Source organism: Pseudophryne corroboree, chromosome 7, assembly GCF_028390025.1.
Source record: "Pseudophryne corroboree isolate aPseCor3 chromosome 7, aPseCor3.hap2, whole genome shotgun sequence".
Taxonomy (NCBI): Eukaryota; Metazoa; Chordata; class Amphibia; order Anura; family Myobatrachidae; genus Pseudophryne; species Pseudophryne corroboree.
In genome coordinates this window covers 233781255-233925433 of record NC_086450.1, presented here as the reverse complement: position 1 = coordinate 233925433, position 144179 = coordinate 233781255, and the positions used below count along the sequence as shown (strand labels likewise).

At 44.8% G+C, this 144179-nt stretch overlaps 2 long non-coding RNA genes across 3 annotated transcripts; one reads left to right on the top strand and one right to left on the bottom strand.

Moving 5' to 3' along the window:
- Positions 1-27465: 27465 nt before the first annotated feature.
- Positions 27466-106095, bottom strand: LOC134945020 (uncharacterized). 2 transcript variants are annotated; one of them, XR_010182019.1, is made up of 4 exons: positions 105666-106095; positions 99211-99249; positions 83035-83215; positions 27466-27912 (listed from the first exon to the last, which is right to left on the bottom strand). It is a non-coding gene; the product is annotated as an uncharacterized LOC134945020 (long non-coding RNA). The 2 variants fall into 2 exon arrangements; XR_010182020.1 differs by lacking the exon at positions 27466-27912 and adding an exon at positions 53104-53375.
- LOC134945021 (uncharacterized) lies at positions 105512-118640 on the top strand. Its single transcript, XR_010182021.1, has 3 exons — positions 105512-106300; positions 108494-108718; positions 116504-118640. It is a non-coding gene; the product is annotated as an uncharacterized LOC134945021 (long non-coding RNA).
- Positions 118641-144179: the final 25539 nt, after the last annotated feature.

Below are 144179 nucleotides of genomic sequence, written 5' to 3'. Positions count from 1 at the left end.
TTGCACTCAGCCAGCATATAACAGAGAGGCCTAATTAATTATGTCATGCAGCTGTCCTGTTGCATGACTCCAAACTGACAAGATGCAATTAGCAGCCAGGTGAGGCTGAACACATGGGAACAAGCTGCAATTACACAGACTCACCACCGGCAGCAAACAAGAGTATTCTTAAACAGAGCAACGGGAAATCCTGGCCTGCAAGACAACTTATAAACATAAAATAGGAATGAACCATTACCTGTGGTTCATAACACCAGTACGCTAATTGCAGCCCTACGATTCGATCGCAAATCAATTGAGAGTTAGATTTGGGTGGGTTATATTGCTTCTGTGTAGGGTAAATACTAGCTGCTTTATTTTTACACTGCAATATAGATTTCAGTTTGAACACACCCCACCCAAATCTAACTTTCTCTGCACATGTTATATCTGCCCCCCCCCCCTGCAGTGCACATGGTTTTGCCCATTAGATAACAAATTTGCTGCTGCGATCAGATCTGAATTAGGCCCATTGTTTGAATTGTTAGTTTGTGTCACACTAAACACATAGGGCCGGATGTAATGGGGTGCGAGTTGTTAGTCAAAATCCAACTCGCGCCTTCTAGCACTTTGAGAGAGTGCGAGTTGGCTCCGCAACTCACAATTGTAAAAAAGTTACCTGCATGCGAGATCTCGCAATAAAACAGACCAGGAACATGTGAGTTTTTAGACCAACTGGAATGCGAGTTTTAAATTGCGATTTCACTCATTTGAAAGTACCTCATTCATTGACACACAAATGACCCATGACTGCTACCTCACAAATCCTATATAAACTCCTGGGCGTTTTTTTATATGTTATTTTTCTTAGAAAACATAAATTACTTACCTATAATGTTTATGTTGTAGGGCCATCAGTGATGGCCCTACAACATAAACATAATAGGTAAGTAATTTGGCCCATTACGTCCACAACCACCCCGACCACTGGTTGATGAGAGTGAAGATGCAGCTGCTGACCAAGTGCAGGTGTTGACACCCATTGAATTGCTTGACCTCCCAGATGTGGGTAATGTTGATACTCAATAGCAACACCAAACAGCAGGACCAAGCACACCTACACCACACCCAGTGGCGTAAGTTTGTCCCAGTCGCCCGGAGGCAGGATAAATGTTGGTGCCCAACCCCGCCTCACAGATAAATATAGAGCTAGATAGACAGACAGACAGAGCAGTGGGGCAGCAGTTAAGGCAATATTAATAATTGGGCTGGCTGGCTCTGGTGACCAGGCTCCTCAGTACCCAGTGCGTCTGTCCACTCACAGTCAGGCAGCTGAACTCCGTCCTGTCCCTCCTCCCAGCATGCCATGCTGAGACAGCAGCTGAATTGGAGAATGCTGATTGACCTCATCACCCACTAGCGCCGCAGGGTAGGATTAAGAGGGGGTTTAGGGTAAGGCTGCGGGAGGGTAGGTGAGATTAGGGGGAATGTTAGGGCAAGGCTGCAGGAGGGGAGGTTAGGGCAAGGCTGCAGGAGGGGAGGTTAGGGCAAGGCTGCGATAGGGGAGGTTAGGGCAAGGCTGCGAGAGGGGAGGTTAGGGTTGGCAAACATTTTGCTGGCTGTCAGGATACCGATGCCGGAATCCCGACAATGGGTGAGTCCCCACTCGGGTGGTGGTCCATGCCACTGCCCGAGGGGAAATATCACCCTGATGAGCGCAGTGAGTACGTGAGGCGACACGCTGCGCTCACCACTGGTATTCTGGCTGTTGGGATCCTGGCGTCGGCCTCCTGACTGCCGGGATCCCGACAGCTGGCATATCATACTGAAACCAGGGTTAGGGGGTAAGGCTGTGTGATAGGAGGTTATGGTGCGGGAGGTGGGGGGGTGGGAGAGGTTAGGGTATGGCTGTGGGAGGTGGGTTAAGTTAGGGTAAGGCTGTGGGAGGGGGCATTAGGATTAGAGGTTAAGGTAAAGCTGCGGGAGGGGAGGTGGGGTTAGGGTAAGGCTGTGGGAGCACGGGATAGGGTTGGGGAGAGGTTATGGTAAGGCTTCGGGAGGGAGGTTAGGGTAAGGCTGTGGGAGGGGTGGTTAGGGTTCGGGGGGGTGGGGATAGGGTAAGACTGCAGGAGAGGAGGTTAGGGGAGAGGTTAAGGTAAGGCTGTGGGATGGGTGGTTAGGTACCATGGGGATGGTTAGATAAAGGCAAGGTTATTTAGCCCACTTTATATTTAGATTGAACCTGTAATGCTCCTGTGCAGGACTGCACAGCCTGGGCTACACATGAAAGTGAGTGCAAGTATGGACTGGTGGCACTACACTCAGGAGCCCTCTCCCTTGCAGTAAAAGCCCTGCTTGCCAATAATGGCTTTACTACATGCTTGATGAGACAGACAGTTACATGATCTAGGTGTAGCAGGTTATCTGTCTCTCACTGCAGCTCACTCATTGCTTTTTACCTGCTTCTCCCCTGCTCTTTACAAGCTATATGCCTTTCTACTCCCACAGACCTGTGGGAGCTGCTAGCAGGTGAATCTTCATGCCTGGCATAGGCAGAGAACTGGTGAGGGAGGAACATGCTGAGGAACTCCCTGCTCTGACTGGCAGCTGCTCCTCAGCTCCACCTCACACAAGCTGCTCACAGTGTGGGCAGGTGCCTATGCCTGCAGGGTGCTTGTTACCTGGTGTGGTAGACGTTGCAATGGAAGTTGTCTGAGTGCCTGGCTGGGAAGTGAGGACTCGGACTCCCACAAGGCTATTTCTGCTGATGACCATCACATCCACGGGTCAGAGGAGCATGTGATGGGCTCTCCTCCAATCAGATCCCAGCACACGCTCCTCTGACCCCTTTGCAGAGTCTCCTGGGGTTTATTACCCAGTAGTGCATTGCAGATTCCTGTGTGCTGTGCTGTGCCCCGATCTTGTAGCTGGACATTGCATACTGCTACAAAGGCAATCGGCAGACGGGCCCCTTAAATCCGGCAGTCCTGCTCCTCTCTAGTATCATTAGATGTCTTTGAGATGGGTGGGTGGGCATAATATAATGATTCAGTCTGACTAATTTTACGCAATCCGCTGTGTGCACAGTGGAGGAGAGGTACCCCCCTGCACAGCAGAAGCCCGGCGGCAGCCGACTCCACTGTCTCTGGGAGTTCCGCCTCTGACCACACCACACTCCATCTGTCGAGGAGTTTACACTGTCATTGGACTCTTTTAGGATCTCATAGTTGCAATTCATTCAGCGGCAAATGGGAAAAATTTACTGTTTAATGTGACACATACGGAAGTAAACTATTATTGCTCGATAAGTCCAGGATACTGATATTGGAGTGGGCCATAATATAGAGTTGATGTTACAGAGCCTTAACCAAAACCTAATGGGCCAACTATAATATATGACCCGAGCTATTCAGGCCCGAACTCATGCCCTGGTCAATGTACACACTGAATTTGTGGCACAGAGGTTTAGATCTGAGGCAGCTTCAAGTACCACAATTAGTACTGCCCCAATATCGTCTGTGTCTCCAACTACTCATAGTACTTACTGATAGTAAGAATAATTTAAATAAACCCTCACAATTAACATGGAGTATAATTGAAGTTCTTAGCACACTTTTGCGCAAATATGTGGGTCCATGTACTGCGTCCAGGTGACTTCATCACATGGGTCCCTAACATTCCTAATACTATCACATTATATAAATTTATAATTAGTGCCCTTATCAATGTGTCATCTGGAATGCTAGAACCTAGCTAAATAAAACACCTGATTTCTCACACCTTATTACATTTCACCCATAGTTACAGGTATGAAAACTTCTCAAGGAAATTTTAAAGAAATCTTTTTCAGCAAAATCCATTACGGAAACATTAAACTATTTGCAAAAGTTATAACTAAGACATTGACAAAAATTAGAATAAGATGAAAAATGAGACCCACTGACTAAATTTTGACTAAAATAAAGCAAAAGACTTAAATGTGATTTTAAACCAACTAAGATTTTAAGCGAGCGACTAAGACTAACTAAATTGAAAATCCTTGTCAAAATTAACACTGTGCATGTGCTTAGTGGGAAATCCACTATCTGTTGCTGGAATGAAAAGAGACAAGTATGGATTGCCAGATTGAAGTGAGCTGGGAATATGTGTGAATTGGGGATATATGTCATGAACAATTGGGTAATTTGTTTTCTTGAAGTAGTACGCAATGATAGGACATTTAAAATAGAAATGCGCACAGTGGTTTTGTTTCTAACTCATCGTCAGGTTTTGGTTTTGTCAACAACACTCTTACATGTTTTGGTTTTGGATCTTTATTGTTGTCAACAATTTATAAAATCAAAAAATGTGTTCCTTTTTTGTTCCTACAGTATGATTAAATTCAATAACATTAATTTCCAGTTATTTTCAGTCAATTTTGTCCACCTCACAGCTCGCAATATTGTTTTCATCTACACTGCTTAAAAAAATAAATGGATAACTTAAACAACACAATGTAACTCCAAGTCAATCACACTTCTGTGAAATCAAACTGTCCAGTTAGGAAGCAACACTGATTGACAATCAATTTCACATGCTGTTGTGCAAATGGAATAGACACCAGGTGGAAATTATAGGCAATTAGCAAGACAACCCCAATAAAGGAGTTGTTCGGCAGGTGGTGACCACAGACCACTTCTCAGCTCCTATGCTTTCTGGCTGATGTTTTGGTCACTTTTGAAAGCTGGCGGTGCTTTCACTCTAGTGGTATCATGAGACGGAGTCTACAACCCACACAAGTGGCTTAGGTAGTGCAGCTCATCCAGGATGGCACATCAATGCGAGCTGTGGCAAGAAGGTTTGCTGTGTCTGTCAGCGTAGTGTCCAGAGCATGGAGGCGCTACCAGGAGACAGGCCAGTACATCAGGAGACATGGAGGAGGCCGTAGGAGGGCAACAACCCAGCAGCAGGACCGCTACCTCCGCCTTTGTGCAAGGAGGAACAGGAGGAGCACTGCCAGAGCCCTGCAAAATGACCTCCAGCAAGCCACAAATGTGCATGTGTCTACTCAAACGATCAGAAACAGACTCCATGAGGGTGGAATGAGGGCCCGACGTCCACAGGTGGGGGTTGTGCTTACAGCCCAACACCGTGCAGGACGTTTGGCATTTACCAGAGAACACCAAGATTGGCAAATTCGCCACTGGCGCCCTGTGCTCTTCATAGATGAAAGCAGGTTCTCACTGAGCACATGTGACAGATGTGACAGAGTCTAGAGATGTGACAGAGCCAAGGAGAACGTTCTGCTGCCTGCAACATCCTCCAGCATGACCGGTTTGGCAGTGGGTCAGTAATGGTGTGGGGTGGCATTTCTTTGGGGAGCCGCACAGCCCTCCATGTGCTCGCCAGAGGTAGCCTGACTGCCATTCGGTACCGAGATGAGATCCTCAGACCCCTTGTGAGACCATATGCTGGTACGGTTGGCCCTGGGTTCCTCCTAATGCAAGACAATGCTAGATACATGTGGCTGGAGTGTGTCAGCAGTTCCTGCAAGATGAAGGCATTGATGCTATGGACTGGCACGCCCGTTCCCCAGACCTGAATCCAATTGAGCACATCTGGGACATCATGTCTCGCTCCATCCACCAACGCCACGTTGCACCACAGACTGTCCAGGAGTTGGTGGATGCTTTAGTCCAGGTCTGGGAGGAGATCCCTCAGGAGACCATCCGCCACCTCATCAGGAGCATGCCCAGGCATTGTAGGGAGGTCATACAGGCACGTGAAGGCCACACACACTACTGAGCCTCATTTTGACTTGTTTTAAGGACATTACATCAAAGATGGATCACCCTGTAGTGTGTTTTTCCACTTTAATTATGAGTGTGACTCCAAATCCAGACCTCCATGGGTTAATAAATTTGATTTCCATTGATAATTGTTGTGTGATTTTGTTGTCAGCACATTCAACTTTGTAAAGAACAAAGTATTTAATAAGAATATTTCATTCATTCAGATCTAGGATGTGATATTTTCTTGAGCAGTGTAGTTTAGGCCAAAAGGTTCCACCAAGTTGGCTAAGCGATAGCAGTGGGCAGCACAAAAATGTGACAGTTCAACTTCAAACATGGCACATCTAGGAAACAGAGTGGCATTGCAGGGACACACAGAATGGCAATTTAATAAACTATACAACTCCATAGAAAGGTGAAACCAAGAATGTTTTCACTAATCAAGAACTAGATACGAAGGAAGGATTTATTCGTACGTAAATTTAATTTAATTGTTAGATGCCGAAAATTTTAACCAGTGGGGGAATTGGAGACAGTAATGATAGAAACATTTTCTTTCATGGCCTTTTCTCTCCACAGTTGCTATTAAAGAGAGAAAGGAGGATTAATTAGTTACTTCATTTAACGTGATTGTATGATTGACTAAGAAAATTTATGAGGGGGGGGGGGGGATTTTGCCCACACATTATACTTGATGGTTCAGATTTTTTTTTTTTAATATGACAGGGCAGCAGCTGCAAGAACAGTTCCATTTGACATGCCACCAACTGACGTAAGTGGTAGTGACTAGGTGGAGTTGCAGACTTTCAATGCTTCAGTGAATGGAGGGACAGCAACAAGCCACCAAAACCTACACAAGGAGCTATAACATAAGGAGAGGAGGGGGGAATGTACCTTTGTTACGCACACCAGTGCTAACAGGAGTATACCGGTGTATGAACAGAGAGGGAAGCGAAGCAAACGAACTCACAGACAGTATAACATAACATACACAGGAGGTGATGGAATAACTAATAAACACAAAGTGAACGGGGAAGCCCAAAGGCTCAGGAATTGGGTGTCTCCCTAGTGTCAGGAATGCTCAGATGGAATAGAGCGGACAATGAAGCGATGTGTAGTGATTTCACATGTGGAGCACCTGAAATGATGTTGCTAAGAGCAACAGAAAAAACCCCCAAAGGGTTACCAATGGGTGTGGGAATAAACTCCTTGGTCAGAGATAGAAATATAGACACAAGGAGAGTATCCACAATCCTAACCCCCACTTGCAGGGCACAGGTTCAGCTTACTGCCACTAAACTGACACCTGGACGCCCTGCACAGTGAGGGAGGATTTAGCAAGCAGGTCTGAGAGTACAGCCGCAAACCTGCTGGGTTCACAGAATAGCAAAAGAACCCCAGCAGGTCAAACAACTGACTCCAGTCTTACTGCTAGGTCCGGATTGGCAGAATGAAGTACCGAATCCCAAGGCCTATTCGCAGTAAGCAACAAGTAAATACAAAGTCACACAGTACTAGCTAACTCTCTGGAACTGACTAACAAACAAAGATTCAGCAGCATTTGCCTAGCCTGAGAGGATGGTTTATATAGCAGGTGCTGTCCACGCCCCACTCAGACCTCACAGACTGTGAGCACAAAACCAGCACCGGATTCCCTGCCGTGCACAGAGCCTGTAACCACTACACAGTAAAAACCCGGACCGGAGTATCAGCTGCGCTCAGGTTACTTCACTAACACTTGCCTCCCGGTTGCCATGGCGACGTGGCAGCACAGAGCAGGAGATCCTAACAGTACCCTCCTCTGACGAGGGGTCAAAGAACCCCTACCACCGGGTTTATCGGGGAACTGCGAGAAGAAAGAGCGTATCAGTCTGGGGGCATGAAGATCACAACTGCGCACCCACGACCGCTCCTCCGGGCCATACCCCTTCCAGTGCACCAAAAATGACAGCCGACCCCGAACCATCTTGGAGTCAAGAACCCTTTCAACCACAAACTCCCTCTGACCCCGTATCAGAAGAGGAGAAGGTCTTCCACTGGAAGAAGGATTACTAACCGCCAGTTTTAAAAGGGAACAATGAAATGTTTTATTGATACCCAATGAACGGGGCAGATCTAACTGAAATGCCACCAGATTGATAACCCTGGTGATCTTATAAGGGCCGATGAACCGGGGGCCTAACTTATGAGATGGCTGTCTCAACTTCAAATTCTTGGTGGACAACCAGACGAAGTCTCCTAATTTGAAGCTGCAGGGTCTTCTCCGCTTATCAAAAACCCTTTTGGTCACTAATGACACAGACACAAGGGCTTTCTTCACTTTCCTTCAAATACCCCTAAGGACAGAAACAACAGAGGAACCACCAGGCGTGGAATCCAGGGGGTCAAAAGAATTGGCCTTAGGCTGATGCCCATACACACAAAGGAAGGGAGAGATCCCTGTAGCAGAGTGAGCCGCGTTGTTATAGGCAAACTCCGCCATGGACAGATGAGCAACCCAGTCAGTACGACACTTGGAGACATAACACCTGAGGAACTGCTCCAAGGACTGGTTCACCCTCTCAGTCTGCCCATTAGACTGTGGATGGTAGCCTGACGACAAGCTCACAGAAATCTGGAGATCAGAACAAAATGCCCTCCAGAATTTGGCCACAAACTGGGATCCACGGTCAGAGACCACATCAAGTGGCAACCCGTGGAGGCGCACAACATGCTGCATAAATAACTCAGATAGGCGTCTGGCCGATGGCAACCCAACCAGTGGAACGAAGTGCGCCATCTTCGAAAACCTGTCAACGACAACCCAAATGGCTGTCATCCCCGAGGATTTGGGCAAGTCCACCACAAAATCCATGGAAATGTGGGTCCATGGCTTAGATGGAATAGAGAGTGGATGTAATGGGCCGACAGGAACCCCTCTAGGAGTTTTATTTCGGGCACAAACGTCACATGCCCGAACCCACTGATCCACATCCCTAGCCCCCGAGGGCCACCACACCGCTCTAGACAGCAACTCCCGAGTTCTGGCAATACCCGGATGCCCTGCTGACCTCTTGGCATGGAATTCCAGGAACACTCGCTGTCTTAACCTAGGAGGCACAAACAAAAGACCTACCGGAAGGTCTGGAGGAGCCTGCTCCTGTGCTCTAAGGACTAATGACAAGAGGTCCTGGGTAATACCCACTTTAATACATGATGGGGACACAATGGGCAATGGCTCCTCAGTGGTCTCTTGAACTGAAGCAAAACTCTGCGAGAGCGCATCAGCCTTGATGTTTTTTGACCCAGGGCAATATGTTATCAAAAAATTAAAGCGAGCAAAAAACAAAGCCCATCGTGCCTGCCTGGCATTGAGCCGCTTCGCTGACTCTAAATATGCCAGATTCTTATGGTCGGTGAGAATTGAGACCACAAACTTAGCCCCCTCAAGCCAGTGTCTCCACTCCCCGAGTGCATCCTTTATAGCCAACAATTCCCGGTTACCCACATCATAATTCATCTCGGCAGACGAAAATTTATGGGAAAAGTAAGCACAGGGATGAAGGCGATTATCAGACACCCCCATCTGAGAGAGCATTTCCCCAATACCTATCTCAGAGGCATCCACTTCTACCACAAAAGGACGCTCTGGATCTGGGTGTCGCAGCACCTTGGCCGAGACAAATGCCCTTTTGAGACGGGCAAAGGCCGCTTTGGCCTCACAAGACCAGTGAGCAACATCCGCCCCTTTCTTAGTGAGTGCCACCAAGGGGGCCACTATAGACGAAAATCCAGCGATAAACCGTCTATAAAAATTCGCAAAGCCCAGAAAACGCTGAAGCGCCTTCAAACTAGTGGGCTGCACCCAATCCAGGATTGTCTGTACCTTAGAACCCTCCATTTGGAAACCTTCTTAGGAGATAATATACCCTAGAAATGCGATTTGCTGGACTTCAGACTCGCACTTCTCCAGCTTCGCCCCAAGCTGGTGGTCTCTGAGTTTCTGGAGGACTAAGCGTACATGCTTCCGATGTTCCTCCAGGGAATGAGAGAAGATTAGGATGTCATCTAGATAAACAACTAAGAATCTATCCAAATATCACCTGAGCACATCATTCATGAATTCCTGGAAGACTGCCAGGGCATTAGAGAGCCCAAAAGGCATCACCAAATATTCATAATGCCCTGAGTGGGTATTAAAGGCAGTCTTCCATTCATCCCCCTCTCTTATTCGGATTAGATTGTAAGCACCGCGTAGGTCAATCTTAGAAAAAATGGTGGCAGTACGAAGCTGGTCAAACAAAACCGAAATGAGAGGCAGTGGGTACGAGTTTTTAATCGTGATACGGTTCAATTCCCTGAAGTCGATGCAGGGTCGCAACGAACCATCCTTTTTACCCACGAAAAAGAACCCCGACCCAACTGGGGACTGTGAGGGTCTGATAAATCCCTTTGCCAAGTTCTCCTGAATGTACTCTGCCATAGCCTGAATCTCAGGACGTGACAGGGAGTACAACCTGCTCTTGGGAAGCTTAGCATCCGGCAACAAATCAATGGCAGTGTCATAGGGGCAATGGGGAGGTAGTACCTCCGCAACTTTTTTGGAGAACACATCCGCAAAATCTGCATAACATCCTGGCAATCCTGGCAAACTTAGCTGCGAGAGCCTGACCGGAAGGCTCAAGCAACTCCTGAAACAATCACTACCCCAACTAAGAATCTCCCCAGAGACCCAGTCAAATTGAGGGTTATGGGCCCTTAACCAGGGTAACCCCAAAACCAATGGGGCAAAAGAACAGACAGTCACATAAAAAGACAATTTTTCAGAGTGTGTGGCTCCAATAAACAAAGGAATTTGGCTGGTGCAGGAGGTAATTTTAGCCTGGGACAATGGTTCCCCGTTTAACCCACAGATCTCAATCTCTGATGCCAAAGGTACTGAGGGAACAGAGTGTTCCAGGGCGAATTGACGGTCCATGAAAACCCCATCGGCCCCACTGTCAACAAAGGCCTCAGTCTTGACAGTTTGACCGAGGATCTCCAAAGTCACCGGAATGAGAAAAGTATTTTTGGGAAATTCTGACTTCTGGCCTGACAGGATATTTCCCATCACCCTCAGGCCCTGAAGTTTTCCGTTTTTTCTGGACATGATACTACAACATGACCTTTATTCCCAAAGTACAAACACAAACCCTGCTGTCTCCTCCGTGTCTTCTCACGCGAGGAGAGGCGGGTAGCCCCAATCTGCATAGGCTCCTCGGAATATTCCTCAGAGTCTGAGGTTCCCTTGGGAAAAAAGGAAACTGCGGTCTCCCTTTCAAGCCTACGCTCTCTCAGCCGTCTATCCACCCGGATGGATAACTGCATGAGCTGATCTAAGCTATCAGGCGAGGGATATTGTACCAGTTGGTCCTTTATCTGGTCAGAAAGGCCCCTTCGGTACTGGTTTCTCAGGGCTGGGTCATTCCACTGGGTATCATGAGCCAACCTCCAAAACTCTGTACTATAAACCTCAGCTGGCCGTCGCCCTTGCTTAAGAACCGTAATCTGAGCCTCGGCTGAAGCCATCTTGTCAGGGTCATCATACAAAATGCCCAGTGCCGTAAAAAAAGCATCAACACTTTTAAGCGACGGACAGTCAGGCTGTAACCCATATGCCCAGACTTGTGGGTCTCCTTGTAGCAAGGAAATCACCATGCCCACCCGCTGAATCTCCGACCCAGAAGACTGGGGCCTAAGCCTGAAATATAGCTTACAGCTCTCCTTGAAACAAAAGAACTGCGAGCGATCTCCAGAAAAACGATCCGGGAGATTTACTTTCGGCTCCTTAACCCCTGAACTTGCCGCTGCTGTGCGGGAGCTCCGCTAGCGGCCTGCGGGGTGTTCATTTTAATGGACATCTCATTAAATTGTCGAGTCATGACCTGCACCTGATCGACCACCTGTTGCAAAGTAATTTGAGGGGTATGCTCCATATTCCCACAAAATTTCAACAGGAGTAGGGCTGCTGAATATGTTACGCACACCAGTGCTAACAGGAGTATACCGGTGTATGAACAGAGAGGGAAGCAAAGCAAACAAACTCACAGACAGTATAACATAACATACACAGGAGGTGATGGAATAACTAATAAACACAAAGTGAACGGGGAAGCCCAAAGGCTCAGGAATTGGGTGTCTCCCTAGTGTAAGGAATGCTCAGATGGAATAGAGCGGACAATGAAGCGATGTGTAGTGATTTCACATGTGGAGCACCTGAAATGATGTTGCTAAGAGCAACAGAAAAAAAACCCAAAGGGTTACCAACGGGTGTGGGAATAAACTCCTTGGTCAGAGATAGAAATATAGACACAAGGAGAGTATCCACAATCCTAACCCCCACTTGCAGGGCACAGGTTCAGTTTACTGCCACTAAACTGACACCTGGACGCCCTGCACAGTGAGGGAGGATTAAGCAAGCAGGTCTGAGAGTACAGCCGCAAACCTGCTGGGTTCACAGAATAGCAAAAGAACCCCAGCAGGTCAAACAACTGACTCCAGTCTTACTGCTAGGTCCGGATTGGCAGAATGAAGTACCGAATCCCAAGGCCTATTCGCAGTAAGCAACAAGTAAATACAAAGTCACACAGTACTAGCTAACTCTCTGGAACTGACTAACAAACAAAGATTCAGCAGCATTTGCCTAGCCTGAGAGGATGGTTTATATAGCAGGTGCTGTCCACGCCCCACTCAGACCTCACAGACTGTAAGCACAAAACCAGCGCCGGATTCCCTGCCGTGCACAGAGCCTGTAACCACTACACAGTAAAAACCCGGACCGGAGTATCAGCTGCGCTCAGGTTACTTCGCTAACACTTGCCTCCCGGTTGCCATGGCGACGTGGCAGCACAGAGCAGGAGATCCTAACAACCTTACTCCAGCACACTTGAGAATACTCTATTTTATGCATGCTAATGAAACCATTTAAAGTAGCAACTAATGAAATGTGGAAAAAGAATCATGTTCATAAACATGAACTACAGATTCTATAAGGAAGACCTTTGCCACCCAATGCAACAAAGTACAGAATCTAGTGTAATGGTAGATTCCAATGTTGGCAATGCTATATTTTTTGGCAGTAAACTTTCTCTTTATTAGACGTGATGTTTTTTTCTTTAGCATTATAATGTATTGTTTAGATTTCAGGTGCCCTTTCTTAAACCCTCTATGCCGGCTTTAGTTGATGTTGAAGTACTATGTACTAATGTCACATCCATCATGACTTGCAGCAGCCACAGCACCAGTCCTTGGTTACTGTTCCTGCTCTTCTATTGACTGATTGCGATCCATATCGACTAACAGTACTTATATTTATTAACCCAGTGGCATGGATTGGCATAAATTTTATTTTTGTTAATTTTCACAAATGACAACTTAAACTGTGGATTCACAGTGCTTATATTAATGAGAGCAGTGGGGTACATCCTGGCCCTGAACACACACAAGTTGTTTTTTTGTTGATAGATAGATAGATAGATAGATAGATAGATAGATAGATAGATAGATAGATAGATAGATAGATAGATTTATATTGTACACTGCTGTGAATGACTGCGCTTATATAATTATAGTAATGGTGATATGCACCAGAGTTCACCAATAAAGGGTTATTGCAGCACTGCAGGCTTTGACAAAAAAAAACCTGTATGTTAATGCTGCCCTTGTATTAGGAAAATAATATTGTTGATATTTGCTCTGGCAGTCTGTGCTCTCAGTCAAAAAATCACCAGCGGGTTAATAACACCTTTATATTAGGAGGATAATGTTGTTGATATCTGCCCTAGCAGTCTTGTGGCTGTGCTCACAGACAAAAAAAATGCCTGTGGGTTAATGCTGTCCCTCTATTAGGAGGTTAATATTGTTGATATTTACCCAGTCTAGTGGCTGTGCTCTTAGACCGTCGTCTGCTGTGAAATGGCGCCTGAATCACAGCGAAAGGCACTTATATTGAATCCAAACCATAGAAACATAGAATTTGACGGCAGATAAGAACCACTTGGCAGATCTACTCTGCCCCTTTTTTTACCATATTTTTTATCTCAAACCTTATTTGATCCTTATTTCTTTGTCAGGATATCCTTATGTCTATCCCATGCATGTTTAAATTGCTCTACTGTCTTATCCTCTACCACCTCTGAGGCTATTCCACTTGTCCACTACCCTTTCTGTGAGGTAATGTTTCCTCAAATTTCCCCTGAACCTCCCCCCCCCCCCCCCTCTAGTCTCAGTACATGTCCTCGTGTCCTATTGCTTCTCTTCATTTGGAGAATGATTCCCTCCTGAACTTTGTTAAAACCCTTGATATATTTGAAAGTTTCAATCATGTCCCCACTTTTCCTTCTCTGCTCCAAAATATACATATTGAGATTTCTTAGTCTTTCTGGGTATGTTTTGTGATGTAGGCCATGCACCATTTTAGTTGCCCTTCTTTATACAGTGTCTAATGTATTAATATCCTTTTGAAGATATGGCCTCCAGAATTGAACACAGTATTCTGTCAGCGTCCGGAGTCTTACCGGTATGCTGGGGCCTCGGGGCTGGCTTCTCAGGTGGGGTGCGGGCAGCGGCGGAGGTGGGCTGCTGCGCCGGGTCCGAGGGCAGCAGTAGCGGTGGTGACGGGGTCCGCTCATGGTGGTGGGAAGCCGCTGCAGCGGGTCGCTCTTGCTGAGCTGTTGCTAGGAGGCCAGGGGCAGTGAGCTGTGTGGCTATGCAGAAAGGTCTGCATTACTGGGCGCCGCCATGTTGGAGACCAAGTTTGAGGCATAGTTCCTGTTTCTTTCAGCCAATCCAGGGGAAGTTCTCCCTATAAAAGGGGGCTGGTTTAGGACAGGGACGCCAGTGCTTCAAGTTACAACCCTGTTGTAGGTGCTTTAGCCTGTGCTCCCAGGATTCTTGCTGTACTCTGGTTACTCCTGACCCTGCTTGGCTGGTTCTCTGTTGCTGTTGCAGCCCTGTCGTTCCTAGCCTGCTGCTGCCTGTGGAAGCGCTCCTAGAAAACCCGGTTCAGTAAGACTCTTTGGACACGGTCGGTCCTGGGTCTTCTGCCTCGTCTTTCAAGCTACACCCCACAGATCTTCATCTCCAGCCATGTGTTTAAACCACCATCCACAGTTCCACAGTTCATAATCTACAGCCTTGTCTTTCAAGCCACAGTCCACAGTCCTTTGTCTCCAGCCACGTCTTCAACCACCATCCACAGTACCGCAGTTCATAATCTACAGTCTCGTCTTTCAAATCACAGTCCACAGTTCTTTGCCTCCAGCCATGTCTATAACCACTATTCACAGTTCCGCAGTTCATTATTCACAACCTCGTCTTTCAAGCCATAATCCGCAGTTCTTTGTCTACAACTACGTCTCTAAGTCATCGTTCACCAGCCACAGTTCTCTACCTCAGCCCTGTCCATAAAAACTACAATCCACTGACTCTTAGCTCCGTCTACGTTCTTCATTGCCCCTTGTCCCATGAGAAGGAACTATATCCAACCCCCTCGTCTCATTCATCCACAGCCAACTACCTCCTTGGGCAAGTCTCAGCTGACGGATCCTCAAACCTTGCTAGACGTGAAAGTAAGTACTGGCCCAATGGATTTGTCAGGGATCAGGCCTCAGGAGGAGATTCAACTGCAGATATCTGGTCTCGCTTAAGCAAGCAGGAGGCCACACAATCCCAAATCGTGCAGTTCATGCAGAATATGTCTGAACATCTCGATTCTCTCTGTGTTGCCATGACGGCCCCTCAAGTATCTACAACTGCTCCCACATTAGCACCTCCGGTCCCGCTTCCTCCTGTACCAGTACCACTTCCACGATTGCATCTGCCATCTCCCAGTAAGTTCAATGGGAATCCAAAACAATGCCGCGGGTTTCTTAACCAGTGCGAAATCCAGTTCAAACTACAGTCAGCCAACTTCCCATCAGCACGAACCAAAGTAGCCTATGTAATTTCTTTACTTACTGGGCAAGCGTTGGAATGGGCTTCACCTTTATGGGAGAGGACGGATCCCATCTTGTCTAACTATTCTGAATTTGTGGCCACTTTTCGAAGAATATTCGACGAACCGGGCAGGACTTCCGCCGCCTCATTGGAGATCCTGCGCGTGCATCAGGGCACACGTACGGTCAGTCAGTACGTGATCCAGTTTCGTACTCTCTCCTCAGAACTGAACTGGAACGAGGAGGCTCTCATTGCAGCTTTCTGGAGCGGTCTCTCCGAAAAGATCAAAGATGACCTCGCAACTCAGGACGTACCTGATAAGTTGGATAAATTAATTTCCTTATGCAATAAATTAGACCTTAGGTACAGAGAACGCTGTATGGAGAGATCGCGGTCAGATCATCCTAAGCCTAGAGTTGTTCGTCCACCAACACCATCATCACCAACTATTGAAGAATCCATGCAGATCAACCGTTCCTGCCTCTCCAACGAAGAACGTCAGAGACGACAACAAGGGAACCTCTACTTGCATTGTGGTGCATCTGATCACTTTGTTAAATCTTGCAATCTACGTCCAGGAAATGCCCGCTCCTAGCTTGTGCTGGAGAGGTCAAGCTAGGAGAATTCTCAGAATTACATACCAAGAAAGAGTCTGTCTTGTTAACCCACCTGGAGCTCCCTTCTTCCTCTCTTCTCATCCCTGCACTACTCGATTCCGGAGCCGCCAAATGCTTCATTATATCAGCTCTGGTCAAACGATCTGGAATACAAACGGTCCGTTTGGATCGTACCATTTCTATTACTCCGGTGGATGGAAGTCACATTCCTGAGGGTATTATTTCCTTTCATACTATTCCTCTCAAGATGAAGGTTGGAGTTCTCTTTCCTTGTAATTCCTAAAGCCTCTCATGAACTGATCCTAGGATTTCCATGGTTATTAAGACACAATCCCCACATAGACTGGCAAACTATGGATGTTCTCTCTTCGGGACGAGACTGCTTCCAGAACTGTTTGCCTTCAGTAAGACCCCTCTGTTCTTCCAGCCCTTCCAGCCTTCCTGTGGAATACCAGGCCTTTCAAGATGTTTTCAGTAAACATGGGGCGGACACCTTGCCTCTGCATCGCACTTGGGATTGCCCCATTGATCTGGTACCAGGCAAGACTCCTCCCCGAGGTCGAATCTTTCCTCTCTCACTCCCCGAGACACAGGCCATGTCGGAGTATATCCGGGAGAACTTGGATAAGGGGTTCATTGGATCTTCCACCTCTCCGGCCGGGCCGGGGTTTTTCTTCGTCAAAAAGAAGGATGAGGGTCTGCGGCCCTGTATTGACTATAGAGGTCTCAACGACATAACAATTAAGAACAGATATCCGTTACCTCTAATTCCAGAACTGTTCGACCGTGTTAAAGGAGCTACTGTATTCACTAAGCTGGACTTACGAGGGGCCTGCAATCTAATACGTATTCGCCCAGGTGACGAATGGAAGACGGCATTTAATACCCGCGATGGCCATTATGAATACCTGGTAATGCCTTTTGGCCTATGTAACGCCCCAGCCGTCTTTCAAGAATTTGTTAATGAAATCTTCAGAGACCTTCTCTATGACTGCTTGGTGGTGTATTTGGATGACATCCTTATCTTTTCCAGAGATCTGAAGACCCATCGAGAACAAGTCAAAGAAGTTCTAACTCGCTTATGGAGGAATCAATTATTCTGTAAGTTAGAGAAGTGCACCTTCAAAGTACCCACGATTCCATTCCTTGGTTATATCCTCTCAGGGCAGAAGTTACAGATGGACCCCGCTAAAGTCCAAGCGATTCAGGATTGGTCACTTCCAGCTACCCTCAAGGGAGTTCAACGGTTCCTGGGGTTCGCTAACTTCTATCAAAGATTTATTCAGAACTATTCTTCTGTCATAGCTCCCATAACCGCATTAACTAGGAAAGGAGCCGATCCTGCCAAGTGGTCTCCAGAGGCTTTGGATGCCTTTTCATCTTTAAAGGAGGCCTTCATGACTGCCCCTGTTCTTCGTCAACCTGATCTCAGCCATCCATTCCTGGTGGAGGTTGACGCCTCTACTGTAGGAGCAGTATTATCCCAGCTCTTCGAGGACAAGAAAGTCCATCCTTGTGCGTTCTTCTTGCGAAGATTCTCCCCCGCTGAACAAAATTACGCTATTGGGGACCAAGAATTACTGGCAATTAAGTTAGCCTTTGAGGAGTGGAGGTATTTTTTGGAGGGAGCTCAGCATCCAATCTTGGTAACCACGGATCACAAGAACCTCCTGTATCTACAGTCAGCTCGATGTCTGAACCCACGCCAAGCAAGATGGGCACTCTTCTTTACCTGTTTCAACTTTAAACTTAGTTACCGACCAGGTTCCCTCAACAAAAAGGCAGATGCATCATCCCATTCCCTAAGTTCTGAAGAACCCTCTGACCATTCAAAGGAATAATTCATCTTGGAATCCACCTCTTTTTCAGCAACTAATACCTCTCTACTTCCTCCTCCGGGAAAAATCTTCGTTGCACCAAATCTTTGCAAGAAACTGCTTACAAGGGCTCACTCCTCCTCCTTCATGGGCCATGCGGGTGGTCATAAAACATTCAAATTCATTCAGCGCTCCTATTGGTGGCCTCATCTCAGGACTGACGTTCAGGAATTCGTGGCTGCCTGTCCAAAGTGTGCCCAGCATAAAAGTCCCAAAGGTCCTCCAGCTGGGTTACTCCATCCGTTACCTGTGCCGCAAAGACCATGGACGCATATTTCTATGGACTTTATTACTGATTTGCCTACGTCTGGCGGATGGAATACCGTATGGGTCATCGTTGACCGGTTCTCTAAAATGGCACACTTCGTTCCCCTGGCTGCTCTTCCATCAGCATCCCAGTTGGCAAAATTATTCATAGCAGAGATCTTTCGACTCCATGGTCTACCGCAAGAAATCGTGTCTGATAGAGGTCCTCAATTTGTGGCCAAGTTTTGGAGATCCCTATGTTTTGCTCTCGGTGTGAAATTGAATTTCTCCTCAGGATATCATCCCCAAACGGATGGTCAAACAGAGAGAGTGAACCAGGACCTGGAGACATTTCTGCGTTTATTCATGTCATCCTCTCAGGACGACTGGCTGGACTTCCTCCCATTCGCAGAATTTGGCCATAACAATCTCTATCACTCTGCCACAAAATCTTCTCCATTTTTCATTAATTATGGTAATCATCCGAAAGTTCCTGACTTCCAACTTCTGCTTACGCTCGAGGTCCCTGCCGCAGAATCAGTACTCCGACAATTTACTAAAATCTGGAGACAAATTCACAAGGCCTTGCTCAAGACATCCAAGAAGTATAAGAAATACGCAGATCTGTAGCGAAAAGCTGTACCAAGTCTTAAAGTGGGAGACCGGGTTTGGGTTTCCACACGTAACCTAAGATTGAAGGTTCCTAGTAAAAAGTTTGCTCCTAGATTTATTGGGCCCTACCCAATCGAAAAAGTTTTAAATCCTGTGGCCTACAAAGTGAAGTTACCTCCGCATTTGAGAATCCCTAATGCTTTTCATATTTCTCTCTTAAAACCGTTGGTACTTAATCGGTTCAGAGCTGCTCTGCCTGAATCACCCAAGATCCAATCAGCACAAGGAGACGAATTTGAGATTCACAAGATCCTCGACTCCCGCAGACGATATGGTCGCCTCCAGTACCTTGTTGATTGGAAGGGATATGGACCAGAGGAAAGGTCTTGGGTAGAAGCAGGAGATGTCCATGCTCCAAGCTTTCTTCAGACATTTTATGCCAAGTTTCCAACTAAACCATATCCGGAGTCCACCCGCAAAGGGTAGGAGGTACTGTCAGCGTCCGGAGTCTTACCGGTACGCTGGGGCCGCGGGGCTGGCTTCTCAGGTGGCGTGCGGGCAGCGGCGGAGGTGGGCTGCTGCGCCGGGTCTGAGGGCAGCAGTAGCGGCTGTGAGGGGGTCCGCTCGTGGCGGCGGGACGCCGCTGCAGCGGGTCGCTCTGGCTGAGCCGTTGCTAGGAGTCCAGGGGCAGTGAGCTGTGTGGCTATGCAGAAAGGTCTGCATTACTGGGCGCCGCCATGTTGGAGACCAAGCTTGATGCATAGTTCCTGTTTCCTGTTTCTTCCAGCCAATCCAGGGGAAGTTCTCCCTATAAAAGGGGGCTGGTTTAGGACAGGGACGCCAGTGCTTCAAGTTACAACCCTGTTGTAGGTGCTTTAGCCTGTGCTCCAAGGATTCTTGCTGTATTTTGGTTACTCCTGAACCCTGCTTGGCCAGTTCTCTGTTGCTGCTGCAGCCCTGTCGTTCCTAGCCTGCTGCTGCCTGTGGAAGCGCTCCTAGAAATCCCGGTCCAGTAAGACTCTTTGGACACGGTCGGTCCTGGGTCTTCTGCCTCGTCTTTCAAGCTACACCCCACAGATCTTCATCTCCAGCCACGTCTCTTTAAACCACCATCCACAGTTCCGCAGTTCATAATCTACAGCCTTGTCTTTCAAGCCACAATCCACAGTCCCTTGTCTCCAGCCACGTCTTCAACCACCATCCACAGTACTGCAGTTCATAATCTACAGTCTCGTCTTTCAAATCACAGTCCACAGTTCTTTGCCTCCAGCCACGTCTATTACCACTATTCACAGTTCCGCAGTTCATTATTCACAACCTCGTCTTTCAGGCCATAACCCGCAGTTCTTTCTCTACAACTACGTCTCTAAGTCATCGTTCACCGGCCACAGTTCTCTACCTCAGCCCTGTCCATAAGAACTACAATCCACTGACTCTTAGCTCCGTCTACGTTCTTCATTGCCCCTTGTGCCATAAGAAGGAACTATATCCAACCCCCTCGTCTCGTTCATCCACAGACAACTACCTCCTTGGGCAAGTCTCAGCTGACGGATCCTCAAACCTCGCTAGACGTGACATATTCTAGATGAGGCCGTACCAATGACCTATACAGTGGCATTATTACTTGTTTCTGCTGTTGATTCCTCTCCCAATGCAGCCAAGCATCTGACTAGCCTTCCTCATTGCTTTGTTACATTAATTACCTGCCTTTAAGTCACCTGAAATAGTGACTCCTAGATCCCTTTCCTCCTCAGTAGTTTCCAGTATAGTGCCATTAATACTATATTTAGCCTTTGGATTTTTGAGACCCAAGTGAATGATTTGGCATCTTTTGGCATTAAACTGGAATTGCCACACTCTTGACTATTCCTCTAGTCTACCTAGATCCTCAATCATTTGTTTTACCCCACCTGGTATGAAATATGATGCCAGGAAGATGATGTTTTGTCCCTTTTTAGAACTTGAGCCTTATCTGTTGGGTCCCTAACACTAAGGTTCAAGCCCAGGGCACGGGACCCCCCAGACCAGCAGAGTTTATTATAACTTTTCTGATTAGCAGTGACTAGTATTTTGAGTGTTCATTTTCTCTTTCTCATGTGTGGAACTACAAGTTTCAGCATAGTAGCACCTCTCATTATGTGTAGAATTAGGGTGTGTGGTCCAAGACACCCCACTTCCCATTTAAACAAAGACTAGGCAGGTGATACAGTTTAAAGTATGATCCAAGGTTTCCCTGTAGAACATTGCCCTGAGCATAACACCTCGACCAGCTTGCCTTCTTTCCATAATTGCATCCTGGTGCAATCTCTTCCCCAGGTAAATTATGCACATGCAACCGGCTATCCACATGACGAAAAGAAAACGTGATTCTTCAGAAAAGGCACCCAAGACCCTGTTGCCCTTCCTTGAACCACTTTTGGTAAGTACTAACCACTGAATACTATTGTTTTGGAGATGCCCTGGGGTCTATTCATGAAGCAGTGAAAATTGTGGAGAAGTGAGCCAGTGGAGAAGTTGCCCATGGCTACCAATCAGCAACCAATCAGAAGTAACATTTATAAATTGCATACTATACAATTGTATGCAGGGGCATAGCCAGTACTTTGTGGGTCCCATAGCAACATTTTGAAGGGTCCCCTATCAAAATGCTTCTAGACAGAGAGACCTCTCCACAGCAGTTGCTAATTGTATGCCCCATAATAATGCTCTAGTTAATTTTCTGGTCCATAGTAGTGCCTTGGTTTATATTATGCCCCATAGTAGTGATTTAATTCATTTTGTGAACCATAGTAGCACTCTAGTTCACATTGTAGGGCTGCCAGTACACATTATGCCACAGTATCAATTCACATTATGACAAACAGTGTCCACAGCTCATATTATGCCACTTTATAGTGCCTTTACTTCATACTGTGCCACATTTTGGAGTCCCCAGTTCATATGATGCAACATTATAATTCCCCTCTAGTTCATTTTATACCACATTACAATGAACAGGTCCAAGGGCGTAACTAGATAGATTGCAGGCTCCAAGGCAAATATTTGCAGGTGCCCCTACGTACCACCAAACGAAATATGTATATAACACATGTAACTTTGACAGGTAAAAGGGGCCCCTCTCAACCCTGGGCCCCATTGCAGCTGCACTGCCTGCACCTATGGTAGCTACACCCTTGATTGTATGGAGCTGCTGATTGGTTTCCAACTCTCTGCATCTTCTAGCCATTACAGAAACCTGGATTACTCCCTATGACACCACTTCTCCTGCTGCTCTTTCTGCTGGGGGCCTCACATTCTCACACACACCCTGACCCGGGGGTCACCATGGTGGTGGTGTTGGGGTCCTTTTACCCTCTAATTACACATACCAACTTATACCTCGAGAACCATCACTTACATTCTCTACATTTGAGGTCCATGCGATATGCCTCTACCAACCTACTAATCTTCGAGTCGTCATTTACAGTCCACCTGGCAGTTACTCCAAATTCCTTGACAACTTCCTGGCTACCTTATGTTCTCTCTTCTGACATTCCCTCCATTCTCCTAAGTGATTTCAACATCCCTATCGATAACCCCACAAAATCATCTGCCTCTAAACTCCTTAACCTCACCTCTTCACTTGGTCTCTCCCAGTGGACCACCTCAACCTCCCATGTGAACGGGAGCTCACTGGATCTGGTTTTCACTCACCGCTGTGATATTTCTGATTTCTCCAACTCCCCATTTACCCTCTCTGACCATGACCTGCTCTCTTTCAACTTATCTGTCTCCGCTTCCCCACCTCTCCCTCCTAAGGCTACCATCACTAAGCGTAACAGTAAAGCTATTGACACCTCATCCCTATCCTCCCTGTTTGACTCACTTCTCTCTCCTATTCTCTCTCACACATGCCCTGAACAAGCCACATCCCTATACAATGCATCTCTTACTTCTGCTCTTGACTTTGTCGCTCCACCAACCCTGGCACACCAAATGCACCAGATATCTTCAAAAATGCTCACATACCGCCGAGCAACAGTGGAGGAAATCACGCTCTAAGGTAGACTTCTTCCATTCCAAATTTATGCTCTCATCCTTTAGTGCTGCCCTTTCCATTGCTAAACAATCATACTTCAAAATTCTCATCTCTATCCAGTCTTCAAACCCCCGGCGCCTCTTTACCACTGTGAACTCTCTCCTCTGCCCACTACCACCTCCTCTCCCTTCCTCATTGTCTGCTCTTAACTTTGTCACTTATTTTACATCCAAGATTGACTCCATACATCAGGACATCACATCCCACCAGACCAGCAATCATCCACCACTCATCCCTTGCCACCCCTCCCATTCCCTCTCCTCAACTCTGGCATATTTCTCCCATGTATCTAGTGAGAAAGTCATGGCCCTCATCCATCCCTCTCGCCCCACACCACCTCCTCACTTGACCCTATACCCTCCCACCTCCTCCACTACCTCTCTTCTTCTGCCTATTCCCATATTGCCCACCTTCTCAATCTCTCCCTCTCATCAGGAACTGTCCCCTCTGCCTTCAAGCATGCTCTTGTCTCCCCTATTCTTAAAAAACCTACCCTTGATCCAAACATCCTCTCCAACTATAGACCCATCTCTCACCTCCCTTTTGCCTCCAGACTCCTTGAGCATATTGTCTATAATTGCCTCACTGCCTTTCTTTCCTCTCACTCACTGCTTGACCCATTCCAGTCTGTTTTCCGTTCTCTCCATTCCACTGAAACTGCGCTCACAAAAGTCTGTAATGACCTCCATGCAGCCAAATCTAAGGGCCACTACTCTCTTCTTATTCTTCTTGACCTCTCTGCTGCTTTTGACACTGTGGACCACCCTCTCCTTTTGCAAATCCTTTACTCTCTTGGTCTGCATGATACTGCCCTCTCCTAGCTGTCCTCCTACCTCTCTGATCATTCCTTCTCTGTCTCCTCTCATGATGATACATCCCCACCCCACTTCCACTAACTGTTGGTGTCCCCCAAGATTCTGTTCTTGGTCCTCTCCTTTTCTCTCTCTTTACATCCTCTTTAGGTGAACTCATTAGTTCTTTTAACTTCCAATGTCACCTCTATGATGATCACACTCAAAACCAACTTTTCTCCCCTTGATCTCTCCCCGGCTCTCCTCACTCATACCTCCAACTGTCTCTCTGCTATTTCTTCCTGGATGTCCCAGCGCTTTCTTAAACTCAACATGTCTAGCCCCCAAGTATGCTGTCTTGGCGTAATCTTTGACTCCTCCCACTCTTTCAAACCACACATTCAGCACCTCTCACAAACCTGTCATTTTTATTTCAAAAACATTTCCAGGATCAGACCCTTTCTCAACCAGCATGCCACCAAGACCATTATCTACTCACTGATTATTTCCAGACTGGATTACTGTAATCTCCTCCTAACTGGCCTCCCTGACAATTACCTATCTCCACTCCAATCTATCCTCAATGCTGCAGCCCAGCTCATCTTCCTCACCAAATGCAATACGTCCACCTCCCCTCTCCTACAAGCCCTTCACTGGCTCCCCTTCCCTTTCAGAATCAAATTCAAACTTCTCACACTCACTTACAAAGCACTCACCCACTCCCCTCCCATTTACATCTCTGACCTTATCTCCCTTTACTCTCCCACCCTTCCTCTTCGCTCTGCTAATGCATGCCGACTGTCCTGTCTTCTGATTACTTCCTCCCACTCCTATCTCCAAGATTTTTCATGTGCTGCTCCCTTTCTCTGGAATTCTCTACCTTTCCCCCTCAGTGGGGGAAAGAGGGGGGCAGTTGGGAGGCTCCTACACTCACTGCTCTGCTCAGATCAGAGCAAAGCAGTGGTGAATATTCCTGGGAGGCAGAAGGACTGGAGGCATGGCCAGCAGCTCACAGAGTGCTGGCCATGCCCCCACGTGACTAAAATGGAAAACTTGGCATCCCCACAAACCCGCACCCCTTTCTCACAGGCCATGCCCCCTTTTTGGCGTTCCTCTTTACCTCCATAGAATGTTGAGAGGTATGAGGTAGTGCCCTGTCACCCTTGTATATTTAACTTGTGTCACCTGTCCCAGGTCTGGACTGGCCCACTGCCTGGGGGCCCACCTTTCCTCTAGAGATCAAGTTTCACACTGTGCACTGGAATTATACATTATACATATGTTATATTATACTGCAGAAGACTATGGTTTATTTTCTACAGTGCATTGCTGTATAATCTGGCACATTAGCATGCATGCACTAGCAATATTTACTGTATTTTTCAAGAAACCCAGACCATGCACTCTTTAATGGTTTGACAAACCTCTGAAGACTCTCCACTCCCCTAAACAAATGCATTCCCCCGGTGGGCCCTTTATGCCCCAGACCGACGCTGACCTTTCCCATCTTCTATATTTAACTTGCACTTCCTGCCCCTCCTTTAATAATATTTTTATTGTGAACCCCTCTCCCCCTTAACTTTGTTTGCTCCTCTGCAGTTCTGTCCCATTCGTTTATCTTCTTCCATTGTATTTTCAAGCAGTTAGCAGGGGTTGGCTGGACTCAGGTTGCTATGTCTATGATGGAGGAACTGCTTGACAGAAAAGCACTGCCTTCTTTTTTGGCTCTTCTTTGTCTTCAAGTTGTTGAGGTGGTTTAGAAGAAAAGGCCACCTTGTCACACTCACCAGCGCAGTGAGTGGCGGGAAAGGCTGGGTTTGGTAAACGGGGACAGCCAGCTCGCCACTTGCCTATTAACCATTTCATTCGCCAATTGTTTTTATGATAAAAAAAAACATGGCAGTTCAGGCTGGGAAATTGGCAGGGGAGACTGGGGACCAGCCCCGCCTCCCTAAGGTAAGTGTAAAGGGAAGGTTCTTCAAAGCAGTGGGCTGAACATATTCCCTGCCATGTCCAGTCTAACGATCTTCAAAAGGTTGGGCCCAGGGGGAAACTCATTGCTGGACTGGGCAGCCAGTAGCCACAAGCCCCATAGTCCCCAGGGGTCCTGGGGCACTACACCAGCTGCTCCACTCCTAGTACAAATACAATCTATTGATTCGTTATTAAATGTAACTGTGACAAATAAGACAAAAAAGATTAAATAAAATCAAAGAAGTGTAAAAGACTCATAGAGCCCCTATGCAAGTCTTTTTTGCCCTCAGCATACTAGCCAAGCGACTACATGTATGGGCAGTTCAGAGTTGTATGCCGCTCATTTGCATATTGCGCAGAAGCTGCATAACTGGGTGGCAACAGAACATTCAGATAAAGGCTGCTGTAAATTACGGTGGAATTGCAGGCTGCCTGCTATCAGACAGATCTTTTGTATCAGGTATAGGGCTCATATATACACAATATACAATATATACACGTGTGCACTATTAATGATAATGCCTATGAAACTAAGCATATAGATAGGGGCAGTTAGTCATATAGATGCATACAATTCTTCATCTAGCCACATTTTTCTCTGCGCATAATGCAAGTGTAATTATGGTCAACTTACGTGAAACTCTGATTCAGACCGTGTTCACAGAGGTGTCCATAGAGGTCTACCTTGCCAGCAGTATGTAGCCTCTGCAGCTGGATCTACTTACAAAAATAGCACTCCTTTAAGTGTTCCTTATATACTTTTATTTTCTAATCTAGTCTCTTTACCATGTAATATGATTATCTGATGAGCTTGCTAAAAATAAGTGTTTAGTGTGGTGCTCACAATTATCCACAACTTCACTTGTTGTAACAAGAAGTCCATTGATCGCTGTGATTTCTATATAAATTAAAATGCAATTATTGGAAATGGACTATTCTGCTTGCATCTTGTGAATGCGAGGGCCTCATAGGTCCTGTGAACTACGGCAAATAGGGAAAAAGGCATGGTGTTTTACTGTATAATAGGCTGATTGTCATTAATTAGGGATGCTTCTCAGTGAGTCATCCTTAAATAACCACAACTGAAACTTTTCATTGCATCCTGCGCCATCTCTGTGTTCTGTCTGTCTCAATGACAGCACACATAGACCCAGCCATCGAGTGCAAATTGAAACTTTGTCTTTTTACAATAGACACTTTTGCATTTGTTTGAAAGTACAGCTGCCACTCAGTCCCCTATTCAATATGCCTTAATGTGTCTTCCCTGAGATTCATTGGAATGAATGAGACATTACAAGGCATACAACATATTCCTGCACGGTCCCTGGTAGTCTCATCAGAGAGTTTATACCAGGAAAATTTGACCAAGATAAAAGAGTATAGTTGTCACCACAGCCAGCCTGGTGTGATTCTAATGAATTCAACCTACACTAAGGGTCACATATGGGTTACAAAGTTCAGTTCATGACAGCACAATTAACTCACAAGCATCCAATATAATCCATAGTAACTAGTTGCATGGGGCATACATTCAATTGGTTGTTTTAGTCTGTCACCTACATACTGTATTTGGAGCCTAAAGATACATAACCCATTGTACCATATATTACATTTACACAGTAACTCTTTTATATAGGACAGCACCATTTTCCAGGGGAAATATACATAGTATCTGAGGTTGAAAAAAGACAATTGTCCATCGAGTTCAACCTACATCATCAATAATCCCCATACTACAGCATTACCTGTACATGGGGGATGAACTAGTGATGCCTATCTATCAAGAACAAAGTGAAGACCTTGCTCGTGTGCTGGACCAGGTTTACTTTACATGCATCAGACATTCTCATGTTCTTAAGAGGATCCCGTTCTGCTCTTCTGAAAGTGAGTGCATCCAATGTGAACCAGCATTACCAGGCCCTCTTTTCCTTTCAGCTCCTTATGGGCCGCACCGCCTGCAGACACCACTGCACTTTCCCCTCTTCAGATATACAGTGCTCATCTCAGTTGATCCTAAGAAAACGACAACATATGAGCTCTATGAGGGAAGAGTTACATCTCTGCTCTTCTATAAGAATGACCTTCTAAGATATGAAAAACAAATGTTAAGAGTTAAGCTGTTGAGTATATACAGTAGCAGTGTCACAGATCACAGGGTACATCTATACAAACTGCACATTTATAAATAACTTCTAAATTCTAACTCAGCCCTCCCAAATAACCACTAGAACAGGCAAACATGGCCATGGCAGGAAGAGGGTGATCCTAGTTAGGACATGAGGTGGACAGAGAGAAACAACGGCAACTGTACAGAATGCAGTATTTCCTACTGATGCATAGAGAATAGCTCATTTAAAAAGTAAGTATTGGGTGGAAAGCCCTTTGATGATTACATGTCATATGAAATACAATATTCATTGAGGAGGATGAAAAAAAAAGGACACAGTAGAATTGGGTCCATGAACCAAGGAATGTGGTTCAATAGATCTACATTAAAAAGTTCTACAGTCAATACAGTAGGTCGACCAGTTCGACCATAAATGGTCAACATGAAAACAGTCGACAGTGTCAAAAGGTCAACAGGATCAAAAGATTGACATGAAATAGGTAGACGGTACAAAAGGTCAACATGGAAATGGTCATCACAATAAAGGTTGACACAATTTTTCACATTGTTTATTTTTTTTTTTTGCATTAAAAAAATTCCCCATTAGTGTACTGCTTCTCTTGCCTTGCTTCAGGTAAGGTGCCTCGCTCCGCTACTGCAGCGCACTGCACAGGTTACTATTCCCAATTGTAGTACATACGGATGGTAAAGGAAGAAATAGCTGAAAGAGTGAAACAAATTAGAGATAAAGTGTGTTGATTATATGTGTGTCAACCATTGTCATGTTGACCTTTTGTACTGTCTAACTTTTACATTTCAACCTTTTGATCATGACAAACTTTTGTACCTGTAGACCTAATGCATGTTGACCAACTGGGGTCGACCTATTGTGTGTTAACCTTTTTACAGTCATCCTATCATCCAGATACTGAATCAACAGAGCCGACCCTAACCAATATGATGCCCTAGGCAAGATTTTGCCTAGTGCCCCCTAGCACGGCCGCTAGTTCTGCCTTTGACCCTGCACCCCTTTCCCAGCTCCATCATCCCCCACCCATAGCAGTCCTCATTTTGGTGCTCCTACCCCCTATATTTTAAATAGGAAAAGTGCACACATTCGGCGCACAGCTCAAAAAAGGCGTGTTCTCGGGAAGGGACATGGCCACACAATAGTACCCCCAATTCAAATTACGCCACACAGTAGTGCAACTTTATTCACATTTTATCATGTGATAGTGTCCCTTTTTCACATTACATCACACAGTAGTACCATCACTTAACCTTATATATGTTACTCCTCACAGCAGTGCTCCTTATTAACATTACATCACACTGAATTGCTCCTTATTCACATTACACCACTCCATAGTACTCTGTATTCACATTAGACCACACAGTAGTGCACTTTCTATACGTTATGCCACACAGTAGAGCACCTTATACACATAATGGCACACATAAGTAATGCATTTATACACATAATACCACACAGTAATGCCCCTTACACATATGACACACATTATTAATGTCCTTATAAACTTAATATACCATACACATTATGCCAACCTTTATTAATGCCCTTATATACATAATGCCCCTTAGACATATGCCGAACACTACTGCACAACCAACCCACCCGCACACAGCACTCACATGACTGCTAACACTGTGACCTCTGCTTGGATACAGATGTGTCCTCGTACATCTTGCCTCAATATGCCATGCAGCAGGAGATGCCTGGCTTTGTGTCAGCTGGCAGCTCTGCTAACGGCGGGCGCCTTGTTTGACAAAAATGCGTTTTATTTGCATTACTATGTGGCTAGGATGCACAAGCAGCTTCTGCTCATTAAAATGATATTAAACATGCCTATATTCTGTGTGCGACTGTGGCTATATCTGCATATGAAATGCTACGTTACAGTGATTTCCTGGAATACACTGTAACATAACATTTCATATGCAGATCCAGCCGCAGTCACACACAGAATATAGGCATGCTGCATATAATTTTAATCAGTAGAAGCTGCGTGTGCCCCTAGGCATTTGCCTAGTTTGCCTATACCTAAAGCTGGCTCTGCGAACTAACATTAACAAAGGTGTTCCAAAGAGCGTATACTGTACTGTGTATATGGGCTGAACATGCTTGCATCCTAAAACACAGACTAATATGGGTTGACTAAAATTTTATTTTATGCATACATAATATATGACACACTCTTCTAAATACCAGTAGCAATCAATTTTTTAAACATTTGTGGATAGACAATCACCCATTTGCTACTAGGTTTCATACTAAAAACGTCTTGCTAAATACACCCATAAATTCTTATAATACAGGCACTATCAATGAAGAAAACTAAACACCTATTAGTGTCAGTGGGGAATTTGCAGTTATCAGTCAGAAACAGTTACCAGTGTTGAAGACCATCAGCAGCAGTAAGTAGTTTCATCAGGGACCAGCAATTGATAAGGGTTGGGAACAAAATCCTGGCAGAATACCAACAGCAGGATCGCGACGGATCGCTGTATTTTTACCCTACTCCTAATCCTTCCCCCAACCCACCCCTTCCTCAGCCTAACCCTAACCGTCCCTTCCCACAGCCTAACACTAACCTCCTCCACCCCGCACCCTAACCCTATCCTCCTCCACCCCCACAGCCTAACCTTAACCTTCCCCCTAGTGTCTAACCCTAAAACCAACCCCAGAACTTACCACTGGGATCCATTGGGATTCTGACATTCAGAATTTCTGCTGTTGGTATCCCGGGATTTGGACTGTTTGAGACCTGACTGCTGGGATCATAAGCGCATCCCATTGATAAGGCTGCTGAGAGTTGTATATGTGTCTGTGTAGGTTTGCAATTATACATCACACCCTTACTATACTTAGTCTATGTTAGAACGTATACTCCTCTCCCCATCCTACCTCACTATCCGCAATCAGGTGCAAGTGTAAACTCAAGCAAACCTGCAAAATTGGCTAATGATATGGCCATGCACAGAAGCAATTTGCTTTCATTTCTCTACGCAATCTGGGATATGTCCATCTCAGCGTCAGCCTCGTAGGGTCTGATTAATCATTTTCAAGTTCTTGCCATTATTTAACTTCAGAACTGATAACATTTTCATGCTACGTGTAAATGTTTCCAGGATTACAATAAGTAAACATGCCACACAGCCCGCAGTGCCATACAAGCACAGGGTAGCTGCAGCCTTAGATAACAAATCCAGATTCTAAGCAGAGTAACTAATACAGCAGCCCTGGCATTGACGTAGCAGAAAATTGCATGTACCGGACAAGCAACTTCTAACAACGACACAGTGATAATAATGGAAACAATGCAATCTACTCAGACCAAGAGAAATCCATTGTCCCAACGGGAAAGTTCCTGTCAGTGAAACTGAGTTACAGCTTTGTATGAAGAATATCTTGCACAACAATTTGTTGCTTTGCTTCACACTGCAAATTTAACAACAGTTTTCTTAATAATATTTATGTTTCATTTGATTTAGCAGTTCTCTACTTCCTGCCATTATAAATATGCTTATGTAATGTGAAACACAAAGTAGTTTCTAGGCAACAAATGTTGGCTAAACATGTTAAAAAAACACCAATGAAAAGAAAAATGATCTTAAGTAATATATTACTGCAGTATTATTCTCTAACCCAGAACACTGGACACATATTCTGTTTATTGCTTCCTCCAGACTGGTTACTAATGCTTTCATTAACACGTACATCACGGCGAACTAATTAGGCACATGTGACAAGACCAGGCAATCTAATCTGCTAGTTTAAACACACATTTACAAACATTATACAAGGGTAGTTCAATAAATAAGGTAACAAAACCTCATTGTGCAAATTTATTCAACTTGTACATAAACGTATAATCAATAGTATGGCCTTGGTACAGATTATTTTTCCACATAGTCCCCATACTTGTCTAAGCATTTGTCCCAACAGTATATCAAGGCATCTATCCCAGCATAGAAATCAGTGTCAAGCTCCTGAAGGCAGGACATGATGGCTTGCTGAACTTCCCCATGTGCATAGTATCCACTGAGATATTCAGTTCATCATCAGTATCACTAACTTCAATGAATCTGTCCTCAAGACCTTCAATGCGGCACAAATTGTCACGCTGCTCATCTTGAACGTCTGTCCAGTAGCGGATCTTGCCACGGGCAAGCAGGACTTTTGCCTGGGGCGCCGCCTTCCGGAGGGCGCCGCACCAGGGCAAGATCCGCTGCTGCTGTGCCCCCCACTGGCCGCCTGCCCCCCGCTGCCGCTGTGAAGGGAAACTAGACGAGTACGCATCTAGTTTCCCTTCGTGGAGAGGTCCTTTACTGTGCGCTGCGCGATGACGTCATCGCGCACCGCACAGCAAAGGTCCTCTCCACGAAGGGAACTAGACGCTACACGTCTAGTTTCCCTTCGTGGAGAGGACCTTTGCTGTGCGGTGCGCGATGACGTCATCGCGCACCGCACATCATTTCAGTCTGTACAGGGGGCGTAAATGACCACGCCCCCTGTACACAGCCACGCCCCCTATTGTCGCCCGGGGCGCACAGCGCCCAAGAACCGGCCCTGCGTCTGTCCTGCCGTTAACAAAGGCAGTGCACCAAACCTAAACCTGTTTCCGTGACATGACATTATCACTGTACACCTCGACAAGTTGGTGATGAATTTCTGCTACTGATATGCTTTTTAGACACAGAAATCTGATCACACTATGCACCTCAATGTTTGACCATGTTTCAGCCATCTCACAACTGATATTGGAACAGTATGACTGGTATACGGCACAGTCTAATGGTCGTGAGAGGAAGCAGAGGAATGAAATAGAGAACATGACACATATGAGAGGTCTTCTTACCTTACTTATTGACCCACCCATGTAAAATCAGATTTTACAATTACTTCTAAGCATGTGAAAAAATGTGTGATCCAAAAACAATGTAAACATGTGAAATTGAAAATGGTGTTCTAAATATTATGAGATCGTATTGCTGTGTGAACTAACACAACTATTTAAAATTGAAGTCTCAAGTATTATATACTTTTACTCCTTTCACACTGAGCGCAAAAACCCGGGATATTGCAGGGCAAGCCTGGGCGACCTGGATCATGGCTCAGTGTGAAAGGGACAACCCTAGTCCAAATTGATGGGGCTTTGACCCTGGTCATTACCCGGGTAGCCTCCAGTGTGAAAGACATATACTGGGTTACAATGCCTAAAAGGAGCTGATTAGCGGTCTCAGCAGTGCTTGGAGATAACATAATTTCCATACGTCCACTGTTAGTCGGAAGGCCCAGGTCATTGGAAGACCTGGCTCTGGTGTGAACAGCAATTCCAAGGAATTACCCAGGCCCATCCACTGGTGTGAAGGGGGTAAGTGACCTAAACCCTAACTCAAACCCCATGTTAAGTATCCCGGGATGAGTCGAGTTTTAATTGTGAAAGTGGTCTTAGATGTGAAAAGGAAAATAGAATCCTGCGCACTTTTCTAAAGGTATCTTAAAGTCTTAGAGTATATATGTCCAAAAGCATACAATAACGTCAATTGAAAAGAAGGGGGTAATCCCCCTGGAATAAAACCTGGTCGGTATTTCTCAAACCAGGCAATCAGCAGTCTCAGTCCTTTTTCCTTCTGTAATGACACTCTCTGGATCCCTTCAGATTTAGATGCAGTATTCACCCGGTCACTGGTCTACCTCTGTTGTTAACAACCTCTCTTGGGTGTATTTATGCAAAACATAAAAGGTGGAGAGACCATAGTGTATACCAATACATTTTAATGTTAAAAACATATCAGAAAGCCAAAAACATGCATACCATATAGGACCTTCTATTGAAGGTACAAAACAGAGTATATAGGGTTTTTTTTAACAGAAGCTCCCCCTACTAAGCTGTACCTCCTTCTGCTCCCCGGCAGCACTGACAGTCCAAACACCAACGCGTTTCAACCTCAATGTAGTCTTTTTCAAGGTGTACCAGGGATCTCCTGCCAGACACAGCAATGGCCGCTCTCTGCGTCATCCAACTGAGACTGTCCTCGGAAGTTGGTGAGATGTCACTGTTAGTAGGAAGACCCGGCTTTGGTGTGAACAGGAATTCCCAGGAATTACCCAGTCCCATCCACTGGTGTGAAGGGGGTAAGTGACCTAAACCCCAGCTCAAACCCCATGTTAAGTGTCCCGGGATGAGACGAGTTTTAATTGTGAAAATGGTCTTAGACTTATCCAGAGGATTCAATTTGATTGGAAGAAAACAGCAGACCAGATTGGTTATTTCTCTCTGAACACAAACAAATAATTTTAGGATATTTATGTATGTGGACAGAATAAACCAGTATCAAATGTATAGGAGGAGAAAAATGCACATACTCTGTTCAGGAAATAATATAGATCTGCACTGCCTGTGGCTGATGGAAAGGTTCTATCTAAGGGGGCAATTAAATTCTTGGTGATGTGCAAGGAGTGTCAACAGAACAGTTTGGTGAGGGTACCACATAGATTTGTGCAGGATAATGAACATAAAATGCTTACAATACTGGGGGTCATCCCGACCGGTTCGCACGCAGCATTTTTTGTTGCAGTGCGGAATGCGCATGCGTGGCGGCCGCAGTGCGCGTGCGCGACATTGCCCAGTGACAGGGGTTGCCGAGTTACGTCGCGGCTACCGACGGAAGCGGTCGCAGAGGCGACCGCTAAGAAGATTGACAGGAAGGAGGCGTTGCAGGGCGGATGCAGACCGTTTGGAGCCGTTTTCAGGGAGTGGTGAGTAAAACGCAGGCGTGTCCAGGACAACGGAGGGCGGAGGAGTGACATCAAAGCCAGGCCCATCATCGCTGGATCCATCGCACAGGGTAAGTATGTCCAGGCCTAGTCTTCTTTTGAGTGAATTTTTTTTAGCTTAGCAGGGCTGCACAAGCGATCGCAGTCCTGCTAAGCTAAAATACACTCCCCCATAGGCGTGGACTATTGATCGCAGCAGCAGCTAAAAGTTGCTGGCTGCGATCAACTCGGAATGACCACCACTTTTTAAGCAATAATGTGTGCAGCCAAACATTATACTACACCAGTGGTTCCCAAATGTGGTCCTCAAGGCACCCCAACAGTCCAGGATTTAGGGATATCCCTGCTAGTGCACAGATGGTATAAGTAAATTGACAGAGGTACTAGTTAAGTCATCTGTGTCTTGGATATCCTTAAAACCTGGACTGTTGGGGTGTGATAAAGCTAAATATTTATCGTATATAATACCCTTTATGAGGTCTAAGAACACTGTACGCTATTTGTGTATGAAGTACCGTAAGGGTACGCTAGTTGCGTAACAATCGCTTTGCCGTGATCGAGACGCTCAAGCGTCACGTTCACTCACGGCCAAGAGATCACAGGCAGGCACGTTATTGGCTGTTAACTAAAGTAATGATTCGCTATAGCGTAGCGAACGCTCGGGACCACGAGGAGATCACCAGCGGAGCTGACGCTCACTATATTAAACCTTTGTATCTAAACCATAAACAGTGTATTGTGCAGTAAAACCTTAGTGTAATGTTAGAGAGTAAATGCAACACAGTATAACCTTATTACCTTTAAAGCTGTTCGAGCGTCACTGACGCTCTGAGATTACTTAATACTATAAGAAATACACAGATACCGTGCTCAGGGTCCAACGCCTAAATATATATTTTGAATGCTATACTTGCAAAAGAGTTAAACACAATACAAGTCATACACTACAATATAACATAGACTACCTAACCAGATAACTACACAGGAAATACAATACAATACAATTTAAGGGAAAATGAGTGAGAAAGAGAAGGAGAGAGAGAGAGAGAAATTGAGAGAGATTGGCCCACAATAACAAGAAGATCAATATAGTTGCGGAGAAACACTTACACACAAGGGGAAACGATCGCATGCGCCTCGATATCCAGCTCCCGATTATCAGCAATGAGAACCGTTGAAGAGAGTGTACTGGATATGGTCGGCCTGCCTATTTATGCCCCACACACAATGCAATTCAATGGTCCCTACAATCTTATTGTTCATTGGACACAGGAATTCGGCTTCGCATTATAACAAAAGGTCATAGGTTGATTCATACAGGTGGGCTGTGACTATTTCCAACAGCTCAGGTGGGAGGGAAACTGGGTTTCCCGCCGCATGGGTAATAAAGTGCAAATAAAGTAAATGTTCATAAACTTCTTATGTCCATAACTATTCGCACGAGCGATTGATCTGCTTCAAACCAACACCGGAATATTTCTAATTAAATATTCTTCCGATGGATACTAAACACCACTGTATTACTCCTGTCTGACCCTTCGTATCAAACAAAGAGGGATTTCTCTGTTCATGAACATTCTATATTAACCAAACTTGCAGAATCTATCAAAGGGACCATGATCTACAAAATACATTATATAGTGAAAATATGTAATGATTGAGTCGCACGCTACGATCGCATAAACTCTACCGTAAATACGCATACCATGCGCCTGCGGGTGCCCGCGACTGTGAGTATGTGCACGTACGGGAGAGCGTACGCATGCGCAGCACGGACCTGTGTGAGGTGCAAATATGGTAGTGTGCATAGAGATATTTTTCTGACTTTGACAGTCCACCCTTTGGCAGTCAACAATAACTGCCACTTCCTGAAAACATTTCAAAAGGAGAAAAATATATGTTAGGGGTTAATACATTTACATGGTTGGGTAAGGGAGGAGAGGAGATGGTAGGAAAAGGGTATGACCTAGTGAGATAGCAGAAGCATGTGTGTATGAATCCGTGCTTGGGGGTCATGTATCATCGTGCCGTACGTGTTTTAAATCAAGCTTCGAGGTATTGCGAAGTATACATGTGAATTCCTTCTTATCCCGTGGTACGGGTCTGTGGATGGGCTGTCAAACTTTACCGAGCTCTTTTCGGCTTTGGTTGTAGCAAAATGGGGGAGCACATTTTAGTTGATGATACATGAATGGGGGAGATATGTGATTGCTGATATCTGTGCCTGTATTCCCTATCGACTATGTGTGTCATTACCTGAGGGTTGTAGAAATGAAGAAAAGACATAATTACGGTAAATGCGGTGGTATTCTATGTCAGGTAAATGTACAGTCGTCGATTGAGGTCTTGTTTGGTGTCTGTTGAATGCAGTCTTCTTTGTGCTTTTGCCCATAAGGTGCGAGCAAAAGCTGTCAATGTCCATAGATTTACAAAAGTGTTGGGCTAGCGTAATTTTAAAATTTCGAGGGAAACTGGGGATCCATGGCATAGTTCATCAAAAATCTGTGTATCAGGTTGTCAAACTTCTTCTTTAATCCCTCTGTTGTCTGTATATCGGCTCATCAAATTCCTCGTCCAAGTGGGTCTTGTTACCTTGGAGAAAACGGAAAAACAGGTGAAAGAAACGGACCGTAGAAATCGCATTTTCATCACATCATTGTTTCTACATTTGGGTCATAAATCAAGTCCAGGTTAATTACAGTTTCCTCACTCCTTAAACTCATTACCCTAGTTCGATGATTGCACTTCATTAAAGCCTGACCGCATCTAAATATCAATCCAATCGATATGACAACACCTAAGATACATAGGAGAAACTTCCCAACATCCATTATGACTCCTTGAGCCCAGTCTCCTAAACCAGAAAACCAATTTTGCGGGTTCAACCATGACACCCAACCAGTCAGCTCATTACCTACAGCAGCAAGAGTGAGATTGTGTCTCCTGCGAAATTCCCACTTCAATTGGAGAATATCGTCCATCTTTTGGTCTATGACCTCGACCGGATCCTCGGTGCTATTCGTAATATATGTGCAACATTTCACGCCGTATTGTGTTGCCAGTGTGACACAATATCCGCCTGTCACTGCTGTGAGGTAATTGAGAACCATCCTATGCTGTACCAGTTCTGTTTTGTAAGCCTGGAGTTCTCTTCCAGTATACCTAAACGTGTCATCATACATTTCAGTGATATTATCTAACAAATTGGCGAGTGCAGAAATGTATTTATAATTCAGCACTCCTCTAGCGGTGCGGGTGAAATCTAACGCGATTAAGAATTGAATCCCGGTGGATTCACTTATCAGATCAGAGGCCGGATGCTCTGTCTTCTCTATCAGGTGCCTTTTAACAACGTGCTCGTAATGGGTGTGAGTATAAGGAGCTTGGGCACCACGGTGTATGTCTTTCATTTTGTCATGTGATACAGTCATTACTTCAGGCAGTACTTTTCCAATATAACACAATCCTTCAGAGTTTGGGGCAAGCCACTTGTACGCCTTTCTCCCGCATATGAAATATGCATCATCGGGGAGAACATATGGGACGGAGTAGGACATAACCATATTACACACCTTCCATGTGAAATCTCCTAACCCTAATTCTTCCATCTGCTTAGTACACGTATCAGGTTGTACGATATGTGCACAGTATCCTGGTGATACCTCTCCAACTCTAGTAATCTTATTTCCTAAGGTATACCTATACCGGAAAGATTTTCCTCTACTGGCTATGTGGCGTACAAGCTCTGTATCTGTAGGCATTCTATCTGCTCTATGCGAAAAGGTCATGGTGTGGTTACTCCATGACACTTCCCAATTTCCCGGTTTTCGGGGATTGGAGATGTTGAAACATAATAGGGACCTATCCACATGGTATTGGTGGAGCTTCAAACTAGGAGGGCTGGAGATATTAAACCTCCGGTCCACTGGTCTCCCACCATTTAACTCAAGTACCTCCTCTATCGTTAAAGGAAATGGTACTAGCCCTGATTTGCTATGACCCTGAGGTACTTGAGAGCATACCCAACAATCCGTTTTGTTTAACACATTACCCACTAAGGAGTGATAGTCACTCAATGGATGCCGGTCCATATGGATATTAAAACTGGATTGGCATTTCTTAATGCACCCATCCTCAATGACATTGTTACAGAGCCTACAGATACAGTTTTCTTCAGCTAACAATCCTTCACAATTCCTTCTATGGTCAATGCTATCGGATCGTTTTCTGATACTCGCCTTTGCTTGTTGATTATGTTGTTCTCGGAAAACTACGCCTCCATCTTTATCATCAGAACCCATTCCAGAACCTCTCTCGACCTCCATGGTACTCTCTCCGGAACAGACTGCTCTGGTCAACATCATGGTCAACAGGAAAATCCGGATCACAGTCTCTTGGGGCAAGTCCATCTTATAGGAGGAGACGAAGAAAAATGAGAGGGGGAAAAAAATAATTGAGGGAGATGGGATGGGAAATTGGAGAAAAACAATAAAAGGGAACAGGGGATCGACAACTGCTTTTGGTCTTGTGATTTTCAATGCTCAGGTGCCGCCTCAGTCCTCCTGGAACAGACACTCTAGTGATACAACCTCTACCGTCTGTTCCTTATCACAGGACTTCTCTGGATCAACGACCTTCTTACAGTGGGACGAATGAACCCAAGTCTCTCTCTCAGCAACCTTCAATGCTGTAGTGCTAGTCAATAAGACCTGGTATGGTCCTTCCCATCTGTCAATAAGGCAACCTGAGCGTAGAAAATTCCGTATCATTACATAATCCCCAGGTTCAATGTCATGACAATTACTATCTGGTAAATCAGGAATCACTAACTTCAGATTATCATTTTGATTCCTCAACTGTTTACTCATGTTAATCAAGTATTTTACAGTTACTTCATTGTTACACTTCAAATCATCCTGAGGGTTAATCATAACATGCGGTTGTCGACCAAACAAGATTTCAAAGGGAGACAGATTAAGAGGGGACCTGGGAGTGGTTCTGATGCTGTACAGTACAATGGGTAAAGCTTCTGGCCATGTCAATCCTGTCTCTGCCATCACTTTACTCAGTTTATTTTTAATAGTGCTGTTCACTCTTTCCACTTTCGCACTCGCCTGTGGACGGTATGGAGTATGCAGCTTGCTATCAATTCCCATCAATTTACACATTCCTTGAAAGACATCACCTGTAAAATGGGTACCCCTATCACTTTCGATAATTCTAGGGATACCATATCTACATACAAATTCCTGCACAATTTTCTTCGCAGTAAACATAGCGGTAATTGTGGCCGCTGGAAATGCTTTGACCCAATTTGAGAAAACATCTATACAAACAAGTACATATTTCAAATTTCGACAAGGGGGTAATTGAATGAAGTCAATCTGTATTACCTGGAAAGGGCCGCCGGCAGGTGGGATATGGGATGGTTCTGTAGGTATTGCCTTTTCAATATTCTTTCTCAAACAGGTAAGGCATGACATGGCTCTTTTACTCGCATGAGAGGAGAATCCTGGGGCGCACCAATATGCCCTTACCAACTTGCACATCCCTTCCTTGCCTAGATGAGTCAGCCCGTGAGCTGCTTCAGCCAAACATGGAAGATATGCTCTGGGGGCCACTGGTTTACCATGTCCATCCGTCCAGAGTCCTGAGGACTCCTGGCCATATCCCTTTGCCTTCCAGACTGCCTTTTCCTGTGTGGAACACAAATTTTGCATCTCACACAACTTCTGTGTGTTGATGGTATTAAATACCATCAGTTGTGTGGTGTCTGTCTGTCTGGGGGTAGCAGCTGCTAACTTAGCTGCTTCGTCTGCTCGGCTGTTACCAAGCGATACTGGGTCTTGGCTATATGTATGTGCTTTACATTTGATAACAGCCACTCTGTCGGGTTCCTGTATCGCTGTTAGAAGCCTTTTTATGTGAGCTGCATGCGCTACCGGTGTACCAGCTGCCGTCATTAAATTTCTGAGGCGCCATAGGGCTCCGAAATCATGGACTACCCCGAATGCGTATCTAGAATCGGTGTAGATATTGGCTGATTTGCCCTTAGCCAATTCACATGCTCTGGTTAGGGCGACCAGTTCAGCAACCTGGGCTGAGTGAGGTGGGCCTAGCGGTTCCGCTTCTATGGTGCCTTGGTCATCTACGACTGCGTATCCAGTACACAAGTCTCCCGAGTCTGACTGTCTATGACAACTACCGTCCGTGTAGAACGTAAGTTCTGCATCTTCCAGTGGGTTGTCACTGATGTCAGGCCTTGCGGTAAAATTTTGGGTCAAATATTCTATACAATCATGAGTGTCTTCCTTTGTATTAAATCCTCCTTCCCCAGTACTCTCATCCTCCACCCTTTGTGTCTGTCCAGACACACTTGGGAGATATGTTGCAGGATTTAATGCACTGCATCTCCTTATGGTGATGTTTACGGGGGCCATTAGTGCCAATTCCCATCTTGTAAACCGCGCTGATGAGACGTGCCTGGTTTGGGCAGAATTTAACAAGGCTGACACTGCATGCGGTGTATGAATTGTGAGGTTGTGACCTAGCACGACGTCTTCGCTTTTCGTTACTAGCAATGCTATCGCAGCAACGCTTCGCAAGCATGTGGGGAGGGATCGCGCTACCGTGTCTAGCTGAGCGCTGTAATATGCTACTGGCCTGCTGGCATCACCGTGCTTTTGGGTTAGTACGCCTGCCGCGCAACCAGCACTTTCTGTTCCGTATAGTTCAAAGGGTTTCCCATAGTCCGGCACACCTAATGCTGGTGCCTGCGTTAGGCACTGTTTAAGTCTCTCAAATGCTGCCTCAGACTCGTCTGTATGCGAAATCCGATCAGGTTTGTTTGAGGAGACCATTTCCTGCAAAGGTAACGCTAAAATGGAAAACCCTGGGATCCAATTACGGCAATACCCACTCATTCCTAAAAATGTTCTGATTTGTTGCTGGGTTTGTGGCAGAGTCATGTCTCTAATTGCTTGAATTCTATCAGCGGTCAAGTGTCTCAGTCCTTGTGTTAAACAGTGTCCCAAATATTTTACCTTAGTTTGGCATAATTGCAACTTGTCTTTGGAAACCTTGTGTCCTGTGTCTGAAAGATGAAACAGGAGCTGTTTCGTATCCTTCAGGGATGCCTCCAATGAATCAGAACACAGTAGTAGATCATCCACGTACTGTATTAATACTGATCCACTCACTGGTTGGAAAGACTGTAAACAATCATGCAAAGCCTGAGAAAATATACTTGGGCTATCTATGAATCCTTGTGGTAATCGAGTCCATGTGTATTGGACTCCTCTGTATGTAAATGCGAACAAATATTGACTGTCAGGGTGCAGAGGTACCGAAAAGAAAGCGGAGCAGAGGTCAATAACAGTGAAAAATTTCGCAGTGGGAGGGATTTGCATTAGGATGACAGCTGGATTTGGCACTACGGGGAACTGACTCTCAACTATTTTGTTAATCCCCCTTAGATCCTGCACTAGCCGGTAACCCCTCCCCCCACTCTTTTTCACAGGGAAGATGGGACTATTAGCAGTGCTGGACGTTCTTACCAGAATGCCCTGTTGTAGCAAGCGCTCTATTACTGGGTAAACTCCTAACTCCACCTCTGGCTTCAGAGGGTACTGTGGGATTTTTGGAGCTATCCTACCATCTTTTACTTGTACAACTACCGGAGCTACGTTTGCCATTAATCCAGTGTCCTGTCCATCTTTAGTCCAAAGTGACTCTGGTATCTGAGATGTCATTTCTTCTACCTGGGAGGGAGTCCTATTTGTCATAGTGGTATGTGACATTAATTTTGACGGGGAGTCTAACATGTCTCGTACTTCCTGAGCGTGATTCTCAGGTATGTCCAAGAATACACCTTCAGGAGTACAATAAATGACGCACCCCATTTTACACAGTAAGTCTCTTCCCAGGAGATTGGTCGGTGCCGATGCAGCCAGCAAAAAGGAATGCTTGGTATGTAAAGGCCCTATTGTAATCTCTGCTGGTTTGCTAACAGGGTAATGCTGGACTACTCCTGTTACTCCCACGGCTGGAATTGTCCTACCAGTGGTCCTCATGCCCACTGTCGAATTTATCACTGATTTGGCCGCCCCTGTGTCTACAAGAAAGTTTAATGATTTACCAGCTACATTGATTGCAATTTCTGGTTCACTTCCAAGACTTGCAATCAATTTTACTGGCTGCAGATTACAGGTATGGCCACACCCCTATTGGGTATGGTGACCTCCCTGAATCCCGCTGGCAGCAACTACTTGTGAGGGAGTTAGCTTGGAACTACCAGAGGTTTGCCAATCTCTGTTTGGGGGGTATCTTTTTGTTTCCCCTGCATGTGGCTCATAACTCCGTTTCTGCGGACCTTGCTCCCAATGTCGTGTGTCGTGTCGTTGTCTAGGGGGTTGGTATGAGTTTCGTACATTCTTTACTCTACAATCTCGTGCCATGTGTCCCTGTTTATGACAAGAATAACAAGTAACCACACTTGACTTACCCACAGGGTTTGGTGATACAAACAAAGGCTGCCTTGTGGTCAGGGCCTGTATACTTACGGCCATTAACTTATCACTTTGTTGTTCCCTGTGTCTGGTGATGTTCCTATCGTGATCAATAGCAGCCTCTCTCAAAGTAGCCACAGACAGACCTCGCCAACATGGTTGTGTGGTCTGTACCCTAGTCTTCAATGACTCTTTTAAACCATCCATCAGTACCGATACTGCTACTTCTCGATGGTTTATGTTTGTTTTAATGTCCTCTATGCCTGTGTATTTTGCCATTTCTGATAATGCTCTGTGAAAATACTCTGCAGCTGTCTCTGACTCCTTCTGTTTAATGGAGAATATCTTGTTCCATCTGACTACCGCTGGGAAATACTCTTTTAACTGTAAGTTTATTCTTTTTACATTATCTTTGTTGTACACATCTGTAAGAGGTACATCCTGATCTAATCTGCAATCAGCTAAAAATTGAGTTGCGTCAACATTGGAGGGTAAACATGCTCTCAGCAATATCTGCCAGTCTTTATTGTTGGGCTCTACAGTGTTACCTAAGTCTCTGATGTATTTTTGACTGGCAACTAAATCTTTTCTAGGGTCAGGGAATTCAGACACGATGGTCCTTAATTCCATTCTGGAAAATGGGCTATACATGGCAATGTTCCTCACAGGGGTGACCCCTGTTGTGTCAGTTTTCCCATTTGGAACAGCTATTACCCTAACAGGATTAACTCTAACAACATCACTCTGTGTGGGTTCAACAGCCTGTGGTGAAATGGCTTCAGCATAGTGTATGGTGCCGTACTTACCTGTAGACACGACCTCACCTATCCCTCCGCTAGGGGCCTTTGTTACTAATCTCGTGGGTGGAGCTGTGCCTACTGTGGTCTCTGCTATGGTGGCTGCTAGAGAGAGCGCTGAAATTGTTGCCGATTCGTCTTCTTGATCACACTCCTGAGGAAAGTTCAAAACAGGGTACAACTTGCACGGGTTAATACTTGCGTTGGTTAATTGGTTAACATTATCTTTAACATTTATACAGTTGCTAAGTGTTTGTGTGTTACACCTTAGTGCGTCATTCTCCGCAACCAATTTCTCTCCTGATATGTATGGTGGCGGTGGGGCCGTGGCTATCAGTTTTCTGATTGAGCCAGATCCCGCCGCCTGAGCCAATCCTCTCTGTATGTCACCTTCCTGTTGCCACAACTGCAAATAATCGTAATGTTTGATTCGTCTCTTTGTTGATTTAATGAGACATATCCTTCTCCTTAAATTCGTTAACACTTCTGTGCTGAAGCTACCTACTCTTGGGAATTTCTCCCCGTCATGTACTGTCATTCTCTCCCATTCATCACATAAAGCTTCTGTGTGACTTCCGTATTTCTCACACATTACATACCTTGCCGACCCAATTGGTCGGTTCACTGAATCAACCCGAACCGAGGTTGATCGCCCCCTACCTGAACAAGTGGCCCCCATAGTTCGAAGGTGTTGCTTTATTTAACCAACCCTTACGCAAACCAAATGTCCAAAATAGGCTGACGGTGGCGGTTTACCGAGTACCCCACTCACTCGCCCACGCCGACCAATACGACCTGATCACACCGATATGGTGCTGGCGTACTCGACCTAAGGCCCCTGCGACCTGAACCTCTATTTACTGGAACCTGTGAGGGTGCTCCGAAGAACACTTACTCTTTCCAGTAACTATTGGTTGCTGGATAGTTCCTGAGTGAGCAGCGAACTTCCCTTAAAATAAAAAAAAGTTACACAAATCACGTTAGAATGTACAAATAGCGTTTATGACCTTCGTACACAAATAGTACCGGTCAGGTTTACTAATGCACACAATTACGTGCGGTACAATCGTTTAGTACACAAGCAACTAATCTTATGTACTGAGCGACCAGTGGAATCGAAAATTTCGGCTGCGAATTCCTTCAGCCAGAGCTTATATGGCCTATATGGGTGTTGCACCAACCCTTTCTTGGTGTTGTGCCTGTGGACTGTATAGCGGACTTCCTTGTCTGCTGTACCTGAACCTGTTGGTCTGCTATGACCTCCTGGTCTGTTACAGTATGACCTCCTGGTCTGCTACACTCTAATGCTCAAATTGTATATTTAACCAGGGATGCCTCCCTAGCCACCATGTACGTCACTTACACGCATGTACCTCACGAGTACTCGACTTTTCTTGTGGTTCAACCTTAAAAATTGTAAAAACAAACACTCACTCACCGCATATACACTTTTGTTTCTATTTCTATTTCTGCGCAGAAATTTCTCTTTAGACCAGATGTGTTACAAATTAGGAGAAGGATCTATTAATTTAAATTTGGAATTAAAAAAAAATTTTGTGCGATTTATCGCCTGGCGTTATTTACCGCGTGGCGCTACTTATCGCGTTGAGAGGAGAGAAAAAAAAAAACTTGTGATTTGAGTTACGTGGGCGTACCCGTACGCTCCGTTGCGTAATATACGCTGCGTGCGTCGGCCCTTGGATTGCGTACGCAAGTCTCAGTCTTTTGTTAGAGACACGTGTACGCAAAGCAAAGATCCACCGTAACACAATTTATACGTTTATCAACTATAGAACTGGCAAACAGGAGAGTGACATACGAAAATACACCAATGAAAAGGAAATGCAGATATATATGTGTGCGTGCGTGTGTACGCAAGACAGAAAAATAAACAGTTTTAAAAAGACACTATTGTTTTGTTCTTACCTCCGGTTCCCGGATTCCTTCAGCACCCTTTACTAAGAGAAGCAGACGCTTATCCAAACAGCACTACGAGGAATATGATCTCCCGCCCTTTGCTGCTGGATAATGTCTGCTGAAATTACCTAGTGCAGATATGTGAAGGACAGGGCGAGCCGCCAATTGATAAAGCTAAATATTTATCGTATATAATACCCTTTATGAGGTCTAAGAACACTGTACGCTATTTGTGTATGAAGTACCGTAAGGGTACGCTAGTTGCGTAACAATCGCTTTGCCGTGATCGAGACGCTAAAGCGTCACGTTCACTCACGGCCAAGAGATCACAGGCAGGCACGTTATTGGCTGTTAACTAAAGTAATGATTCGCTATAGCGTAGCGAACGCTCGGGACCACGAGGAGATCACCAGCGGAGCAGACGCTCACTATATTAAACCTTTGTATCTAAACCATAAACAGTGTATTGTGCAGTAAAACCTTAGTGTAATGTTAGAGAGTAAATGCAACACAGTATAACCTTATTACCTTTAAAGCTGTTCGAGCGTCACTGACGCTCTGAGATTACTTAATACTATAAGAAATACACAGATACCGTGCTCAGGGTCCAACGCCTAAATATATATTTTGAATGCTATACTTGCAAAAGAGTTAAACACAATACAAGTCATACACTACAATATAACATAGACTACCTAACCAGATAACTACACAGGAAATACAATACAATACAATTTAAGGGAAAATGAGTGAGAAAGAGAAGGAGAGAGAGAGAGAGAAATTGAGAGAGATTGGCCCACAATAACAAGAAGATCAATATAGTTGCGGAGAAACACTTACGCACAAGGGGAAACGATCGCATGCGCCTCGATATCCAGCTCCCGATTATCAGCAATGAGAACCGTTGAAGAGAGTGACCTGGATATGGTCGGCCTGCCTATTTATGCCCCACACACAATGCAATTCAATGGTCCCTACAATCTTATTGTTCATTGGACACAGGAATTCGGCTTCGCATTATAACAAAAGGTCATAGGTTGATTCATACAGGTGGGCTGTGACTATTTCCAACAGCTCAGGTGGGAGGGAAACTGGGTTTCCCGCCGCATGGGTAATAAAGTGCAAATAAAGTAAATGTTCATAAACTTCTTATGTCCATAACTATTCGCACGAGCGATTGATCTGCTTCAAACCAACACCGGAATATTTCTAATTAAATATTCTTCCGATGGATACTAAACACCACTGTATTACTCCTGTCTGACCCTTCGTATCAAACAAAAAGGGATTTCTCTGTTCATGAACATTCTATATTAACCAAACTTGCAGAATCTATCAAAGGGACCATGATCTACAAAATACATTATATAGTGAAAATATGTAATGATTGAGTCGCACGCTACGATCGCATAAACTCTACCGTAAATACGCATACCATGCGCCTGCGGGTGCCCGCGACTGTGAGTATGTGCACGTACGGGAGAGCGTACGCATGCGCAGCACGGACCTGTGTGAGGTGCAAATATGGTAGTGTGCATAGAGATATTTTTCTGACTTTGACAGGTGGGAACCACTGGCTTACACTGAGTTATCAATTGTACTATACATGTAATATTAATTTAATGATAAAGGTTTTCTTATGAAACACAAAGGAATGTTAAAGATGTGAGCAATAGTGTGGGCAGAAGGAGGGTTACAGGAGCAGGTTGAAGGGCACACTGAAAATATAGAAAGTGTCAGTACTGCTACCTGTACAAGAACAGCTAATATAAACCACTGCAAACAGAGTGGCTTTAATCTGATAGCAAAGGGGGAAGAGAAATGAACTCCTCCAGACAGAAGACAAGCAGAACAAGAGAATAGGTGCTGCAGGCATGAGAAAAGAATCCCTGTAAGAAAGAAGAGGCACTGCTGGAGCAAAAGAGGCCAGGAGAAGAAGCCTGATCAAGAAATTATGTAAAGTGTGGGCACAATGTTGCTAAAGCTGGCACTCTGCTGCAAGAGGTAAGATGCTGCTAAGAGTCAAGTGGAAGAGTGTATTGGATAATAAGTCACCACAGTTGAAGGCAAAAGAGTTTCCCATTTCCCCTGTGGCTGCACTCTGGGTACCAGGGAGCCACGTATAGGCCTGCCTGTCCGCTTAAGCTCTTAGAATGCTCTGGGCCCTCCAGTGTTCTTTTTGTCCGGGGCATTAAGTTCATCAGATGTCGTACAGTTAGCACTAGTCCGGGAAACTAATATAGGAAAAAGGCTGTAGGCTTGGTCCTCCTCTGGCTTATATCACCTACTCCATTTGCACTGTGTTAAGTCTACTGTAAATGCTTTAAAACCAGGCACATTGCAAGGGTTTGAAGAACTGTTGTGGGACAGGGCATTAAGAAACAGTTCCACAGGAAATCACAAAAGGATTAAGGGGTTGTAGAATCCCTGTCCAGTCAGCAACAGTCCACTTTGATTTTATTGCCAAGACACAGGTTACCCACCAAAGTGGAGCCCATATAGAATTATATAGAGAGTTAAAGGGATGGTACCCTTTTAGGCACAAATAGTACATTTTCAAATTGGTTTGTCCTGTACAGAAGTTAGGCCCGACTATAGGTAAGCCCCTTGCAGTGAGGTCACACCCTTTTTTGCATTTTTTTTTATGTCCATGGGAGGAGGGAGGGGTGCATTTTTTACTGTTCGCACTGGGAGCCAAATTGTCTATAAACAGCCCTGTCTAGCCAGAAAAAGTGGTAGTGCACTATACCTAGCTATAGTTTAGTACTGTGCAACTGTTAGTGACCAGTTAACTGTTGTTGTGTCATTGTGCTTGCTTGCAGAAAAATCTAGGTCAGAAAGGATGGGGTACATGGGCGTAGCTACCATAGGTGCAGGGGATGCGGTTGCTATGGGGCCCGAACCGTCTCTCGGGCCCAGCTCTTCCCCTGCACCTAGCTGCTGAGCCCCGCTGGCTGCTTTTTGTACCTTAGAAATGCGCTGGCTGTGCTGCTGCTCACCCGGCTGGTTCCACCTCTCCTGAGTCCTAACGCTGGGAGGAGGCATGGCCGAGTCTGCAGGGACATCACTGGACCACGGGCACCACTTCTATCAGCTTCCACCTCCTCGTCATCTAGATGGATCCAGCAGGAAGAGCAGCGGCGCCCCATGGTGATGAGGGGGAAGGTGGGCGTCGGCGGTGGGAGGATCTCTGAGTAACCCTAACCCCCAGCCCCGACTGTCAGTCAGTCGGGAAAGGGGGGCGGGCCTGACTAACTGTGCTATGGGGCCCCAATGTGCATAGCTACGCCCCTGATGGGGTAGAACACACTACATAGCAGACAGGATAGGCAGATGTGGGAGGGCTGTGTATTCCTAGCAGTTACTGTGCAGTGATCTCCAATCAAGGGGATCCGATAAGTTTATGGTGAGTATTGCTGGTCAGTCAGGACACTCCCTTTATTCTCTGGCCTTTATACTTGTGCATATGTAAGGTGTCTGTGGAGACACTCCTCCCTGCTACAGACAACTGTCGTCTCCTGCCACAGGCCAGAACAAAGCCAAGGCATGATCTGTGCTGCCGGGTTTGGTATGAATTACCGATAGCCAGGATGCTGGCCGTCAGTATACCGACAGCGGTATCATGGCCACCAGTATGCTGGTAGCGGGATGAGCGATAGTAAGCCACTTGCATACATGATGGCTCGCTGTGCTTGCCACAAGTTATATTCTCCCTCTATAGGTGTTGTGGACACCCATAGAGGGAGAATCACCTACCTCGATGGCACCATAATCCGGCGCCAGCATTGTACCACTGTGCTGGATTCTGGCATCAGCATTGTGACTGCCGGGATCCCATGCAGTGATGTTTACCGCTTCCCGTGATGCCTTCTCCCAGCTCCTTGTTCCAAACACCCAGGGAATTTACCCAGATTTTAATCCATGTTGTTTCAGAAATTAATCCATGTTGTTTCTATTTCAGGTGCACATTCCTGGATGCTGTTAGTGCACATTCCTGGATGCTGTTGAGGAGTTGCGGGATTATTAGTTCTTCTCCACAGGCTGCCCACCTTCAAGTGATGCTTTTCTTTTAACATATGACTATTATAAAAGTTGTTGTGTGGTTTTTTTTTTTACAAAACTTCTGTTATTATGTTAAAGGGACTCATTTTGTATTTTACAGTTGCAGATTTGTGATACTTTGACCAATTTATTAAAAACTCAAAAACATAAATGACCAATTTATTAAATTTTTTTTAAACTTAGGTAAAAGTTACATGTAATAAAGTAAGTCCTGCTGTTCTCTTATATTGATATGATTAATTTAAGACATTCAGTATCTTATGATAAACTGAGCAGTCAAATGCATTTAAAGAGTAAGTTTAATAAAGTGCATCTAAAGAGTTAGTGAGCTGGACTTTGAAGTGATGCTTTTACTTTTTCCACCAAGCGTAATTATTAGTGTTTCCGCATATCTAGGACCAGAGACCAGTTTCCAAAACCACCTAAATATAGTGGATGACATGCTACATCAATTTTGTTTGCGTAAAGAACTTAAGGGTCTATTCATAAATTAGCTGTGATAAGGATGGGATATTATCACTGTTTATCGTAGCAATAAAAAGCGGTGATCACCAGAAGCTATTGTCGGCGGTACTGCTGGCAAGGGTTATCTACTGTTCACACATGCTCAGATTTAGGCTCACAGTTCCACTTTTATAAAACTAAATTTAAAAAATTGCAAAATAAAAAAAATCCTTTAAAGCATTGAATGAATACTTTAAAGAGCAAAGCAGTTTCTAAATGATTGTCATTTGTTACATCCACTTTGAAATGGTAGATAGCAAAAGGAACAAGTATTATGGACCTTAATCAGAGATGAACACAGATCGCTGCATACTCAGCCAGATCTGCATTCATCTCCTCACATGCTGGGGGCCCCCCAGCACAGGGCAAGGACATCCAGCATGTTAGTGGCCGGCACCCGAAGCGTTCGCAATTAGATTGCGGATGCATTGGAACTAAGGTTTACCCCTGGCCAGTGGCGGAACTAGCGAGCGGTGGGCCCAGATGCCCCCCACCCCGTCATCCCATCCAAGTCCACCCCTTCACCCCTGGAGAAGATCTGAGCAAGAAACGGCATCGGAGCCCAACCCCTGCATGCAAAACAGGGGCAGTGCGCAACGTAGGCACGCACAAAAATACATAGGGGCGCTGCTTCGTGGGGAAGGGGTGTGGCCACAAAATAATACCAATTCATATAACGGTGCACAGTAGTCTCCATTATTCAAATTACGCCACACAGTAGCACCACTACACCTGGTAGAGACCCTTTTACACCTTACGGCGGACAGATTCCCCTTTTTATACACTACGGCAGACAGTGTCCCCTTTTTACACATTACGGCAGACAGCGTGCCCTTTTTACACATTACGGCAGACAGCATGCCCTTTTTACACATTACGGCAGGCAGATTCCCCCTTTTTACACATTACGGCAGACTGCGTCCCCTTTTTTACACATTACGGCAGACAGCGGAAAGAAAGAATTAATTAATTATACTTACTGTCTCCGCTGGCTCAGGCTCCTCGGTGCAGCTTCTGGCAGAGATCCCGATTCCCGGGCAGGAGAGAAGGAGGAGGAGGGAGGTGGAGGAGAGAGCCGCAGCAGCGCTGTGTTATTGGTGGAGGCGCTGCTGCTGTCCCAGTCCTTCACCATAGGCTGTTCTCCGCCGCTGTGAATGGCTGAGATGCGCTTCACAGCATCGGAAGACAGCCTATGAAGAAGCAAAGGGACAGCAGCAGCAGCGCCTCAACCAATAACACAGCGCTGCTGAGGCTCCCTCCTCCACCTCCCTACTCCTCCTTCCCCCCGTGACAGCTGCGCTCCTCTCCTGTCCTGTGTACTGCGGCCGGCTATGTGCTGCTGGCAGCGGTTGCCTGCAGTACACAGCGGCATGTAATGAGTCAGTTTGACTCATTATATGCTTTGGGCCCCTGGACAGTGGCGGGCCCCAGTGCAACGCACTGGTTGCACTGGCAGTAGTTCCGCCTCTGCCCCTGGCAGCACAGCCAGGCTGAGCTGTTGGGCGGTAGGCCAGCATTTCTTTTATCAGAGCGGCTGCGTGTCACTCAGCAATCCCAAAAATGGTCCTAGCCCTCCCCTGTTCGCCCCCTTCCCCAGCCACCCCCAATGCTGTAGCACCGCCCCGTGAATGCCCGCTACTGTCAATCACATTGCGGTCGCATCCATCGGGGATGCGGCCACAATGGGTAAGTCCACGTAGCCACAATGCATCCACTGCTCATACACAGTTTGCCTCTACCAGCAAACTGCGCTGTGAGTCGCATTAGCGGCAGGGTCTGAATGACCCCCAATGCCATGAAAGTTATTAAGAATACTTCCCCATGCTAATGCTGCTACTGTATAAGGCTTTTTATCCCCTTACTTATCTAATGTGGCATTTTAGACTTTATAAAGATTAAAATGCCTTGCTGCTGTCATTTTTCTACATTCGTTCCTGATATAATATGCTTCAATAAACCACAGATCAGCTTGAAGGCATACTGAAGAAAACGAGAGAAAACAGAAATGTTATTTATTTATTTTCTTACAAAAGTCCTTCAAAAATTAGATGAAAAACTCATAGCACCAAGTTACTATGCACAAGCCTTGAATGTCCTAATGAGGCATTGATCATATAGCTACAAGTAATTTCAAAAGTAGAAAAAAGTGCCCCCCCCCCCCCCCCCCATTATATTTATGTCATATGGAAAGAAACCGACATATGGTCAAATTTATATCCTATGAAAGTAGAAAAAAACACCTTAATAGGGGGAAATAGTTTTTGTCTTTTTTCCACTGTGAAGGAATCAACAGTGTTTCTGTTATGGAGAAAACAATCTTCTATCTCCAACGGCACAATACCAATTCCTTAACATGGAAATCCTTTACCGGGGACGTCCCATATGCTCAAAAGTTAAAATGAAGAGTAAAATTGGTGAATTTCTTTAGAGGGAACTATAACAATACCCTCAGCTTCTCCCGCTCTTCATCTTTGGGAAGAGCCGAAATGATATCCCGGGAAGGAACTTCACGTGTGTAATGTCTGATTAGGGAAGGAAAATAGGCACATTACATGCTCTCATAGTGACACTTGTGGGATTTGGTTCCACATGAAACTCTGCTGTGAGATTAGGAACCTTCTCTTTTTAGCCGACAGAAGGAAAGCAGCCGAGTTCACAGATAGAATTTACACGCATGTTTGTTTATTGTGTTCAGGCCCAAGTGGTCTCCCAGGATAAACTTCAATTAGCATCCTTACAAGAATGCTCTGTTATTGCCGATTACGGATGCATTCCATCCTCTGGGAAAAAAACACAAACAAATGTATGATATAATGGCTCTGAACATATACACACTTTATGGACGACATATCATTAAAATCAGACAATTACCAGGTATAATCACAAATATTTAATATTTTTTTTAGAAAGGTATACATGGGGATAAGAATGAAGAATTACTGGAGGCACTGAGCTTCTCACAGCGGTTTTATGGCTAACTCACAAATTCAGGAAACCTTTTGGTTGAAATTGATTACTTCAATATAACTGCAATATAACAATATAACCTCCCAATGAGTATAACAACACCAGTAATGCTAAGTGTATATCTTCAACACCTGCACACACTTCATGGTCAGGGGCTAAACATTTAGAATTTATAGTACTTGGCCTTTATAATAGGATTTTGGCAATCACCAAAATATCTGGCCAAATAACAGCTGAGTTCACATATCTCCCGTGTCAGAACAATGGTGCTGATTCATCTCCAAAAGGTAATGTGAATCTAACTCTCTCTGCACATGTTATATCTTCCCCCCTGCAGTGCACATGAGCCCTCATTCCGAGTTGTTCGCTCGTTAGTGGTTTTCGCAACGGAGCGATTTGTTGCAAACTGCGCATGCGCAATGTTCGCATTGCGTCTGTGCCAAGTAAATTTGCCAAAAAGTTAGGTATTTTACTCACGGCTTAACGAAAAAATTTCTTCGTTTTGGTGATCGGAGTGTGATTGACAGGAAGTGGGTGTTTCTGGGCGGAAACTAGCCGTTTTATGGGTGTGTGCGGAAAAACACTGCCGTTTCTGGGAAAAACGCGGGTGGCTGGAGAAACGGGGGAGTGTCTGGGCGAATGCTGGGTGTGTTTGTGACGTCAAACCAGGAACGAAACTGACTGAACTGATCGCAGTGGCAGAGTAAGTCCTGAGCTGAGAAACTGCAAATAAATTTCTATTCGCAATTATGCAAATCTTTCGTTCGCAATTCTGCAAAGCTATGATTCACTCCCAGTAGGCGGCGGCATAGCGTGTGCAAAGCTGCTAAAAGCAGCTAGCGAGCGAACAACTTGGAATGAGGGCCATGGTTTTGCCCATCTGCTACCAATTTTGCTGCTGCGATCAACTCTGAAATACCCCCAATGTCTGCTTGGATTTAAATGAAGAAAAGTGTTAGGAGAAGACTAAGCATTTTGCAGAGAAAAGTTTAAAATATAACGGCCCCCGCACAACAACCACCTCAGGAAGAGAGAACTCATGAATTCCTTTATGAACTGCAGATAGAGGACATAATGAAACCCATAAAATTTGTCTGTGCAATAAGTTAAGAGTAATTAAGAAACGAGTACTTGTGTAAAGTCCTCAGAATAACTCCCTAAAATATTAAATGTCCTAAATAGTCTATGTGCTCTCTTGTCCTGAAGGTAACCTATTGCAAAACACTTGTCAAACAGAATCACATTTCTGTTCATTGCTATTTATCAAAGCCCTTTCAGAGTCTCTATACAATGAAGGATAATATCCACAGCCTGGCCAATTTACTGACTCCTGAATCAGAGGCTTCTTGGGGGAAACTATCCCCTCAATAGTGGCTAGTGTGATCAGAAAATAGGAATCCATCATGCTGTGCCACGGTATTTAACATACACTATGTGTATTATGAACATGTCCAGTAGTCAGGTCATGTTGGGGGTATGGTGTCTTATCATACTATCCATTTAAACCAGAACACTCATGAATTACATAGGTTCTGTGGCTGGCTGACTTCAAGCTTGAATTTCACATGTTTTTAATCAGCCATAGCACCTGTGTAATTCATGAGTGTCCTTGTTTAAGGGGATAGTATGGTAAGTCTAACTATGTCTGTATATATTGTAATCGAATTGTATTATGACCATTTTCTATGGTCAGGTTATTTTGGGAGTATAATGAGTTATATCTGCATAGATTATAAAATAATTTTATTATTATCATGTCTAGTGGTCAGGTCATTCTGAGGTATAGTGTTTAAAGTCTAAACTCATACAGTCTTCTCCTTCGTAGGTCTCCAGCCTCATGTCATCACACACTCCCTCATCACTCTACCATTAACTCCTCCCAGATTACTACATTTTACATTCACCTTCATCACTTCTCCCAGGCTACTCCCACACTCTGGAATGCCCTTCAGTGCTCAGTTAGACTTTCATACATCCTACCAGCCTTTAAATCTGCCCTTTTACTCATCCTTTATTTCAAACCTGCTATGCCTCCTCCCAACTCTGCTCTCACTCAACTATGCTCCACTCCTCAAGGGTTGGGCTGGCAGGACTATTACCTAGGGTGCTGTGGCCTGGGGGTGCAGCCGAAGTCATCTCACCAGCGCTGTCTGTTATAGGAATGCTCTTTGGAGCCTCTATGTAGTGGCGGCTATCAGGACTGGGACCCAGCAGCTTCACACGGAGGTATGACCTCCAACATGCACCATCTGCACATGGTGGGCTCATTGTCATGTCTTTCCTTCGTGCTGTACTGCTGAAAGGAGGAGGAGTGTAATACCTTGAAGGTAATGTCCTATATGCCTGTATAATGCCCTGTTATTAATTCTGTATTTGCTGTAATTAATGTGGTGTCCTGTATATGAACTATTGCTAACACTGTTTATTTACTGTGAAGGTGCAGGAGACTGGGGCAGATTCGCTTATATAAATTTCCATGCCACTGGCAACACCATGGTAGACAGTTCATTGAATCCTGTCTTATACCCCTTTCAGACAGAGAAAAGAACCCGGTAATTTTCCGGCTCCTGAAGGGTCAACCTGGGATTTTTTTTCTGTCTGAAAGGGTCAACACGGGACTGAGTTCCTGGGAATTCGACCCAGGAATTTAACTGGGTTTTTCCCGGCTCTTACACGGGTTGCCGGCTGTCTGAAAGGGTCCGACCCGGTATTTTAGAAACGGGTATTGGCTGACAGCGCTAATTGGCTGAGCTGGCGGGGCACTGGCGATTGGCCGAGCAGCAGGGTCTCTCTGATAGGCTGAGCAGGCGTGGCACTGGTGTCTGAGGTCATCATTATGCTGCAGAGGAGACGGAGGGAGACAGCATGGCGCATTGGAAGGAGGAAGAGATCAGGGAGCTGCTTTCTGTGAGAGGGGAGGAGATCACTGGGACAGTGAAGGATGCCACAGTGTACACCAACATTGCCAAGATACTCACCTCAAAGGGCAGTGTGCGGACACAGCAGCAGGAAGTGAACAAATTGAAAGCTCTGCGCAAATATTACAACAAAGTGTCACTCACCGCAGGCAGCGGCAGCCGCGCTTGTCCCTGCGGGTGACCTGGTCTGCCCGGCGCCTCTCTTCCCCCGGCGGTCTCCGGTCCCGGCGGCGGGTCGGCGCATTTCTCCGGCGGCTTCCCGGAGCGAGGGCGCCGCCATCGTAGTGAGCTCAAGGAGGCGGAGCAGGACTGACGTCACCTGCCTGCTCCGCCAATCAGGCAAGGGCGGGGAATTCAAAACCAGACGCCGGGCAGAGATCCGGTGCCTGAGTATCTTCGTTTCTCCCGCAGAAGCTGTGATTTCCAGAGCTCCCACATTCCTGTGACCTCCATGCCTCCAAGCACCTCCGTGCCTCCAAGCACCTCCGTGCCTCCAAGCACCTCCGTGCCTCCAAGCACTCCGTGCCTCCAAGCACCTCCGTGCCTCCAAGCACCTCCGTGCCCCCAAGCACCTCCGTGCCTCCAAGCACCTCCGTGCCTTCAGCACTTCAGTGCCTCCAGAGCCTCAGCATTCAGTCTCACTGTGCTCCCGGCACCTTCGTGTCTCAGTACCTGTACTACCAGCACCTCAGTGCCTCCAACACCACAGTGCCTCCAACACCACAGTGCCTCCAACACCACAGTGCCTCAGCACTCAGCATTTCTGTGCCTCCGGCACCGCCGTGCCTCAATACCTGTGTCTCCAGCACTTCAGTACCTCGGTACCTCAGCATTCAGTATCTCTACAAGTCTTGTCTTTCAGGAAACCTGCGAGAATTCTTCCGTGCTTCCTGCCTGCCGTCTTAATCCTGCATGAGGAAGACTTACATCCGGCCATCTCTACTGCGACCCAGTAGCGGTTCCTCTTCCCGGTCATCGGAAGAAGCCCCGAGTCCACAACACTCCCAAATCAGGTTAGTGACAGTATACTCAGGCCACATGGACCCGGGGAATCGGAACACGGACTCAACTGCCATCCAGAACCTGGCTTCCCGAGTACAAAGTCAGGAAGCGGCACAAGGCCAGGTGATGCAGTACCTCCAGCAGTTGTCCGGGCGTCTGGATCAGATTCAGGCGTCTCTAGCCTCTGTCATTCCGGCACCTGTTCCAGTAGTCGCACCAGTTGCCGTTGCCAGCAATGTCCAACCATCGGCCGGAATCACCCCACGCCTTCAGCTGCCTACTCCGTCCCGCTATAATGGGAATCCTAAAAATTGTCGCGGTTTCTTAAACCAATGCGAGGTACATTTCGAGCTACTTGCACACAACTTTCCTACAGACCGGTCCAAGGTAGCATATATTATTCTCTGCTGGAAGGGTCTGCTTTGGATTGGGTGTCTCCATTATGGGAACGATCTGATCCCATGGTTTCCAACTATACCAACTTCATCACGTCCTTTCGAAGAATTTTCGACGAACCCGGCAGGATGACCACTGCTTCTTCCGACTTGCTCCGTGTTCGACAGGGCGCCCGTTCCGTGGGTCAGTACGTGGTTCATTTCCAGACCATTGCCTCCGAACTACGCTGGAATAATTATGCCCTGAGAGCTGCCTTCTGGAACGGTCTCTCCGACCGGCTGAAAGATGAGCTGGTTACAAGAGATCTGCCGGATCCATTAGAAGACTTGATTTCCCTTTGCGTCAAGGTGGATCTTCGGATGCAGGAGCGTGGAAGAGAACGTAGCCGTTCGGATCATTCCAGGTTCCGGAATCCTACTCCTAGACCGGTGGCCTTACCTAGCTCGGACGAGCCCATGCAAATTAACAGATCCCGACTGTCTCCGGAAGAACGACAGCGTCGTCGTGAGGGTAAACTCTGCCTTTACTGTGGAGCCGCAGATCATTTTCTTAAATTTTGTAAATCCCGTCCGGGAAACGGGCAGGCCTAGCTTGTTCCGGAGGAGTCAAGCTGGGAGTCACGACAAAAGCTTCTCCAACTTCGGACTGTTTGCTTCCTGTAACTCTAGTCTCCGATTCAGTCTCCAAGTCTTGTGAAGCCCTGTTGGATTCCGGGGCTGTGGGGAACTTTGTATCTTCCTTCTATGCCCAAAGCTTGGGTTTAAAGTTACGGCCTATCGAGCGGCCAATTTCCCTGACGGCTATCAACGGGACTAGAATTTCCAAGGGTCTTATAATGTGGCGCACGGGGCCAGTTAAGCTGCAGGTCGGGGCTCTACATCAGGAAGGTCTGGAACTCTTGGTAATCCCAGAAATGCACCATGATCTGGTTCTTGGAATGCCTTGGCTAAAAAGTCATAATCCCCACATTGACTGGAAGTCTTCACAAATTCTGTCCTGGAGTTCCTTTTGTCACGCTAATTGTCTCACTCCTGTTTGTCCGCTCCGTGTCTCCTCCAAGACGGATGAAGAGCACATTCCGGAGGCGTATCAAGGGTACAAGGACGTATTTTCGGAACAAGCAGCTGATCTGTTACCACCTCATAGGTCTTGGGACTGCCCTATTGACCTTGTCCCAGGGAAGACGCCACCCCGTGGTCGCACATATCCTCTGTCACTTCCCGAGACTCAAGCTATGTCGGAGTATATTAAGTCCAATCTGCTCAAGGGATTTATTCGCCCCTCTTCCTCCCCTGCTGGAGCGGGCTTCTTTTTCGTGAAGAAAAAGGACGGGGGGTTGAGACCATGCATCGACTACAGCGGCTTAAACGATATTACTATCAAGAATAAATACCCCTTGCCACTAATCACAGAGTTATTTGATAGGGTTCGTGGTGCCCGCGTTTTCTCCAAACTCGACTTGAGGGAACTTATAATCTTATACGCATCTGAGAAGGGGATGAATGGAAGACTGCCTTCAATACCCGAGATGGGCATTACGAATACTTGGTGATGCCGTTCGGTCTCAGTAATGCTCCCGCTGTTTTTCAGGGATTTGTCAACGAAATCTTTCGTGACTTGTTATATCAGTGTTGTGGTATATTTGGACGACATACTGATCTTTTCCAAGAATCTTGTCGAACACAGGACTCAAGTCAAAGAGGTGCTCCACCGTTTACGAGAGAATCATCTCTATGCTAAGCTTTCCAAATGTACCTTTGAAGTAACATCAATTCCGTTCCTCGGTTATATCATCTCGGGGACGGAGCTTTGCATGGATCCAGAAAAGCTGTCTGCCATTCGTGACTGGACTCAGCCTCTTTCTTTGAAAGCAATACAAAGGTTCCTGGGCTTTGCGAATTACTACAGGAAATTCATTAGGAGTTTCTCCACCATTGTTGCGCCCATTACTGCCCTGACGAGAAAGGGTTCTAATCCAAGTTTGTGGCCTCCCGAAGCCATTGAGGCCTTTTCCCACTTGAAATTAGCTTTCGTGACGGCTCCAGTTCTCCAACAACCAAATTTCGATGAACCTTTCTTCCTAGAGGTTGATGCATCTTCAGTCGGGGTTGGGGCTGTTCTCTCTCAGTACTCCTCTGATAAGAAATTACATCCGTGTGGCTTCCATTCTCGTAAATTCTCTCCGGCCGAACAAAATTACACTATTGGAGACCAGGAACTCTTGGCAATTAAATCCGCCTTGGAAGAGAGGAGATATCTTTTGGAAGGGGCGAAACATGTGTTTACCATCTACACGGATCACAAAAATTTGCTGTACATCAAATCCGCACAATGCTTGAATCCTCGCCAAGCGAGATGGGCACTTTTCTTTTCTCGATTCTCGTTTGTTATCAAGTACCGGGCCGGGACTCTCAATATTAAAGCAGATGCGCTTTCCCGTTCACAAGCTTCCACAGACGAGGATGAATCTCCTGAGCGGGGTTTAATTCTAAATCCAGTTTCTGTCTCTGCTGCTTTAACTACTCCAGCTCCTCCTCCTGGAAGAATGTCCGTACCAGCTAGATTCCGGCCAAGAATACTACAGTGGGTCCATAACTCCAAGTTTTCCGGTCATCCCGGTGCCCAGAAGATGTACAAGTTTCTGCAAAGGTCTTACTGGTGGAACACCATGAGGAAGGATGTACAGGATTACGTTAATTCTTGTCCACAGTGTACACAACATAAATCTCCTCGCCTGTCTCCTGCTGGGTTGCTTCGTCCTTTGCCTATTCCTGTGAGACCCTGGACTCACATTTCCATGGACTTCATCACTGACTTGCCCTGTTCCAAGGGTTGCAACACCGTTTGGGTAATCGTTGACCGTTTTTCGAAGATGGCACACTTCGTGCCTTTGACTGGTCTCCCGACAGCTCCGAAACTGGCTCTACTGTTCATCCAAGAACATTTTCGATTGCATGGGTTGTCACAAGAAATTGTTTCTGACCGTGGGGTACAGTTCACCGCCAGGTTTTGGAAGGCCCTCTGTTCAACTCTACAAATTAAACTTAAGTTTTCGTCCGCTTATCATCCCCAAACAAATGGTCAAACGGAACGAGTCAATCAAGATCTAGAGACTTTCCTTCGTTTGTACCTCTCCCCTTCACAGGACAACTGGGTGGAGTTGTTGCCTTGGGCGGAGTTTGCCCATAATCATTTGTTTCATTCTTCCACTGGGGAATCACCATTCTTCGTCAACTACGGGTTCCATCCACGTGTTCCAGAATTTCCAAGCCTTCCGATAGAAGAGGTCCCAGCTGTAACGTCCACTCTACGACACTTCGGACAAATTTGGAGAAAGGTTCATGCTAATCTTAAGAAGGTTTCAGTCCGGTACAAGTTCTTTGCAGATAAGAAACGGCGAGCTGCACCTCAATACAAAGTTGGGGACAGGGTATGGCTGTCCACACGTAATCTCCGGTTGAAGGTGCCCACCATGAAGTTCGCTCCAAGGTTCATCGGTCCTTACCCTGTGCTACAAGTCTTAAATCCTGTGGTCTGTAAGCTGGGTTTGCCTTCCCACCTTCGAATACCTAACGCCTTTCATGTTTCTCTCCTCCGTCCCCTCATTCTGAATCGGTTCCACTCAGCATCCCCTAGGCCAACGTCTGTAGTGACAGAAGCTGGAACGGAGTTTGAAATCAAAGCTATTCTTGACTCTCGTTATCTTCATAAAAAATTACAGTACTTGGTGGACTGAGGAGAGAAGTTGGATTAAGGCTACTGAAGTAACGGCTCCTCGACTGGTTCAGATCTTCCACTCCAGACATCCAACTAAACCCGGAAAGTGTCCAGGGGCCACTCCTGGAGGAGGGGGTACTGTCACTCACCGCAGGCAGCGGCGGCCGCGCTTGTCCCTGCGGGTGACCTGGTCTGCCCGGCGCCTCTCTTCCCCCGGCGTTCTCCGGTCCCAGCGGCGGGTCGGTGCGTTCCTCTGGCGGCTTCCCGGAGCGAGGGCGCCGCCATCGTAGTGAGCTCAAGGAGGCGGAGCAGGACTGACGTCACCTGCCTGCTCCGCCAATCAGGCAAGGGCGGGGAATTCAAAACCAGACGCCGGGCAGAGATCCGGTGCCTGAGTATCTTCGTTTCTCCCGCAGAAGCTGTGATTTCCAGAGCTCCCACGTTCCTGTGACCTCCGTGCCTCCAAGCACCTCCATGCCTCCAAGCACCTCCGTGCCTCCAAGCACTCCCTGCCTCCAAGCACCACAAGCACCTCCATGCCTCCAAGCACCTCCGTGCCTCCAAGCACCTCCGTGCCCCCAAGCACCTCCGTGCCTCCAAGCACCTCCGTGCCTTCAGCACTTCAGTGCCTCCGGAGCCTCAGCATTCAGTCTCACTGTGCTCCCGGCACCTTCGTGTCTCAGTACCTGTACTACCAGCACCTCAGTGCCTCCAACACCACAGTGCCTCCAACATCACAGTGCCTCAGCACTCAGCATTTCTGTGCCTCCGGCACCGCCGTGCCTCAATACCTGTGTCTCCAGCACTTCAGTACCTCGGTACCTCAGCATTCAGTATCTCTACAAGTCTTGTCTTTCAGGAAACCTGCGAGAATTCTTCCGTGCTTCCTGCCTGCCGTCTTAATCCTGCATGAGGAAGACTTACATCCGGCCATCTCTACTGCGACCCAGTAGCGGTTCCTCTTCCCGGTCATCGGAAGAAGCCCCGAGTCCACAACACTCCCAAATCAGGTTAGTGACACAAAGTTCACAACCACAACAGGAGGAAAAGTGGTGCTGCTAGAATGGAGTGGCTTTACTATGATCAGTGCAATGAAGTATTTGGCAATTCTGCACTGGTTAATCCCATATCCATTTCATCGTCCAGTTGTGCGTCCTCATGAACCGCTACCCCAGAGAGCAGCCAATCCATCCCACTGACGCCACCAATGCTGTATGATGACATCACTGAGATCAGTGACACCGATCCGCCGGCTGCCGTGGGGGACCCAGTCACCGATACTATCAAGGTTGATACCAGTGGAAGCAGCGCGGTGACTCCAGCTGGGACACCGACTTCTGCGCAGACTGAGGCGCCAAAGTTGCGGAGGAACAGTAAGTTTTTTTGCTTTTATTTTACACACACTTAAGATTTTTCTTATATTTAAAATCCAGTATATAGTATAGGCCGTATTCCACAATGATGTTGTTTGCACTTGTTATTATTTTTGAATGCTGCGTTACACATTCAGTTCCTGTCTGTTTCTGTATTTCAACAATATTAGAAGGCCGCATTACCTATTGCACCATTTACGACTAATAACGACTGCTAACAACATCATAGGCCACACCTGCACGCTAATAGCACGAAGAAAGGAGACATCGTGCATAGCATGCAGTGTTTGTACAATTGCACACTTCCATAAGTCACACATGATATCTTTGTCATGACCAATACTAAAAAATGTAATGAGGAAGAAGGCCTCAAGCACATATATGCTGACATCACTGCTATTTGCTATTTTAAGTATGTTCTTTTCCTTTCATTTCTAGTCTTTGACATCCCATAACGGAAGAAAAAAACTTCAAAGATGGAGCAAGCTACGCGCGTTATGACAAGAATCCTAGTCAATCAGCTGCAAGAATCCGATGCAGAAATGCAAGCACAGGAGGATGCCCGACTACAATGCTTTTTTGAGAGCGAGAAAGAGTTACAAAATACATTTCTCACACAACTTGTGGGTATGCATGAACGCATTTCTAGGGCGAACAGAGATGCACAAATTTCCTTTCTTAACGGTCTGGTGTCTATATTACACAATCCGCACCCTCCACACCCTTATCCAGTGTATACTCCTCCTCAATATTCTGAGGGCAATTTTGCAAACTACCAGCATCATAGCAGAGGCGTGCAGTTTATGGCAACAAACCAATCAAATCAACATACTGCTACGCCACATAATATTCCAGAGGGCACAGTGAATACTACTAACTATGGCGCAGTGCATAGTTATCTAGATGGCACAGCAAATAATTTATCACACGACTCAGCGCGTAGCAGTCCACATGTCAATAAGCAGACCAGTCCTGAAGTTACAATGCATTGCAGTCCACATGAAAGAGTGCATAATAGTCCAGATGGCACAGTGAATAATACTCCACATGGCACTGAAAATAATTATCCAGATGTCACAACTCTCACCCGTCCACTGGGCAGCACTTCGTACAGACAGTTGTAAATATTGCCAAGTTTCCGGCCCATAGCTGGCCATTACCTCAGGGGGTGTACGTGTAGCAAAATGTACAAGCATTATTCCCTCTATTTATGTGCCTATAGTGGCAAATAATCTTTATTCTTTGTCTTTAGTCTTTTTGAAAATGTTCATGTGTATTCAGCACTTTACAGGCCTGTCAAGTGTCAGGCCCATAGCTGGCCATTACCTCAGCCACTTAATTAGATGGGGGGTGTACGTTTAGCAAAATGTACAAGCATTATGCCTTCTATTTATGTGCCTACAGTGGCAAATAATCTTTATTCTTTGTCTTTAGTCTTTTTGAAAATGTTCATGTGTATTCAGCACTTTACAGGCCTGTCAAGTGTCCGGCCCATAGCTGGCCATTACCTCAGCCATTTTTTACGTTTAGTAAAATGTACAAGCATTATGCCCTCTATTTATGTGCCTACAGTGGCAAATAATCTTTTTTTCTTCTTCTTTAATGTTTTTAAGAAAGATGTTTATGTGTATTCAGCACTTTTCAGCAGTTTAAACTGCAAATAAGTAATAATTAAACTCATACATGTGAGGTAACATGTACAGAACTTTACTGAAACAATAAAACCATAACTTTTAAAGAACAAAATATAAAACCAAAAATGTTTTGCAACATATCCCTTGTGTCCTCTACTGTGTCATATTAAGTTAGCAGTGAGGGTGTTGTGTATCTACTCTGCACTGCCACTACTTATCTCCCCCTCGTAGGCTGCTTCTGCTGCTTCTACAGGAGTATCACACAGTTCTGTGTCCACAACATTCTTCCTTCTGTATCTCGCAAAAGTTGTGCAAGATACAGCAAGCAGCAACCACATCCGGCACCAGGGTGATGGCAATGTCATTGCGCTTTAGTAGACACCGCCAGCGCCCCTTCAGTCTCCCACAGGCGTTCTCCACCACCATCCTGGCCGAGCTGAGAGTGTGTGTGAAATGCTCCTGTTCATGAGAGAGTGGCAGATGCTGTGTGAAGCCCTTCATGAGCCATCGCCTCAAAGGGTATGCCGCATCTCCAATAAGGTGCACCGGGATCTCCACACCATCCACAAACTTTGATTTCTGTAATGGGAAATAAAAATTAATATATAGTATAGGTGGCATACATAATGTTCATGAAAGTACAGGGAATAATTATGAATACCAACAATCTAATCCTGACATGGGAGAGATAAGTATCCTAAACCCTCCCACCCCTCCCCTAACGACTAACCCTCCCTTTCCGCAGCCTAACCCTAGCTGAAAGTTGTGAACCTCCAGCTATTGTGGAACTAGACATGCCAGCATGCCCTGTCTGCCACTGTTGCAGTAATATTACCCATATATACCCATATACCAAAAATATTACCCATCAAAATGTTGGTTCTCCTCTGCAATCTGGAACAATTCCGAGTTGCCAAGTACCCGGGAGTCGTGAGCACGACCCGACCAGCCAATGAAGACATCTGTGAAACTGATGAATAGTATACATATTAGCTGTGTTTAATAATACACATCATGGGCCCAGCATATAAATCACATTAAAACACCATACTACTTACCAATACTTATGGTCCACTACAGCCTGCAGGATGATGGAGTGCTAGCTTTTTCGGTTGTAGTAATCGGCTGGGTTGTCTCTAGGGGCAATAATGGGTATGTGGGTCCCATCTATGGCTACAGCACACTGGGGATATTTACGGTTCTGGAAACCTTTGATGGTATCATCCAGCCGGACACCTTGCGGTAAGGAGATGAAGTGGTGGTAAAGGGTATCCAGCAATGCCTGGGTCACTTCCCGCACTAGCACACACACCGTCGATATGCCAACACCGAACAAGCAGGCAATGGTGCGGTATTCCCCCGGGGTTGCATACCACCACAACACAATCGCCAGTCTCCTGCACAGCTCGTTGGTCTTGCGGTAGTTTGTATTTCCCCTGGTGAGTGCTGGAGTGAGAAGTTCCAGCAGGTAGTAAAAGGTTTCACGCGACATCCAAAAGTGTGCCATCCACTCCTCTGGCTGATAAGCTTCCACGGTGGCCCAGAAAGCTTGTCCATGCCTGTGGTCCCTGGCCCACAACGAACGATTACTTGAGCTGGTAAACCTCAGGGTAGATGTAATGCTGCCCAAAATAAGGGCTCTCCTCCTGTGCAAATACCGGTGTCCAGTATTAGCCCTCTCCGCCAGAAATTTCTTTCTTCTCCTCTTGGCATAAGACTGTGCCAGGTAACACAGTGCTAGCAGCTGCATCAGGCTCTCATTTGCTGTGTGAAACAGCAAAAAACAGCAATAAGCCAGGAACTCCGGGCTACTCAGCAGTGACTCGTCGGCCATGGCTAGTGCAATGCTGTGATCAGTCACCACCCACTTTCATGACCTCATCTCTGTGTGCCATAAAAACAGTCCATTTTTTTATGACACACAAGTCTATTGCAGGGCTGACACGGGTTCTGTCTGAAAGGGGTCGACCCGGGAATTTACCGGTTTTTTTTGTGCTGTGTGAAAGAGGGTAAGGGACTGTAACCCGGGTTTTTCACGGGAACACAAACCTATGAAAAATCCGGGTTTTTGAGATTTTTCTGTCTGAAAGTGGTATTAGGGTAGCAAGGGAACTCATGTACCAATCACCCATGTGCCAGCCTGCCCCTCAGAATGCTGCTGATTCAGCCTTTGTGTTACCTGTTACTGCCTCCCTGCCTGGATCAACAGAAGATATGCAGGGAGAATAAGCAGTACTGTCCCACTGCTCAGGTATTTTACCAGCCTCAATGATCAGCAGTACTCACATTTTTATTCTGTAGAATAGGAGAGACTACTATTACACTCCTAACTGTCTTTTATTTCTCTGATTAAGACTTAGTAGTATATTACTAAAGGTCTATTTATATCTATTTAAAATCAATCTCAATAAATATTGTGTTTCCATGGATAAAACATTTACTAACATTCAGAGATGTGCGCAGAGCCGCAGACCCCCGTGTTTTGATTTTGTCAAATCAAAAGTGTTTTAGTTCGGATTCTGTATTTGGTTCAGTTTTGGATTCCTTTAAAATCAATTAACAGTGATTAAAAAAACAATAAAAACAGCTAAAATCATGTACTTTGGATCTGTTTACATACATGCAATTCAAAACCCAAGTTCAGTTTTTCAATTTGAGACAACAGACCTGAGCCAGAACTCGATTCCACTCGGAACTCCAAAGTGATTCCAAACTGGTACTCAATTCGATTCAGATCCCATAAGTTTTAAATCGATAAAAATTTACCTTTAGTAAATATACTGTTATTCCCAAAAGCAAATTGACCTTTAGTAAATATACTGTTATTCCCAAAAGCTTTAGGAAAGTGGCTAGTTCCGACTACAGTAAATCATGAAATTAATGTCAGAAGGACTTGGGCAGACTAGATGGACCAAGTGGTTCTTATCTGCCCTCAAATTCTATGTTTCTATACCACAGTAACATACAGAAGAGAGGTGGACCTAACATATTGGTAAAAGTCATCCTGAATTCAGCAGTCCTTCCCCTGTGTATATACAGAGAGACGCTGAGATATGCTTTAATCCTGAAGACATTATCAAAGTTATTAAAAGCCTTCAAGAGCAATTGAAGGAAGCTATCAAATTGGAAAGAAAACTTGCCTTTATTTATTTAAAACACACTTCATATTAAGAAACTGTATTTCTCCAAACAGTTGATATTAAAAGATCTCTTCAGAGATTTCCTTAAAGCAGCCAAGACCATCCCACTGATTTTACTGGTAGAAACTGCATATACCCTTGTTCAGGGGGATCTGGTAAGCATACCGGCGTTCAGGATGCCGGAAGTAGGCATCCCGACAAAGATCGGAATGCAGATTCCAGGATTCCGACATTGATTCAAAATGCCGACTGTTGGCATCGATGACTTAAGTAATCTGGGCTCCTTAGGGTCAGGCCATGGTGGTGGGGGGTTGGGTTTGATTAGACTGGGGTGGGGGTATTAGGCTTAGGCTGCGGGGAGGGGGGTTTGGGTTAAGGGGGTAAAAGAGGAGGATTAGCATACATACTTATCAGATGTCGGAATCCTGTGCTTCGGGATGCCGCTGTCCGTATTCTGACCGCCAGCATCCCGAGCGCCGGGATCCTGATAACATCCCCTGCTTAGGTATTTCAACAGTCTCATGAGCTTTAGGGAAAGGATATGACTGCCTGTAACACCTTATGTACATTATGACCTGGGTTATCCCCACTTTTTTATTTTATAGATCAATATATGGTCCATATATGAATCAAAGTATCATACTGTACTTTTAGTTACCATATGGTATACTGTATGTATATGAGAAGCATTTTCCTGGAATTGTTATAAAGTAACTGCTGAATAGGAACTATAGGTATAGAATTCTAATAGGACACTTAACTGATTTAATTATTGTGTAAGATAAGAAGCTGTTATTCATTAATGTGTTTACAAGATAATAATTCCTGTATATTAGATTGCATATTTGTTGTATATCAAAGTTGATATTAATGTACTGTAGGTGACAGAGGTGCCGATTTATGTTTTTGCTGGTGGGTGCCCAAGCCAAAAATATAGGGTAGTGGCTTCACGGGGAAGGGGCGTGGTCACAAAATAATGCCAATTCATGTTACGCAGTCCAGTAGTCTCCATTATTCAAATTACGGCAGCAGAGTCCCCCTCTTTACACATTACGGCAGCAGAGTCCCCCTCTTTACACATTACGGCAGCAGAGTCCCCCTCTTTACACATTACGGATGCACAGTCCCCCTTTTTGCACATTACAGCAGTAGAGACCCCGTTTTTTACACATTACGGCAGCAGAGTCTCCTATTTTATACACAGCACTACATTCCTGAAAATTAATTCAAATATCTCAGTGCCTCTCTCTATGTGAATTCACCATCATGAGTCCTCTCCCCAACGGAGCACCACCAGGTTGAGTAGAATGAGGGCAGCAGCGTGTAGTGGAAGGAGGAGGTGAGCTTGGTAAGCTGGACGGGAGACAGCAGGGTAGAGGGGAAGAAGAGGGCGGGCTGAGAGGAAGAAATGGGCGGGCCAAGGGAATGAAGAGGGCATGCATGGTCGACGGACGGGAAGGAGCAAGGTAGAGGGGGCTGGTTGAGGGTAAACAGGGGGTGGGCCTGGCCCTATGGATGAGAGGAAACTGCGGCCATAGAAGAAAATAACAGGGCAGACTGCCGTCTCCATAGTTACAGGCACGTCTGTGCTGGCGGCTGTCAGGCAACCCGTGCAGGTGTGGCGGGGAAAGGAGACCAACCTCTGGCATTGCAGTGACCAGTGTATTTTCAGTGCTGAGGTGACGGACAGAGGCAGCTGTGCTGGATGGACCCGTGGAGTGACCGCCGCTAAAGCATGTCGCCATCCAGTGGCCCTGGTGGCTGCTCATCATGTTCTGTGAGTGCTCAGGCCCATCAGCATCCACGGAATCGGCACCTATGGTAGGTGATAAACCTAGGATTGCATTTCTGTATGGGAGTTGAATTCAATATAGTGACAACTGTTGGTCAATGAGTTATGGAATGGTGGGATCTTTGCCTTTCTGCTAGGGTGTGGTCCAAGCCAAGAGTTACACTGAAATAAGAAGTGGCTCCAATCGGGTTTGTGATGATGTGTTGTGTAATATACTGTATTATTAAGATAGTAGTGTGGCTCATAACACTTGAAATGTCAAAGATAAAACATATGCCTATTTAATCAAATAAACATTTCTTAAAATAATGACATACTGTATATGTTGATGAATTTATTATTTAAGTATATATGATTTGATAATAAGGAAAAAAATTGAAAAGTAAGGAATTGCTAGGATAAGTATATTATTAGTCCCTGCTGCTCACTTGTATTGCAGTTCACTTGATCTGATGAGATTCACTCTGCTGCTGCTTAAAGAGTATAGCCAGTACCTTTACAGTGCTGGACTCAGAGGTGTAGCAAGGTGTCATGGTGACTGGAGCAAGGTAAGTTTCGGCGCCCCCCTCCCCTGTACTGAATTGGGAGCGTGGCCACCTGGGCTGGTTCTAGACCATGTGGCACTCAGAGCGAAAGTTTCCTTTGGCGCCCCCCCCCCCCCTCACACACACACCCGCAGGTGAAACAAAGTGCGCACCGAAGGCGCGCGGCAAAAAAAAGGAGCATGTCTTCATAGGGAAGGGGCATCGCCACAGTTATGCCACCTGTAGTTATGGCCCCAGTAGTTGTGCCCCCTGTAGCTGTGCCCGGAGCAGTTGTGCCCCCAGTAGTTGTGCCCCCTGTAGCTGTGCCAGCTGTAGATTTGCCCCCTGTAGTTGTGCCCTCAGTAGAGTTGCCAGTTGTGGTTGTGGCCCCTGTAGCTGTGCCCCTGTAGATTTGCCCCCAGCAGTTGTCCCCCTGTAGATTTGCTCCCTGTAGATTTGCCCCCAGTAGTTGTGCCCCCAGTAGCTGTGCCCCCTGTAGATTTGCTCCCTGTAGATTTGCCCCCAGTAGTTGTGCCCCCAGTAGCTGAGCCCCCTGAAGATTTGCTACCTGTAGATTTGCCCCCAGTAGTTGTGCCCCTGTAAATTTGCCCCCAGCAGTTGTGCCCCTGTAGATTTGCTCCCTGTAGATTTGCCCCCACTAGGTGTTCCCCCAGTAGCTGTGCCCCCTGTAGATTTGTCCCAGTAGTTGTGCCCCCTGTAGCTGAGCCCCCTGAAGATTTGCTCCCTGTAGTTGTGCCCTCAGTAGTGTGCCCCCTGTAGCTGTGCCCCCTGTAGATTTGCCCCCAGTAGTTGTGCCCCCAGTAGATTTGCCCCCAGTAGTAGTGCTCCCTGTACATTTACCCCCAGTAGTTGTGCCCCCTGTATATTTGCCCACAGTAGTTGTGCCCCCTGTATATTTGCCCCCAGTAGTTGTGCCCCCTGGTAGCGCCGCTTACACACACAAAGAAAAACAGCGAAAAAATCAATACTCACCTGCCCCACTCCTACTTGACATTGCTGCTGCTCCATCTCCGCAGTCCTGTCCAGTCTGGCTGCAGCACATCTCCACTCTCCACCCGTCGGGCGTCCGACGTCGTGACGTCAGCCGCCCGTGCATCACAAAGCACGGAACAGGGGAGGGAGGTAGAGAGCTGACGCTGCTCCGGCTCGCAGCTGTCAGTGACTGACAGCTGCGAGCTCCGTGCGGCCAGACAGAGGTCCCGGTGGAGTTGAGCTGCGGCGCCCTGTACTGTCTTGGGCGCCTGGAGCTCGAGCTCCACCGGAACCACCCTCCCTATGCCCCTGGCTGGACTCAGTGGCATAACTAGATATTTTTCTCACCCAAGTGAAAACATTCTCTGGCGCCCCCCCATAATTGCCATTAGCAAAGCAATGAATATGGGACCGGCAGCTGCGGCTCCTGATTGGCTGCCGGTCCACGAGCTCTGATTGGCTCATGACACGCAGCCGCCGCCACCACCGGAGACCCAGGAGCGACACAGGAGAGGTGTGCGCTGTGCCCTCCGGCTCCTTCCCGGACTCACACACAGCAGCAATCAGTGGCGGTGCTCCCACAGCCCTGCGCCTCCTAGCCTCCGTAGTGGCTGCAGGGATGGGAGTTAAGCCACTGGCTGGACTGTATACGCTTGCTGGGTCAAATCTCCACATGTTGGCTCAGTTGGGTGTTGAGCTGGTAAGCTAGTGGGGAATAGACCCAATACATATGCTTATAGCTAATCCATAATTCTAATAAATAGTGGGTGTTATTTAAAACTGTCTGCATTAGAGAAGCAGTTATGTAGCAGGATTGCATCCTCTCTAGCTGGCAGCACAGTAGACTTTAAACACTAGCAGCACAGGTAGACCCTGACACTTTGCCAGAGTCTACTGTGCATATGCAGGTCCCTGGGACAATGGCGCGGTGGCCATCTTCCCATCAATTGTCCTAATGTGCATGTGCAAAAGCCAGGATAATGGACACCGCAATATTTTCCTGGTGATCTGTGCTGCCGACACTGGACTCCAGAGAGATAAGCATTGAAGAACTGGGTGTACGGTGTGCAATGTAGGCCCCACCCTGCACCCATTATATATACAGCACTGTAACCAACGCATTTCTTTGCCAGCACTTGTGGCTTCAGTAGTATATTGTGTAACTTCTTGTCATAAAAGAAATACTGTATGTTATCAATAGCATGTCGGTATCTCACAAGGCTCCTGTAGCACTTTTAAGTTCACCAGTGCAATATATTGATACATATCTACATAAATAAAAGAAATATCTAAACAAACTAGTGGTACATATATGTAACGCTGCCAAATCTCTGTTGGTTAATAATTGGAATTCTCCAGAAGCACCTTCACTAATGGCCCTTGGGCCAAATTTCATCTTGTGGCCTCAACAGAATATATCACAGGTTTGCAAAACAACTCACTGGCCACCTTTCACAAGGTTTGGTCTCCGTGGTATCAATCCCAATTTTCTCTTCTCCCTGGTCTCTGCTAACTTTCCTTCTCACTCCCTTTCTCATTCTTTTTCCTCCCCTCCTCCCCCCTCCTCCCTTTGAATTTGTTTTTGCTCCTTTCACTCTATTTCCCTTCTGATTTTTTCTCAGTTTTTTCTTACCTACCTTCCCCCTCCCTCCCTCCCTCTTTCTTTTTTTTTTCTTTCCTTTTAATTCTTTAGTATTGTGTGTTACACCCTCATTTGCGTTTTCTTACATGTTTATACTGATTCTCCGGTGAGTCCTAAGCTTGCCATGTGGACCACCGGCTATACATTCTTGTTTTATGGGTTTCTTATTCTCTTTTTATTGTTTGCACAATTTTGATGTGTGCGTACTGTGCTTACCCTTTGTGCTGTAATTTTGTTTCTGGACAAATAAAAAAAAAAACATTTGTCTTAAAAATAAATAAATAAATAAATAATAATAATAATAATTAGGTTATGATATTGGGCCTAATTCAGACCTGGTCGCACGCAGGCTATTTTTTGCACTGCTGCGACCAGGTAGTTGCCGCCTACACAGGAGGGGGTTAGAGCTTTGCAGGGGTACGTGCGGTTGTGCAGAGAGCTGCACAAGCAAAAAGTTTGTGCAGTCTCTGCACAGCTCACGACTTACTCAGCTGCTGCGATGATCCTTGCTGTAGCTGACGTCAGAAACCCTCCCTGTAAATGGCCGGGCACGCCTGCGTTTTCCAGGACACTCCCAGAAAACGGTGAGTTGACACCCCCGGACAGCCTCTTCCTGTCAGTCTTCTTGCATTCGCCGCTGCGAACGCATTCGTTGTTCTTTTCTTCTCTGCCAGGTGACGGCCTTTGCCGGTGGCCAACGCGACTGCGCATTGCGGCCCTTACGCATGCGCAGTACAGACCCGATCGCACAGCTGCGAAAAAAGTCAGCGTTCAATCAGGTCTGAATGACCCCCATAGTCCAGTAGTCAGGTTATGCTGTGGAGATGGGGTCAAATCCTTAGGAAAAGATAGATTTACAATTTACAATAGTAGATCTATTTTCTCTTTCCCCCTCAATTACTGTACACATCCGTACCTTCAACATATCTCATCTCTAAAAAATACATTTATCATATTTGTAATATTTATATTTAGACTGTCACATAACATATAATCTCACTTCTTAAGAAGTGCACAAAAAATATGGGTGTTTTAGTATCTGACTAGAGATGTGTGCCGAATGTCATGTTTTTGTTTTGGTTCTAATTTTATCCTCATATTTTGGTTCTGAGTTTTGAAAAAATAATAAAAATTGATAAAAACAGCTAAAATTATGTCATTTTTGCAATCCAAAACTATAAATTCAGATTTAAAATCCAAATTCCAAACTGCGGGAAGATCCGAACCGAGTTATCGGGAGATCTGAACCAGGTTTTGGTACAGTTCAGATACACAAAATTCCAGTGGATTTGGATTTCTGGAGAGCTAAACTGCTCATCTCTAGTCTGAACTGCACCTGCTTGTGTTGCAATTAGATGCAACTGTCCATCAGATTACTGTTCTTGGAATTTATATTCATGTACTACAGTGGCGTGCGGTGAGGTCAGTGGCTAGTGAGGCACTACAGCCATAATGTCCGCTGAATCTTGCCGATGACCCCTAGCCAATGCCCGCTACTGCCTCTGAGCCGGTACCCGCTGCCACTGACAATGGCTTACAAACTCGCCCATAATCAACTGACCCAGCCCTCTGCCACTAATTTCTATCTCAGTCCGATGCTGCCAATGCCCGCTGCCTGCCTGCCCTGCTCATCATACATGTGATATATTGTACATTTTTATAGAAAAAAAAAAATAGTGTTTGGGACTGGTAAGGGAGTGGGAGGAGGACATGAATGCAATTGTGTTGTCCAGGGTTTCCATTAACTTAATGGAGAAGGGTCTGAATGGGTTAAAAGAAAAAAAAAATGCGTGAGGTCCCCCTTCCTAAGTATAACCAGCCTCGGGCTCTTTCAGCCAGTCCTGGTTGTTTAAATACTGGGAAGAAAAATGGATAGGGGTCCCCCGTATTTTTAAAACCAGCACCGGGCTCCACTAGTCAGAGAGATAATGCCACAGCCGGGGGACACTTTTATGTAGGTCCCTGCGGCCGTGGCATTACCCCCCCAACTAGTCACCTCTGGCCGGGGTACCCTGGAGGAGTGGGGACCCCTTAAATCAAGGGGTCCCCCCCTCCAGGCACCCAAGGACCAGGGGTGAAGCCCGAGGCTGTCCCCAGCACCCCTGGGCGGTGGGTGCCGGGCTGATAGCCATGTGTGTAAAAAAATAATATTGTTTTTTGTTGTGGAACTACAAGGCCCAGCAAGCCTCCCCCACTTGCTGGTACTTGGAGAACCTCAAGTACCAGCAGGCGGGGAAATAACGGGCTCGCTGGTACCTGTAGTTTTACAACAACAAAAATACCCAAATAAAAACACAAACACACACACCGTGACAGTAAAATTTTATTAAAACACACTTACACACTCACACATACTTACCTACATCCCACGCCGGTCACATCCACTTGTCCAGTAGAATCCAAAGGGGTACCTGTAAAAATTAGAGAGATGACTTACCTACATCCCACGCCGGTCACGTCCACTTGTCCAGTAGAATCCAAAGGGGTAGAGGCACCTGTAAAAATGAACATTATACTGACATATGATTCAGGGAGGGAGGGAGGGAGAGAGAGAGAGAGAGAGAGAGAGAGAGAGAGAGAGAGAAACTAACCTGCTGCTGGAGCCGGCGGAGGAGTACAGCCGCACGTACTATACGGCCACCGCTGCTGACTGTCAGGTGATCGGGAGCCGGGAGGACGGAGCCAGAAGGGGAGGACAGGGGGAGAGCTGCACGCTCCGCAGGACCGCCGCTGCTGCTAGTGAGGTGAGCGGGAGCCGGAGCAGGAGGACGGGGGGGGGGGGGTAGCCGCACACGCTGAAGGCCCACTGCTACTCCCGGCTATCATTAACGCCGGGACCCGCCGCCTCCAGCGCCGCATGTGGATGATTGAACAAGCGGATCCAGCCCTGGATCCGCTGTCCAATCACAGGTGCCTCGCTGACATGGGGGTGGTGTCCCTGTCAGCGAGGCACTTGGAACAGTGCCGCTTTCCCTATGGTTTTTCATGGGCTTTTACAGCCCAGTGCTAGGCTCCGCCCCCCGCACTGTCCCCGTTCCCATTATCCACGGGAGGCACTGCTATCAGTGCCTCCCAAAGTACTTTAAAGCAGAAAAATGATTAGGATTCAATAAAGAAGATACTTATGACACAGAATATGTGTCATAAGTATCTTCTTATCACAGGGGAGGCACTGCCTCCCCTGCCTCCCCTGACTGCACGTCCCTGATGTACTACAAAACAGTAGTTTGTACAAGAAAAAGGAGATTTCAAAATGTATAACTATCATCTATAGAAAACGGCTTTCCCATAGAGCGCTCGCTATATGCTAATGATGTGCACCGGAAATTTTTCGGGTTTTGTGTTTTGGTTTTGGATTCGGTTCCGCGGCTGTGTTTTGGATTCGGACGCGTTTTGGCGAAACCTCCCTGAAAATTTTTTGTCGGATTCGGGTGTGTTTTGGATTCGGGTGTTTTTAAAAAAACAAAAACTCAAAAACAGCTTAAATCATAGAATTTGGGGGTCATTTTGATCCCATAGTATTATTAACCTCAATAACCATAATTTCCACTCATTTCCAGTCTATTCTGAACAGGTTGCTGGATGGCTAAGCTAAGCGACCCAAGTGGCCGACACAAACACCTGGCCCATCTAGGAGTGGCACTGCAGTGTCAGACAGGATGGCAGATTTAAAAAATAGTCCCCAAACAGCACATGATGCAAAGAAAAAAAGAGGTGCACCAAGGTCGCTGGATGGCTAAGCTAAGCGACCCAAGTGGCCGACACAAACACCTGGCCCATCTAGGAGTGGCACTGCAGTGTCAGACAGAATGGCAGATTTAAAAAATAGTCCCCAAACAGCACATGACGCAAAGAAAAAAAGAGGTGCAATGAGGTAGCTGTGTGACTAAGCTAAGCGACCCAAGTGGCCGACACAAACACCTGGCCCATCTAGGAGTGGCACTGCAGTGTCAGACAGGATGGCAGATTTAAAAAATAGTCCCCAAACAGCACAAGATGCAAAGAAAAAAAGAGGTGCAATGAGGTAGCTGTGTGACTAAGCTAAGCGACCCAAGTGGCCGACACAAATACCTGGCCCATCTAGGAGTGGCACTGCAGTTTTCTAGCGAGAGGATGAGTGCTTCCATCCTCATGTGAATCTGAACCACTAGCCATGAACATAGGCCAGGGCCTCAGCCGTTCCTTGTCACTCCGTGTCATAAATGGCATATTGGCAAGTTTACGCTTCTCATCAGACGCTTTTAATTTAGATTTTTGGGTCATTTTACTGAACTTTTGTAGTATACTTGACGACACAGAGGTAGAGCAGTGGACTACTGTACCGTACTGCTATATATATACTGGTGATCAGCAAAATTCTGCACTGTCCTCCTACTATATACTGCGCACAAGTAAAATGCAGCACAGGTATGGATGCATAGTATACTTGACGACACGGAGGTAGAGCAGTGGACTACTGTACCGTACTGCTATATATATACTGGTGGTCAGCAAAATTCTGCACTGTCCTCCTACTATATACTGCGCACAACTAAAATGCAGCACAGGTATGGATGCATAGTATACTTGACGACACAGAGGTAGAGCAGTGGACTACTGTACCGTACTGCTATATATATACTGGTGGTCAGCAAAATTCTGCACTGTCCTCCTACTATATACTGCGCACAACTAAAATGCAGTACAGGTATGGATGCATAGTATACTTGACGACACAGAGGTAGAGCAATGGACTACTGTACCGTACTGCTATATATATACTGGTGGTCACAGCAAAATTCTGCACTGTCCTCCTACAATATACTACAATGCAGCACAGATATGGAGCGTTTTTTAGGCAGAGAACGTAGATATTTTCAGCACACTGAGCACAGATATTTGCAAGCACACTGAGCACAGATATTTGCAGCACACTGAGCACAGATATTTGCAGCACACTGAACACAGAAACTGAGAGAACGCAGCCACGTCCTCTCGCTATTATCTCCAAAGCACAAGTGAAAATGGCGGCGACGCGCGGCTCCTTATATAGAATACGAATCTCGCGAGAATCCGACAGCGGGATGATGACGTTCGGGCGCGCTCGGGTTAACCGAGCAAGGCGGGAAGATTCGAGTCTGCCTCGGAACTGTGTAAAATGGGTGAAGTTCGGGGGGATTCAGATCCCGAGGAACCGAACCCGCTCATTACTACTATATGCTCTCAGGTACTTCAATGGCCCAGGACTTCAAGCTCTTGTTAGTATAGGCTGTGCAATTGAGACAGATGGACAATGGTAGGAAGCGTAACATGGCACAATGGGGGTCATTTCCGAGTTAATCGCCCGCTGCCGATTTTCGCAGTGCAGCAATCAGGTAAAAAAACTGCAAAACTGCACATGCGTATGCACCGCAATGCACACGCGTGTCGTACAGGTACAAAGAGCATTGTTGCTGTGCAATGGTTCTAGCAAAGAATCCATTCGCACAGCCGATCACAAGGAGATTGACAGGAAGAGGGCGTTTATGGGTGTCAACTTACCGTTTTCTGGGAGTGTTTGGTAAATGCAGGCATGTCCAGGCGTTTTCAGGGCGGGTGTCTGACGTCAATTCCGGGACCTCCGTTGCTGAATTCATCGCACAGGATAAGTAACTACAGAGCTAGTCTTATTTTGCACAAAATGTTTTTGTACCGCTCGGCTGCAAAGGCGTTCGCACACTTGCAAAGCAAAAATACACTCCCCCGTAGGCGACAATGTGTTTGCACGTCTGCTAAAAGTAGCTAGCGAGCGATCAACTCGGAATGAGGGCCAATGGACCTAATTCAGAGTTGATCGCAGCAGCAAATTTGTTAGCAGTTGAGCAAAACCATGTGCACTGCAGGGGGGGGGGGGGCAGATATAACATGTACAGAGAGAGTTATTATTACTATTATTTATGCCCCATTAAAATTAGCAACTGCTGCAGAGAAGTGTCTCTCTAGAAGCAGGGGCCCCACAAAATGTTGCTATGGGGCCCACAAAGTTCTGGCTATGCCCCTGGTCAGAAGCATTAATCAAGTATAAATCTGTGATAATAGGCAGGCAGCGGACTGAAGCAGAATCCAAGCATCAATAGGAGGTCACAGCAGAAATGAATAGTCTGGCAAACTCAGGTTAAGCACACTTGTTCCGAACAAACTGTTACCAGCACAGGTGTACAAGAGAGAAGGTATGATAAAACTATTTTTGCCAATATGATGAAGTCTGGAAAACAAGCCTCCTGATCACATTACAAGCCAGAAAACAAGCCTCCTAGCTAACGAAGTATTTCACTAAAGCAGTTCCCCAGAAACAGATGATAAATAAAACTGGCTCATATCACCTAACAACTTCTACTGAAGCTCTGAAAAGTGGTGGCGTTGGGCTTAATAGCATCAGCAATCATTGCTAAGCAAGGACCACAAGCATAACATTATCCACCTTGTTGGAGTTCAAGGACTCCAGTACTGAGGTTTCAGGGAATACATGTTATATAAGGACCTCCCTTACCTTGTCCACCTGTACATTCTTCGCTGGAACATATTACCTCTCTACAGGCTCATATTCCTACCATTAATAAACTTGACATTCGAAGGGTCTAAAATTATTTTAATCAAAAATTCCCAGTGACCACCTGTCATGACTGAACATAGTCTAACGGAACACCCAAACCTAAAATGTCATGAATACATCACCAGTTTGAACAATGCACTATGAAACGTTCCAGGATTCTTTAAGGATTGAGGCAAATCCAGCAGATAGCAAACAGAGTTCAATTTCTTGACAATCTTGAAGGTCCAATTTATTCAGGCCCAACTTTAACACATGATTGCTTTCATCCTTATTATAGGTATAAATTCATACTTTGTCCCTGAAAAATGTACAAGGCCTATGACAGCTTTTTTTCATCAGTATTCACCAGGGAGGATCAGACGGTGTTAGCAGTGCATAACGACAGTGAAGGTAATGATTCTTGGCTAGATGCTTGTTTAAGTGACTGATCATCAAATTAAGGGAACTTGGCCTAGGATATACTGTTTGTACATGGATAGGTAATTGGCTGGATAACAGGGTACAACGAGTAGTGGTCAATGGGATGGTCTCCAGCTAGGCACCAGTAGTCAGCAGTATACCACAAGGGTCCGTACTTGGCCCGCTACTGGTCAATATATTTATTAATGACCTAGGAATAGGTCTGGGAAGCACAGTATCAATCTTTGCAGATGCTACTAAAACTGTGTAAGGTAATTAATTCAGAAATAGATGTGGAGTCTCTACAAAATGACTTATTTAAACTTGAATCCTGGGCGTCTAAATGGGGAATGAGGTTCAATATTGAAAAATGCAAAGTTCATCACAAACTCAATAGGATCCGTTTTTAGACTAGGGGGTCTATGTATTAAGCCTTGTAAAGAAATAAAGTGGAGAGAGATAAAGGGGTCTATTTACTGAGCCTTGGAGCGGAAAAAAAAGAGATAAAGTACCAAACAATCAACTCCTAACTGCCATTTTTCAAACACAGGCCCTCATTTATCAAGCCTTGGACAGTGATAAATAGCCCGGTGATAAAGTACCAGCCAATCAGCTCCTAACTGTTATGTCACAGGCTGTGTTGAAAAATGACAGTTCGGAGCTGGTTGGCTGGTACTTTATCACTGTGCTACTTAGTACTCTCCAAGGCTTGATAAATCTGGGCCACAGCCTGTAACATGAGTTAGTAGCTGATTGGCTGGTACTTTTTCTCTCTCTAAGTCTTTGCACATAGACCCTTTGCCCAACAAACTGAGTTATGCAAGATACCAATGATTTTGAAGATACCTTGGTGATCGATATGTTGCTTTATGTGCTTCCTCACATGGGGTGAGATGTACTAAAAGCAAAATGCAGCCACAACTTTTGGTGGCATTCCCCATATGTACCAAGCTCTAAAATGTGATACTTTCCAGAGTTTGGACCTGATATGCAATGCCGTCTATAGATAGCATTGCCTAATAGAAGCCTATAGGCTTCTTTTCGCATTGTGCACTGAGAGGAATCCAATAAGATCCCTCCCAGTGTCCCCTGCGGCTCGTGCATGTGCTGACCAATGGCTGCACATGTGTAGAAGGTCTGCCTAGTCATAAACCCGTCCTATAATCCGTCATATAATCACAAAGGACAGCTATTTTTGTAAGCTGTCCTTTGCAATTGTAATCACAATTCTACATACATACAGGCAGTATTAACACAAACTGTCACCTGCACAAGTATACAGAAGAGGAAACTGAACAAAGTCTGGATAATTAATAATATGAGTAAAGTGTGGAGTAACAGCCTCCCGACAACATGATCCACCTAAGAATGAGTCTCCTTGCTAAAAACAAGTACTGATACCTTAGCACATTTTCCCCCAAAATTGGGAGCAATGGCCCTCATTCCGAGTTGATCGCTCGCTGCCCTTTTTCGCAGCACAGCGTTCAGGCTAAAATTCGGCTGTTCTGCGCATGCGTATGGGCCGCAGGGCGCACGCGCTACACTTTCACACAAAACTAAGCAATTTTACACAGGGGCGTGCAACGCTTTTCAGTCGCTCTGCTGATCGGTGAGTGATTGACAGGAAGTGGGTGTTTCTGGGCGGAAACTGGCTGTTTTCCGGGAGTGTGCTAAAAAACGCAGGCGTGTCAGGCTAAACCGCAGGAGTGGCTGTAGAAACGGCGGAGTGGCTGGCCGAACGCAGGGCGTGTTTGTGACGTCAAATCAGGAACTAAACGGACTGTGGTGATCACAATCTAGGAGTAGGTCTGGAGCTACTCAGAAACTGCAGGAAAAGATTTTCAAGCAATTCTGCTAATCTTTCGGTGCTAAGCTAAGATACACTCCCAGAGGGCGGCGGCCTAGCGTGTGTAATGCTGCTAAAAGCAGCTAGCGAGCGAACAACTGGGAATGAGGGCCAATATCCACAATAAGATAATGATGCTGTCTACCGTCATCTAGAAATCAGAACTCAAGACTGGAAGAGCGATAGTGGTGGGTGGAATGGAACCAGCAATAACAGGAACCTACTGTATACCTACTCACCTATAAAACTTTCAAGTGTGATTCCCACAAATGATTATTTTTTTGTCTGTGATTGCTCATAAAAACATTGGTAAAAATCTGTTTATACTTAAAAAATAACAATCTTAAATTAAGAAGAACTATGCTGTGAATGAGCAAATAATTGTTTATTTCAAGATTCTTTTATCATCTATGTTACTGACTGTTTTGAAAAGGCCTCAGGAATTTGTGATTTATATCTACTTTTATGTCTCCCAGGACAAAAGGGGTTAATGTGCATGGCTGCAGACTGTGCCAAAAGAAGATTCAGTTTGACAAGGGGTATAATTGGAACAGCCCTAAACCCCCTTCCCACCGCCCTCCCCCATTCCAGTCATTTACTATATGTCTGTCATTCCCAGGAGACCATGAGGCAAATTCTATGACATGCGGAAAAGCATTGAGAATAAACAATAATGTCCCAACAATAGACATTGGGATTGACACATGAAATCATTTTTGCATTTTTTTTAAAGCATAGGGACAAATATATTCATAGGATATATCTTCCTAACAGCTGCTTGGTGGACAGTCTTAGAGACCAGTAACCTTTTAATCAAGCCCTATGGTATACTTGTTGTCTGCACACAGTTGGGTCCGGCACTGCATTCTTCTGCAGATTGTTTGATTCTAAGTTCCATCATGACACTTTTCAGCCCAGCTAACACCTGCTTTTTCACAGTGATTTAACTCAGCTAGAACTTCAGATAAACTGCTCCCAATGCACCTTGCAGCGTTAAAAAGAATGTAATTCAAAACATGGTAAAAAGTAATGCAATATTAGGACCAAACATTTTTGTGTTCCAATGGCATTGCAGATGCTGTGTTCTAGGTCATTGTCAATGTCAAGGTGGTATTCTAGGCCCTGATCTTGTTTAATTGTAAAGCATATTAATGAAATTATTTCTTCCAATATGCTTTTTCTATGTCCTATACATTTCACTGTTTTGCAACGTGTATATGTCCTGTGCTGTGCAAGTTGCTACCATTACTGTTTATTAATACGTCAAATCGTGAACACAATAGTTTGCAGTCAGCTATTGTAGTGGAACAAATACATACAGACACGGGCACCATTTCAAGCTTACAAGCAGCCCTCAACCAAGACATTAATAAGCTATAAACACAAAATGCATCAGGGAGGATATAACTGGACAATGTATCAATTAGTGCAACACTTTAATCCTTAATAACTTCCTGTACTAGACAATAGGTTACCATGGCATGAGGGCAGTATCAGTAAGTAACAGCAATGTTGGAAATCATACCTCTTATTCTGGCTATCTGTGTTAGAGATGTGAAGCCCTGAGAGGAAAATAAAGGCACTGTACAAGTCAGGGTGGGAATGTAAGGAATCGCGGCTGAACATATCTAGCTCCATGCGTCCCTAAAATACTTCTGCCATTGACCATGTTCTCTTTAATCTCTGCAAAAAGCCAGGCTTGCCACCTGCAGATGGGAAGATGTTAAATGTTATTAATTAAATGTGACACTTTTATTTCAGTCTAAGGCCAGGATGCATCTAGCATCGCATTTTTAATGTGATGCATCCCGCCACTGATCACATACATAGCGATATTTATTAATGCTGTATGCATAAAGATTTAAACAAAGTACAGGTTTCCCGATAAGAGCTGATCTTTGCGGTGTGGGGGATTGCTGAGTTCTTCTGCACAGGCGTTGGATGACATGTGTGCCACAGGTGACACTGGGGGGGATATGATTGGATCCCTTTTGGTACACATCGTAAAAAATAAGCACATAGGCTTCTATTATTACATCGCAGCTGGCTCCCATTACAATGAAGGCTAGCGTGAGCGCGCGTACACACGTGACCGCTGGCTCTCACTAAAGTGTGTGTATAGCGGAAGCGTACGCCAGGCTATGTCGCGAGTTGTGAGCATGACAGCTACAACATAAAAGGACACATCCGTATCTTGAGATCTTTACACATACAGTATGTTTATGCAAAATATTTCATCAAACTTATGCCCTTATTTATCAATGAGTGATACATTTCACTGTGAGTGATAAATTGCACCAGCCAATCCGCTCCTAACTTCCATGTCACAGGCTGGGTTTGAAAAATGACAGGAGCGGATTGGCTGGTGCAATTTATCACTCACAGTGAAATTTATCACTCATTGATAAATAAGGGCAACAGGGCCTGATTCATTCCCGATCGCAGCTGTGCGTTTTTGCACAGCAGGTGATCTGGTCCGAACTAAGCATACGTATGCACCGCAAATGTGCACGCACGTCGGACAACGACAAAGGGCATTGCCGGTTAGCGATGGGATGGTGCGAAAAATTCGATCACACAGGCATTCGCAAGGTGTTTAACAGGAGGAGGCCGTTTGTGGGTGGTAACTGAGCGTTTATTGGGAGTGTCCGGAAAAACACAGGTGTGCCCAAGCATTTTCAGGGAGGGTGTCTGACAACAGCTCCGGCCCCGATCAACCTGTTCTCATCACACTGGAGGAGTAAGTCCTGGGCTGCGCACACACTGCACACCAGTGGATTTTTGCAGCTCGGCATACACACAGGATCGCACATTTGCACAGCGAAAAATACACTCCCCCTGGAGGCGGCGACTATCTGAACGCAGGACAGCAAAGTTAGCAGCCCAGCGATCAGGTCTGAATCAGCCCCTTAGGGCCTAATTCAAGCCTGGTTGCTGCAGCGGCAGCGTACGCAGGCTGAAGCCCTGTGCTGTGTGCGCACGTGCAGCAGCCGCACTGCACATTGCTACATAGTGAGATGCGATCGCCTCGACCTGATTGACAGGCAGAGGCAGTCGCAGAGCATGTCGGTGGCAGTAGGGCGGTATTTTCGGGGCACGTTCCGGACAATGCAGGCGTGTCTGGACCATTTGCGTGGTAAGTCGTGGTGCCTGCGAGACATTACATGCAGCCGCTGTGTACCTAAACAGAGCTACTCCACAGGCGCAAAAGCATTCCTGCCGTGCAATGCTTTCACACATCTGCGTGGGCCGTGGGGGGGTGGGGGTGGGGGGAGCAGGACCCCCGCATGTCAAAGATTTTGATTGCAGATCTATGATCAGGTCTGAATTAGTCACTTAGGGTGACATGTACTAAGTAATGATAAAAGTGGAGAAGTGAGCCAGTGGAGAAGTAGCCCTTGGCAACCAATCAGCTGCTCTGTATACTTTTATAGTATGCAAATTATAAATGTTACGCTAATGCTGATTGGTTGCCATGGGCAACTTCTCCACTGGCTCACTTCTCCACTTTTATCACTGCTTAGTACATGTCCCGATAAGTTACTTTAAGTTAAATACAGTTTGCTCTCTAATCAGTTACAGAAAGCTGATTTACAAACCCACAAAAGATATCAAAGTGAATGTGTCTTTAGATCTAATGATAACTGCCTGTAAGATTATTGTCATTCAAAGAGACTAAAGATAAATTTCCGCTAATAATAATAAAACACAGTTGCTTTATGCCTCAGGGATGAACTAACGTATGTCTGAAACAATATGAGAATTTCCCATAACTGTTCCTCTCACCACTCCCTATGAGTTCACTCATAACAGCTCCAGTAACCACTCCCTATAATATTTCCATTAACTACCCCTGTAAAAGGTCCCTAGTTAATCTTTTCACAAATACTTGTTATACTGTTTCTCCAGAGATATTATTATAATTGAGCCGTTTACTCTGGCAGTTTAAATCTGTAGTACTGTATAAGCTAAAGTTAATTTAATGAGCCAATTGTACTTACTAATTTGTGTAACTCTTCAAGTAGTTTGCTATTTACTGTTGTTATTTGATATATTTGTTGACTTGATGTTGTATGGAAACTAATCATTACTTCAGTGGTTCCCAAACTTTTTTGATTCAGGGCCCCATTATTGTGTCTGAATCAGGGCCATAACTAGGTGTGGACAGATGGTGCTTAGCGCACAGCGCACTTGTGCTGTGGGCACACCATTCGCATACACCCTGGTTGGCCACCACCAGCTGCAGCGCTGCCCGCTACATTTTATATCAGTAGTGTTACACCCAGTTCCCTCTCTACCGGATGCATCGCTGCAGATATACAATAGCCGGCAGTGCTGGGCAGCATTCTCAGTCTCCCCGTGTACTCCTCAACACTCCTCCTCCCTCCTCCTCAACTTGTGCAGCAGCCCAGTGTCCTTGCAGTATACAGGCTGGTCCGGGGACGCGCCTCCTCCTGGTAGGGAGCCGCACAGGGAATGCCGGGAGGACGGGTTTGAATAGGGACAGTTGCTGCCGCCATGGCCGCCCACATTCCCAGGAAGAGGAAGCTCAGCTCCGCCACCGCTGCCGCTGGGTGAGTGAACTGCTGCCCCCACTACATAGGTACCTGTGTGCGTCTCTCTCCACCACGTGCTCAGGCTAGGCTCAGGCTAGTCTCTCGTGACTCTACCTGCCGTAATGTGTAAAAGGGGCCTCTCCCTGCCATAAAGTGTAAAAGGGGACTCTCCCTGCCGTAATATGTAAAAGCGAACTCTACCTGGCGTACTGTGTGATAGGAGCTCTACCTGGAGTAATATGTAAAATGGGGCTCTACCTGGTGTAATGTGTGTAAGTGGCGCTACTTTGCGGTGTAACTTGAATAATGGAGACTACTGTGCAGCGCAATATGAATTGGTATTATTTTGTGGCCACACCTCTATATTTGTGGTTCGCGCCTATGGCACACTGACCCTATTTTAAGTATGGGGGGGTGCCTATGCTGTCTCTTGCATACAGCGCTAAAATATCTAGTTACGACACTGGTTTCAATGCAGCATTTTTGCGGCACTGCTAGGCAATTGGGTACATTCCCAGTCCCAGTAGTATTTGGTTGAATTAATTAAAATATGGCTCACTGCCCACAGAAAGGGTGGACGATAAAGTACCAGGGAACTTGATCCCACGCCTGAACTCCATGACTGGCTCGGATGTGTAGTTACTGTCAGACAGGGGCACTCATTTACACACCGTGACAGTCACAGTGTGACAAAACATAGGGCCTGGGCCCACATGAGAACAGTGTGACCAGAGACACATTAAGATCTCATGGGGCCCTTGGCGTGATACTGGTTTGGGGCCCTCATCGCATATAGTTCTTACAACATAACACACAAATGTATTCCTTCACATACATATCTCTGAAGCACAGAAGATCCTCTTGCCACACTGATCTCCCATAAGCACAAAAGACCCCCTCACACCTATCTCCCATAAGCCCAGGAGACCTATTCCCCCTCACACTAATCTCCCCATAGCATAGAAGGTCTACCCTCCCTCACACCTATCTCCCCCTAGCACCAGGGCCGGCAACAGATATTTTGGAACCAGGTACACGTATTTCTTAGTGCCCCCCCCCCATCAATTCCTCTCAACACAATTACATATATACAAGTATATGCATATGCAGACACACATACATACATACATACATGCAGATACACACACAAATGTGTGTGTGTGTGTGTGTGTGTGTGTGTGTATATATATATATATATATATATATACACACACATACGGGGATCCACTGTACTCGCCATTCCTAGGAGAGGGGTGCACTCACTTACTCCCCACCCCTAGGTTGGGGTGTGGTGGGCTGTGACCACCTAACTCAAATATACATATTACAGAGAAACCTGCACTCTCCTTAGCAGCTTCATTCGCCTTACTACTTTAGTATACATCTGAATAAACAATGGGGTCTTGGTTTATTAATTGTACAATGCATGTAAGCTTGCGGCCCATTTCACGGGACCCCATTTCACCACAAGTCCTACTCTATCACATAAACTTTCACATAGATTTTTTAGGGACCTGGCTACTGCTGTCTCATAGGGGAAAGAGTCAGACTTGCGGTGAAATGGGGTCCTGTGGAGTGGGCCGCAAGCTCACATGCATTGTACAATTCATAAACCCCAAAGCAGTTAGGTGAATGAAGCTGCTGAGGAGAGAGCAGGGTTCTCTGTATATTTATATATATATATATATATATATATATATATATATTGTTCTAGTGGTAAATCGGTTGCGCCTTCAGTGTTTGTATGTAAATTGTTGCAAATCCTTGAGTGATAGTTAAAATGTGCGTACCAGACATACGTAGAACATTCGCCTTGTTTGAGGTATCTTTGCATCTGGATAATCCTTACTCGTACTGATTCTCCATTCCCATCCGTCCAAGCGTTGGTGTGGAGTTTGTACGTATATGCAAAAAATGTGTGTCAGAATGCTGCTCTTAAACAAAGTGACTTGGTGCTATATTTCGTGCAACTTTAACAGTAAAGTGAATATGTGCAAAGAAAAGTGCTGTACGTGCTTGTTATATATATATATGAATAAAAATATGAATAAATACGAATAAATATTTTATTTTACTAGCAGTGTGCAAATTCCCTTAGGTAATGTGCTTATATACCACTTATTGAGGGTGCAACACCATATGGCTCAGTAGTCAAAAGGAGCACTTACATCTAGAGTTGAAATGATTTAATAGGATGCTGCCATCATTCCATCATCAGACTTATGGACCTTAAAAAAAGGGTTCCCATGTGGGATGGAAAAAAGCCTCTGATAGTGTAGTATTATTTAAAAAACATTTAATAATACATAAAACGACAAAAAACATACAGATGGACTCGTACAATTTTAAAAATGCATATAAGCTTATCTGTTAATTCCTCAGATAGGAGCGGAGTGCCGGTATATGCCCAACGCGTTTCGTCCCTTAGTTCATATCTGGGACTTCCTCAGGGTCCATAAGGTCCATAAGTCTGATGATGGAATGATGGCAGCATCCTATTAAATCATTTCAACTCTAGATGTAAGTGCTCCTTTTGACTACTGAGCCATATGGTGTTGCACCCTCAATAAGTGGTATATAAGCACATTACCTAAGGGAATTTGCACACTGCTAGTAAAATAAAATATTTATTCGTATTTATTCATATTTTTATTCATATATATATATAACAAGCACGTACAGCACTTTTCTTTGCACATATTCACTTTACTGTTAAAGTTGCACGAAATATAGCACCAAGTCACTTTGTTTAAGAGCAGCATTCTGACACACATTTTTTGCATATACGTACAAACTCCACACCAACGCTTGGACGGATGGGAATGGAGAATCAGTACGAGTAAGGATTATCCAGATGCAAAGATACCTCAAACAAGGCGAATGTTCTACGTATGTCTGGTACGCACATTTTAACTATCACTCAAGGATTTGCAACAATTTACATACAAACACTGAAGGCGCAACCGATTTACCACTAGAACAATTTTGAAATCTGAGTTCCTTTGGGAATTGGACATTTTGAAATCTGGTTGCGACACCATTAACCTTGGGAGTGTTTTTATTAATTTTAAACTAATTTTAAAATAATTTTGTTTTGCACTAACTCATGCGTAATTTATGATCTCCCATTTTAGGGATATCTGGTTATAGAATATTCAGGTTGTAGCGCTATCTGCACCTTTTGTACACAATATATATATATATATATATATATATGGGCAGTGGGGGTACGGCGCCACAGGTGTATATGAGCAGATAGATTAATACAGTAAAATACTTCGATTAAAGACACTCCTTTCAATAATATAAGGTGTCAGCTAACCCCTAAATACTCGGCAGGGATAAGCTACCTTTAGAGTTAAAATGTCGAACAAAGGGGGGGATAGGGGTATCAGAGACTTACAGTGTCTAATATGTTGATAAAAGTGAAGAATATCGCAGGATACGGTTTAGAAAAAAATTAACTATATATTTATTTATACAATTTAAAACATAGTGATTGGATAAAAAATAGAAGGTAAAAGCTTAAAAAAATACCAAAGAGAATAGATAAAAATGTATAATTTAGCTAGAACCCAGAATCACATAAAACCAGTATAAGCAATATAATACTGATAAAAGCTATTTTAAGATAAGAGAGTGATGCTTATCTTTAAAAATGGAGAGTCAGTAGAGGTACACCCAACGCGTTTCGTCCATCAGACTTCATCACGACGTGGCGCTCCCTGATTGGCTGAAGTCAGGGGGGGTTCCTGGCAGTCGGGGAAAGGGGTCCCATGTGAAAACATGGGGCCCCTTTCAGTGCGTGGTCGGGTGTCCGTTTTTTTATTTTGCAAAGTACGTGGATTACAAATAGAAGAGAAGAGGACCGATCTACACTGGATTATGTGAGTATAATTTTTCCAACAGGTACCCCATGGATTCTACATGGAGAAGAGGACCGACCCTCGTGTGAACATAGGTAAGTATGTATGTTTGGAGGTGTGGATGTATGTAATAAACTTTTACTTTCAAGGTGTGTGTGTGTCCTGTTTTTATTGGGGTATTTTTTTAGTAGTAGTACTACAGGTACCAGCGGGCCCGGTTTTCCTCCGCATGCTGGTACTTGTGGTTCTCCAAGTACCAGCTTGCGGGGGAGGCTTGCTGGGACTTGTAGTACTGCTACTAAAAACAATATCCACATTTTGACAAAAAGGCTATCAGCCCCCCATCCGCCGCCCTTGGATGGGGGGGACAGCCTCTGGCTTCACCCCTGGCCCTTGGGTGGCTGGAGGGGGGGACCCCTTGATTGAAGGGGTCCCCACTCCTCTAGGGTACCCCGGCCAGGGGTGACTAGTTGGGTATGTAATGCCAGGGCCGCAGGGACCAATATAAAAGTGTCCCCCGGCTGTGGCATTATGTATCTGCCTAGTGGAGCCCGGTGCTGGTTTCAGAAATACGGGGGAGCTACGCTTTTTGTCCCCCGTATTTTTGGAACCAGGACCAGGCGCAGAGCCCGGTGCTGGTTGCTTAAATATGGGGGAACCCCTGTCACTTTTTTTCCCATATTTTTTCAACCAGGACCGGCTCAAAGAGCCCGAGGCTGGTTTTGCTTAGGAGGGGGGACCCCACGCATTTTTAAAAAATTTTTTTAACAATGTTTTATTTTTTACGAAAGGTGCACAATGAAGCCCAGCACGGATCTCACAGATCCGGCCGAGATTCATTGTGTTAAAGTCGGCAGTGTTTTACAATTCACTCCCGTAAAACACTGCCAAAAAATACGAATGACATCTACATCGGTAAATACGAAAATGCAGAATACGACAGCTTAGTAAATTAGTCGTAATAAATTAAAAAAGTTGCAAATTTACACTTTCGATGTCATTCGTGTTTGAACTTTAACCTCATTCGGAAAAATACGAATTTTATTAAATATACCCCCTTGTATATTCAGACGTACAGATGTACATCTGGGAAGGGAATCGTAGGAGCCTATGCATTAAGTCGCAAGTAAACATTAGTATAACGTAAAGCAAAGGAGGCCCCAACTGTGTCTATCTCAGAATCAGGACCTCTGAGGAGTGACCCCACCCTCTTGACAGACCCCTCCCCCTCAACAGATTCCGCCCCTATTAGGGCTACTTCCATAAATCTCCCGGGCTGGTGTTCAATCCCAATCCGCCCCTGAGCCAGGGTGTGTGTGTCAATTAGTTAAAAAAAAAAAAAGGGGTTTGTTTTTTTCTCCCCTTGATGTTTTTGTTGTTGTTGTTGTTGTTGTTGAACTGTGGTTTGGTGGTGTATGTTAATGGACGCAAGATTCATATAGCGTGCATCCGTCCCGTCTACCATGGAGGCGTTGTTAAGGGCCCTAACTAATGTGGCTGCGGGGCAACAATCCCAGATGCAGCTTCTCCAAGTACAGGCTTAGCAGGAATCCCTGCACCTGATTCGTGATGAAGTGAGTCTCCTGTGACAGCATCACCAGGAGCCTAGGCCGTTGCAAAAGATGTGTCCCTCAGACAATGTGGAAGCCTACCTGGGGACCTTTGAGTGTGCGGCCGCAATCCTGGGATGGCCAGAGGATAGCTGGGCGAATAAGCTGGCCCGATATTTGACGGGGGATCCCCAGAAAACGTACCATGACCTCCAGGTGGACCAGGCATCCACCTATTCGCAGCTTAAAGCTGCCATACTGGGTCGCATCGGCGTAACCAGGGCCTGCAAAGCCCAGTGCTTCCAGGACTGGCGTTGGACCTTGACAGAGAATTCTCGAATCCAGCTAGCTGAACTGCTAAAAATGGCGAGGTCTTGGCTTCAGCCAGAAAATAATATGACTGCCCAAGTGGAGGAGACCATTGCCATAGACAACTGTGTGCAGGTCTTAGACAGAGGCATGCAGAGGTGGGTTCTCCAGGCTAACCCTCAAAATATGGAGGACCTAGCCGCCTCAATGGAGAGATATGTTGCGCTGGGGGAAATGGCTAAGCCCTTTGACCAAGAGACTTCACCAGTCCCAAGACCCCGGACACATCAAACTCCAGAAGAAGTGGCCCGGACCAATGCAGTCATCTGCTATGAGTGCGGGAAGCAGGGCCACAGGACTGTACCAAACAACCTGTGCCTATGGCGTGTGGAGCAGGGAATCAGGGCAACCAGCCTACAGCTGTGTCGGAAGCAAGGGGCTGTCTGTGTCTTCCCGATTCCAGGTGACCCTCCAGATCGCAGCACGGCCAGTCCAGGAGCTTGTCGATACCGGGAGTGAATTGTCAATTATCTCCGCGGGGACGGTCCCTGAAGGCGCTGACAAGGTCTTACTGCGGTTGAGGTGCTCTGCGTCCATGGTGCCACTCACAAGTATCCCAGAGTGCGGTTCCAGTACAACATCGGGGCGGACAATCCAGCTGGTGGTAGCCGTAACCCTGCGCTCGCCCTATCCTTTGATCCTGGGGCGAAATTTCCCTGGCCTATCGGAACTGTTGGCGTTTCAACTTGAGGAGCTGCCTTCGTCTCCCAGCCTTCGTGACTCGAAGGTCGAGTAAGTCCTCAGGAACCAAGTGTGTGTGTGTGGAACCGGTACGTCTATGCCAGAAGAGCCGATCGATCTGGAGGAGGCGAGTGACAAAAGGACATTAAGAACTGTCATGTCACTTCAGGATTTCGGACGAGACCAGCAGGAAGACCCGAACCTCGCGAATGCTTTCCAGAACATTTGTACTTATAATGGGAAAATGTATTTGCCCTTACCCAGGGGGGGGATGGGGGGGCACGGCCCTTATTTCATAGTAGAGAAGGATTTACTATATCGGGTTGTCGAGGAATGGGGCAAGAAAGTTGAGCAGCTTATAGTACCACGGGTCCATCAGCCCCTGGTCCTAGAAGCTGCCCAGTCACAGTTGTGGGGAGGACATTTTGGGGAGGAGAAGACTCTGCAGAGTATACAGCAGCGCTTTTACTGGCCGGGAATCCGAGCATCGGTAGCAAATTACTGTCTGGATTGTCCCATCTGCCAGCGTACCGCACCAAAGCCCCAATACAGAGCTCCCCTCATCCCTCTTCTGGTAATTTCCATTCCCTTTGAAAGGATTGGGATGGATATTGTGGGGCCAGTAGAAAAATCAGCAAGGGGACATCAGTATATCTTAGATTATGCCACACGATACCCTGAAGCCATCCCTCTAAGAAATATGAAGACAGCAACCATTGCCAAAGAACTGTTGCTGATCTTCTCCAGCCTGGGCATACCCAAGGAGGTCCTCACTGACCAGGGGACCCTCCTCATATCCCGGCTGATGAGCGACTTATATCGGCTGCTTAGGGTTAAGAAGATTCGCACCTCAGTGTATCATCCCCAGACTGATGGCTTGGTGGAACGTTTTCACCGCGCACACAAGCAGATGCTCAGCAGGGCAGCCGGCCAGGACAAAAGTGATTGGGACCAGCTCCTACCTTTTCTGATGTTCGCCATCCGAGCGGTTCCCCAGTCCTTTATGGGCTTCAGCCCCTTTGAGCTGTTGTACGGCAGACAGCCCTGTGGAATCCTGGACCTCCTAAAGGAGGGATGGGAACAACAGATGTCCCCGGAACCAAATGTAGTACAGTTCGTTCACCAGCTCTACGGGTGTTTCCAGCAGATAGCTCCGTTGGTCAGGGACCATATGACTCAGGCCCAGTCTAGGCAGAAACGTCATTATGATGTCCCAGCTGAGAAATTGAGTTTTAACTCTGGAGACAAGGTCTTGGTCCTGGAACCCACAGTGGAGGGCAAGCTTTTTGCCCATTGGCAAGGGTCATATACAGTGCTCAAGGCTGTGGGACCAGTGACTTATCGTGTGAGCCAACCGGGAAAGCGAAAGCTTACACAGATCTATCATATAAATCTGCTGAAGCCTTGGAAGGAAATCTCAGAGACAGCAACTGCAAGAGTGGCCAAGATCTCGGCATGCGTGGTCCCAATTGACAGATTGCTTGACGAGGTCATGACACATCAAGCTCAAGACATGGTCAGGAGAAATTTATGTCTTTTCGGCGATTCCAGGCAGGACAAAGATCATTGAGCACAATATCGTTACTCCTCCGGGGGTAGTGGTCAATCTGCGGCCGTACCGGATATCTGAGGCTAAAAGGGACGCAGTACGCAAGGAAGTGAAGGACATGTTTCACCTGGGGGTTATTGAAGAGTCCACCAGCGGGTGGAATAACCCCATAGTGCTGGTTCCCAAGCCGTCCGGAGCACTGCAGTTCTGCAACGACTTCCGCAGGTTAAACCAAGTATCTAAATTTGATGCCTATCCAATACCACGTGTTGATGAGATGATATAGCAGCTGGCCCAGAGCCAATACTTGACCACTTGAGTCGCTACAGAATGACTTAGTTAAATTAGAAGCTTGGGCAGCGAAATGGAGAATGCGCTTCAATACAGACAAGTGTAAGGTAATGCACTGTGGTAACAAGAACAAAAATAACACCTACCTACTAAATGGGGTAAAATTAGGGGATTCTGTACTGGAAAAGGACTTAGGTGTCCTCATAGATAGCAAACTAAGCAGTAGTACCCAAAGTAGGACTGCAGCAAAGAAGGCTAATAAGATATTAGCATGCATAAAACGGGGAATTGATGCTAGGGACGAGAGTATTATACTCTCGTTATATAAATCACTTGTGAGGCCACACCTTGAATACTGTGTACAATTCTGGGCACCTTACTACAAAAAGGATATCCTGGAGCTAGAAAAGGTTCAAAGGCGGGCGACCAAACTAATTAAGGGTATGGAGACGCTGGAATACGAGGAAAGGCTTGCAAGACTAGGCATGTTTACACTGGAAAAGAGGAGATTAAGAGGGGACATGATCAACATTTACAAATATATTAGGGGACAATATACAGATCTTGCGCAGGACCTGTTTTTGGTTAGATCAACACAGAGAACTCGTGGACACTCGCTCAGGTTAGAGGAGAGGAGATTCCACACAATACGGCGTAAAGGCCTTTTTACGGTAAGGACGATACGTATTTGGAATTCCCTGCCTGAGGGAGTTGTAATGGCCAACTCAGTCAACACCTTTAAGAATGGGTTAGATAAATTCCTAATGGATAAGGATATCCAGGGTTACGGGGCATAGTCACGCACTATGGTTATTATAAAAAAGAGGGGTTAATCGGAACAGCAGTCAGCAACTTCAGTCAATATTTTATACAAAATAATCGTGCATAGGAGACCACAAATAGGTTGAACCCGATGGACAATTGTCTTTTTTCAACCTTAGATACTATGTTACTATGTATGTTACTATGTTACTCTTTACCTTACTAAAGGCTATTGGCAGATTCCCCTCACCGAGGCTGCCAAGGCGAAAACGGCTTTTTCCACCCCAGAAAGCCTGTTTCAGTATCGAGTCTTGCCATTTGGTCTTTACGGGACCCCGGCCACGTTCCAGCGGGCTATGAATAAGCTCCTCCAGCCCCACCGAAAGTACGCAGCCGCGTACCTAGATGACATTGTTATCTTCAGCGACGACTGGGAGTCTCATCTGGCCAAAGTGGAAGCCGTATTGAAGTCTCTGCACTTCCACGGCCTCGTAGCCAACCCAGAGAAGTGTGTGATAGGTATGTCGGAGGCTAATATACGGAAATGGGTTCTCTGCGCACTGAGGTGTTAGTCTGAGGCGGGGTGTGCTGCTGGTAATGAGGGGTGTCCCGCCCCCCCTTAAATGGTAAGTATACAGATGTGGATAAATTCACAGGGAACCAGCGCTCAAACCCTATTTGTAGTGGTGAATGATACGGTTATAAAGTGAAACTAAAATCAATAATGAAAAAGCAGGTAATATACTTAGGGTTGTTTATTCTAAGATGCTGAGATACTTTCTTTCCCAACAGGTATAAATTCGGTTTAAAAGTCAATCAGTGATTGGGGCACGCTCCTGGTTTGAGCTTAAATTCTGAAGTGCAAGGTTCAATTGAAAGAACAAATGCTGTAAGGGTCCCTAACAGGTCGAAACGCTTTGGAGCTACCCACCTATACTACATTGGACTGAGGACGAATATTCACTACAAAGAAAGACAGTACTGCTAATCCTTTCCGCAAAACCATCCGGTCACGTGATCCGGAGTTCCGGAAGCAACCGGTTGCCAGGCGACAGAAGAAGCCCGAGACAGCGGAGAGTGGAAGGCGGAGGGGAAGGGAGAAGGTAAGTCCCTGTAGGAGGAGGAGAGGCGCGGCCAGCCGCTCGGAGAGCTCCGGCCGTGTCCACTTCGCCTCTGTGACAGGCGCACACCACAGGTCAGCGGCCCCACAGAGCGGGCCTGATTCGGGCGCTCTACTGTGGGACGTGCTGCAGGAGGAATAGCGCCAGTCCAGGGTCCTTATTCTCCACTCTAACCAAAGCATACACTACCGCTGTCAACTGTTCATCGCTTCACAAGAGAATCCTTCACTTCAGAGCACAGATTAGCGGGACGCCGCAGTCTGTATAGACTTGTAAACCGTTTGGACTTTAGTACATATTATCATTATTATTATTTTGTGGCATTTTTCTTTTTCTTTTTTTCTTTTTCTTTTTTTCGACTTTACAGCATTTGTTCTTTCAATTGAACCTTGCACTTCAGAATTTAAGCTCAAACCAGGAGCGTGCCCCAATCACTGACTGACTTTTAAACCGAATTTATACCTGTTGGGAAAGAAAGTATCTCAGCATCTTAGAATAAACAACCCTAAGTATATTACCTGCTTTTTCATTATTGATTTTAGTTTCACTTTATAACCGTATCATTCACCACTACAAATAGGGTTTGAGCGCTGGTTCCCTGTGGATTTATCCACATCTGTATACTTATGTCGGAGGCTAAGTACTTGGGGTACGTGGTGGGCCAGGACCAAATCAAACCTCAGGTCAATAAGGTGGAGGCGGTTGCTGCCTGGCCAAGGCCTGAGAGGAAACCCCAACTCAGGGCCTTCTTGGGCCTAGTGGAATATTACCGCAAGTTTGTCCCGAACTTTGCCACCAGGCCAGCTCCTCTTACTGATTGCTTGAAAAAGCAAATTCCGGATAAGCTTGTGTGGACGTTCCAGGTACATGAGGCCTGGAAGGACTTAAAAAGTGCCCTGTGTAAAGCACCAGTGTTGATAGCCCCGGACTTTGGTAAAAGGTTCATCCTGCAGACGGATGCTTCAGGAACAGGCCTTGGAGTAGTCTTGTCTCAGGAGGTAGGTGGGGAAGAGAATCCCGTCCTCTACCTCAGCAAGAAACTACTGCCTAGGGAACAGCAATATGCCACAGTAGAGCAGGAATGCCTGACTATCAAGTGGGCAGTAGAGACTCTGAGGTACTATCTCCTGGGATGGGAGTTCACCTTAATCACCGATCACGCTCCGCTCCAATGGATGTGCCTAAATAAGGAGACCAACGCCCGGGTAACACGGTGGTTCCTTGCCCTCCAGCCCTACCGCTTCAAGGTCCAGCACAGAGCAGGAGGATTACAGGGCAATGCGGATGCCCTTTCAAGGAAGTTCCTCTCCTCAAAAGGTGCAGCGCCCTGTGGGGTGAAGCTAGAGGGGGGAGGAGGACTCGGATACAGACTGACCCGAAAAGGGGTATGCCTGCTGAGATTGGCGAGCAGGTATGTGCACCAAAGAAGGACTCAGCTTCACCTGTAGGCTCGAAGCTTAGGGGGAGCATATGTGGCAGTCCAGTCCGGATGCCACCCCAGGTGTTTGCAGGGCACAACGGGTGCCCAGGCTAAGGCGACCTGGGTTTAGGACTGGACCAATAGGAAGCGCCATGGAGGTGTTGGAACACCGCAGGTTGTCTCTTTAATGTTGTGTCAAAGATTATCTGGCAGTTGAAAATTATAGTATTGTGTTGCTGTTGATACACAGAAATACCCTGCAATTTCATACATGAGATCCGATCCATGCAGGTCCGGTCCAGGCATTGGAGCAAGTGCTCCCAGCAATCAGGCACACCTGTGCCACACTTTTATAAAGCTCGTTAAGGCAAGGGCTCAGGGCTCCTGATGCCAACAAGTGGCCAGGCGATAGAGGGCGGGCCAGTGGGTTAGAGACAGGGAGCCTGAGATTGTGTACATGCTGTTTGTGAACTGGTGCCTAATTAAGGTGCCCATTGAACTTGCTGTGAAATGTCTGTTTACTATGCTGTGGAAGTAAATGGACTGCTTTTCTTTCATACAACTCTGTCAGCGTCTTGTCTGGTGGAAGGTCGCTTGTTACAATATACATATATATGGCTGTGGTGAGCTCCTCCTGGGTCCTGGCACCCATACTGTTGGTGTGTATATGTATATATATATATATATATATATATATACACACACACACACCAACAGTGTGGGTGCCAGGAGCCAGGAGGAGCTTACCACAGCCAGGGAACAGCAGTGGGGCTGTGGGTGGCGGTTGCTGTCAAGGTGTGCCCGGCGGGAGGTGATTTTCCTGGACTCTGGGATGCTATGCTCCTCAGCTGCAGCAGAAACAGCATGGAAGGGTCGCGCAACATCATGCGTTGCGACGTTGACAGAGCAGGAGGGGTCACCAAACCAGACCAAGTGAGAGGGTAACGGGGAAGGAAGAGGGGAATATCGATGGGGCACACAGCTGGCAACAAACTAATAAACTACAAACTATAGACTCGGTACTATGTGTGATGCCACAGTATAACAAAAGGCTTTCCTTACTTACATACTCAAGTAACAGCAACAGTGACTTACTGAATATCCATATCCTCTGGACTTACCGACTTACAGTAGCTTATGGAAAAGGAATAAGCCACAGAGAGGAAACAAACTTAAACTGCACTAATTGCCCTCTAATAAATTCAGAGGACACGGATACAAGGATATATTTTCACTTCAAGGGCCCCAACGTTGGTACTGCAGTTAGATACGTGTTTACTGGTAAAACTCACTCGTGCTGACTAAAATACCCGGGTATTCACGTACTTGCCAATATATTCATACATTCTACAGTGTATTTTTGGCAACACTGTATATTTTTTATGTATTTTTTGTAATGCATGCAAATATACTCTGGATAGGAAGCAGAAGGGAATGCAGTGAAGGAATATTCTTACATTTAAATTGTAAACTGATCTCACTGTACTACTTTTGCTGATTTTAATAAAACTCTTCTTGAATTAAAATTATACTTACTGATGAAGCTTTCAGTTGGAAGTTGACGAAGTTGATAACCTGAAAAAGAAAGGGAAGGTAATTAAAACTATGTGTGTAATTTGATTTTTCTGTCTATACGCCATATTAGTTTAATACTCCTTCCATTCAAGTATATGAGTATATGTGATTTAGGCTTACCCAAGCGAGCCTAGAAATTTAGCTTGGTTGGAGGCACTCAATATTACCATAACCACCCATCTGATGGTGACATCAACTGAGGGTAAAGGGTGGTTACAACTGGAGGCACTGCTGAGATCCCGGGTTAGTTTGTTAGTTTAGAAGACTAGGCTATAATAGCACGTAGAGATACGGATTGTGTTACTAGAGAGGATATGTATCTGTGGTGCCAGCAGAAAGGGAAAAATCCCCAAAGGTGTTTCAGGATAAAAGGACATTTTTCAGAATTTTCTGACAGTGATATACTATCACAGGTCAGGACATTGTATGGAGTTTTTGAACCTCAAATAGTGGACAAGTGGAGAGGAGGAGAGTTGGGAGAAATCTGTGCTATACTCATAGAAACTGAAAAAGACTTAGATGCAAGTTTAATTCCCAGTAGGATAATAGCAGGTAAAGACTCAGGAAGAAAATAGAATATTCTATGGTCTAGTCTTCTGAGTGGGCAAGAAGAAGATGATCACAGTGCTCACTACAACCCTCAACTGTCATCTGCAGATGGAGCGGGTAGTAGTTCTCCTAGATCAAAGGATGTAAAGAAAGAAGGGAGTGATACACCAAATGCATCCAAGAATAGTGAAGACCGATTAGCAGGTCAGTTTGAGTCCATAATGGATCGGGTGGTCACACAGCTTAAGAGGTGGCATTATGAAGGGAGCTACAGGAGGTTACGCCTTTTTTCAGGAATCCAGCCAGTACCCCATGGGGAAGAAACGTATGAATCCTGGAAAGAATCAGCTAAACAACAGACCGAGGTGTGGCAGTGTCCGGACCACATAAAAAAAAAGAGTGGTAGTTTGAGGGGACCAGCGATGGGCGTAATACAAGCGGTTAGGTGGAGTAACCCGAATGCAACCATCGAAACATATTTTGAAGCTCTTGACTATGCTTATGGAACCATGGAGGATGTAGAGGATCTAGTATCAAGAATGCATCACACTTTCCAGGAAACGGGAGAAAAATTAAGCACTTTCTTATACAGGTTAGATAGACTATTGTATAAAATACAGGTGTATCCACATTTATCTTGACGGTTAATAGGATTAACTGTGACTGGCCAGTCAGACTTAATCCCCTGCTGTAATGACTTAATCTCCTGCTGTATTGTTCTCTGTATTGTATTGCAGTTGAGAACAATAGATGAAGGGTTTATGCTAATAAGTCATGTTGTGACCAGGCACAGAAAACTACTCAAGATAACGGTGGATACATCTGTAGTAGATAAAGGAGGATTGCAGAAAACCGAAGTGGATGCCAGTCGAATGAAACAGCTACTGAGAGGTGCCTTGACTGCAGACCCTGCAGCACAGAAATTCCGTTGTTCTGAGGCTCGTATAGTTACTCCTAGTTTTAATGATTTAATGAAGGAGGTAAAGCAAGAAGAGACTTTAATTGAAATGAGAGACCGTACCATAAAAAGGTAAAGGTGGTGGTGCCTACTATGGAATCTAAATCTAACCCATTTGAGGATTATTTTTTTTAAACTATTGGAGGAGCAAAATAAAAAGATAGAACACTTCATTGCTACTCAAGGTGTTAACGCTAACGTCCCCTACCGAGGCAATGCGACCAGAGGAACAGGACGAGGAAATAGGAATACCAGAGGATGCTTCAAATGTGGACGATATGGTCACCAGGCTATTGAATGCAACCAGATTAGGGGCAATAGCAGTAACGATGATAATAATAGTAGGGATGAGACTGGAGAAGGCACAGGACAGGGAAATGAGAGGGGGAGGTCAGTGGTCCCCTCACCAGCCCCCTAGAAATTGGAAGATGTGCCATGGAGAGCTCATGGTGGAATGGAGACATCCCAGAAGGTTTATTGGGACCCATCCCTATGAGAGAAGCTAGAATAAATGGAAAAAACTGTGAAGTTTTATTGGATAGCGGTTCACAGGTGTCTAAAATTTTTGAATCATGGTATCGAATGAACATCCCTGATGTGACGATACAGTCATTGTCTGGATTGGTTATATGGGGACTCAGTGCGGAGAAGTATCCCTATTTGGGTTATGTTAATGTTACCCTGGAGTTTGAGCGAGATGGGATTGAGGGAACCAGTCGGATCCCATTTATTGCATTATATGCCCTGAAATTCCTGAAGGCAGAGAAAACCTCCCCATTATTGTGGGAACAAATACCCAATTATATCAAGCATTGACTGATTGGTGTAGGGAAGAAGACAGAAAGGCCAGTATAAGCACCTTGGTTGTTCACACCAATGAAGAATCAGCATGCTTAAAACCTGAAACTGCTGAAAGGCCAATAAAAGTTTCTCCTATCTGCGAAAATGACTATGATCAGTGTTTCAAGGGTAGTGATATCTCGGACCCTGAGAAGGATGCTTTGATACGAGAATTAGTGAAGAGGGCTCAAGCTTTCTCAGCGGAAGAATGGGACCTAGGAAAAGCTAAAGGAGTGGCGCATCCAATCAAACTAACCAATGACACCCCTTTCCGTGAACGATCCCATAGGATCGCTCCAGCAGATTTTGATGACATTAGAACAAATTTAAAAGGACTATTAGAGAATCAAGTCATTATTGAGTCCAGAAGTCCATTGTTATTGCCAGGAAAAAAAATGGGAACATCCGTATGTGCGTGGATTATAGAACATTGAACCAACGGACTGTACTGGACCAATATACTGTTCCCAAAATTGATGATGCTTTGGACTGCCTTCAAGGCAGTAATAGGTTTTCAGTTCTGGACTTAAGGAGTGGTTTCTACCAGATGTGCTCTAGCGATAGAGAGAAGACTGCATTCATTTGCCCTCTGGGGTTTTTTGAATTTTTGATGATGCCTCAGGGAATCAAAGGAGCTCCCGCAACTTTCCAGTGAACTATGGACAAGGTAGTTGGGGATATGAACTACCGTGAGGTGTTAGTATATCTGGATGATATAATAGTTTTCAGAAATTCCCTGGAAGAACACAATCACCGCTTACTTAGAGTGATAGACCGGCTGATTGAAGGAGGGTTGAAATTGTCTTTGGACAAATGTCACTTATGTCAGTCTTCTATAAAGTATTTAGGTCACATCGTCAGCCATGAAGGGGTAGCCACTGATCCAGCTAAGGTGGAAGTAGTGGATAAGTGGCCCCGTCCCACTAAATTGAAAGACTTGCGCTCTTTCCTAGGTTTTTGTGGGTATTACCAGAAGTTCATTCCGGGATATTCAAAAATAGCTAAGCCCTTGACTGATCTTACAAAAGGATACCCACCAGTTTGGAAGAAGAAGACCCTATTACAGAAAAAGCCGGGATCAACCTCAGAGAGTTACTTTCAGCCAAGTGAGCCATTTGGAGAAAGGTGGAGCCCTCAATGTGAGAGAGCCTTTGGAGAGCTAAAATAATGCTTGACCAATGCTCCTGTTTTAGCATATGCAGACCCTAACTTACCGTATACACTGCATACAGATGCTTCTCAAGACGGTATAGGGGGAGTATAATATCAACCACACCAAAACAAATTAAGACCAATAGCATTCATAAGTAGGGGGTTGTCAAAAAGCGAAAAAAGGTATCCAACTCATAAGTTGGAGTTTCTGGCCTTGAAATGGTGCATAGTTGAAAAGTTTCATGACTATCTATATGGCGCTTGCTTTGAAGTCCATACAGATAATAACCCACTTACCTACATACAGAGTACAGCGAGGCTAGATGCCACTGGTCACCGCTGGCTGTTGGCTCTAACATTGTATGATTTCAGGATCAGATATCGACCCGGTAATACAAATACAGATGCTGATTCCTTGTCCATGATACCTAACCAATCACCTGATGATACAGAAGAAGAATGGATAGAAGTGCCAGCAGGAGAAATAAAAGGGATGTGTCACCTTGTTAATCATATAAGGAGTGGTAATGAAACACCGGAATTATTAAGCAGCCTGGGAGCTACAGGGCAGGCTATACCATTATCTTATTGCTGGATCAGAAACATGGAGCTTGAGGGAATATCTAAAGTTAGGCCTCGCCAATTGCAAAAGTATCAGAAGCATGACCCCTGTATAGGATATGTAATATCTAAGGTGACAGGAAGTGCAACAGTACCCATACCCCAAGAATGGGCTAGGGATAGTCAACTGTTAGAAAGACAAAGAAAGAATTTGTTATTTAACAAAGGGATCCTATACCGGAACCGACCAAAAGTGAATGGGAGAGGAAAATTCCAACTTGTACTTCCTCAGAAGCATCGAGGCCAAGTATTAAAAGCCCTGTACGATGACCATGGACATGCAGGAATTGATAAAACCATGGGGTTGATAACTGATAGGTTTTATTGGCCAAATATGAAAGTTGAAATAGAAGAATACTGCAAGACCTGTGGGAATTGCATAACAAGGAAATCCTTACCTACAAAAACCGCTCCATTAATCACAATCCAAAGTATTGGCCCCATGGATCTAGTGTGTATAGACTACTTATCCCTAGAAGTTGAACCTGGAAAAAAGTGTAATGTACTTGTTGTGACGGACCATTTCACTCGCTATGCGCAAGCTTATGTAACACCCAACCACAAAGCTTCAACAGTGGCCACTACCCTATGGGACAGGTTATTTATTCATTATGGACTACCCAATAGACTGCATTCCGATCAAGGGAGGGATTTCGAAAGCAAACTTATAAAAGAACTGTGTGCAACTTGTGAAATTGAAAAATCTAGGACTACCCCATATCACCCGCAAGGAGAGCCTCAACCTGAGAGGTTTAATCGCACGTTATTAAATATGCTAGGAACCCTAAATCCCTTAGATAAAGTCAAATGGAAAAGGCATATCAATAGATTAGTGCCTGCTTATAATTGTACATGAAATGAAGCTACTGGAATGTCTCCATATTTCCTCATGTTTGGGAGAGAGGCTAAATTGCCTATTGATGTGTGCCTGGGAGTATCTCCTGATGTGAAAACTTTCCCTTCTCACTCTAAGTACATGGAAAACTTGAGGGAGGAATTGAAATTGGCCTATGAGTTAGTAAATGAATCTGCCAAGAAACTGGGAGAGAAGAACAAAGTGCATTATGACAGGAAAGTGAGAAATCAAGTTTTAGCTCCAGGAGATAGGGTACTGTTAATACACCTTGGATTGCAGAAAAAGTTTAAAATAGCTAATTGCTGGAAAGAGGAACCCTATGTTGTGGTGGAGAAATTCCATGATTTACCTGTGTATTGGATTAAACCAGAAAATGGGGAACACCCTTTGCTTACGTACCATCGTCAACATTTACTCCCGATTGGACAGGAAGTTCGGTTGGGACCTTATACTAAGCGGGAAAATCATTCTAATAAAAGGAGATCTAAAGAAGGAATGATAGGCCCACAAATGCAAGTCGACAGAGACGACCAGGAAAGTTCGGAAGAAGAGGAGATGGAAAGTTTGGGATACTATTATAAAGATGTAAATACTACTGCGCTAGAGGGGTCGTCTCTAAAGGTTGGGGATACTACAAGGCCCTTTAAATCCCTAACTAAGGATAGTCCTAGTTCTGAGTATACTGTAGATAACATGACTGAGAACGAGAACGATAGTGCAGAGTATATGTATATTAGGGAGGACACTAATGGGAATGAAAGTGAAAGTGAGGTCGACAATAGCACTATAGGTAGAGGAGGTCCATTGAATGAGGGAGGAAATGAACAATCTGAGGTCGAAGGAAGGCCAATAAGAGTCTGTCAACCCCCTTATATACTTACCTATGATGAATTAGGGGTACCAAGAGTTGTTCCTAGAGTGTTGCACTCTAATTTAGTATACGGGTGGCTGTATTTTGGAAGTATATATGTATAAAGTCGAAAGGAGACAGGAAATGAAATAAATGAAATAATTTCACAAGTATTTGAGGGTGGTGATTACACTGCACGGGTGCAAGTTTATCACCACATAGGGATTGTGTATGTATATATATATATATATATATATATATTCTTTATTGTATGTATATTATTTATTTATTATTTATTGAATGAACTATAATGCGAAAAATGCATTAACATAGATTGAAGGGACTATTTATTCATGTGAATAGAAGGTTCAAGAAAAAGACACCACGAGCCCTGGGCAGGCACCCGCAAGAGGAGCAGTTGGCCGTTACTGGAGGAGAGGGGATATATAGTGCTGCAGGGAGCAGAGCGCGGGGGGTCTGCTGTGTCGGTTGGAGCTAGGAGAGGTTCAGGATCGGGACGGAGGAGATTGTTGTGCCGGACCAGGAGGCATCTGACCCCGACTCACAGAAACTCACGCTGACTTACTTACCCGATAGGAGCGGTGGGGTGTTTGGACCCAGAGCACATCGAGTGTCACAAAGGGGATGTATATAGCCAGCCAGCAGCTGAGCTGCCACAGCAAAGACAGCAAAGGCAGAGGACGGAGACAGGCGGTGATGCAGGGACGCCACGGAGGGGAAGACTGAGGACGGAGACTGTTGGATTGACGCGTCCCCGAGCTGCGGTTCCTCCTCTGAGTGACAGCACCAGCAACCTGCCTCTTGTGTGAGTACAGTACAATAGTACAGTGTATGCTGGTCACTTCATTAGACACAGCTGATAGCCCAGGCCAGTGACAGCAGCTCCGCACCAGAACAGGCACAGCATTGATAGAAGCCTGCATTGATGCAAGCCCCACATCCTACAGTGTTAAGCAGGAAAAAGGGAGCAGCAGCTTGAGAGGACATAGATATACGCAGGCAGCGCATAACTGGCACAGTAACTGTCATACTGTGAGAGGACCAGAGTACATCTGCTAGTGAGTCTTCATGCCAGCAAGAGGCTGGGGGAGATAAGTGATCCAATTCAGCTTTAGTGCCAGGGAGAGAGGATTTACCAGATCAAACTTACCAATTACCACCATATTATAAGGAATGGGCAACAAATATTACAGCAAACATTAAGGTGACTGTATCATTTATATTTATTTTGTTGGAGAACTGGCGAATGTATCAGTATAACAATTTATAGCAAGTGTGGCAACAAACTAATAAACTACAAACTATAGACTCGGTACTATGTGTAATGCCACAGTATAACGAAAGGCTTTCCTTACTTACATACTCAAGTAACAGCAACAGTGACTGACTGAATATCCATATCCCCTGGACTTAGCGAAGCAAGCCTAGAAATTTAGCTTGGGTGGAGGCACTCAATATTACCATAACCACCCATCTGCTGGTGACATCAACTAATGGTAAAGGGTGGTTACATATGGCCCTCCTATTTATGCTCCAGTCCCACCCCCCACCCTTCATATTCCAGTAATATAGTGGTACAATAGGTTAGTTAAATTCTGATAAAAATTAACCCTAACATATGTGTGTGTGTGTGTGTGTGTGTGTGTGTGTGTGTGTGTGTGTGTGTGTGTGTGTATGTTGCATGCTTCTGTGCTAAGGAATTTACACTGTAATCTCCTATAGAGGCAGAGACTGATGTGAATGACAAATATTCTCTGCACAGTGCTGCGTAAATTGGTGGTGCTATATAAATAAACAATAAATTAGAAAATGTAGATGTTGTTCAATACAATAGGCTACTTTGTGAGCTTTCATTTGCACAAACTAGCTATTCCTGTCCTCTTTTGGGGTATTATAGTTTAGTTTGGATGCTACTCTACAGCTTTGGAATTGCCTAACCCATCCTCTACCACTTCAAACTCCATTTTGTGTTACCTTCCCCATAGGGGATTTTAATGACAGTGTACAAATGATCATGTCAGACAATCCCTTTGACTACTGGGTGGAAAAAGACTGTTTAAGATTGTCTCCTGAATGCTGGGCCCATATGCAGAGATGTGCGCCAACCCCCATGTTTTGGTTTGGTTTAGGATACAGTATGTATTAATTACGTGTGTTGGTTCTAACTGGGCCGTAACTAGGGGGGGGGCCAAGGGGTCACGTGCCCCGGGCGCCGCAATGAGGGGGGCGCAAAATCCTCCAACCAGTACCCCCAATGCAGCGATCCCCTCCCGCAGCCAGCAGCAGCACTGAGGAGGGCGGCATTGACGGTATATGGACTGTACCAATGGCGGCGTCCATAGATCTAATAAGCCGCATCAGCCGCCCCCGCACACACCAGCTGCTGACTGCCCGTAACTGCAGACTTGTGTGAGCAGCACAGCAGCAGTGCCAGACGCCCGCCTACTTCCTCCAGCATGGTGGCCGCTCCCACCCCCGGGATCAGCCACCAATGTGCTTCTAATGTCCCTCCTGAGTCTCCGCCCCTCCTCTCTGAGCAGTGCGGCTGCCGGGTGGGCCTGTGGGGAAAGGAGGATGAGCACTGTCGGAAGAAGGCTAGCAGGACCGTGGCTAGCAGGGGCTCATCAGTTCAGCAGTCGGACCACACAGTTGGCCACACTGGTAAGAGTAATGCTCCAGCAAACCTGTGCTCTTCCTCTCCTCTATGCTCAGTTCCTGTCTGAGGCTCCGAGCACCTCTGCCCCTGTCCTGCTCTCTGAGCACTGTAAATTTCTGTCTTCACCAGTCACAAGTGTATCTATGTCACCACAACCCCCCTCACCCTAGTCACCAGTGTATGTCTCCAGCCCCCCCAACACAAGCGTATATGTCCCACCAGCCCCAGTGTATATTTCTCCATGTTCCCCCTTTGGTCGTAGTGTGTATTTATTCATGTCCCCCCTCCCCCAGTCACCAATGTGTATGTCACTATGTGCTCCTCCATCATCTCCATGTCCCCCTTCCCCCTCCCCCAGTCACCAGTGTGGTACATTTCTATGTTCCCTTATCCCCTCCCGTAGTCACCAATGTGTATGTCTCCAAGCCCCCCTCCTCCCTGTCACCAGTTTTTACGTCTCCACCCAGTCACCAATGTGTAAGTCTCCATGTCCCCCTTTCCCCAGCCCAGTCACCACTATGTTCATCACCCCCCACCACCACCAGTCACTATGTCTCTATATCCCCCGTCCGGCCGACTTGTGTCTGTCCACTTCCCCCTGTAACCAGAATGTATGTCTCCATGTACCCCCTCCAGCTGCAGTGTGTATGTCTACATGTCCCCCTCCCCCTCCAGCCACCCCCTTTTTTCTTCCACTTGTCTCTTCCTCACCGCCTTACCTTTCCTCCATTTCTGCTGAAGGCGATGGAGTCCCACTGACCTACTAACAGAAGCAACAAGGTACTGTCGGCTGTCAAACAGATCCGCCTCTTGGCAAGAGCAGTGTAAACTGGGACCTGATGTCATGACGTCACGTCGGGGCCAGACTTAGAGAGGGAGGAGCAGCAGTACACAGCAGCACCGCCGTCCAGGAGTGAGGAGAAGGATGCCACCGCCATGGGAGATAGACAGTGACAGCAGCTGATGGTGAGTCTTTTGAAAAATTTTCTATAAAAAATAGGTTCTATACAATAATAAACACTTTAATATTCTCAATTATTTAATTATATTGGTAGCTTAATATTCCTTACAGTTTAAAATATCAAACCCTATATCATATATTTTGCTACTTTAAACTCTAATAATATGCTACCAATATAATTACATAGAGAATATTAAAGTGTTTATTTTTTTTTATAGAACCTATTGTATTGTATCTTTCTCTCGGCAGGGCGCACACCAATCTCAGTGTAATGAGACTAAGGTTGCACTACTGCGTGGCGTAGCTTGAATTTATTTTGTTTATTTTTTTATTTACCTATTACTTTTTGTCATTTTTTTAATTCTCATTTATTTGTTTATTTATATATATATATATATATATATATATACATACATTTTTATTTTATTTTATTTCTTTTTTTTTTGGGGGGGGGGGTGCCATATTACTGACTTGCCCTGGGTACTGAAAATCCTAGTTTCGGCCCTGGTTCTAATTTGGCAAAACCACCCTCACATGCTTTGGTTTTGGATCTGTATTGTTTTTTAAAAAATGCTAAAAAAAATCATGTAATTTGGGCTTGTTTTTGTTCCTACAGTATTTTTTAACCTTAATAACATTAATTTCCAGTCACTTATGTCCACTTCACAACTCATAATATTGTTTTCACCAATATTGGTCAAAGGCTGCAGCGAGCTGGCTGGTTACTAACCGATAGAGCAGCGGCACAAACACGCGGCAGTTTATAGCACATCTATAAAACATTGCCACATAGAAGTGGCAGAAAATAAAAGTGGTGCTAGATGGAACTGTGCTTGGAATTATGTTGGATATTAAAAAGGGCAAGCACAGTTTTACAAACCAAGCACTTCAGTGACAAAAACTGCCACTTTTGTGGCTGAATTGCTTGGTTTGTTTGGGCCCCACAAAACAAGCTACCAATGATAGCACATGGTGTTTTAATTATCTGTACAGTTGGAAGAAGTCTTTATCACTCTCATCATTTTTTACACATTATGAGGAAGTAGCGTCCTATGCTGATTATTTATAAGGTTCCCAGCTGTGCAAAAAACTCTTTCCTAGTACTCACTGGAGTGTGGGCAGTTTAAGTACACAAAAGCAAGTTTGTACAATGGGTTCCAATTAGCCTTTTTCCTCCCAGTAGTCAAAGGGATTGTCTGACATGATAATTTGTACACTGTCATTAAAATAATCTTCCACCATTCTGCGAATAGTTACAGTAGAAGTGTCACTAATGTTGGGCAATTCTTTGAGACCTGACTAGATATCAAAATGTTGTGTTACTATTGTGCACTGAGTGGACTCATCACCAGTGGGTCTCTTAGGAAGCTTACATTTTTTCCTGGCAGTAGCAGTTGCAGGAGAAACAGAAGGCGGAGTCATCATTGTGTCATGTGCCACTTGAGCTTCCAATTTGCTCACAAGAAGAACTTTTTATTTCTTAAGATCTGTGTCAGTTGGAAAGAAAGCCATTGTGTATGACTTAAACCTAGTATCAAGTATGCTCGCCAAAATGTAGTGATTCAATTTCAAGATGTTGACAACCATTTGGTCCTGGGGAAGTGAATAAATAACTTGATCTATTAGTCCAACATATTTAGCAAAAATACTTAATTTCATCTCCTCCTTCAGTTTCTCGAACTGCCTTTCCATTAGTTTAATTAAGGGAATCTCTTGATCCAACTGACTTCATAGGTTACTACTTCAATTGGTTTCAGTACTTTGCATGAAATGGAACGAATTCTTCACCATACTGGACTAAGGTACATCCCCCATCCTCTTTCTATGTCATGGCTTGTTGTGTATGCTTGGATGGCTTGCTGTTGTTCATCCATTTTCTGAAGCATATAAAGGGTGGAATTCTACTGTTTCTACAGCTGCTATAATCTCCTACATGCTGTTGCTGAATGCTAAAAATGTCCCCAAAATTGTTGTCCCACATATAGCATCTCCTACACACCCCTGTCATTTAAAAAAAAATTGTACCACTAAGTTGATTGTTTGTGCAAAATGTGGGACATGATAAAATTCACCAAGTTGTAATGCTCTCACAATATATGTGGCATTATCAGAAATGACAAATCCTTAGAGTCCTTGCAGAGTAAACCATTTTGTTATGACATCTCTTAGTTTTTTTAACAGGTAGACATGTGCAGTATACCTCTTAGTGAAGTCAGTGATATAGGGAGTAATGTACATGTAAATGAGCTAGCGTTTTGTGTTAAATACTGCTGCTGCTGCTGCTGCTGCTGAAGGTGATACATCCACCCAGTGGGCTGTCACAGTTGTGTAATCTTTGCTTTGACCAGTACCGCTTGTCCACATATCTGTTGTTAAGTGGACAGTGGGTACATTAGCATTTTGTAGACCAAGAATTAGTTTTTCTTAACATCCTGGTACAGGTGTAAATCCTTGGTGTTGGCAGGTGTCTAAGTGGTTAGAAGAGGTATCACATATGTTTGGCGGCCAGGTGATTGATCCTTTCCCTAAAAAGTTCCCCCCATACCTTGTTCATTGAATCAGATTCAGAGAGGTAGGATAGATTGATACGCAACAGTGATTCACTGACAGCAATCTCCAACAGGAAGTTCTTTTATTAGGCCACAAGGTATACAGCAAGAATTGGATAACCACAATAATGAAAATGGGAGAAAACAATTACAAAGGTGGAAGATTACAAGAAAATCAATTTAGTTACTGCTCACAATACACTGGGACATGCAAAAATTCAGGAGTTTCAATCAATCTAATTACAGATATATGAATATTCTAAGAAAAATGATATGACAAGAAAAACAGTGAAGGTGATTAAGAATATAGTTTTCAATTTCAGTTGCTACTTTTTTAAATATCCTTGATACTAAAAAAAAAGGTCCCAGTCTTCACCAGCAATATACGTTGGAGGTCATTGATCCTACAGTGCCACAGTATAGCAATGGGGAGGGACTGTGGTATAACTGGACTTGTTGCACAAGAAATGGAGAGCCTACAGTGCCACAGTCTTACAATGGGGGCTGTGGTATAACTGCATTTTTAGAAGAAATATTGATCCTGGGATTGGCAAGTGAATGTCACTGGACTGCAATGATGTATTAGGATGTAGATAACGAAGGTGTCATAGAATCTCTAACAAGCAACTGTCTCTGTAGTAATTATCTCTTGGAACAAATAACTCTAAAACAGCTCATTCTCTATGAAGTACTTCTCACAATTAGTGTCTCTGTACTGGTTAATACTGTGTTTAAACAGGAGGTCACTGTGTGAGATTCTCAGACAAGGGTATGTGTGTAACAATGGACAATAGGGCTTAGCACCTCACCTTCCTGCTGTACGCAAAACAAACAGTCTCTGTTACTCGCTCTGAACCTTACAGGTTACTCTCTCCTGGAATCTGTCTTAGCAGTTTCAGCCCTGTCAAAATGGCCACAGCATCTGCACCTCTGCATAGGCCTGGTGGTGTCTGGTCCCTGGCTGAGAAGTCTCACACCCGCTCTCCCGGTTCCCCACACTCACAATCCAGCTGCCTTAACTCTGCAGCGCCACTCTCCTGTGCTTCATGTGACCACCCGGTGCACGCCAAATAAGCTCTCCAGCTTTACTCGACACCACACATTCAGGGCCTTCAATGGCCTCTATCCAACAACATGTGCCACCACGCTCTTCTTCCCACAAGGCTCTGCTTACTCTCTCCATCTCTGTCCAATTGGACCCTGACACCTCACAACTTGACATATGACCTGGCTCTGGTCCATCCTTTAACCCCAGCTGTACCAGCCAAATGAGCCATCAGGTTGCACACACTGTCATTTACTGTATATTTGAAAGAGATATAGACAACTGTCTCTGTGGTGCCACACATTCAAAGAGTTGCTTTTCAGGTAAAATGGAACCGAGTTTAAATTTATTAGTGGGGACACAGGACCTCAGTTAACTGTCTAAAATAAGATGAATTAATGGCAGATATTGGCCACAGGGGTGTCTGTATGGGTCCGAGCGCGCCTGGCAAAGTCAGAGGCTGGCACCCCACCCCCACCCCCACCACACGTTTGAAATAAGGTGTGAGTATTGGAAATGGGGCATGGTCTTGTGGGGGAAGGGCGTGGACACAATAGTACCCCAATTCAAATGAAGCCACACAATAGTGTCCCTCATTCACATTACACCGCACAGTAGTGTCTCATATTCACGTTACACCATACCTCCCCCCTACCCCTTACCCACCATTCCCACAGACTGACCCTAACCCGCCCCGCCCAGCCTCTTCAGTGGTGCCTAACCCTAACCCACCGTTCCTAATCTCCCTCCCTGCAGCCTAAACCTAACCCTCCCATGCGGCTTGCCAGTGGAGACTTTGACACCAACTCGATTCAAATTTTGCCATTCTGCATCGCTATCTATATTGGGATGCCAGCATCAGCATTCCGAGCAGTTTCAGGGAGGCTGGCATCAGCTTTTCGACCGCCGGGATGCCAAACGCTGGCATCTTGACTGCATCTCAAATGAAATGCTAATGAGATGCTGTAAGATGAGCCTCAAATGGACCCAGCATTTAACCAAACACCATTAGTTGGATGGTAGAAGTACTTCCTGTTAGAAGAAACATCAGGGTGCCATCACTTCCAAGATAAAATGACCAATTATACAATTAACTGATATACATTTCCTTGAACCTGGCCTAGTTGAAATAGGTAAGATTTGTATTTTCTTTACTACACTCAACAAGTTAAAGTTTTCACTTACTTACTACTTACTTACATCTAACATGCATGAAAATCTTGTAGTTTTCCAGGTACCACAGTCCCTTCTCCCAAACACTGACACTTTTTTATTATCTTCAACAACAAATAGATCTATAGCACTGTGCTATATAACAATTGCCGTGTACCTGGTGAGAGTCTGTTACTGCCGGTGCGGCTCCCTTGCTGTCGGGAGCTCCCAGCAACAAGGGCTGATGGGAGCTGTTGTTTATTTTGAGTCTGATTACAAGTGCGGTGCTGCCGGACGCCGGTGCCGCTCCAGCAGTAACAGACTCTCACCAGGTACAGTCTGACAGTACCACTTTTCTATCCTTTGGCTGCGGGTGGCACCACCAGGTGGCGCCCCCTCCTTGCCTGGCACCCCTGGCGAATGCCATCCTGGCCAATGGGTAGATACGCCCCTGATTGGCCACAGATCTAATGCTAGCATAGCCGTTTTGATTTCAGTAATCTACTGTGCAACTGGATGGCAACTTTTATACTTGTAAGCATTATTTTACAGTAAATTTTTGTTTGAAACTACCAGTAGTCTTCTTAGTCCACTTCTGGGAAGAAGATTCACCCCCCCCCCCTTCCCCCAGCAGAGCAGCAGCAGGCCTAGTACTCAAGAATTTGTCTGAGAAATCCTGGATAGGGGAGGAGTCAGTTAGCCTTAGCAAATTGGATGCAAGAGGACTACTTGTGATCATTAATGAGGATATTGATGAAAAAGGTGTTGGCGGTGGAGTTTGCAGGAGCTGGAATCTACCTGAGAGATGGGGTCTTGCAGATTTTCATGAACTCTCTGCAAGATACGTAACAGGGAGGAGGTTCCTATATGGTTAACGTCCCTACATCTACTTGCTTTATAAACACTGCAGATGGCTTGACACTTGTTCTCAGGATTTGAGTAAAAATAATTCCACACATGTGAGGTGGATTTTTGGGTCTTATGCCCTGGCATGACAATAGCCTTCTTCTCATCATGGGCAAGAACAGCAGCGACTGGTGCCTGACTTACATAAATAACATCCTCATCATCAACATCCTCATTAATGACGTCAGCTACACAAATATCCCCCTCATCCTGTTGCACTTCCACAGTGGTATCTTCAATTTCTATTTCACCATCTATACTTGTGCTGCTCATCCCTACATTTGCAGAGGGTGCAGTAATGATGCAAGAGGCTTCTCTATGAGTACAGTATCAGAAATGTCAGACTCCTCACACATAGCTAACATAGACTCTTCTCAGGGATTTGTGATTTTTTTAGAACAGTGTGTTCTTCAGCCTTAGTGTTTTTTTTCTGCACTGATTTTTCTGTTTTATATTTGACACCTCTTCCTAATGAGAAGGTGTTGTATCATCATGTGAGGTTACAGAAGAATATGCCTGACTGATAGCAGTTCTAGAACCTGCAATCATAACTAAAGGTCAAGGCCTAAGCCTTTCCTTGCCAGTACATGTGGTGTATGGCATGTTGCCAATTTTATGTTTTTTGCCAGTAAACTTTCCCTGTATTGTGAAATATTGTTTTGATTTCAGATGCCCTTTCTTAAACCCTCTATTCCCTTTAACACTGGCTTTAGTAGATGTTGACTGGCAGCAGCCACAACATTAGTATTTGGTTACTGATCCTGCTCTTCCATTGACTGATCGTGATCCATATCGACTCACAGCGCTTATATTATTACCATGGTGGGTGGTACGGCACCTACTGAGCGTTATTATAACACAATGCCACTGCTTGGCCCAGAACACACACTATTTATTTTATTTGTATTATTTATATATATTTTTTTTATCAATGGACAACAACGTCACACTGCAACTCACACAGTTCTTATATTATTAACGCGGTGGCACAGACTGGCCATAAACACACACAGATTTTATTATATTTATTTTTTATACACTGGTGCGAATCACTTTGCTTATATTATAGTAATGGTGGCACACACCAATAAAGTTTGGCATGCACCACCATATGTATGTACAATTGGGATTCAAAATGCAAAGGACAGCTTTTCAGATAAGAATTCTGCGTTCTGAGGTCTTACTGCACATGTAGACCATAGGGTGGGGGGGATGGGGGGCTTGGCGGGGATCAGAGAGTTATCCTTACTATTCCTCTCAGGGAAAATCCAGAAAAACTCATGACTTACCAGTGAGGTAGGGCCATTTACCTGTTGGTTGGTCATGACGATGTAAAGAAAAGGATTGTCTCTTTGTTGGCGCACTAAAGAAGTAAAGTGTATGTCTAAAATGTAACTTTTAATGTTGTCAATTAAAATACCTCACGGTGTGAATAATATAAGACAATACATATAGAAATAAAATATATATATGTCATCAAGATTATTAAAAATGGTTCACTGTGTACTATTATTGATTCCAAATGATTTTTTAAAGTTTCCACCCTGGTAATTATCTATAAGACTGTAGTCAATGGTCACGTGGTAATTACCTTTTAGAGCTTCTTAATGTGAGTCAATAAAAAAAAAAATTCTTTACCATGTCAGGAATCATATTAGTAATTTAGGATTGGTCCCTGGTGGATATATTTTTGATTGACTCGTATTAAGGAGCTCTAAAAGGTAATTACCACGTGACCATTGACTACAGTCTTATACATAATTACCAGGGTGGAAATACATAAAAAATCATTTGGAATCAATAATAGTACACAGTGAACCATTTTTAATAATCTTGACATATATATCTTTTATTTATATATGTATTGTCTTATATTATTCACACCGTGAGGTATTTTAACTGACAACATTAAAAGTTACATTTTAGACATACACTTTTCTTCTTTAGTGCACCAACAAAGAGACAATCCTTTTCTTTACTTTGTCATTTTCTACCTTTATTGTCTATGATGGCACCCCCTATTGGTAGATGGAGAATTAGTTTATAATATTGAAATTGGAGATCATATATGATTAATAGTAGTAGCAATTGATTAACTAGTGCAGAAGATAATCCTTTTCCCATTTCCCTTTATCCAGAACTGTTAGTTGGTCAGCAGTGTGACACGATCCTGTATTCTTCAGACATTGCTGCTACAACCCCACCAAGTTATGACACTAATGGCATCATAAAAGCCTGCTCACAGAAACATGACATTGATGTCATCATACAACTTCCCCTGTCCACTTGAAGCAAATGGTGCAGTGTAGTCACACCCACCTCTTCTTTTAATACCATATCTCCCGGAAACAATGTACAAAAAAATAGGCTAGTGAAATAAGGGGAAAAAGAACAGTCATTTATCCCACTGCATTTCCCCTGGGAAGGGACACATGAACAGATCAGCTGTGAATTCATTTATCTGGCTTGTTCCTGGTCTGCAAACAAACAACAGTTACCACGTCTTTCATTGGCACATAGGAATCTCTGTAAACTGATTACACCCTCAGTAATTCTATTATTTGCTAATGTATTTCATAGTTATCAGCTTAGAACAGGATGGGAGGGACAGAGTACAGGTGACCACAGGTGAAGTGTTCTTACACCTGAATGTAAATATGAGGGTGGTTTAATAAATAAAGTAACAAGACCTCTCATTGCATACATTTATTCAAGTCATACATATACGTATAATCAATAATATGGCCATGGAACACAATCATTTTCCACATAGTCCCCATACTTGTCTAAGCATTTGTTTCAATAGTACTTCCAAGGACATTTTCCTGGCATAGAACAAATCTGTGTCAATCATCTGAACCCCAGTTGCTCATGAACGATTTTGAGCACAGAACCCACTGAGATGTTCAGTGCATCGGCAATATCACTAGAATGCGTTTGTCCTTCTGAATCAGCCCTTGACATTGTCATCTTTGGTGGACTTGCTTGGCCGGCCGGATCACTGCTTATCTTGAACGTCTTTTCTGGAGTTATCAAAGGCGGGGCACGAAACCCAAACCTGTTTTTGTGACTTGATGTTATCATTGTACACCTCAACAAGCTGGTGATGAATTTAAGCTGCTGATGTGTCCTTAGGACACAGAAATCAAATCACACTAAACATCTCAATGTTTGATCATGTTTCCGTCAGCCCCACCATCTGACAACTGATGTTGGGATAGTACAACGGATATGAGGCCCAGTCTAATTGCCATGAGGGCAAGCAGTGATCTACCTGTTTGTGGCCTGGTGGAAAATCAGAAAGAAAGATAGAACAATACACACGTGAGAGGTCTTGTTATATTGCTGACTGAACCAGAGTCGTATAAATATAAAAAAAGTCACAATAAAAGGTGACATTTTTCATTTACTGAACACTTCAGTGTGCTGATGAAATCATAGCTTTTATCACCTGCTACACCCATTATCCAGTCTATAAACCCTTCTGGGCATATTTATCACAATCCACTGATTTGATGTGATCATTTTCACACTCATTTTCAAAGTTGGAGTGTCGGGACAGAGATTCCAAGAAATCCCTGTCAGCAAAGGGTAGAAGCAAAGAGATACAGCAGCTACCTCTATCAGCCATCAGGCTGTGCATCTGTATCCTTCTCTTGTATAAAATGCGTTAGAGTAGCCCATCTGAAGATGGCATTAGGTGCTGGGGCCAAACTTTTCAATGGCTTGATAAACTTCACATTTTAGTAGCCCCCATAGAAACCAGCCCACGGGAGGAGTTGGGTGGATCGTGAGCATACTGTACATTCAATCCCACAAAATGAGTGCCACATGTAGTAGGCACGGTCCTGATTTCCCCTCACTTTTACTACTCACTACAAACAAGGGATCTAAGTGCAGGGGTTTTGAAGGAGAAAACTGATATGGAAATAATGAAGGGAATGTTTCTAAATGGTCTGAGTTCAGTCCCAGCTCCAAACACTGATTTACCCACTGGTTAGACCAGAAGAAATATCCATGCAGGAGGGCGATTCATAAGCTCAGACCTTGAGGAAGATGCACTGTGTATCGAAACGCGTTGCCTGAGGAGGACTGTGACTGGACTAATTCATCACCTGCCGGTGGACTGGGATATCTGGGGGATGCCTGGGATATTCTTTGTTAACTGCACTATTGTCTACCTTTTTACAGTAGATCAAACCATCTGGTGAGAGTATATTCATACTGTTTTAGTTCGTATGTCATTTTATGAATGTGATTAAAATGATAAATACACTATTGGAAGCTTTTTTTCTCATCTCATATGTACGGTGGAGTGGAATTGACACCCCTATAGAGAAGAAGTATTTAAAATTGGGGGATACCTGCTCCTATGAATGTGCGATTGTCTACATTATATCTGTAGACCACCAAATCTGGTAGGGAGAAAACTGCACTATCTACATCTGGGGACTGTGAATGTATGATACACTATGACATTCTTTTATGTTTTTTTGAGGTCATTTAAAGATGACCTCAAGGAACCTCTAGCATTGAAGACACATCTCACTTGGTGGATTCTGTTTGGATTATCTATAGAAGGGCGCCAAAGGACATAGTGGTGATTTCTTTGTTTCCTGTATGCTGCTAAAAATATATACACCTACTTTGGCACTTAATTTGGTAACGCTTGTATGCAAAAACCAAATTGAAATCTTATCTGGATTACGAGATATTGAATAATTTTTTCGCCCCTTTTCACCCCTTTGGCGGTAGACTTTTGAAAAATCCCTTCTTAGTGGGTGCATTCATCACAAAACAAAAGCTACTGTCCAAATTTCAAGTTCATAGTCCTCATGGTTCTGGTGATTTTGTGATGAGTCAGTGGTATTTGGCCTTTATATACAGTATGTAGACCAGCTGAGTTACACTCTATACTACTTCCAGCCTCATGCAAGGTGCAAGGTGATATTATTGTGATATTATTCCATGGGAGACACACCTGGCCAGTATGGGTCATTTGGTCTAACTCTAAAAAGTCTAAATTGAGTTATTATGGATCCGAACAAGCTGCATTTATCTTCTGGTGACATGAAACCACCTACACCTGTAACATAAGTGGTGCACTCTCTAATAATAATCTGTAGTTATAGCCTATACAGTATGTATATATAGTTACTGGGTTTTGTATGAAATGCCTCATGTAGCAAAATAAGAGCAGTACTGTATCTGTGCGGTGCTGGCTCACTGCCTTGATGTAACTGAAAGCACGTTTCCAAACTGTCAGCAAGTTTCCTTTTGGAAATAATTGCAGCATTAATTTTAGCAATACTGCACTACTGAACCATGCTATGCCATGTATTTTTCTTTTTGTGCTTTACAGTCTTCCCATGATGTAATGACATAGCAATGCTGCTCTAGAATGAAGAATAAGACCTAAATGATGATAACACAAGATATCTTTGGAAGAACGGGGTCGGGGTGTAGGAGAGAGGGTTAATGTGTAGTACCCCTTAGACACCACAAAATTAACCCGGTATCGACCCGGTATATTGCCGGGTCGACACGGGTTACTGTGCGGTGTGAAAAGTGCCATGCTGACTTCCTAGATCGACTGTCGGTAATCCAAGCCAGGAATAAAGCAGTGTTATTCCTGGGTTGAATACCAGGTCAGGTGCAGTGTGAACGGGTTGCCGGGTCGATGCGACCCGGGGCCCATTTACTGTATAGGGAGAGGTGGCACGGAGATGATGTCATCCCTAGCGCCGCCTCTGTCCCCGATGTGAAATGTCCAATGCCGGGTCCCACCCGGGAAGAACCCGTTTTCAATTCCCGGGTGGGACCCGGCATTGCGATGTGAAAGGGGTGTAAACAGCTTATGCTCATACGGTACTTGCCACTTGGGTTGGGTAACATAAATCTGTGTGTCTACTTCAGTGGTAATACGCCTACTTTTGCACCTTCTGTACTCTCACAAAGTTAGAGCTGTGTTTGAAAAATATCAGTTAGGAGCTTATTGGTTGGTACTTATCAGTCTCCACTTTATCCCTCTCTAAGGCTTGATACATGTCCCCCAAAGTCTGTGGGTCTGCAATAAGCAATTGTATTGCCATGTGCTCCCACCCCTATCTCTGACATGGCTGGCCTGTCCAGGAAGGGGCTCTTTAAACATTGATATTGGAGAATAACATATTTACACATTAAAACCCTCTCTACACCCACCAGCACCTCACTCTTCCAAAGGTCTCTAGTGTTTTTTCTTCCTCTTCCTTATGCAGAGATGCAGTGTCATTACATAACAGGACACAAAAATACACACAATTGCATTCTTTATTAATACAGTAGTAATTAAACAAAATAGTCAAATTGTCTTATAATTTTATTTTATTACTGCTTTATTATTAAATTACATGCAAATTACCTGTTCTATATTTGCTTACTATCCAGAAGAAATATTTGTTCATCAGTCAACACCAATTTGCCAATGAACCCACAGATGTTGCAAAAAAACAGATGAGACAACCAAGAATTCAGTACCTTTCAATCCTTTGACCATTTGCATAGGATCCCAAATGTCTCATATGTAAATTTCACTGTTTAAGGGTCCATCACTAAAGGTTATCATTATCTGATCGGTTTCCTGACAATTATTCCCCTATTAAATGTCACAACACTACAAACTCTTTTTTTCTGCTCCTGATAATTGTCCTTCTTTTATGCCAAAACGGAGTAACATTGCATAATTTTGGCAAACAGTCTTTTTGGTGGTATAATTACCTGGAAATGTATCAAAAACCTTATTGTTCTGTAACTATTCCATTATTTTGTTATATAATTAGTGGCAGGGACTCCACAGACATAAAATCTGGCATGTTTAGTAACAGTCACAGGCAGGGCACAGTTGCATCTAAAGGAGGGGTTTCCTTCTCACACCTTGGTGGTTTCATCTGTATTGCCAGCACATATTACAGTTACAAGTGCATTGCACTGACACTTCAGTACTGTACTTGTGGACATAACTTGTACGTTTCTATGCAATGTATTTTTTAACATGCTGTGTCCCTGGTGCAGTCATACGACTGAGCACACAGGTTATGAACGCAGCTTAGAAAGAGAGGTCATTTGTACATGGCATGAAGTACATACAACTCACCAGTTGTTGTTGTTGAACTGTAACTTTCAGCAAACTCTGCTAGCCATTGTATTTTGTATTAACTTTATACTGTATTTTATCTTAAAAGGGCCTATTTCTAAAACAATATTTGTGGGATTTTGCACAAAAAATGCCAGTTTTTGGGGACTACCCACAAATATTAAGGGTCTCGTGAATGTAGTACTGAGGGTCCGCTGCAGATATCGCTGATAACTGCTGCAATCCCTCCAGTTCCGACAGCAAAGGTTTGGGGCTGCAAAACTGTCTGATTTTCGGGGCTTGGCCCCGAAAGGATACCACCTTCTCCATAAGGTGTTACCCTATAGTAGTGTATGGGCTACTATTTCTCAAAAATTACCAGGAGAAGGTTCCCATGCATTATAAATCCCTCTACCAACTCTGGACACTACTGTATTTATGACGCCAGAATGGAAAAAAATAATACCTAGACCTGGTACATCAGTAAATAGAATAATAAATATTTTTAAATCCATGCACCATCAGCAACTATCAACAAGGGGTGTTGGGTTGGGGGCTCATTTAGTGCAACTTGCCTTAATTTAAAATGAATTAATAAGAATGAAAAAAGGTGCAAGTAAATCAGCCTACCAGTGTCCATCTGCTGTAGCTAAGGCTTCTCATATACATGTGCATATGCATGAGAAACGTTGCTGACATTGCAGTGTCTTATGCCCTGGTTTCATACATGTCCTCCTCGGTGTAACCACCACTGGATCACACTCACAATATTCTGAACTGTTTATACCTGTCAGTACATTATGAGAGACAACATTAAACAAGAGTTTGCTAAAATAATGGTCAATATAGCCTGAGTGTCATTCATGACTGTTAGAGAAATTGTTCAAAAGAAACTAGATAGGGATATTCCCAACGAGAGGGGTGTTTTGGAGCGGTTGCCCAAAGGAAGTCGTTGAAGGGAGAGAAAGAAGCACATCAAAGAAAATGCAGGTGCTAGGCCTATGAACACAGGTGAAACCCTCTGTCTGCAGCAACTAAAACAACAGAGTGGGAAAAACGAAATCTTTCAAGTATTTCCAGGAGGTCTTTAATCGCTTGCATCTTGTTTGCTGACTTCCTTATTCTTACTGAGAGCTGAGTATATCGTATGACACCTGTTCCCAACAACAACTGATGGGCTCCGGGCCAAGAATTCCTGCGTACAGGTTAGTGCCAGAGGGAAGAGGCAACGGATCTAAACGGGTGCCAAGTATAGAGCATTGTGTATAGAGTGATCTCACCACAGCTAAAACCAGGATGAGCCCATTAATAAACATTGCCTGGTAGTTTTCTATTAATCCCCAGTTAACGACTGCTCTGTACTATGAAACAGTGAATGATTCTTTGTTCCAAGACGGCAGTTTCAAAAATGTTTTACTTTCTCCTCCCTCTTCTTATTTTCCTTCTCTAACTCCATTTGTAAAATAAAAGGATTTGTGTAGTATTTTTAATGAGTGATTTTGAAAACATTTATTAATAGAATCATCAAAAACAATGAAAGCTGCAGATGGTTCTTCCATCCTGCAGATTGTTATCCAGTACCAGGGGAACAGTATAAGAGGCATCTGAAGGGTTACAGCTGAGCACTGCAGAAGCCGCTGGCGTTTCAGGGAGTCCCGCTAAGTCAGGGGTCTCAAAAGTGATCTGTAATATGGAGTCACCCTTGTTTCAACTTTGAATCTTGTCATCTTTTGTTAGAGTTGCTCATTTCATGTCTCCCAGATATCTAGCTCTAAATTACCTACTTCTAAAGCAATTAATCTGCTATTCTGCCTCTGGATTTCTTCATCCCAAGTGAATTTGTTGAACATCAATAATTAATCTCTGAAAGTAAATCATTAATCACTTTTTACCCAATGGAATTTTGGTACCACTGTAGATGGCTGTTGAGCAGCTGAGAGAAGTTCCTATCTGTATAATGACCTAATCACTTCTACTTTTAAAATGAGCTCATCAGCTATTACATTTCTTTCAATAAACTTAGCAACTAGATAGAAATAATTGTAATTGCTTTAAATTCAATCAAGTTTCTGGGTGGAACAGGAAATTTGACAGAAGCGTGAAGTTCCTAGAGGTACAATCTGCAGCTCTTCCACATTGTATTTCTAATTTTGATGTATTTATAATCTATGAATAGAGCTGACAAAGGTTGATTCATTCTGCGGAGTAGTGGGTTGGGGTAGAACTGAAAACACAGAAGGTCAAATTCCACTGGCAAAATATAGAAATTATGTGAGCATTGTAGAATGAAGAGAACAATTTTTAACATTTTTCTCATCTCCCAGGTACCTCATTATACCTGGTTTGCTTGACATAACCAGTAATGCAATGGACTTTAGATTCAATAAAATTTTTCTCTAATTTCTTCTATGTTGAAATGATGAACCGTAGATTTGTACATTCAAGACTACACCCACCCATTCTTACTCATGCAGAAGCTAGAATGCATTAAATCCAGATGTTCCGCTAGGGGTGGGACACAGCACTGGACTTGTTTTCCATTATCCAATGGCCCCCTCTCTGCTCTTCTCAGCCTGTACATGTGCAGTGAATCCCTGTTTTGTCTGCCCAGCGCACAATATAATACCTCCTATTCTCTGTTGTCTGAAGATGACTTTGCAAACTAGAAGAGCGCCCAGGTGTGCGTACTGGTAGAGGCATATTTTGCCTCATATCAGAGCCCTACCGGTAGCGTCTAGTTTCTCTTCATGGAGAGGACCTTTCCCATAAGCCCCAGGGTCCATGTCACAAACTATTTGGAATAGTAACCTGTGGTGAGCGAAGCGGAGTGGAGCGAGATACCATACCGAGCCCGAAGCATGGCAAGCGAAGCGAGCTCGCAAGGGTCCAGTGGTGCATAGAAAAAACAAAATAACTGCAAACGAATGGAGAGTGGAGAAAACATTAAGGTGCTGTATGGGCGGAAGTTATCTACTGCCCTCTCGTTATGTCACTTCCTGGTCCTGATCACGAAGTGAAAATATACACAACCGAGTTCTACCTACCTGTGATTTTTGGACATCAGTAGAGAAATCCAGAATGTTGCAACTCCTTGACCATTTAACTCCTCTGGGCCTTTAGTCTTAGCAAGGTGAAGAACATGGTCCTACTCCTGAATCTTACAAACAAATGTCCTCTTTGGAGCTCCCTGCGGAAGTGGTAACATTGTGAGCTTGTTCAATGGCTAAATCATGCCTGGTACATGACTGCACCTTTAAAAAAACGCTCAAGTCCGGCCAGCATCCCACACGCAGGCTTCTAGCACCTGCCAGATTGGAGAAGTTTTCCTGATCTGTTGCCATACAAAATTGTATTCCTGCTGTGATGGGGGCACCGTGCAGTCCTTTCCTGTCTTGACTACAACTTCTACAGTCACAATGGAACAACTACTCCAAGGCCATTACTAATTTGGAAAAAGGGTGTCAGATAGAATAGCATAGCTAAAAATGGGTTTGCACCTTTTTCATCAAGATATGTAAAAGATGAGGGAAAGGATTGGTGAGACTGAGAATCATATACATCTACCCTCGAGAGCTGTAGTGCTACTGTCACTGGCTACTTGCCCTTCTTAGAATCTCAGATGGTGGCATGCCAGCAAAAGCTTACGAACATTGAAGGTTGCCTCCACTGCCATAATATTTGTCTACTTGGTTTGCCTGAGGGAGCAGAAAGTGTTAATCCTAAGCAGTTCCTGAAATCCTTCTTCGCAGCTGCTTTTTGCCCGAGACTTATTTACTCCTCAGTTTGTTACTGAACAAGCTCACAGTGTAACAATGTGGCCACTTCCACTGGGAGCTCCCAGGAGGACTGTAAATGTTGATTTACTTACAGGACTAAAAGCAATACTTTAAACAAACTTAATACACTTTAAAATCGAGCCGCTGCGGCCGCTGTATTTAACCTTTTACCCTTATATTGGTTACACACCTTACGTACACATATTCGTACCGTGTACGCACTCTGCGTACATAAGCCAAAAGGACGTAGTGACTACACAGTTTGCGTATACAGGCCTACACGCTGTTAGCACAATGCAGCAGCCCGAGTGGCTGTAAATACACTTTAAACCTTAGCAAGGAAATGGGACACGACACCAATTGTAATTCAAAAACTATGTTGAGGTCCAACCCACAACGGTTATCTTTACTAGCAGGGGGTTACAACAATATTACAATACAATTAGAGAAAAAGGCTACAGTCAATGGTACATACGCTTGGTTTCACCTGCGCTTCCCGGTCAGGTCCTCAGTCATCAAGGTAAATGACCTTCAGAGTCTGTGAGAGTGACCTGGCCTGCAGCTGGCTATTTATACATTTGTCCAAAACCTAACACAATGGAAACTGTAATCTCTTTGTCCATTGGACACAGGGATGGTCATTTACAGTACAGGAGAGGTCATAAGTCAGTTTGAATAGGTGGGCGATGTCTGTTCCAGGTGCAGTTGCAGATGTTCTCCTCTGGGTTCCCGCCACATATCAAGTGTACAATATATACAGTTAATATTTATATTCTGTTTCTGCACATAACTATTCTCAGGAGCGTGCGATCTTCTGCAAACTAACACCGGAATATTGCTCTTAAAATACCCTACAGCTGGATACCAAACACCACCTTATAACCTAGTTCTGTCCCCTCCTATCCTGAAAAGGTGAATCCCTTTGTTCTTATACCATTTAAACAAGTGTAACTCGCTGGTGTGGTGCAGGGAGACTATGTGTACATGGGCCCTCATTCCGAGTTGATCGGTCGGTATTTTTCATCGCATCGCAATGAAAATCCGCTTAGTACGCATGCGCAATATTCGCACTGCGACTGCGCCAAGTAATTTAACAATGAAGATAGTATTTTTACTCACGGCTTTTTCATCGCTCCGGCGATCGTAATGTGATTGACAGGAAATGGGTGTTACTGGGCGGAAACACGGCGTTTTAGGGGCGTGTGGATGAAAACGCTACCGTTTCCGGAAAAAACGCAGGAGTGGCTGGAGAAACGGAGGAGTGTCTGGGCGAACGCTGGGTGTGTTTGTGACGTCAAACCAGGAACGACAAGCACTGAACTGATCGCACAGGCAGAGTAAGTCTGAAGCTACTCTGAAACTGCTAAGTAGTTTGTAATCGCAATATTGCGAATACATCGGTCGCAATTTTAAGAAGCTAAGATACACTCCCAGTAGGCGTAGGCTTAGCGTGTGTAACTCTGCTAAATTCGCCTTGCGACCGATCAACTCGGAATGAGGGCCATTGTGCACTATTTGGATTTTAATGTGTAATATGTTTTTATGGCTTTTCCATGCGATTACAAACACTACCGTAATTACTCATACCACGCGCTAATACGCGGGACCGCGGGAGCGACTATACGCAAATTGCGACTATGAGCATGCACGGCAGAACAAGTACGCGCACAGAGGCCATCTGTGTGTAGTTTGTACGTGACGTGTGTACTGCAATATTTTTTACTTCGACAGTCCACCCTTTGGCAGTCATCAATTACTGCCACTAACTAATCAATAAACAGAAAAATATTACCTATACAATATATACAGAAGCTTGGATGATCGGGGAAGAGTTGTAGGTGGGAAAAGTATAACCTAGTGGGATAGTAAAAAGCATGTATGTATGAATCGATGTCTGAGGGGCATGTATCATTGTGCCGTATATGTTCTAAGTAAGCTTCGAGGTATTGCGTAGTATACATTAAATCCTTCTCATCCCGTATTAAGGGTCTGTAAATGGGCAAACAAACACTACCGAGCTCTTTTCGGCTTCTTATTCCAACAAATGGGGAGCACATTTAGTAGATGATACATGGAGGGGGAACATATGTGAATGCTACTATATGTGTATAACACCTGTCGACTATGTGTGCCATTAACTGGAGGTTGCAGAGATGAAGATAAGACACATATATAAAAATACATTCACATAAACATTTTGGGTAGGGTTGATGTCTTTTCCGGTTGGATGTATCTGGGTAAGGGGGGAAACAGTGAAAAATGGTGAAATAAACAGGCCAAGAAATTCATTTGCAATCCTTATCATAACACTGCCTCTATGGATGGATCATAAATCAAATCTGCTGCTGTAACAGCACCCTCGCTCCTTAGACTCATCAAATTTGTGCTGTGCTTGCACCGCGTTAGAATTTGAACACACCTAAATATCAGACCAATAATTATGATGACTCCCAGGATACAAAGGAGAAACTTCCCCACACTCATAAAAACATTTTGTGCCCACTCTCCTAACCCTGAGAACCATTTGCGTGGGTTCAACCATGAGACCCAGCCAGTAAGTTCATTACCCACAGTCGCTAGGGTAAGATTGTGCTTCCTCCTGAACTCCCACTTCAACTGTAAGATCTCGTCCATATTCTGATCGATGATCTCCGTGGCGTCATCAGTGCTGTTCGTAATATACGTACAGCACTTCACACCATACTGAGTTGCCAGGGTAATACAGTACCCACCTGTCACAGCTGTGACGTAATTAAGGACCATCCTGTGCTGGATCAGTTCCTTCTTGTAGGCTTGTAACTCCCTTCCCGTATACCTGAAGGTGTCATCATACATCTCGGTGATATTGTCTATCAAGTTCGCTAGCGCATGGATGTACCTATAATTTATAGTTCCTCTGGCAGTACGGGTGATATATAATGCGAGAAGGAACTGAATCCCGGTGGATTAATGGATCAAATCAGAGGCTCTGCCCTATCTATGAGGTGTCTCTTGTTGATATGTTCATAGTGGGTATGAGTATAAGGAGTCTGAGCGCTGCGGTGAACGTCTTTCATTTTGTCGTGGGTTATGGTCATGACCTCTGGTAGTACTCTTCCAATATAACACAATCCCTCAGAGCTCGGAGTAAGCCACTTGTACGCTTTCCTCCCACATATGAAATAGGCATCGTCTGGGAGAACATAGGGGACAAAATGTAACATTACCATATTGCAAACTTTCCATATAAAGAAACCAATCCCTTGTTCTCTCATTTGCTCAGTACAAGTATCAGGCTGGATGATATGGGCACAATACCCTGACGATACTTTTCCAACCCACATGGTCTTGCTTCCACGTGTATATCGGTACCGAAAATACTTTCCACTGTTGGCTATCTTGCGTACAAGTTCAGAGTCTATAGGAATCCTATCAGCTCTGTGTGAAAAGGTCATTGTCTGGTTATTCCAAGTCACTTCCCAATTTCCTGGTTTTCAGAAATTGGAAATATTAAAACACAACAGGGACCTATCTACGTTGTACTGGTGGAGCTTCAAGCTAGGGGGCCTAGACATATTGAATTTCTTGTCCACTGGTCTCCCACCCCGTAATTTGAGTACCTCATCTATTGCTAAAGGGTATGGTACTAATCCTGACTTACTCTGACCTTGGGGTAACTGTGAGCATACCCAGCATTCTGTCTGGTTTAAGACCTTACCCACTAGTGAGTGGTAATCACTCAACGGATGGCGGTCCATGTCGATATTAATGTTGGACTGACATCTCTAGATGACATCTCTAGATGCACCCATCTTCGACTATGTTCTCACAATTCCTACAAATACAATATTCATCAGACAATAACCCTTCACATTGCCTCCGAGCTCCATGACTACCAGAGCGCTTACTGATACCAGCCTTTACCCGAGTGATGTGCTGCTCCTGAGATCCTACAAATTCGTACTTGCCATCAGAACCCATTGCAGATCCTTGCTCCACCTCTCTGGGACCCTCACCAAAACAAATTGTCCTGATCAAAAACAGAATTACTAGCAGAACCCGAAACGCAGTCTCTTGTGATAGATCCATTTCGTTAGGGGAAAGAAGGAAAAATAAGGAGGAGAAAAGAAAGGAAAATGTAGGGGGGTGAAAAAAGAAAGTGGTGCGAAAACCGTCCTTGATCTTGTTGCTCTCCGTGCTCAGGTGCCGTTCATCAGTCCTGCCTCTCAACTTTCCCGGAACAAACACTCTAGTGATACGAGGTTCTCTTCACCTTGCTCTTTGTCACGAGTTTTCTCCGGGTCAGCGACCTTCTTGCAGTGGGACGAGTGGACCCAAGTCTCTCTTTCGGCGACCTTTAATGCTGTAGTGCTGGTTAACAAGACTTGGTACAGTCCTTCCCACCTGTCTATGAGGCAACCTGAGTGTAAGAAATTTCGAATCATCACATAATCCCCAGGCTCAATGTCATGACAATTACTGTTCGGTAGGTCAGGAATCACCAGCTTTAGATTTCTTTGTTGATTTCTCAGCTGCCGCCTCATCATAACCAAATATTTCACAGTTATTTCATTATTGCATTTCAAATCATCCTGGGGGTCTATCATTACATGGGGTTGTCGACCAAAAAGAATTTCAGAGGGTGATAAGTGATGCTGTACAACCCTAGTGGCAAAGCTTCTGGCCACAGCAATCCAGTTTCAGCCATCACTTTGCTCAGCTTGTTCTTAATAGTGCTGTTCACTCTCTCTAACTTCGCACTCGCCTGTGGTCGGTACGGAGTATGCAGCTTGCTATTAATTCCCATCAGTTTGCACATGACCTGAAAGACTTCACCTGTAAAATGGGTACCCCTATCACTTTCAATCACTCTAGGGATACCATATCTTTACACAAATTCTTGCACAATTTTCTTTGCAGTGAACGCAGCAGTATTTGTGGCAGCAGGGAACGCTTCTACCCAGTTGGAAAACACATTGATACATACTAATACATATTTCAAATTCCTACAGGTTGGTAACTGTATGAAGTCGATTTGTATTACCTGAAAAGGTCCGTCTGTAGGAGGGATATGGGATGGCTCTGTTGGTATTGTCTTACCAATATTCTGCCTCAAGCAAGTAAAACATGTCATTGTTCTCTTACCAGCATGAGAAGAGAATCCTGGCGCACACCAGTAGGCTCTTAAAAGCTCGCACATACCTTCTTTACCTAGATGAGTCAGACCGTGTGCCGCCTCAGCTAGGCTTGGGAGATATGTTCTGGGGGCCACTGGCTTACCGTGTCCACCTGTCCAAAGTCCTGAGGACTCCTGACCATACCCCTTCGACTTCCAGACTGCCTTTTCCTGTAGGGAACACAAATTTTGCATTTCAATTTACTATTGTGTGTTATCAGTTGTGGGAAGTAAACCGTCTCTGGATGAGAGAAGAGAGGGGAATAATAGTAAAAAAAAAAGAAAATGTCAGGTTTGGTATTCACCAACAGGCTGTCACACCATCATGCATATCGGTGTCTGTACACAATCTCCCTTCACCAGTATTCTCATTCTCCACCCTTTGTGCATGACCAGGCACATTGCAGTAATACTGGTGTCATCGTGCTGGTGAGATATACTGGATTTGGGCAGAACTCTGACGGACCGAGTAGGCATATGGCGTTTGAACTGTAATCGGGTCCGTGTATTGTACCCTCCTGTCGGTGAACGTAAGAGATGAGGAGGAAACTTTGAAGAAAAATCACATAGAGGTTAGTAACAGATACGTTTGTAGAGGCAAAGAGGATTTGATAAAATTTGACAACTGGATTGGGCACTATGGGGAATGACTTTTCTACTAGGTCTATACCCCTAAAAAAAATTCTATGTGTCGTATCTCTACTGGTACTATCCCAGCCATCAATCCAGTGTCCTGTCCATCCTAAGTTCATAGGGAACCCGGTATCTGTGAGATAATTTCCTCTACCTGTGATGGACATGAATCTAGAACAGTGAAATGCAACATTAGTCTTTGTGGGTGACTAACATACTTTGCACTTCCTGATCGGGAGCACATTATATGTATTTCATATCTAACAAAGCTCTTGTTAAGTTAATCAGGGGCCATTTCTGCTAGAAAAAGAAGCAGAAGTTTAGAGGCTTCATCTTAACCCCAGCAAGTTTTGTCAAAGGGTAAAGTTGCATTTATTCCGTTCTTCCCATTAACCGAATCTGTGTTTTCTATATGGCTCATGATTCCTTACTATATGTCCCTTGGTCCCGTCTATGTGTTTAATGACGTGGCTTGTGTTTTCTGACTAGGGGGTCTATATTAACTATGTGTCCTACTACTCCTACAATCTCTGGCGAAATGCCCTTCCTTTTTACAAATGTAACATATTCTCGGTCTTTTCCAAACAGCAGGGGTCTGGGGTTTGGGCTGATGAGACTTTCCTGTCAGAGCCTGTATACTTACTGTCATCAGCTTCTCCTCCTGTTGTTCTCTGCACCTAGCAATATTCTTGTTATGTCCAATAGCGCACTCTCTAAGACTAGCTACTGTGACCCCTCTCCAATTAGACAAAGACGTTTGCACCCTGTCCCTTAATGTTTTATTGAGCCCGTCCATTAGCACAGAGACAGCCACCTCCCTGTAATTCGCATCGTTCCCTATATCCGATAGCCCAATGTATCTATCCATTATTTGCAGAGCCTGGTGGGAATATTCAGATGCCATTTCATTTTCTCTCTGATTTATAGAGAAAATTCTTCTCCACTTAACAGTAGTGGGGAAATACAACTCTAGTTGCATGTTAATTTGTTACACAATCTCCACATCAAGCTGTAAAGTGGCTAGACCTTCAAGTGTATTATCCTTCTTTGCTCTTTTACATTGTCTTTCCCTGAGCCTACATGCTTTTTTTATCTTTTATTTTTTTTGTGTAATTCTGTGAAAATTTTTCATTACTGTTATATCCTGTGTACTGTATTTATTTCTCTGGTCCACTGGTATTCAAATGGCTCCAGGATTTGATCTGCAACTCAGTCCTCCTTGTTTTCCTGTTTGATATTTATATGTTCTGTTTGTATGGGCCTGACTCAGAGATGTCTCCTGTTTATTTTGTTCATTGTGTTTTTTGTGGGTTTAACTTTCAAAATGTTATACATAAACAAAATTGGAAAAAAAAAATTACAACTGCATATGCGTTGCACTGTATGCAAAAACTCGCTATTTGCGTCCATGCAGAGAGATTCATCAGAATCGACCTCTAACTGCATATTAAGCACAGGAGAGCTCATACTTTTTCACATGGAGTTGCAGAAATATATTATTGTATATATGTATTTGCAGGGCAGGTTTACTGAAGTAACAGAAAGGGGTGAAGAAGATGCAATTAGTTTTCTCCCTCACAGATCGCCTTTATTCTCTATCACCTGTTTGGTCCAGATGTATTAGGTCCATGAAGGGTTCCTGTTCCTTCAAATGCATTGTCAAAACAAGTACAGTAAGTGCATTTCTGTATGTAAAGATGTATTGTATGTACCCTTTTTAATGTGTTTTGTGTGTGTATATACACTGAATCATCCCTTTAGTGACTAAAGCAGAGATGTGTTTTTTTATGTTGTTTTTAAAGAAATCCAAAACCGAACCAAAATCTGAACCAAAACACTTGAGGATGGTTTTGCCAAAACTTGACGATGAACTAAAACCAAAACTAAAAAATGGGGGGTCCACGCACATCTCTAGACTAAACATAGTTTTTTATATATATAAGGCAAATGCCACTGACTCATCACAAAATCTCCTGAACCATAAGGACTAGGAACTTGAAATTTGGACAGTAGCTTGCTTTTGTGACATAGGCACCCACTAAGAAGTGATTTTTCAAAATTCCACCCACAAAGGGGTTAAAGTGGGTGAGAAAATTCCCCCCATCACATAGGATAGTTAGGACAGCCCACCCAGCCGGGGCTATAAAGAATGCATGGTGCTGGCGACACCAAGTCGCAGAGGGGGGATGACACAATCCTCTGTTCCTGGACTTCCTTGCAGTGACAGTTGCAGAGCACTCCATGATTCATATAGGGGAGCCACATCATTGCCACCCCTAAACACTGTCAAACATCGCTGGGTGTGGCTCCCCTATTTGAATAATGGACTGCTCTAAAACTGCCACTGGCAAGGAAGTGCAGCCTTGTGGTTCAGGAGATTTTGTGATGAGTCCGTTGTATTTGCCTTTAATATACTGTATATAGATTTCAGATATAAGTACTTAACCAACCTATTTCCAGTCAGGAGAGGATAGTGTCTAAATTATAAGAGGTTAACCTGTCACTTGAACTAAACATTGCTGAACCTCTCAGAGAACAATAGGAGGAAAGGAGAGATAGATATTTTGGGGGGTATTCAATTGTTTGAAAAGTCAATTGGGTGTCTGTTTTTCCTATCTAATATACAGGAAAAAACAGACACCTAACCAACTTTTCAAACAATTGAATTCCCCCCTTTGACTCTTAAATGCATTAAAAGAAAGTTGATAGTCAGCAACTGCTTATCTGCTGTGTAAAGGGTACCGACAGCTCTCCCAGTGACCTTAAGTGTTGTGCAAATATATTTAACTTTTTATCTCAAAGGAGGAGTCCTAAGGAGAGCGAGAAGCTAAGCAAGGAGACCTAGGGACCTTTGGAATAGGGGTGGTCATTCCGAGTTAATCGCTCGCTTGCAGTTTTTAGAAGCCGTGCAAACGCTATGCCGCCGCCCACTGGGAGTGTATTTTAGCTTAACAGAAGTGCGAACGAAAGGATCGCAGAGCGGCTACAATTTATTTTTGTGCAGTTTCAGAGTAGCTCAAAACCTACTCAGCTCTTGCGATCACTTCAGACTGTTCAGTTCCTGTTTTGACGTCACAAACACGCCCTGCATTCACCCAGCCACGCCTGCATTTTTTCTGCCACGCCTGCGTATTTCCGATCACTTCCTCAAAACGGTCAGTTGCCACCCAGAAACGCTCACTTAATGTCAATCACTCTGCGGCCACCAGTGTGACTGAAAAGCTTCCCTAGACCCTGTGTGAAACGGCATAGTTCGTTGTAATAGTATGTCGCGCGTGCGCATTGCGCCGCATACGCATGCGCAGAAGTGACGGGTTTTGGCCTCATCGCTGCACATCGAACGAATGCAGCTAGCGAACAACTCGGAATAAACCCCAGAGTCAGCCTATCCCTGCAAACCATACGTATTTAACATACAGCGAGCAGAGCTTGGACTGTTGTCCCAGCATTTACAGCACTGAGCAGGGCAGCATCAGAGGCGGGACGGGGCAGTGAAGGAGGCGGATTATTCTCCTCAGCGACAGCCTTTTGACAGCATCAATCCGGGAAAGGTCGACCCAGAGGTGCGGCCTGACAAATATTGACAGTGGCGGTTGTAGCATGTCCTGTTGTAAGTTTAAATAGTTTACCAGGAAGTCCTACAAAATTAAAGTTATACGCATGGAAATACTTGAAATTCCGTAGCGAAGTATGGGTATTCAGCTAATATATATATATATATATATATATATATATAAAATCTGTGTTTTATATATATACTAGTTACCAGCCTGTCGAAATTACGGAACAACAGTGATGTTAGCGCCGACGGCTGTGTGCGCCCGAACGGAGCAACACTTCAGTTGCTCCGTCAGGCACCATCTTGTGGCCACCAGCATGCAATATACACTTGAATACTCCCCATAGAGGTGAGGAGCAGTGTTAGCTTTTTATTATATAGAATATATATCTGTGTCCTTTATGTGATATATGACTATCGCACTCTCTCTCTCTCTCTCTCTCTCTCTCTCTCTGTAACATCACTTCCGTGAATAATAGAACATTTCATTATCAGTAGGCCCTGGATAATCTGCCCAGCACATCACTTGCAATAAGCAGCTTTGGCCACAGAGATAAACCTTAAAACTCACAAAAGGCTCCTCATCCCACGACTTAAGCTCATTGATGCTTTTTTTCACCTGATTCACTGATTCCATCCCAGCACGATCCATTATCATATACTGGCCATGAATTAACCATGACCATTATGGCAGCACGACACCCTGTCTGAAGTTCTGTATTGTTAGGCTAGTTTGTGAAAATGGGGGTGGTAGTTTAGCAACAGCCTTCTACTCCCTAGTGTCCCATAACTGTGTAAAGCAATTTCTCATATACCGGTAATTTTCAGCATGTTAAAAATGTCAGCAAAGGAGCAGCATATTGGCAGGTGTATCTTGGCATTTGTCCTCAAATTCCCTGTTCAACTCCCATAGCATGAAAGTGCTATATAAAGGGTTAACGGAAACAAAGTAACAATTCTAAAATATTCTATATTTGCTGATTATTTCCTGCGTAGGATGACAGGAAGGAAATAAAAGCGGTGGAAGTGATTGATTGATGAAAGTCCATCCCACCATAGTGAGGCCTCCAGCATTCACTCTGATTACTGAGTAGTAAGTTTGGACATTCCGGCATAGGGGCCGGTCCTCCGGCATTAATATGCATTGTTGCCCAGAAAGACTGAAATGTTAATATAAAGAGCATGGCACTTGTAATTTAACAGCTGCTGTGAAGATTGACGGCTTTTGTGAGGCCAGCTGGCAGTGTCCGGTTTGTGTGGATCTAATCTTAACATTAATCAGCTTTATTATTGCTACTAATACCAATTTGTAAGCAGACTGTAGGATCAGACGGACCAGCTGTCATCCACCGCAGCCAGATAATTACCACATTTCTTTTTATGGTTTAAGATCAAAATCATAATTAAATTAAGATATTTTGTTTGCTCGTGGCCGCAGTCAAGGAACTAAACATCAGGATTTCGAAATTGGCTTTGGAGAATGATTATCCTCTTAACCCTTGTTGCACAGAAGAGGCATCTACTCTGTGAACACTCCTTTATATGTATTTATTTGAAAGCTGTTGAATTTGAAGTGTAATTCCTTAAACTGGAACAAAATCCAAACTACTTTTTAAATTCCTTGTAAGAAGCACATACTGTAGGCATTATGCATATCCTCAGAGCACAGAAAGGTATATAATAACATGTAGTTGCTCTATGAGGAAGTAAATAAACTGTTTTATCATCCATTGGTATTAACAGGATTGAATATTTAAATTTTAAAGTCTAGCAGTTGTGATGCAGACAATCACAAAGACATGCCATCATGTGCTGCTGAGTAACTTATTTAAGGCTATTCTGCTTTCAAGGAAAAGCTAATAGTACTTCCGTACTTCTTCTTCCTCTACAATACACAGTATGGACCCTGCACCCGTCACTGTGAGCAGAGATAATGGGATAAGGTCGAGCAAGGAAAACGTGGGGAAGATGGATAGAAATAGAGAAGAACATGGGGAGATGGGTATGCTGATTAAAGGGATATGCGGCATGTGTATATTCTGTGTGCGACTGCAGCTGTATCTGCATACAAAATACTATGTTATAGTGTTTTCCTGGAAAACACCGTATCGAAGCATTTTGTATGCAGATAAGGCTGCATTTAACTTCACAGTTTGTAGCAAATGATCCTCCCGGTTGTATGGGTCCTGTTGTGTATACTGTAGACAGGAGTGGATTGGGCATAGGGATCATAGGGAAGAGTCCCGGTTGGCCAATGTGCATGTTGGGCCTGCTTTGTTTGTTGACATGTGAGGGGTGGTGTAGCTGCCATGATTATACAGTATATACCTCTGGTGCTGCCCATGTGAGGCCACTTCTTTTCCGTTCCAATCCGCCCCTGACAGTTAATCTAAGAGGTTATTATAGTCTATTATTTATATCAGGATTCTGATGATTTTGCTTTATACTACTGCTCATTTATTTTATGTCATGCTATACTATAACTGAGTCATGCCTGGATTTGTAAATGTATATCCTCCCCCCTACCCTTGTTTTCTTATGACTCATGTTATTATTTTGAACCAAAGTTGATATGTAATAAGATGCATTTTCAGGGGGGAAAAACGATTGGTGCTGCTGGCAGCTCTCGTGCTCCCTGTGTGATGCTACGCTGCAAAAATGGAAGCATCTCCCAATTTCATGCCGAGTGCACAAGCGTCAGAATCTGGGTACTAAAAGTCGCAAGTATGTGCCGTAACTTGCGTGAATGGATACCAATGTGAAGTAGGAGTTTCTATGCTGCAACTGGGTGGCCAGTGCAAAGATGATCAGACACACTGTTTTTAATGGGAGTGTCTGTACATTTCAGTGCGACTCTGAGTAAGGGAAATCTGTTTCAGACGTTTTTCTTGAACCTAATAATGATGGAAAAAAAGGGGGGGTGGCTGGACTGCACACCCTATTACTAAAAATATTAAGAGGCGCTACCATGCTAATGATAACAAGTACTATGCAATATGTCCCTGCCGTGCTGCAGGTGTGCTTGGAGTGGCCAGTTCCAGACCTACTACCTTCAATGGGGTGGTATGAGATCCCAGTTGAAGGGTTCTGGATGTGCCTATTCACAGGACCTCCAGAGAGGTGTGTGTGTGTGTGTGTGTGTGTGTGTGTGTGTGTGTGTGTGTGTGTGTGTGTGTGTGTGTGTGTGTGTGTGTGTGTGTGTGTGTGTGTGTGTGTGTGTGTGTGTGTGTAGGGGAGGGGGAAGGGGTGCATGAAGTGCTGGTTTGCTGGACCTCTGGTGGGGACAGGGTATGCAGACTCATAGGGGTATATGCAATTGCGGTCGAATTCCGGCTGGAATTCGACCGTTTTTAAATTCGACAGTCACATACCCTCCCGCCGGGACCCGAATTCGACATATTCAATAAAAAACGGATTCGACAGTCCCGCTGTCGAAAAACGGGCCAATTGACGGATAGTGTGCGTCCTGGATTCGACTTTTTGGACGGCACAAAAGTGTTTAAAAAAACCCAGAAAAAAATTGCAAGGGGTCCCCCCTCCTAAGCATAACCAGCCTTGGGCTCTTTGAGCCGGTCCTGGTTGTAAAAATATGGGGAAAAATTGAAAGGGGATTCCCCCGTATTTTTACAACCAGCACCGGGCTCTGCGTCCGGTCCTGGTGCAAAAAAATACGGGGGACAAAAAGCGTAGGGGTCCCCCGTATTTCTTACACCAGCACCGGGCTCCACTAGTCAGAGAGATAATGCCACAGCCGGGGGACAATTTTATATTGGTCCCTGCTGCCGTGGCATTAAATCACTAACTAGTCACCCCTGGCCGGGGTACCCTGGAGGAGTGGGGACCCCTTAAATCAAGGGGTCCCCCCCTCCAGCCACCCAAGGGCCAGGGATGAAGTCCGAGGCTGTCCCTCCCATCCATGAACTGCGGATGGGGGGGCTGATAGCCTTGTGTCAAATAAAAGAATATTGTTTTTTGTAGCAGAACTACAAGTCCCAGCAAGCCTCTCCCGCAAGCTGGTACTTGGAGAACCACAAGTACTAGCATGTGGGGGGGAAACGGCCCCTCTGGTACCTGTAGTTCTACTGCAAAAAAAATACCCAAATAAAAACAGTACACGCACACCGTGAAAGTAAAACTTTATTACATACATGCATGCCGACACACACATACTTACCTATGTTCACACGCCGAATCTATACTCTTCTCCAAGTAGAATCCGCGGGGCACCTGAAAATAAAATTATACTCACCAAAATCCAGTATAGATCTGTCCTCTTCTTTTTTGTAATCCACGTACTTGGCAAAAAAATAAAACGCATTTACCCGGACCACGCACTGAAAGGGGTCCCATGTTTACACATGGGACCCCTTTCCCCGAATGCCGGGACCCCACGTGACTCCTGTCACAGAGGGTCCCTTCAGCCAATCAGGGAGCGCCACGTCGTGGCACTCTCCTGATTGGCTGTGCGCGTCTGAGCTGTCAGACGGCGCATAGCATAGCTACTCCATTACCTTCAATGGTGGGAACTTTGCAGTCAGCGGTGAGGTTACTCGCGGTCAGTAACCTCACTGCTGACCGCAAAGTTCCTTGATTTAAGGGGTCCCCACTCCTCCAGAGTACCCCGGCCAGGGTGACTAGTTAGTGATTTAATGCCACGGCCGCAGGGCCCGATATAAAAGTGTCCCCCGGCTGTGGCATTATCTCTCTGACTAGTGGAGCCCGGTGCTGGTGTTAAAAATACGGGGACCCCTACACTTTTTGTCCCCCATATTTTTTGCACCAGGACCGGACGCAGTACCCGGTGCTGGTTGTAAAAATACGGGGGATCCCCTTTCAATTTTTTTCCCGTATTTTTACAACCAGGACCGGCTCAAAGAGCCCGAGGCTGATTATGCTTAGGAAGGGGGACCCCGTGCATTTTTTTCTTGATTTTTAACCCATTCCCACCCCTTCCCACTGAAAAACATGCTCTGATCTCTCCATATTATTTTATAGTCAGTAAAAAAAAAATATTCTTTTAAAAAATATATAAATAATACTTGTGGCTTCTAATAGACAAACCAAGTAGATAATCCCTTCTAATATAAATAGATATGCTATTAGCAACAAAAAAACACACACAAAAAATGTCTTTAAAATTTTTTATTAGATTCCGCCAGCAAAATGAGGCTGACTGAAATTGACGAAATGACTGTCGAAAAGCACTGTTGTCGAATCGACATTCTTCAATTGAATATACTTTTGTCGAAAAGCCGCATTTTTACCATTGGAGACATGTCGAATTTGACAACTGTCGAATTTCAAAAAGTCGAATCTGAAACGGACGTTTTTTTGTCGAAAAGTACTGTATTGCATTGTCGGAAAAAAAAATTGTGTCGTTTTTCGACATTTGCGGCAATTCGACCACAATTGCATATACCCCATAGTGTCTACTCTGTTGGTTTGTGTGCCATTTACCTGGGGGAGAGGAGAAGTTGTGGTGTCCTGGCACTCAGGCAGGTAGATAGATAGATAGATAGATAGATAGATAGATAGATAGATAGATAGATAGATAGATAGATAGATAGCTTATTTGACGTGCCCTGGGTGTTACTGGCCACCAGCTGTAATTACTGCTGTAGAATTAGGCTAAGAGGATATTAACTGAAGAAATCAGTGTTGGATGAGATGAAAGATGACTCTGCCACAACCTCAGTACAGTTCACAGCTGCTAAAACTTTCCTGTGTGTGAGTCACAGTTCATATATGGTCACTAATGCTGCGTATTGTGCCAGGTCATAGATAGGAAGGTAAAAGGCATTCAAGGGTGTGGAACCCATCATAAACAATGATTTAAAAGTGCAGCTGACTGAATTGCAGGATTATCTGTGATATTAAAGAATATAAAAAAAACAGCAGTGCATTTTTAAAAATCCATGGAATATTCTATACAAATATTGTGTCTTCTGAAAAGCAAACAAGCAAATACGACAGTAAATACAGTACTTGTACCATTCCTACAATTCCAATGCATTGGTGGGGACACCATCTTCTGCTCCTCAGAAAAGGAGTGTGGCTCTGGGCTGTGACATAGCTACTGTACGTTGCCAATTCCAGACCCTGAAGAGCTACAGGCGACAAATTAACTTCAGTGGCCGGAATCCTGACCCCATTTTAAAAACATTTAATAATTGACAAAAGTGAATAAATTAAGAATAAATAAAGAAATATGTTTGACTTCTATTGCAAATCGTTGTACAATGCCGGCGGCTTGCAGGCTATAAAAGCAGTATTTGCTATCCATCGTATTTGATTGTCAATTGAAAGTCGTCTGCAATACACATTGTAGTTTTTGTGTCTAAAACCTCTTTACGCCAAAAAATGCAATGATAATCGTCAGAAACCGCTAATCACTTCCTATCTTTTTCCTACTGGTAGAAGCAAGTATATGCCACTTTGTTATGAGAATGCCCTTATAAATGCTGCTGCTGTGACAGATGAGACTCGGTGCACTGATCACGTAGCACGAACATAACCAGGGGCGGATACAGGGGCAGGCAAGCATTGCGGCTGCCAAGGGTGCTGCAGCCTGAGTTAGTGGCCACAGTCACTCCATCCTGCCTACATCCATATGCAGGCCCACCATCATGGGGATACTGCCGGGACTCGAGTACCAGACTCCGATCATGCGGAGGCCGGATGGCACATGTGTGGACTGGCTCCCCCACGGGCAGCTATGGAGGGACAGAGCTGGTGGCGCTTTGAATTTGCGGCCAACCATGAGCCAGTCAGGGCTTGTCATCTTGCAGCCAATCAGGAGCGACCGCTCATGATTGGCTGCGGGTCTGCTGGCTCTGGTTGGCTAATGGCCAACTCTGGGTTTGGAGTGCCACCAGCGCTGTGCCTGCTATGGTGTCCAGTCCTTCCCTATGGTCCCAACTTCTGGCTGCTGCGATTGTGCCTAGGTTTGCCACCTTATGTCCTAGGGCCTTCTCCCAGCACCAGCGCAGCACCCAGAACAGATCTGGAGCCATTCTGTGTGGGCGCATTGCTGGACCAGGATGGTACCTTGCTGCTGGTGGGAGCTGACCAGGAGGAGGTGAAGCGCAAGCCCAGGGAATTGAGCTCTTGGATGACACCCCTAAACTGTAGCCATCCTGTCAAGAGGAAAAACGGCAAGTACAGGAAATACCTTGAGGGTGGGCTTTGCTGTACCATGTTTTTTGTGTGAGTACCCAGTTTGTACTATAGTGCAAGTGTTCATTTATAATGTATGATGATTATATATGACTTCTGCTGTCTGGTGCTGTCATATGGGAATCACAAGCATTCACATATACAGGGTGATTCAAAAGTCACAGTATACCCTTTTGCCTCAAAAACTGTGCAGGAAATGGGAAAACTGAATACTTCAGTAAGGTACGGATGAGCTGGGCTATCTTTTAGAGTATGTACCAAACATGGGCGCCATCTTAAAATCGTCCATCTTGAATCTAAGTCAGTTTTTCCAAATGGAAAGGGGGTCGTTTAACATGTCAAACAACATTACAATTTGCTGAAAAGCTTATTGCTGCAAACAGATTTGAAATAGCAGTTATGGTTCAAAAGTTACAAAACTTTTTTTGTTGCAGGTAAGTGAAGATGGCTTTGACAAAAGAGGAGAGAATTGAGGTCATTTTGATGTCTGGAGAATAAAGTTTCTGTGTCATAGCTGCAGATTTTAACAATCGGCACCCAGAAAGACCTCCAATTTTTACATAGCTGGATCTTAGGTGGATGCCATCGATGGGCATGAAGGATTCGTACTAGTCACTATGGGTTGAAATCTCAAGTGGGGGTATTGATGCAAAAAAACTAGTCATAGGCACGTGCTACAAACATCCGGATATTAGCATACATGAGGAAGAACAACTCTTGCAGCAAATAGAAAGGGCTGTGGGATTGGGGGACATCCTAGTGATTGGGGATTTTAAGTATCCTGATATAAATTGGAGTAACGATTCATGTGTTAAAGCTTGGGGCAACAGGTTCTTAAGTATGTTAAAGGATCACTACTTGTCTCAATTAGTCGAGGACCCAACTAGGGGTAAAACTACTCTGGATCTAGTAAATACTAATGATGTGGACATTATATCAAACACTAAAGTTGGGGAGACCTTGGGTAACAGTGAGCACTATATGATCACATTCAACATCAGTTTCAGGAAACAGGGGGTCATTCCGAGTTGATCGCTAGTGAAAAATGTTCGCAGCGCAGCGATTAAGTGAAAAAGCGGCACTTCTGTGCATGCGTATGCGGCGCAGTGCGCATGGGCGACGTACTTTCACAACAGGCGATGCATTTTTACACAAGGTCTAGCAATGCTTTTTAGTCGCAATGGCAGCCACAGAGTGATTGACAGGAAAGGGGCGTTTCTGGGTGCCAACTGACCGTTTTCAGGGAGTGTTCCAAAAAACACTGGCGTGCCAGGAAAAATGCAGGCATGGCTGGCCGAAAGCAGGGCGTGTTTGTAACGTCAAATCCGGAACTGAATGGTCTGAAGTGATCGCAAGCGCTGAGTAGGTCTGGAGCTACTCTAAAACTGCACAATTTTTTTTGTAGCCACTCTGCGATCCTTTCGTTCGCACTTCTGCTAAGCTAAGATACACTCCCAGAGGGCGGTGGCTTAGCGTTTGTACGGTTGCTAAAAACAGCTAGCCAGCGATCAACTCGGAATGACCCCCATAGCTATAAGGGTTCAACCAAAACATTTAACTTTAGGAAGGCTAATTTCAGCTGAGATGTGCACTTAATGACATTGAGTGGTAAGTTTTGTTTCATAGCAAGAACAGTTCGGAAATGTGGGATGCTTTAAAAGGGTTGCTAGATAGCAATATTCACAAATTTATTCCAATGGGCAGTAAACGCAGGAAAACTAAACTCAAACCGATGTGGCTTAACAAGAAGGTCAAGGCAGAAATGGATAAAAAGAAGCGTGCTTTCAAAGCATTTAAATCTAATGGAAAGGAGGAGTCTTTCCAGTATTACAAGGATTGCAATAAAAAATGCAAAAAAGCAATAAGAGCAGCTAAAATGGAAAATGAAAAGCAAATCGCTATAGAGAGTAAAACCAATCCTAAAACGTTTTTTAAATACATAAACAGTAAAGGTTAAAATAGGAGAACATAGGTCCAATAAAAGATGAATTTGGAGTATTGATAAATGATGACAGAATAAAAGCGGAAATACTGAACACATTATTTTCATCAGTGTTCACCAGAGAAGAACTGATGGTGAGAGTAGTGCATAATGATAGTGACAGTAATGATTCGTGGTTAGATACTTGTTTGAGTGAAGAAGTAGTCCGGGAGATACTAAGCAAAATTAAGATTAATAAATCACCTGGTCCTGATGGACTTCACCCGAGGGTTCTTATGGAGCTTAGGTCACAACTAGCAAGACCCCTATACTTGATTTTCAATAGTTCAATTAGATCAGGCATGGTACCGAAGGATTGGCGTATAGCTGAGGTAGTACCATTATTTAAAAAAGGATCCAAAAATCATCCGGGTAACTACAGACCGGTTAGTTTGACATCTATAGTGGGGAAAATATTGGAAG